Raw genomic sequence first — 114,545 nt, 5'->3', positions numbered from 1 at the left:
GTTTTCCCAGATGAACAGAGTATTTTAAATTTATTACTCAAGAACCTTTTGAGCATGTGCATGTTCATGTTCTGCTTGCACCCAGAGGACCACTCAGAACTGGCACCTGTAGCTCACAGTGTTCAAGCAGAAAGTGGTTGATAAACAGCATCAATAAGACTAAAGGAAGAATAAACTAAAACCTTATATAAAAAAATGTTCTGTTCCAGACTTTCAGGTCTGCTACAAGAATATAAACAGTTCCAAAGAACAACATAAAGCTAACTTAGTATGTGCAGACCTCCAAAAAAAAAAAAAAGGAGCTGATTGCCTAATGCAGAAGTTAAGCAATATTTCAACCTCTCTTTTCTGCTTTCCTCTTCCACACACTCCTGGTGCAGCCACACCTGCTCCTTTCAGTCTTCTCCCCTTCCTAAAGTTGGGTAAGTCTTGAGCAGCCTGTCCACCAGCCTTCCTTTTCCACTCAGGGTTCATTTAGGTGGGTTTTTTCTGTAGCCTGACACATGGACAAAAACAGACAATGAATCGTAGGACTCACTTTTTTTTTTTTTTTAACCTGATACTACTTTGTGCATTAAAAAGAAGAAAACCAAAACCTTAAAGGACAGTATATACTTTACTTCAGTAAACTTTAATACCCTCCTGCAATCAGTACAATTAATTGGGAGTTAAATAAGTAACTTAATTTCCTTAGAGCCTCTTTTTCCAATGAAAGTAATTGCAAGATTGAAAGGATTAAAATTCCTGTTGAGATTTAACAGATACAATGATGACAGTTAGTGACTGGTAGGTTAAGTCAAACTACTGTAAGGACAAGTCAGTTAAGTTCTGAATAATCCATGTTCCTACTAAAATAACTGTTTTCAATAGTATGACCTGAAAGAGAAATTAAATTCATCTTACTAAAAATCAGTAAGATTTAAACATTCCCACAAACATCCATCATGGCACTGTCTTCATCTTGTTTTGAGCCAGAAAAGAGAAAAACAAAAAAAATCTACTTAAATGGATACTCTACAATAAAAAAGTTAGGGGTTTATTTATTAATTTATTTAAAGACCCTTCCTCTGAATGAAATCTTTCACTGACACAAGAGAGGCTGACAGTCCATTAATTAAACCTCATACAGCAAATTAATTCCCTCCAGGGATACACACTGCAAACAGAACTGAACTCTTTCTACTCCTTCCTTCCCTTTTTCCTCTCTAGATTTTACATTTCAGAATTTTTTCTGCTGTTTTCATTGCAACAACAGATAGGATTTCCAAATATGGATAATTTTCTTCTATGCCCTGGTACACAGGGAAACATCTCAGGAACATGTTCTGTTTTAGGCCTATTAAAACTAGTTCCAAGTTTCTCACTTGCCCTTTAACTACTCTGCACTTGAAAATCTAAAAATTTAGTATAAATTATTCCAATCACCATCTCCCAATACCTGAGCACAACCACTTAAAATTCTTGCTCTACCAACAACAGGCATTCAGAGATTACTTTAAAAATCCAAGGTTCCAGCATGATATCTGTCTTTTCAGCCACTCTACCTCATGAAAATTGTGCTCACTTCAGAGTTTTGTTGTGGTGAACAGACTTCTACAAACTCAAGGCCAGCAAATGCAATCAAAATATAAATACTGAAAGCTTTGCTAACACATAATGGGTGTTGAAGATCTCAGTAGGTCAAACTGGAACTACACAAAGGTATGTTCCCTACTTATACTTTTGAGAACCTTTAAACTAAAAAAGCTGTTTTAATGATTAAGACAAACTTGAGTTATTTAATCCATTGATGTGACCTTCAGAAGTTCAACATACTACGAGGAAAAAGGTTTTAATTACCTTTGCTTCATTTAACAAAAAAAAAAAAACAAAACAGAACGGTATTTCAGGACAGAATTCTCAAACACCAATATGAAGAAAATACTAAATACTCTGAACAGTCTGAATATTTTTATGGCTTTTGATAAACTGGAGCCCTCAAATGTTATGGGCAGATGCAAAATTTACCACCTGAAAGGCAGCACAGGGACTTTGTCCAACTCCAAGACCTTCCTTTGCCGAGATAATTAAGCAAGAAATGTTACTTTTTCTTTGCTGCTCCAATTCCTTTCACCTTCCCCCAAAGCAATGCTTTCCTTCTGCACTAAAAGGCAGGAGAGGTATTTTGACATTCATATAAAACCAATGAAGAGCAGAAATAAGTGGAGATGCGGGTGGTGGACTATGGATGGGCAGCTAACAGGCTACAGCACAAAATGGCCAAGTGTGATGCAAAGTTAGTTCATCACAGAAGGGAGTGACAACTAATTAGTGCCTGACTGCAGAATACCCTTTATTCAAATTCCTTTTAATAAACAAAATAGAACTGCTTAGAACTACTGGTGAAGCCTCACTGCTCTTCCCCCGTAAACTCGTTTCTCCTCCCTTCCTCACAAATCCCTTTTTTCTAAGAGCTCAACTCTTTATGACAGTAATTTAAAACTTGTAACCATTCAATTGGGTCTCCTAAATCTCCTGCAGTTCTCCCACCTTTCAGAGGGAAACAATGTGCCATTACTTTTGCCCGGCCCTCAGTGTGCAGTTTTGGAGGACACCTCACAGAAATGAATCTTCCCTTTGCACATCCATTGAAGAGGCCTCCTGTCAAGCCAATGCTCTAATGGGGACTGGGTGTTAATCCCCCATTCCACCAACAGTTTGTCTCTTTAACAGGGCAGTCCCTATTGTTTTCCTTTGTTTGCTTTGTGATAAATGCTTCAACCCTCCTTATCTCAAGCTCTCAGGAGTGGCTGCCAGGTGGTTGGACAGAATCACTAATGTACAGCCTCAGATGAGTCAAAAATAAATAGTACAGATTGGAGCAATCACTTCTCCACCCCTTCACCAGTCAGTAGCAGCAATCACTGGTGTGTGCCCATCAGTGTTCCACTACAAACCACATTTCCAGCAGTCCCTAAGGTTGCATCAGTAAAGCACAGTTCAGTTGCTTTGTTGATCAAAGTGCATCAGAGTTCCTGTTTCTCTCCACTGCCCACAGCGGAGTCGGATGCAACGGGAACTTTACTGCTGCCAGCAAAAACAGTTTCAAAAGCAGCTTCCTGCTCCTCCAAAGTCACAGCAGCAGTGGCTCCTCCACCAGGTGTGCTGGGAAAGGCTGGACGTTGCTCAGGAATCTTTTCCAGGTCCACTGTTCTCCTACCTCTTCTTTTGCCCAGGATTTTGATGTAATTAGCTGGCACAAGTCCTGTTGTTTGGCCATCATAACTGGCCAGGAGCCAACCACGGATTTTGGGTTGTTGTTCTGAAGGAGAAAATGCAAAAGCATCAAGTTGCAAAACAATTCAATGACACTGAACAAAACTACTCAAAAAGTTTTATTCCAATGCAAATAATAACTTAGTGTGTGGGGGGGAAATCAGTATTTGGTCAAATAAGGTGGTTTTGGTCTTTTAGTTTTAATTTTCAGACTCTAACACTATAACTTCATTATGATTAGAAAATAAACAGAAATAAATAGAAAAATACTTTAGAAAAAATAAAAATTAAAAGTTTACCTTTGGGTGCTAATTTTAGCATGTCACCAGCACGGAAAGAAATTTCTTCTTCTGAGAGAGCATTGAAATCATATTCTGCTCTTCCAACTACGTGGTCATCTTCTCCACTAGCCCAGTTACTGGACACTGTTTGCAAACATACATTAAAAGTTTATCTGCTTTGAATTACAAAGTCTGGCGTGTCTTTTTAAAACAAAATGAAGAAAACACTTTAACTTCCCTGCTAAAACTTTTCTGGCAGAGAACTGACAGGAGTAACAAGCAAAGCACGACTCGTTGAGCTAATCCAAGCAATACACCCCAAACTGCTACATCTACTAGGAAGGAACCATGATTTTGGAATCACACACAGCTTAAATACAGTGTTAACTCAACAACAGGCTGTCACTTGTATCACATGCCTAAAATTCAGCACTGTGTCCCAGTATCTACCAACTGCTATTACTGTTATGTAGATTAATCACCACACAGACAACAGTGAAAGGAACAAGGAACTCTCGTTCTGCAGATCATCTTTACCTGTTTCTTCATCACTGTATGTAGAAAGCAGCTTCCAAATCAGGTAGGGCCCTCCCATTATAACAGCAAAGAACAGGAAAATGGGCCAGGACTTTGCAGAGTTTCCCATCTTGTCTTCAAGGCCGACACGAGCCACTTTGCCCTCACTCTCAGCCCACAAATCCTCGTTCTCAGAGCTGCTCCTCAGCCCCAGCAGCCGCTGCAGCCGTTGGTAGAGGTACCTTATAGTTCTCACCAAAGCAAAAGCCGAAAACACCTTGGTGAAGTGGATTTTGAGGCGGGAGAAGTGGTTGGCCACGTCCAGCACAGCCCTGAAGCTGTTGTAGACAGCTGAGAAGGTGGCATCCATCATCATGCTGACAGAGGCAAAGGCATGCACGATGCTCTCGATGGACTGGAAAGCCCCCCTGCTGCTCTCCTCAGCCTGCTGCACAAACCTGCTGGGGGGAAGGCCATCGGCACAGAACCGGTTATACCCCAGCCCGCCGTATCCGTAGCTGTAAGGGCTGTAGCTTCCATAGAAAGAGGTTCCATATGAACCATAGGCTGGAGAGAAAGAACCACTATAAGCTGGCCTGAAGGTGCTCAGACTGCTGCTTCCTGTTTGCTGGGATGGTCTTGGCAAAATGGGTGGAGGTATCCGTGCCACGGCGGGTTGTCCGGGTCTGGTCAGCATGTTGTCACCCAAGTCAGCAGACCTAAAAAAAAATTCAAACAAGGAAGATCAGTACCCAAAGTTTGGATTTTTCATTTCCTCAGGGTCCTTGGCCAACTCCACAAATGTCACAGTGAGTTTCAGCAGTGCTGGGATAGGGAAGCTGGGAGCCAAACACTCAGAGTGTTGTACAACGTTTGTTGGAAGTTAAAAATCCAGTCAGAAAATACAGGTCTTTCAGGGGAACAAGAACCATAATGAGATACTCAGTGTAAACATGAAACTGGGATGTACACATTGAAAAACTTGGTCTATTTATTAATTTATACATGCATGAAATGCACTTTCTAGATCCACCAAACCTGCTGCTTTAACACCCAGGTCATTCTTCTGCTGCACCAAAGCCTCTCATGGGCCCCACCAAAAATATTTATGAACTTCCAAAAAAAAAAAAAAGCTTTATTTCCAACACTGCAATAAGCCAATGATACAGCAGGAAGAAGTTTGAGAGCTCCTTTGAATCCACCCTTAAAGGGTGGTGTGACCTAATTGAGAATCCAAGTAATTATGCAACAACCTGTGCAAGGCCTTTGGGCCTCCCAGTTTCCCCCTCTACCCAAAATACCTCATTACCTTTGTGCAGATTATAAAGGGATTGAATCTACTACCGATTATTGATATTGAATTTACTGCTGTTGGCAGAAAAAGGTCTTATGAGTCCATCACTTGTATTTAATTTAGTAAACTTTTTTTCCTTTGTATGCTCAGGAGTTCATGTTATTTTATCATAATAAGACTCTGCAAGTACTTGACTGGCACTTGAATTCTCTCAAGCAGCTTTTTGTTCTACTTCTGAACACAAAAAAAGTCGTATATTATCACCCTAAAAGTCAAACATTTTGGTTATTTCCCATGTTTACTGTCTCATCCCATGACTTCCCACTTCTGCAGTCCATTAAATTCACAGGGGAAAAAAAAAAGGCAGAAGGAAAAAATGCTAAGTTGGAATTGCTATTTACCCGTTAAAAACGGGAGCAAAACTAAGTCATTATCACAGCAAAGAGAGATACTGTAACTCAGCAAGTCACCCTACAGTTCCCAGCTCAATAGTCAGCTTGGGACACCTCGCTTTAAAGGTGCCTGAAGCCATTTACACGGGGTACATAAACCCAGCAAGAAAAATTAACATTTAATTGCTCGCTCAGCAAACAGAGAGTGCAGCGAAGCGTCTGTGAAATGTTCAGTGCTGGGCCAACCTTTTGCCCAGTTTCAGCACCAATTGCAAAAGAAAAACAAATCTGATCTTCAGCCACCAGGCGAGCTTTCCTTGCCTCCTGACAAAAAAGGAGCTCACAGACACTTTGCGTTCATCCTTCTCCACGAGCAGGCGGGATTTCCTGGGAGAGCTCCCACACCCCCCGGACTGTCACATACACGGATCTTTTCCAAGCCCTGCGGTGACACTCAGCTCCCGGGGCTGACACAGCCACTCAACCCCCGGGAACGGACACCCTGAACACTCCTGCCCATACCTACGACTTCATCTTCCCCACAGGGGACCCCCCGGAGTCCCCTCACGGAGCGCGACTCCCCGGGCCGCCCGCCCCGACCGACCCCGGCCGGGCCCGACCTTTGAGCCCGCCCCAGGGCCGCGGGCCCGGCCGCCCCAAGCGGGCGAACACCCGTCCCCGCCGCGGCGGGGATCCCCCGGGCAGGGACGCCCGCACTCACTGGAAGGCGGGCGCGGTGCCCGCCAGGCGCCGGGACTCCCAGGGCTTGGGCGGCGGCGTCGCCGCCATCGCGCCCGCTCGGCTCCGCTTCGGGCGCGCTCGGCTCGGCTTCGGCTCCGCTTCGGGCGCGCTCGGCTCCGCTTCGGGCGCGCTCGGCTCGGCTTCGGCTCCGCTTCGGGCGCGCTCGGTTCCACTTCGGCCCCACTCGGCCCCTATCGGTAGGGCCCGCCCGCCGCCAGGCGTCAGGTGGGAGCGCCGAGCTGTTCGTCCAGCGGCCCTGCGGGCGCTACGCCCCGCCGCGCCGGCCGAGCGATGCGCTCTGCAGAGCAGCTGAGCGAGCCTGTGCCGGGCCGCGGAGCGAGCGGTGAGCGAGGGGAGCGGGACCGGGAATGGGATGGGGATGGAAATGGAGATGGGAATGGGGATGGGAATGGGAATGGGAACGGGGATGGGAACGGGAACGGCGTCTCCGGCCTGCGAGGGGGTCGGCCATGTGCTGAGCGGGCCCCGTTTGTCCTCATCCCTCCGTCTCAGCCCGTGCGCGGCGGCTCAGTGTGGGGGGGGGGCAATGGGGTCCCCTCAGCCCTGAGGGGTCGGGGGTCCCGACCTCCCCCAAATCCTGAGGTTTCGGGCTGGAATAGGGGTACTGAGCTGCCCTCCCTCAGATATGCTCTGAAAGTGCTGAGCTCCCTCTCCCAGCCTTGAGATGTTGGGCCAGGCTGGGGGTGCTGAACCTCCCCAAAGATTCCACCTCCTTCCCCCTCCTCCTTGCCCCAAAACATCCCCAGTATCACCACATTTGTCCTGATGTGTCAAACAATGCCAATATTTAACTCTCATAAAGGTGAACTGGCAGTTTTACCTAAAAGCCTGTTTGTTCGTGTTTGCTGTTTCTTGCTGAAAGGGGATTTGAAGTTTTCCAGGTAGCCCTTGGATTTTTACAGCTTTCCATAAAGAATCCAAATCCAGGACAAAAAAAAAATCGTCGAATTAATAACTCTTCCCATGCTGTAGAGGTTTTTCCACGGCTCCAGTATTTCTGTGCCAGGTACTTCTGAGCAGGATTGGATATTAAATTTCAAAGAGACACTGGAGGAAGGATCTGTTAAGGTTTCCCAAGAGCCAAACCACACCAGGTCAGAGGGATCCCCCAAACCCAGAAATAATTGGAGACAGGAGCACTTGGCAGAGGAATGTGCCCTGCACACACAGATTTTCCTGTGGCACCTGTTTATTCCTGCTTTGGGTGACAATGGACTAATTGAACCTGTGGTTATTCCTATGTGCTCCTGAAGTTCCCTGGTGAGCAGCTCACTGGGAATCTCTCATTTTCCATATTTTTCAAAAAATGCTGAGAGTTCTATCCCATTATTACATTTTGGCCTGTTCTAAAGGGCGGAAAAAATGACAGGAAACCAAAGTAGCCATAACATTTTAGGGGGGGAAAAAAGCATTATGAGATTTCTCACAAAAACATGAGTCCTATGTTGGGATGGGAAATAAGAAATCTTTAAAAATTGCAGGGGCTAATGGGTAGAAAAGGCTTCCTTTGCCTTTAGGGCTTTTGTGGCAAAAGGGGCTGGCATATGTTTTTTGAGGCTTTTTTTTCCCCCCTGTGATTTTAACACGCTGATTCTGTAGGCTCTGCGATTTTTGGGAGGAATTTCCATTTTAAATTGGGCTTAAGATGTCTTAGATCCACCCTCCTTCACTCAGCAAAGATTAACATGTCATGTAATGCACTTTATCCAACATAAAACTGGGCAGAAGCTCAGCATTCCCTTGTCAGAACTCTTGAATTCAGGTTTTTCTAGGAAAAACCTTGGAAGTACAGAAGCTTTTCCCCTGGTCAGTGGTGGCTTGGGGTTGGTCTTCCACTTCTCTTGTGCCTGTGATTTAAAACAAACACGTATCCTAAACTTTCTTTAGAGGACCAAAAAAAATCCAGTTATTTTGAATCCAGTTAAATTGCTGAACTGTGTTTATTCTAAGCTTTATTTTTTCCTTTTCTTTTTGGAATTTTAGGATTCCCCAGCATGTCTTCACTAACAGAGAAGGACAGACCAATTGTTCAGCTCTTGCTCAACGCTGGTACTTGCCCACGATGTATTTTGAGGTTCTGCTGTGTGGGATCACAGACCCTTTACAGACATCCAGACAAGGTTTGGCCTTTGTATTCCTGGTTAGAATGTGGGAGCACATGGATGTCCTTTCCACTCCCCTGGAGGAACCAGCTATGCTCCAAGCAGTTTTGCCTCATTCTTCCTTCAGTAGAATTGGTAGTGGGATGCACCTGAAGAATTGCAGGGCACAGGTTAAGGATAAAGCTTCCTTTTTCACTCAGTCAAACACAGTGTCATTACACATCCTTTTTAGCTGACCTTAGTGCTGAAATTCAGTGTTGTTTTAATTTTTCCTGGCTGTGCATAGTCTTTCTTGCCTTCTTTCTTATGCTTGGAACTCCTCGACTTGGTTTTGGCTCTTTGCTTTTTCTCTGTGTTGGTTCTTTGAGACCTGTCTCAAACGTCTCCATTTGCTTGCTCTGATCCCTTCTCTTTATGCTGGTGTCTGTCTTGAACTTTGTTCAAGTTAAGACTCCCCAGAATTCATTTCTAACATTTTTCTTCCCTGTCCTTGTCCATTTTCTGTCAGTTATTTGAGGAGTGTTCACTCTGTGTGCCATTTTTTTGTTCTTTTGCATCTCTACCTGATTTTCCTGTGAGTTGCAACAGCACAGTAACTGCTGACTTTCTTACTGAAGACATTTTAATAAATCCTTCTTTCTGAACTGTGTCTTTATCTCTTATCCTTCCAGAAATTCAGAGACAAGCAGGTTCTTCTCCCTCCTCACCAGCACATCCTCTTAAGTTTTGAGTTCTTAGGTTCTTACTCTGTGTATTTAATTTCACCCCCAACCTGTATCTGCTCTTATTTTCCTTTTATGCCATACTAACCAGCTCTCTTCCTGGGCTAATGGAGTTAGAGAAATTAAATTCTAATCTAATCTAAATGACAAGAAGGCACTAAATGTCTATTTTCATGGAATAGCAATGAGGCAAAAATAAATGTGTTTCTGCAAGACAGGTCTGGAAAATGTTTTTGCTCTTGGATGATAAATGAGTCTGTTGAGCAACAGCTTCCCTGGAAATTTCTGTTTTTAGAAAAATGCAGCTTGGAGCTGTTTAACTGTGTCTTCAAGATGTCTTTGGGAATAAATTCCAAGTTGTTAATTACATAAGCTAAGGCTCAGCTGGAATGCTTAGCACTGCTTTATGGAATTGTGTTTGTTCAAGAGACAAAAACAACAGAATGATTCCTGTGTTTGTGTCAGGACTTGATGAAGGATTTACAAGACTTCCTGAAAAAGAATCAAGAAAAAGAAGGCACAGTTTGTTTGGAGGTGGTTGACCCACCTTGTAAGAGGATCAGGCTTGAAGACACCGAAGAAGGTCCCGAGGATGTGAACCACAACGGAGCCCTCCCGCGGAGTCCTTCGGAGAATGACGGGAATGCTGCAGTGGAGAGCTCTGCTGGGAAGGTTTGCAACGTGTGTCTGGGAATCCTTCAGGAGTTCTGCCAGGCTGACTTTGTTAAAAGGGTAAATCCCTGTTCTTAGTCTTTTGGGGTCCTTTTTCTGGAGCTTGTCTGTGTCGGGGCCCACAGTGTAGAGCTGATGGTTAAAACCCCGTGCAATTTTGGGGTGGGTTTTTGTTTTTTTTTGAAAGGTATATTTTCTCTTTCTTTTGAAAGAAAAAAAAAAAAACAACAAAAGACAAGCCAAAACATTTACCTGTTTTGAGTATTTGAAGTGTAGGTGGCACCATCCCACTCCATCCTGCTCCTGGGCAGTGTTTGCACACCTGTAACATCTGTGTTGGCACCAGATTTTGCCCAGGCTTTGTCATAGTGTCACTTCTTTAAAAAAACCAGCAGTGCAGGTGCAATGGAATGACTGCAGGGAGCACACTTCCCTAAGAAAAGTATTAACTCATTCATGGTTACATGCATTTAGGAGATAAACCTGAGGTCCCAAGGAAAACCTCAGTGTGAATAGTGACCTCTCTTCACTTTTTTTATGTGAAGAAAACGAGGAGTCATCAGCTGCTGTTCTCTTAACTCCATGTTTTTAATACAGCATGAACCTGTCTTTATGAAGGAATAATATTTAGAGAGCCACAGAGGAAGAAGGTGTTTTGGTGATACAACAGATTGTGGGTATAACAGAGGAAATGAGAGTTAGGAGAAACATCACCTCTGAGCACTCAGACTGCTCATGTGACAAACTGAAATACCAGCTGGAAAACTCCCACCTGCATTTGAGATGTTTAACAGGGTTTTAATAGGAAAGAATTTGGTTTAATAGCATGAATGTATCTAAAAATGGGACTAAACAGAAAGCAGAGTATATGGCTTCTGTTGTTGCAGTGCATTGTGTTTCTTTTTTGTTGCCATGGGCAGAATATGTATCTTTGTACAGAAACACTTGTTCCTGAGTTACTCTCTTCAGTAGCAAGGGAAGATCTGGCAGAACTTGTTAAGGCACTGCAAAACCTAATTATTTTATATGTAAAGATGCTGATTTCACCTTGAAAGCTCAGAATTCCTCTCTAACATTCCCCAGAATCACTGACATTTTGGGTGACTTCTCCATGTGTGTTGGCATCTTTGCCATCAGTTCTCACTGGCCCACTTTAAAATGTTAGATGTATCTTTGGAATCCTACTTCAAACAGGATTTTTCACCAGGAATTAATGCTGTGGATACCTGTTTGTTCCTGTCTTGTCCCAGGATCTTAGACATTTTTATTGTCCTAGAATTAATTTATCACTGCCATGAAGGGAGATGCTCAGAGTTGGCTGTTCTTGTCTTTGATCACTGTGGTGTAGATTTTTGGACACAGATTTCAATACACAATTGGTCTTGGCTTTAAAATAGTGAATTTGGTTATTTCTTAGCCATAAGGGTACAGTTTATTAGTAACTTTTTTCTTAACAGAACAAAGAAGCTTATATTTCACTGAGTGATTAGTGATTACTCTGGTTTGGATGTTCAGCATCTCTCTGAATGTGTGTTAACATGAATTAACAATAATTGAATAAAGAATATCAACTCAGTGCCATTGCTATGGTTTAATATTAAACTCCTTCTCTTCCAGGTGTGCCAAAAAGTTAATTCTGCTGACTACCAGTTCACTAGTTTTGTATTTTCTGTGTCACTCCCCCCCCAGCTCTCTGTTAGGGAGGTAAGTAACTTAAATAACTTCAACACATATTAAACAAAGTAACTGTGGAATGTACAAGCTGGAGGTGGTTTGATTTTTAATTGTTACTGCTTAAAAAAAAAAGCCAAAACCACATGCTGGAAGTGAAATCTGCTCTCCCCTTCCTTGTGGGTGAGTATTATTTTAATTAACAAAGGGTCTGAGTCACTTTGGTTTCCAGTTAGCCCAGGAGTTATTTTACAGCTGAAATCCTGAAAGGAGTTTGTTTAAACCCTCAGTGTATTGTTCCCTTTGGATGCCAGCCCTGTGGATCTTCCAGAGGTGGAACTGCACAGCTGGTGCCTTTCCAGAAATAAATGGTAATTGGTAGTGCAGAATACAACCAGAGGAATTTCAGGATGAACTTTTAAGTGATCAGCATTTTAAATGATGGGAAAATAAACATTTTAATAATCACCCAACTTGGGCATTGTTGGAAGTCTAGATTTGTAAATCTGAAGCTGTGAAACTACTGATTTTTATGGCAATTTTTATCAAACTCAAATTGCTTACATTTCATTCATTTAGTTACAGTGGATAGTAATAATATGAAAGAGTGTATACCCTGGTAATTTTTTTAATTGAGGGATAATATTAAGCATAATATAACTTGATCAATAAAGCCCCCATTTTTGCTTAGTTGTCAGATGTTTTACAACATTCCCCTGCTTTCTGATATGAAAAGATGCAAAAATAGTGTTCTAAAAGGCAACATGTAAATTTTTATGATAGATGCTGTGGCAAGATGGGATAGAAGCTTCAGTGGACGTGGCAGAAAGAAATGTAGATTGTCTTGGATTTATATATAAACTTGTGGTGAGGTCTCTTCTGATCCCACACAGTTTGATTGTTAAACAATTACTACACTTTTAGTAGTGATTTGTGCTGTGAGTTCTGGCATTTTGGGCAAATGCCAGCGTGATAGCAATCATATATTCTGCTCCTAAGTCTTCTTGAACATAAGATTCTCTACTTCTCATCTTAAATTGAGCATAATTGGTGTGTTTGCTTCGTCTGCCACCGCCTCTGGTAAAATAAGACCAGAGCAAATCGCTTTGTGCTTTCTGGCTGGCTGAACTGCCCTTATTGCCATTTGATCTTGTGCTCATCCAGTATGTCCAAAAAAGCAAGGTGAGTGTGTGTATGCCACGTTGTGTGTGCCTGGGGTGCTCTGACTTACTCCAGCTTTGTGCCTGGTGGAAGCTGAGATGTTCCAAAGGCACCTGGTGTTTGCCGGGGAGCCTCGGTAGAGGGTGGTGTTGCACTGCAGTTCGGGTGAGGGATGTTCTCACACTGTCCTTGTGTTCAAGCAAACCAACAGTCCTACGGTGCCTGGGACAGCCAAGGGAATAAAAGTTGTGCCGTGGGGCCAGAAATGAAGAGATGGAGTGAAATGAGTGAGTAGGAAGCTCCCAAACCACATCTGTTCTCTTTGGAAGCAGTTTGGGTTCGACTGGGAGAAGGTTTGCATTAGGAAGTTCCTGCTGTCCATTCCATTCCATCCCTTTGGTCTTGCCAAGTGCTAAATCAGCTTTTTGTGTGCTCCAACTGCAGGGGTGGAAGTGGGTGATGGTGGAGGAAGAACTTTAAAAATCATGGGGGTTTATTTACCACCTGTTTATCACTTAAAAAAAAAAAAAGTGGTAAAAAAATAATTGGTAAAAACAGTCCCTGTTCTACAGTTACAGAAAAGCAGCAATATGATATGTCCAAATGTCTGAAAATATCAAAATCTAATATCAAAATATCTCTAAATACTGCCTGTTGAAAAGAGGTTATATGTTAAATCCTGCTTTTAATTCTTGGAACTGCTCTGTGCAAGAACATGTGGGATCTTATCCTAAAAGGACACCCAAAGACAACCTTCCTCCCACTGCCCTTTGTGACACAGAGATTTTCTCCAACGTATTTTTAACCAAAAAAATCGGAAACTGCCCTTTAATGTTACCTCCAACTCATTTAATGATGAGAGTTGTCATCCTGCCAAGGATAAAAATGTACTGGAGGAGCTGAAAAAGAGCGGGACATCAAATTTCCATTTACACGGTATTTGTATCTGGGATGCACAGGAGCCTCTTTCCACAAGCAGGATATTTGCTTGGAATAAATCATAAATACAGGAGTCCCAAGTTTATGTCAGACAGCTCTATTAGAATATGAAGTGAGTGGTGCCCTTCAGAAGGGTGACTGAGCTCTGTGTGCTGCCTCAGTCCTGATCCATCATCCCGGTGCTTGCTCCAAGGACAGGGATGCAAATAACATCTGCAGCCATCGCTCCCTGTAGGACTGGCTGTACCTCAGCCTGGAATTCCCCATCTCCAGGCTCTTTTCTAATGGAGTGGAACAATGCTGGGGCTGGGATTGCAACTGTTGCCACTGTGATCCCTCAGCCAGCAGCACAATAATATCCTGCAGCTTGGAATCAATACAGAGCTCCTGGATTTCAGGGATGGGTTTGCTGCTCGGCATTGCCCTGCAGGCTTGAGCTCTGTAATGAGCATTTGGCATTTTCAAACCACTCCACAAACATGAAGTAATTAGGAAGTAGAGGGATCTGATCCCCTGCTTCACGTGCAGCTGGGACAAAGTAGAGAGAGGGGGTTTTGGAATTTGGGATCTTTTGGCCCCTGTGCTCTCAGTACCCTCATCTGTTGTGTCCTCTTAATTGAAGGGGAAAAAACTAATTTCTTTAATTCTCTTTCAACTCGGAAGTCAAGAGAGAGGAGGTGAAATTTTAGCAGAGCTGCTCACAGGCAGAAGTTTTGTCTGTGTTATAGTTGTACCCCTGGAAAAAAAATGAAAAGGAGTGAGATGAGCCACCTTACTGAGCACCAAACCTGCTCTAAATGGAGGTGTGGCCGATTTCTAGGCCCCGCTCTGCGGTTGTCAGATTCTCTGGTTCAGAGTTACGTTCAAGGAATTTCAAGTGGCAGCTATTTTTGTTTATGGTTTTATCTGGGTTATTATGCAAACAAGATGACAATATGCTGGGAGTGAATCAGCCTTACTCACCCCGTCTGCAGCTGTGGGATAATGAATCACTGGATTGGAGCAGACACAGTTCCATCAGTACAACTGCATTTGTGGGTTTGTGTGTCGTGGATCTAACAGGGTTCATGTCCTCTCTCTGCCATCCCTTTTTTTTTAGGGTCCCTTTACCCTTTTAGATGTACCAAAGGAAGGATAAGAGACTTTTGGGGTTTTTTTTTTTTGATTGAGTTCCTCTCTCAGCATGTAAAAGAGATCTATGGTGTGGTTCCTTCTGTTGTTGCTTCATCGTAGGAAGTTTTGAGGGGATTTTTTCTCTTTTTATTAATTGCTTCTTATTCATTATTAGTGAACTCGAGTGTTTGTACTAAAAGCTCCCTCTGATTTCTGGAATTATTCCTTCAGTCCCATATTCAGCCTGTCTCCTAAGCTAAGTGCTGTGCTTTAAATAAGGGAGCAACTCTCAGACTTTGTAATTACTGTAAGGCCAATTATGCCTTTTATTTTGTGTTTTTTATAATGGATGATAACTGAATTTGGGGGTTTATTAATTTCTATGTTAATCAGTTTTCATGTACAATTCATTTAGACAATTGCTTTTGCATTTTCTCTGTATGGTAAATAAGTAATTACTTAAGCTAATTATGGTAAAAAACTAATTACTTAAGTCTTTTTCTAGAAATGAATTTTTATATTCAGATTTAGATATAAATACATTTAGATTTCTATCTATATATAGATATATCTCTATATAAATATTTAATTATGTATTATTATATTTTATTGTATATATTTTCTTATATCTCTATAGTGTATGATTTATTAATTATATAGATGTAAAATTATATCTATATATTAATATAGATATAAATAGATACAAATGTTTTCTAGGTATAATGTTTTTCTACATATAAAACAAGTTCCAAAGTGAAGCCTGATCTTTGTTTTTTTTAAAGCCAGGTAGGATTTGAGGTGAAGAGCAAAGTGATGTCTTACAGATAAAACAAACACCAGTTCCATCTTTCCACTTCTGAAGCAAAAGCTACATTAAATTCTCAATACTTCCTTTTTGTCCTGAGTTTTTAAAACAGTTTTCCTCCTCAAATTGTTGGGAGTTTTGAGCCTTAATTTCACTTGCTTTTATTTCTTTTCTCTCTTCTCCCTGGGCGTGGCTGTGACTCCAGAGAGCTGCTTGGCTGGGGGTGAAGCAGGAGATGAGGTGAGTAGTGGCTTTTGGAGCTCCCATCCCACTTCTTCCAGATCCAGGGAAAAGAGAGCCACTCCTACTGTTTCCCAGTGCAGTAGAAATTAAAAACTCCTTAATGCAGAAAATGCTACCCAAGAAATTAATGTTGTTGTTTCGAGGTCAGGACAGTTGCTTTCACATCAAGGTTCTTCTGCTCCCACTTGTGGAATATTAGACTCACTTCCTACATCCTTGGCCAAGATTTTAATTTACTTTGTACCTTCAAAATGAATCATAAGGAAATTCGGAATTGGGAGGTGCTGTCATTTTATTCATTTCTTAAAATTATTAATTCGTTTTTCATCGTCCTTCCTTTTGCTGTCTGACAAGAACTCTTTCTATAGACACCATTTCTCTGTCTAAAAAACGAGCAGGCAAGAAGTTGATTTTATAGTCCTGAAGTGAATTTTGTAGTCCCAATTTACCTGGTGCTTACAAAGAATAAGATGGCAGCTGTTTTTAATGTGGTTTTTATATTTTTATGCGGGTTGACCTTAATTGGTGTTTCTGATCTCTTTTGCTCTGTAAGTTCCCAAACAAGTGGTTTGAAACACATCTCTCTTTCTCACCTCTGGATGAGAAACACTTTTGCAACTACCAGGAAGCTCTGGCATCAGTTTCCTCCTTTTCCACAGGAAAAAAAAAATAAATTAATGTTTTACTTGGCACTAGTTATATAAGTTCCTCTTGAAATGTTCTATGTATCTACCTTTGACAGATCCCTGTGCAAGTTATTATTTCTTTGTGATTCAGGAATCTGGGCCTTTCCTTGGAAAAGGATGACATTGTTCAGCTGAAGGAAGCTTATAAGTGGATTATCCACCCCCAGTTGGCAGAAGAGTTGGGTGTTCCTGCTGATGGAAAGGTTTTGTATAAATAAGAAAACACTTTTTTCTCTGTTTTGTTTTTTTCATGTATGTGTGTGTATATATATATATATTTATAAACTTACACATACAGAGAAAATGAAAATATATCCCTTTTCCTTATTAACAGAAAATAAAGTTGCATTGCTCTTATAATCACTGTAGGGAGAAGAAGGGGGGAAAATTCTTTTAACCAGAGATCTCCAAGTCAATCCTAAGGGAATACCTGCAATACCCCTAAGCAGGCAGTAGAAATATTTTTTCAAACTGTTTTCAGCCTGCAGATTCTGACTTATATTCTTAAAATATTTCTGAAATGCATTGACTGAGCATGACACTGAGATCTGCCAGACAAATTCAGAAGCACCAGCATCCTGAATGTTAAAATTTCTGCAAACTGTGGCTAAAATTCCTGCTGGGGACAAGGCAGTCTGCAGGTTTTACTTGTCACCAGCCAAAGGGCTGACCCCAGGACTGGACTCTCAGTATTCTTGGTCTTTATGTTGATTTGTCTGCTTGCATAATAATTACAGATTGTCTTTTCCCAGGAGTGCTAATTGAAAGCATCCCTTTTGTCTTAGTGAATCAGAAATCACTCTGAAGGTGATCCAAGAAAAAATAAACTTCCTACCTACCAAGTTGGCAAAAGCTCTCCAACACTTGAGCCCTGAGCCACTGCAGACATCCCTGTGCCATAAAAGTTGCTTTTCCAGCGCTCTTTATCTACAAGGCACTTGAATATTAGCCAATCTTTTCAATAGCCCTCTTGAGGTGTTCTGGTGTCTGAATAACAGAAGTAATGAGTGTTGTTTGCCCAAGGCCAAGGAGGGAATTGGGGGTAGAATTGAGATTACACTGGAGTTCCTGGGCTAGCTGTCAATCCAGGAGGACACAGCTGCCTTTCCTTGCCCCAAGGCCATCCAGTCATTGCAAAGGAAGCCCCTGACAAAATTTTACCGTGGTGACCTCAGGGTTTTTATCTTTATTCCACACTCTCCCAGAAGGCTGCTGGAGTTTAGTGACCGTAATAGGCTTGGAGCAGAGGCTGCCCCTGACTCAGCCCCCCCCCCCCCCCTGGTGTGGGGGTGTGCGGGTCACTCCTGGCTCTGAAGTGCTCTCAGACAATCTTTGGTGACTTCAGAAATGCAAATGCTGCTGTGGCAAACGCTTGAAAGTCTTTAGATGGAGAATAAATGGGTCATTATCTCTTTTGTCTCTCTCTCTTTACTGTTTTCCTTTTTTTTTTTTTTTGCTTGAGAATATCCTCCCTGTTTGTTAAAAAAACCCCCATTATTACCGCCTTCTAGTTCTTTATTTTCTTTTTTTTTTTTTTAATTTAGAGTTTGTTTGAAGTCAGCGTGGTCTTTGCTCACCCAGAGACAGACGAGGAGTGCCGTTTCCTGTAAGTTTGATATAAATAACAAAAGAGCTTTATCTAAATATTGTGCAACGTTGTTGGTTTGGATTTGTTGCAGATGCAGGTGTTTATAAACTAGGACGGGGCCTGCATCTAAACTTCCTCGTGCCCACAGAAAGTTGCAGAGCTTGAAGTTACATCATCTCTGGTTAATTCAGTGTTCTAGTGCCAATAAACAAAGTCATCCAGGATTTTGATTGGAACTGGAAGGAGAACGTTGGGATAAGTTGTCCAGTTTCAGCCCTTTTCAAAGTCATTCCCTGGATCATTTAAAAAAAAATAAATTCAAACCACATGAGGGAATCTTTTGAGGTCATGCTTAGGTTTTCCTGCTCTTGTAGGAGACACAGATGGGAGGGAAAGCTTGGAAATGTGTTAATCCAATTTAACTGGTTGATTCAAACAAACAGAAGTTTTGGCCTGGCCCTGCTGTACACAAAGAAGCAAAATATTTCTGTGAATTTAGCTGCCACTTCATCTGATTTCTCAAAATCTGTGGTATATTGTGGATAATTAGGTTCACTCTTCCTGTTTGCTGATGCTTCCTGGAAAACCTGAGTTTCACTCAGTTAACTTGCACGTGCTGCAGTTAAAATCTGAGCACAGAAAGAGGTTTGGCAGAGATGTCTCTGTTGAACAGCGAATTAATTTCTTGAGACCCGAGATTCCTTTTGCAGCCTTTATATATTTCCCTGATTTTGGGGAGGGGGGTGAGGGAATGCTTGCTTGGAGATGGACCAGGCATTAGGAACAACGATTACCAGTGTTTGCTGAACATCTTTCCTTTCCAGCTTCTTCAACATTGGGCAAAAGAGGGAGAAAATTGTAGGCCCAAACCACAGTTTTAAATAATGGTACCTGCAATCCTGTAAAAACAAGTGTTTCTGGATCCTGCACCCTTTTGTTCTTATTTATTTAGTTTTACTCCATCAGTTCTTGTTCTCTGTGGTGCTCTTCCTTCCTCTGAAACCTCTCCACTCCTATTTCCAGCTCATCCTTCCATCCTTTTTGTGGCAATTCAGAAGGATGGACGTGGAGCACTTTAAGGTGCCTGTGTTAGTGCTGTAGAGGTGAGAGCTTTAAGGAAGCTCCATTCCACATTCCAATTACTCAGGTTTCTTCCCTGTGACCTGACAATATCCCTCTATTTGCCTTCTCTTTTTAGGATACTTAAACAGCAATTAAGGTTTGAGACACTTTCCCGAAGTAACAGCACATTAATTTAATTACAGAGTCATTTCTGAGGTGTCAAGGCATCCCGCAAATGTGAGAGGCTGGCTCTGGGCATGTTCTGAGGCACTGCTTTGGTTTTGATGTAAATATGGGAAATTTGGCAATTGTCACAGTAGTAGTGGCACTCTTGGGTTTTATGGAAGCAAAGCAGGACTTTGTCTCAACCTGGAGAACACTTTTGGATGGGATTTCCAAGTGTGGCACCTGCAGTTCCTCATGTCTCGAGCTGTTCCCACACAGCTGTGTGAAGAGTAGGTGGGCTGAAATGACCCTTGGTTGCTCATGGAACATTGAACTGGATCTTGCTGGTTCACATTTGGAGATTTATGTTTAAGGGTAAGGCCATCCTGAAATTTTGGCAGAGGGCATTTGTGTTGCACACCGGCCTGGGAAGCAAGAGCTGCTTCCTCAGAGTCCAAAAGAGTTACAGAGGTTTTGAGAAGCACCAGCAAGAAATGATAAATTGGGTTGTAGGTTAGAAAACATCTCTGGCTTCATACATAGAAATCCAGAAATCCTCCTGCCTGCATACATAGAAATCCATTAATAGGAACAGCAACTTCCTCTGCAGTACCAAGAAAAGTGTTTCCCTGACCTGGCTTTCGCTTTCGTGAAACAACCAAGAGTTTCCTTTTGAAGAGGCAAAACACCAATGGTGTTGAACACCTGGGGTTACTTTTTTGGTGGTAATTGAATTTTCCCATCCAGAAGGGGTGGTTTGAGTCTGGAGTTTGTAGTGGGCATTGTGGAAGAGCAGCGAGCACAGATTTCAAGATCGCAGCAAATCTTGCACAGAACGAAAATATTAATCGTGCCCTTTATCGAGAAAGATTGGAAAGGACTGAAAGCTAAACTTGTTGTGTGCTTTTCCACGTGTTTGTGTTGGTCAGGGCAGAAGAGACTTGCACCCTTTTGTCCAGGGATTCTCTCTGGATCAAGCAATGCACATCTTGCACTCTTTGTGGTTTAGGATTAAGTGAATTTTAAACTCTTGGAAGCAAGACCTTGGATATTGGTACAAAACCCATTTCCATGCTGTGTTTGTGAGTCTGTCTGTTTATTTCTTTTTCTTAAGAGCAGCAGCTAATTTTCATTTCTGCATTTAGAGCCACAACCTGTCCAGACTGTTTCAAACCAGCAAAGAACAAACAGGTAAGATCTCACCTTTTCTGTATTTCTTTTTTGACATCCAGAATTTCACAGCAGTGGCTACAACAAAGAACTTACCTGGGTATTCAGTCAGTGTTTAATGTCTGGTTTCCCTTCTTCAGAAATCTCTCTAGTTTTCAGCTGTCTGAAAAATAAAGTTGGCTCCTTTATTCACTTCACATTTCTCACCTTAAGAAAACTGAGAGCTTTTCTGGTGCTTTTCTTCAGGTCCATAATTTTAGGAATGGTCTCTGTAAATACCTCCCTTAAGATCTAGGAATTTGATTGTCATTGTTAAAAGTAGCATAAAAGATGATCCTCTAGCTCTCTGTGGGTGAAACAGTTCAGATGAGGCACATTGTGAAGATGAGACTCTGCAGCCAAAAGGGAGATACGTGAGCACGCTGCAGTTCCCATGTCCTCTGATGTGACTGAAAGCCATGAAATGGGCAGGATGGTTTTATCCTTGTGCCTCTGGAGGAGGGGAGGGAAGAAAAGGGACCTTGCCACTTGTTGCAGGCCCTGAGCACACACACAATCATTGATGGAAAAGAGGACATGAGGGATAAAAAACCAGTTGGAGAGAAGCCGATGTAAGTAGGACAGTTGATGTGATCAGAGGGAGAACAAGTGACTTCTATCAGAAGCCATTGCAAGGCCTTTTATTCTTCCTGGAGAAGAGTCTACCAACGTTTGGCAGAGGCAGGAACTGAGCCAGGAATTCTGCTGGCTCTACTCCACCTGAGCAATAAATGCAAGTCTTTTTTTTTAGAAGGGTTGTATTGTTATAACTCACTGCTTTCTGCATTGCTTCCCTTGAAAAAGGGGCAAATCCCACATGAGGAGCCAAACCAGAAAGGCCTGGCTGTTAAAACCACACAGGCAGCAAAATGTAGGGGAATCTAAAGCAAAAATGAAGAGCCATCAGAGGTTTGTCCTCACAAAGAAGCTGGGCTTGAAGCTTCAAGGGCTGTGTTAGTCAGAGAAGTGGGGTAAGAACTGGGTTCTGAGGGAAAATTTCTGTGCCATCTGCTCTAGATAGTTATTTAAACCTGCTGCCACTTTAAGGGTTTTCCAGTTCATCTGTTCTAAAAGGAAGAGAAGTGCTATTAGCTGTGATTTATGCTTAGAAGGACAAAGAGCAGCTTTCCTGAAGGCACCCAGGAACTCTGTGTTAGAGCAGAGACTTGAATTGTCCCAAACAATGCCCCAGTATTTTCAACTTCTTTCCCCAAATCCCCAGTCCAGTTTGCAGAAAAGACACCATTAAATTGGAAATCCAGCAGCCAGGGGACTGGGAGGAGAGGCTCAGGAACCTGGACTTCTTCATGTGGAAGGTTCTTCTCTTGGCAAGGAGAAAGCTTTTGGGAGGACCCAAATCAACTTTTGAACTTCAGCACCAGATACCTCCTCAACAGGCTTATTTGCAGAACTAGCTGCCTGCTGTCACTGAGATAAAAGCTGGGGCTTAACTCTTGAAAAAGAAGGTGATTTAGGTTTCTGGTCATGGATTTAGGATTCTGATTTTAAACCAGTTTGCAAATTTGGGTCTGGGCTCCCAAGTGAAAAAGCTCAACACTGTGTATATTTTAGTGCTTTTTTTCTCCCTTAGGCATATCCTTTCTGTGTTTTTCTTAGTTCTTGACTCATTTTTTTATTTCACTGTGCAGTCTGTTTTCACCAGAATGGCAGTTATAAAAGCCCTAGAGAAGATAAAAGAAGAGGATTTTCTCAAGTAAGTCTATACTGAAACTAGTTCTTAGTATTGTGCCTCTGTATAGAATTAGGATGAGGAGGAAAATATTCTGTGGGTAAGTAGTGGTAGGGTGTCTATAAAAGAACTTTTGGTTGTTTATATTCTGATGGTTTACTGGTTAAAATGTGTTTTCTGTTCTTCTTTTAATTAAGGATTATTTTGAACCTTAGAGTTTGTAAGATAAGCAAGACTTCTGCCCATATTTCCAAAAATGTCAGGAGTTGAGTTTTAATTAAACACCAAGAGCTGTAATATGGTAAAAATCACACACAGTGAGAAGCCATCATGTTTTGGTATTACTAGTAATTTTTTTTTACTTTTTTTTTCTTTTTAAATACAGGCATTTTCCATGTCCCCCAAGTTCACCAAAGAACCTGTGTGATGCTCTGGAAATTCAGTGCAATAACGGGGCAGTTTTTGTGGCTGGTAAGGTGATGAATTTATTTGCTGCTGTGTCATCTTGAACAGAACTTTCTAACACTGCCATGAGAACCAGAGATTCTTCTGTTTGTAAATCCCTGTAATTAAATGTAAGAGGCAAAGAAACAAATCCAGCTCTATCCAAGAGTGGGTGGGTTTGAAAGGGGAAGGAAATGACAGATCCCCTCTTTATCACCTGCCTGCAGGAGCATCTGCCCTTCTCCCAGGCCTGTGTATAAACAACTTATTTAAACACATGCAAGCAGATTAAAAAAACCCCAACCTGTAATTTAAATCCAACACACTGTGTTTAAAAGGATGATAAAAATCCTGGCTACAGGAAAATGGAAAATGAAAAAAAATGCACAAGTGAGTGGCAGGTTGGTTGATGTTCTACACATACCCCTTTTTTTTTTAATTACTGATTAGACAGATTTTGGGAATTCAAGATACCCAGTTCCTTTTAGCCTTTTCCAAACACACTGTTTTATTTTAGCTTGCTTTGTTGGATGGTTTTATCAGAATCCATCTGTATGAAGAACAAGAGGGTTTGCTTTCTGCATGTCATTTAATATTGGCCTTGTGATTTACAGTTTATATCTTGCTACAACAACAACAACAACAACAACAAATCCAGGCAGGATTTTTTTTAATTTTCAAAGAAATAAATCCAAAATGGGATTTATTGAGCACAGAGCAGTTATTTTGTTATTATTAAATGAGACAGGATCTTAATTAGCAAGCACAGTTTCAGAGTTAGCGTTGCCCTCTTGACCTTCCCTTTGGTGTTCAGTGATCACTTCCCACCTCAACTTGGGGTTTTTTTTTTTTGAGGATTCAGGAGCTGTCAAACCGAGAAACACCTTCTGTGTGTTTTTTTTTTTTTTAAACCTCCTCTTGTTCAGATCAAGAGTTAAAATTCTTATCTTGTTCTCCTTTTTCCATTTTATGGAAGGAGAATTTAGCAGTGAGAAGCTGCCTGTGAAGGGTGAGTCACCTCCTTTCCTTGCCCCAGTGAAACGGTTACTCAGTTTCCCCATTTGTTTGCGTGGCTTTTTCTGCAAGAGGGAAACATCGCTCAAGATAGGAAAATATGAGACAACCCCCCCAAAAAACTCGAGGTGTCAGAGGCACAGTGTAAAGCACAGAGCTGCTCTGAGCTCCTTTGCAAGGTTTCACACGAATGAGGCCCTTGCTTTTGGGAATATTTTTCACTTCTTACCAAACCTGTCCATAAAAAAGGCTCCTGTTGGCCATCCAAGGATTGTTCTTTGGTTGCAGCAGCCCTTGTGCCATGGAGGTGCCATGAGATCAGTCCAAGGATGCCAATCTTATTATCTTTCTGACGTTCCTCCTAATTTGTCATGGAGATTTTCTGCTCCTCACGTGGTTTTCCCTGGGTGCCAAAGCATTTTAGTTTGGATTTGTCTCCTTAAGCCTTCAGAAAGTGGCAGGACTTGGCTTGGAACCTGAACTGCTCCATACAGGAGGGTTATCCCTGAAGGTGGGACTGCAGCAACAGGCTCTCCAAGCCCACCTTTAAGTGGCTGTGCTGGATACTGGAATTCTCCTGGATGAGGCCACAAGCATTCCGTAGTGCTGCTGGAATTCTCTTCCACAAAACGAGTTTGAGCCTGGAAAGTCATTTCCACAAAGCTCCAGTGAAGGTTAAATGGGTTAAAAACTTTTGTCCCTTGGTTTAGAGGGATTACAGCTAACTCAGCTCTTTTTTTACAGGAAGGTACAACAAATATTCCAGGAATTTACCTCAGACCCCCTGGATTATTGATGGGGAGAGGAAGCTGGAATCTTCAGTGGAAGAACTAATTTCAGAGCACCTCATGGCCGAATTCAAAGCAGACAGTAAGTATTTAGGAGATCTCTTACCAGACATATTTTTCATCCCTGCTAGAAGATTTTTTAGAAGAGTTTTCTTAGTACCCACCCACTTAATCCAAGAGTGTGAGGGGAAAAAAGCTATTATTTCTTTATCCCTCTCTTATCCTTCCAAGTCAAAGCTTGTAAACTTTTTTTTTAGCTGTAATCTGTGAGTAATTAGATCCTTTTATCCTGCTAAAGTAGCTCCTCAGTTCATCTGATGATGCAAATACCTTGGTTTCATGTATAGCAGGGTTTTTGCCCCACCAACCTTCTGATGGGTTGGTGATTCATAAAATGACTTGTATCAAGGAGGTTTTTTGCCACCAGCATTTTGCAACATCTGCCTGGCTTTCAAGCCCTTTGTGTCTCTTGCCTTGATTCATTTCTTTTCTTCAGTGCACATAATGCTCATCCAGGGATTATCCAGATGAAATAATCACTGCCCGTTGCTTGTGGAATTAAAAACAACAGAAAGCCCAAGGAAAAATTGCATTAAATATCAGTTTGGAGAACACCCTCCTGCTTCCCTCTCCTCTCCTCCCAGTGGATGTGTTACTCTGGTTGGAGCATCTCATTCAGGCCAAGGAACTGGGAGTGCTCATCAAAAAACTTGTGAATAAACAGTAATATCCCAGATTTGTCCCTGAAGTGTCTGTAAAGGCAACTCTTGGAAGCAGCTTTTGCAAACAAGTTTAGAAAGACATTATTTCACCTTTTAAGCTGCAGAGGATATTAAAAATGTAAAATAAAAATCTCGCCTGCCTTGTTTAAATCTGTTCCAGGCTTTAATTTTTCTTCCTCTGGAAGAGAAGATGTGGATGTGAGGACACTAGGAAATGGTAAGGCTTGGAAAATCCCTTGTGAAACACAGAAACTAAGTGGTTGTGTGAGCTGTTTTAATGGATCTTGCTGAATGCTAAGGCAGGCTTTGAAATTTTATCTCAGAAACATTTTAGTGCTATTTATATATTTATTCCTAAAGACCAAACGCCATCTCAGTGGCCTTGGCTGCATGGAAAGGCAGAGCTGGTTGGGAGTATTTGATTTTATTCACTCCCTGCTTTGAAGCCATTTCTGTCAGACTCATTCCTGTCTTGTTTGCTGTTGGATCCTTCTAATTCCCTCACTGTCCCTGTGGAGTAGGGGGAGCCTTATTTTCTTTTTCAACTTGGGTCCTTTGGAAAGGTCAGCTGCTTTACAATATGTTGGAGCTGCTGCAGCCAAAGGAGGAGGGCAAGAAAAAGTAAAAAATGAGCAATTCCATGTTTCAGTTGCTGTCTGATTGCTGTGGCTCCTGGCATTGCTTGTGCTGGGGATTGTCCCTGGCCCCGAGCAGAGAGAGAACAACTCTGGCAACAGATGTTGAGCTGAGGGAGCAGGGATTTAACATCCTCTTGCACCTGGGCATTGCTGTAGGTGACAGAAAATAAGCTAATTAACTTTTTTCTTATTTTATTTTTTAATTAGCACAGACTTGTACCAGAAGTCTTCTGGGAAGTCATAATTTGCACTCGCTGCCGAAACTGGGCTTTAGTAGCCAAAAAAAAAAAAAGTCCCTCGTTTCTTCTCCTTCCATCTGATGCCACATCCCTAAACCCACAAGTCCTGTCCCTGTTTGTCTTAACAGCAGCCAGGCTTCACACCTCCCAGCCCTCCTTCCCATGTTCATTTAGAACTACACTCATGTTTTTGTGTTTTATGGCTGTGCCTGATGCCAGGAAGGCCCTTTGCGATCGAGCTGGTGAATCCTCGCAGGATCCACTTCACCGCCGAGGAGATGAAGAGGCTGCAGCAGGTAAATCATTTGCACCTCACAGAGCCCGTGGAGCACGTGCTGCCTCTCCAACCCAGCAGCTCTAACTGGTTCCTTCTGAAAATATCACAGGCAATTAATAACTCTTCAGACAAAATCCAGGTTCGAGACCTGCAGCTCGTCACCAGGTCAGTATTTCCCGGCGCTGCCGAGGGGTTTCAGGGCGACACTTTGGGACTTGTGCAAGTGGTCTTGCTCACAGCCTGGGATAATTATGCTTGTGTCAAGTGAGTCATTAGTTTCTCTTGTGCAGAGAGGCAATTGGTCGTATGAAGGAAGGTGAGGAGGAGAAGACAAAGACCTACAGTGCCTTAATATGGACGGACAAAGCAATCCAGAGGGAAGACATCGCGCTCCTGGATGATATCAAGGTATCAGGAGCTCTTGTTGCTGATTTAAATAGTACCTGTTCTGGTGCCCCGGGGAAGAGTTAAATACTCTTAAGTACTATAATATCTCTTTCTCTGTGTTTGTTTTTTTTTATCAGGGTTTGTCTTGTTGTAGGGACTTCCATACCACCTTTTTTTTCCTTCACCACAGTCATCCAAGCAGGACAGCTGCCCAACTGTTGGCCAGGCCAACAAACACTTGTGTAATGTTCACCTTCCAGGACACCAAATAATCAAAATTAGTGGATGGCAGAGGAGGAAACCTGGCACCTGCACCCCTTCCTTTACCTTACACATTGTTTTGTGTAAGCACAAGTGGCAGAGCTTTTGTTCTGCTCTACAGCCGCTCTCCCGCGGCCACAACAATTCCCAGTTGGAAGTGCCTGTGACAAAGAGTGGTAAGAGGCCTTAGGAAGGCTCAGCACACTCTGGAATGAGAACTTTCTCCAGATGTTGGGCTGATGGAGAAGTGGGTTCAGTTTTTGTTGTGCTGCACCATTTCCTACAGCTCTTCCCCGTGAACTCCAAGCAAGTGCTCACAGCTCAGGGAGACAACTGTTGGCTTTTCCTGGAGCTTCCCTCAATCCTGAAAAGTTGCCTTTCAAACTGCTGCATCTCCTTTGGGAAGGGAGCGGGGAATGAACTTCTGAAAAGACTGTTCTGAGATCTAATCTCATTTCAGGGGCTTTTTTCCCTCACTTTTATTTCTAGGGGGTTGGCTGTAGTTTAGACAAAGCATTTTGTGGGTGGGATTTTTTTTTTTTTTCCCTGATTTGCCCTGAGGCTCTCAGCGAGCTGCTAAATCCTGGAGTCATTCCAGCAAAGGGCTGTGGAGATTTCAAGGTTATTCCTCTGTATTTGTGATTCCATTAGTTTGTGTTCGCGCGAGGCCTCGGAGATGGCTGTCCTTTCTCCTTTGATAAACTTGGAAAAAATGAGTCCTGTCTCAAGCTTACTCAAAAAGATGGGATTGGTTCACAACACTCGTGACTCTCCTACAGTCTGTTCAGTGTGTTACATTTCGCTCTCTCTTGTGGCAGGAATTAAAACTGGACCAGAAGACCCCTCTCCGTGTTCTGCACCGGCGGCCCCTGGCCGTGCGCTGCCGGATCATCCACACCATGAGCTCCGAGTACATCGACGAGCACCATTTCCGCCTGCACCTCAAGACTCAGGCAGGGACGTATCCTTGGCTGCCCTGGCACCAAACAGCTCCTGATTGGAGTCACTTGGCTGCCCTGGCACCAAACAGCTCCTGATTGGAGTCACTGGGATCACGGGAAGTTTCCTGCTCGGATCCCTGCTCTCCAGCAGTCGTGTGTTCCTGCAGGATCTTTGCTTTTATGTGGCACAATTCCACACCGAGGTTTTCATTCCAAAAATGGCTCCTGTGTGTGTGGAGTTCTGTGCTGACCACTCACAGAATTACAGAGTATTCTTAGTTGGAAGGGACCCACAAGGACTGTTGAGTCCAATGCCCTGATAGTTTAAATGCATGTGACAGCCATAGAAATGTCCTGGTTAAAAATACACTTTCTTAATTTAACTGATAACTTCTCACCTTAGAAAATCAGCTTTTCTGCAATATTGAATGCACTTCAATGCAGACTGTGGGTTGCTGCTACTTAAAAGTTAAGAGTTTTGGCATAAAGTCACCCCTCACTTTGGAATAAATCAGAAGATAAAGGTCAGTGGTGCAGTTTTTGGCACTAGAGTCAGAAGCCAGGAATTAGGAGTTCTTTTAAAGCTTAACAAGATGTTAACTAAAAACTGGCTTAAGAGTAAAAAACCCACCTTTTTTCTCCCCCTTTTGCTTTCTTTGCTGTGAAATCCACCTCTCCTTAGCCAGTGTTTCCAGCTACATTAAAGAATTTGTGCATGGAGACTTTGGAAGAACAAAGCCCAATATTGGGTCCCTCCTGAACAGAACTGCTGACATTCTGGAGCTGGATGTGGAAGTAAGTTGTTTGCTATTTATCCTTCCTGGAAATTACTAAGGGGGTGGAATTTTTGAGGTGCTTTCCATGGAATTGCTCCAAGTGGATCAACATTCCTTAGCACAGTTAACAGAAAAATTAATATTAATGCAAGAATAGTGGTTTGTCCCACACTGCCACACGTGCCGGGCTTCCTCTTCCAAATTTGTGTCAGGGAGGGGTGGGAGGACACATCAAGAATTTACAACACTAGTTATCAGCTTATCCTTGCTTAGATTTGGGGACAGGTGATGATGGTTTTCTACTCAAGCCTTGCCTGCACCACCCAATACCTGAATATTTCTGTGCCATCCATCCACTCGTGGTTTGTTTTCACACTGTGACGGCCCAGCTGCAGGATGGGGAGAAGCTGGAGACAGTTCACGTTCCTAACAAACAGTTCTGGGCACTTTGGAAACGCAGCCCAACATCCAGGGATGCTGCAAAAGGAGTTGTGACTCTTTTGATATGTGTAAAATATCAGCTCTGGTGATTTTGCCTTTTTTTTTCCTCCCCTCTCCCAGTCTGTTGACGTCGACTGGCCTCCGACCCTGGATAACTGACTTCCCAAGGGATGAGGAAGCAGCAGCTCATGACCAAACACTGTGCAGTGTTTCAGCCTGGGTGCAAAGGGTTTCCATGGAACACTTGGATCATGTTGATCTGCCAAAGGATACCCTGACTTTGAATCTACTTTGAACACTCTGGACCAGGTAGTGTTGGTTCAGTCCCTGGCCTTACCTTAATTTCTTCCGTGCATAAAAAGATTTTGGGAAGCCAGTGCATTCCTGATAAATTAGAGTTAAAGATAACCCTCCCTCAAGTCAGATTTCTTTTGAAACTCTTTTTATATTGGATGCTCTCCTTATCTGGATAGAGGTAGCACAGGGTTACCTGAAATCCCAACTCTTTCTGAGCACTGTTCCTGCAGGAAATCCCAAAAGCCAGGGAGACTGAAGCCAGCAGGACAGTGCTGGAGCAAGTCTCCCTGCTGGCTGCTTTTTGGTCAGGGTTAGTTTTAGAGATGGGCAAATTTATCTCACAAAGGGCAAAAACATTTTTCAGAGGAAACCTTTGCACTTAAAACCAAGTTTTTCTAATTTAAAAACATGGGCGACACTTCCTAGAAACAACAGCTGGGGCCTCGTGAGCCCTCCAGCCTGGCCACAGTCCTCTCCAGGAGCAGGAATTCCCCAGTGAGTCACCACATATAAAAAGATTGGGAACTCCTGGCAGTGGTGCATGATGGGGATCTAAAGAAAAACAGGAATACCAAAGAACCTCAAAGTGCAGGCAGACACAAAACCTACCTGAGGATGTTGGAATCCAGAGACAGGGATTAAAAAGCTTTGATTTAGCAGCATAATACAATTTTTCTAACACCCTCACCTTGGATGGATGCCTGGAAGACTTGAACTTGCCTGGGATAGGGAAGATCTGAGGTTTGTAATTTGCTTATTTTAAATGTTTCCTACTAAGCACCTTCCTACATCTTTAGGAAGAGTCACTTTTATACCTGCATCATGTTAATCCATTAGGGAAGATGCTTCCCTGAAGTGCAGAAGAGAGTTAAACTATCAGCAAGAAATTAAGGTTTGGAATTTAAGGGCTCTTCATTAATTAACATTTTGGAAATAAAGAGCATAATATTTGCCAAGACCAACCACTGTTTGGGGACAGGGAGGATGGCTGGGATGTCTTCCCTTTAATTCAGTGGTGCCAGGACCTCAGACCAGAACAGCTGCATGAGAGCTTGAGCTGGAGGCTCTAAAACTGTTCATGAATACATTTTTAAGGAGCTCCTAAAAAAATCATCTTGAAAAATTCTGCACTACCTGTGCTGTGCTTTCCTAGCCCTCTGCAACCACAAGTAATTCAGAAGCTCCTGTTTTTCTAACACAAAAATAACAGGAGCACGATTAAGACAGCAATATTAGTTTTGGTTTTAATCTTATAGCCAATATGAGCAACAGATTCCAGGAGTAGTTCTCAGATAATAATCTGTAGCCAGACAGGAAGTGTCATGAATGATGGAAAACTAAAGAAACCGAATTCAGAAAACAAACAAAAAGAGAATTTCAGTCTCACAACTGTGATTTCTTGAAACTCAGAGTGAGCTGAAATATGATTTATAAATTCCATAAACTACAGGGAACAAAAAATGTAAACAAGGCTGTGCATTTTGGCACAACAGGCATGAGAAGAGCTGTTCCAAGGGGGAATGGAGCCAAAGGGGGAAGGAGAAAGGGCTGCTCCTGCTGTAGGTCAAGGACACACAAGGCACTTCCCTCTGCAGCTCCTGCTGCACTTGGGGGTCACGTCCCAAATCCCAGTGCAGATAAACCAGGCTATAAACATTGCCCTCAGTGTGCTGAGGACACAGAGAGGTCCTCCAAAAATTCCCAATCATGATAAATGTCAAGCCTTCCAATGATGATGCAAATCCCTGCAGCTCTTGGGGCAGTTCCTGGGCAGGGATCATGGGCAAATATGAAACCCCAGGATGCGACCTGGGGGTGTGGACTTTGCTCCAAGGCCAGTTTCCAACAGCAGGTGACAACCCTTGGAACTGTCATGTGAGGAATACTGCAGCAATAATAATATTCATGGTGGACTTTGGCCTTCACCTTATTTTTACCAGTAAAACACCACCTTGTGAGCACTCAAACTGATGCTCTGAGAGCAAGATTTAATCTTGTGTTTCTCCAACTGGCCACCTCCAAGCCCCCTTCCATTTGGGTTTTGCCCAGAGAAAGCTGTACCAGCAGCACAAATGTGCCCAAAGCATCTGTCCCCTCCTCCCCTCTGCCTAAAAACTCAATGGCTCTGCAACAAAACCTTCCATTGCTTGAGGTTTTGTAGTGGCCATCAGTAACTGGGAGCAGAAAATACCCAAAAAAAGCCCCAGAACAAGCAAGTGATAACCTGCCTTGTTCCCTTTTCCCTGCCTTTCCCGTGGTGAGGGATGTCACAAAGCTGAGGAGGTTGCAGAAGCTGAGCACTTGGTATAACCAGTTTTTTTTAATTACCAAACCAACTCGTTTACAAAGGAAAACAGAACTTTGAAAATATTTAATTATACAGTAAAAACAAATTGTACTATAAAGAGCTTTCTATGAAGTGAGTAAAATGTTTACATTTAATATACTTAAAACTGAGAACTTCAAAAAAAAAAAAAAACAGAACTGAATAAACAACACATTTCAAACTTTCTGTGTATTTCTTTGGTCTTCCTATTGCTCAAGACTGCAGAGGAGCTGTGAGGGAAAACTGCTTTAAAACAGGGAGAGTCAATTCATGGCTTTGTGCACCTGGAGTTTGGGGAAGCAGTTTCCCAAACTTCACACATCCTACAGTGTGACTGTCACCTGTGCAAGGGGGGGGGATGGATTCCAGCAGCAGCACCAGAGTGCTCCCAACACAAGGGAATGCAGGGAGGGAATCCCATAAACCACAGAGGGGTTCTGGAGCTCCTTCCTTGTATCCATCTCTATGTCTCAAGTGGTTTTTTTTAGATTTGGGGGTGGTTTTTTGATTTTTTTGTTTTGTTTTGGGTTTTTTTATATCCAAGTGTGCTTTTTTTATTGCTGCTTTCATGGTCTGGTTTTATGTCACCAAATGGTAACAATTCAGACCCTCAAGCCTTATCTGCCCTACAGAGCAGATGTATCACCTAAGAAATACTCAGACATTTCTTGCTGTGTTGCTTCTTTAAAAAATAACAGTATAATAAAGTAGCCAAGGCCCAGAGTGTCTTACCCAGCCAGTCACCCCCAGCTGGTGTCATGGAACAGCTCCTGGCTCAGGCTAAGAGGGGAGACTGGGAATCAAGTGGGAGGGAGGAAGTTCTGGTTCCTGATCCAGAGGAGAGAGGAGTGTTTTTAATTGGTACTGACTGAAATGGCTTTAAAAGTCATTAATAGGAGATGAGGCTGCCCAAGGGCTGCCCCTGGCTTTGCCCTCCTGGGAGGGGGTGGTGCTGGGGGGGGGGCAGGATCTGAGCCTTCCTTTGAGCAGTCACTTGCATAGCAGGAAACTGCTGGGATACCTGAGGAAAAAAAGCAAGTAGATACTTCGGCTCGAGAGATTCCCGCCGTGCAAAACGCCACACACACATCACAGCTACACTCACACACAACAACTGCAGAGCAATGACAGCTTCATCCCTAAAGCAACAGGGCTTGGCTTGTAAAACAAGTGCACTCTGGATGAAGTGCAGACTTTCTGTTCCTTCTCCTGTGCAGTGATTTCCTTTACAACAGAGCTGGACTATTTAAAAATTCAAACCTTCCGGTCTTTTTAAATACATCTAACAATGACATAGTCATTAAAAAAAAAATTTCACCAGTCAATTTGCCTTCAAAGCAAATGGAGTGTGGAAAATCAATACATGTACTCATTTTAGAAGAACAGTATTTATAGAAAGGGGGTGTGAAACCTAAACCTTTCAAGTAGGCTGAGTTGAACTTTTAATATCTGTAGATGAGACTGAACTAGAGTGCTCATGTGCAGGTTTGTTTTCCTAATTTCTGTCCTATCAAAAATTGAATTGCTATAGCAAAAAATGGCTGCTTTGAAAGAACTTTAACCCTGTGAAGTATTTGAAATTTTAACCCTTCTGAAGACACCAGCTTTTACAGTCCCCAAAGGCAAGGAAGCTTTAAGTGTTACCATTTCCCTTTACCAACAGCGCCAAAATACACCTACAAGGTACTTTTAAGGTACAGGACCCCAAACCCTACCCCCACCTCCCCCTTCTTGACGGGCACCACTATGGGCTTAAATAACTTAACTCTTATGGTAACTTAAATAACCTTAAGTTCCATCGTCAAACTTGCACAGCGACATTCTGAGGGAGAAAGCGGGGACTCCAGAAGGGTGAACGACTCCTCTCCACGCGGCGGCGGCACCTTTGGGCAGCTCCGCCCCTCAGGGGTTGTAGCTTTGTAGGATGTTATCGAAGGGGAAGGACTGGTAGAGCTCGCTGTCGCCGTCGTAGAACTGGGCGTCTGCCAGGCCGCCCTGGTGGGCGGTGGAGAGTCTCGGCTCGCCCAGAACCTCCGGGCCTATGAAGTCGTACACGGGGTCGGCCAAGCCGGGCTGGGAAGCGAATCCCGCGGCGCCGGCCCCGGGCGGGCCCAGCTGCAGCTGCTGCCTGGGAGCGCCTGAGTTCAGCACCACGTTGAACTTGTCGAAGTTGATGCTGGTGCAGTTCATGTCGTCGGTGTCCATGCTGACGATGCCGGAGGCGGCGCCGCCGGGATGAGCCGCGTGCACGGCGCCGCCGCCGGGAACGCTCGGCAGGTCGACGTTCGACGCCGCCGCAACTCCCAGCCCGTTGGTGCTGCTGTAATTCCGGTAAAAGCCCGAATCCTTCTCGTCGGGCCAGTTCACAGGGTCGTGGAAGGTCGGGAGGGAGCCGCTGCCGTGAGCCGGCTGAGGCGCGTCCGCGGAGAAGCTGTTGGGTGGGTGTGTGCCCAGCAGGCCGCTGGCAGAGGAGCTGTGCAGCCAGCACGAGGACAGCCCGTCCTGCTTCCCTGGGCCCACCGGGGCCAGCTGGCTGCAGCCAGGGTACATCTGACCAGCGCTGGCCAGGGATCCCAACCCGGGAATCATCAGCGAGGATGAAAACAGGTTTGGTTCTAATGGAGAGAAGGGCAGGTTTAAGGATTTTTCTTTAAAATTACGAATGGTAACAAGCAAAGAAAACACACTGCAAGGAAACGCTCTGTAAGACTGCATTTCCACTTTCACACTTGCTTAGCTGCTCTCTAGGGTGGGCCCCAGATTTGTGGACAGCAGCAGAGAGCTGTGCACCTCACCCCTCTATGGCCACTCTGAGGGTGATGGCTACAGTTACGTAAAGAACTGACGGGTTTATGTTTGTATAGTCAAAAGTATCAGCATCTTACAGGAAGAAGCCCTCCAGAGATTAGAATTTCAAGCAAAGAGGAGGGCACTGTTTGTTTCAAAGCACTGTGAGACTGTAAGCAAAAGCCTACCTTTTTTAATCATCTTTCCTTCAGGAGTGACAACGGGGAATGGAGTTACTTTGGGCCTCTCTGTTGTGTTTGATCCTGCGATGGAAGAAAGCGTGAGTCCCACTCCAAATGTTTGCTCTCATACAAAACAGCTCCATCGAAATGTAAGTTCCCTCAACAAGAAAAAAAAGGCAAATATTTTCCTTACCACAGTCCTGCATGAGCTTTTGCAAAGCCAACGTTGATCTTTGCCTTTTTGCCTTGTTGCCATATGGATCTACGGAGAAAGGAGTGGAAGGGGAAAGTGTTACCGTTCTCTTGGATACAGCGTGTAAAGGAAGTTCCTAGAGGCACCAAGGTGCAGAGAGATACATTTAAAGAGAAATATTTCAAGCATGGCAGCACTGACAAACCATGACAGTGTTATGAACAGTGATTCTTGACACTTTTACTGAAAGAGGGAACAAACTGACTGTTGTTACTTTTAAAATCCAAAACACTGCTTCGCCTAAGTTGTAGAATTTTTACTAATTAAGCAACTACCTCGAGTTCTGCACCGATAATTGCTTTTCAGAAACACAGCTAATTGGGACCATACCCTTCTCATCTGGTAGGTATCTGAAATCCATAGGCTCACTGACTTCCTGGTCGGAAGGTCTCCGGAGCTGCATCTTCACCGTGACGGGCTCGGTGATGTCCTTGAGGAACGGGGGCGTCCGGAACACGATCGCGACCTGGCGGTGAACGTCGGCCTGGGAGAAGGAACCCTTGGCCTCCCAGTTGTCCAGGACAAATCTGACCTCTATATCATCTGGTCCATTAGAAACAGAAGATGCTTGTTAAGCTGGGAAACTGAAAACTTCCAGCAGAAAAGGGGAGGAAAGGAAGGAGCCCCACTCGGAGTTCAGGTGCAAAGCGGCTCGACTTTAAAGACACAAGAGCCCTTGAACCCGAAAGCTGCTCTGCCCAGCTATAAAACCCAGCCACTCAGGGTGTGTGGTGAAGGGTCTCAGCCCCCCAGCAAGAAGTGGCAGTGTCAGCCACCTGGGACAAAGATTACCTTTCTGAACTTTGTCACACAGCAGAAATATTTCGTCTCCTCCCTTTACGCTCCCACAGTTCTTGTTCACGCGGCAAATTCTCAGCTCTGCGGTGTTGGGAGCTCCTGGAAACAAAGGGGCAAATTTGATGACAAAGAATGACTGTGACTTTCTCACTGTTGGATACAAGGTGCTGGGAGTTAAGGCACATAAAGGGAAGGAACAGCTGGAGAAGTGATATCCTGAAATCCACACGCAACAAGTCGCTCCATGAAGGGAATTCAGAAGCAGGGCCTGATATTCCCTGACCCTGCAGCTCTAAGCTGCTGATCTCCAAACAAAAGACACCAGCACAGCTGTGACACTCACTCCCCTGACTATTCTGGAGAGGTCTCAAAATACTTCTCCAAATGACGTGGTTGTGCTTGGCCCTGCTGCCCTTCAAGCTGCAGAATAATTCAAAGCAGTGCCTTGAGTGACTGGTTACCTGGTACAGTCACACTTCTCTGGAAACAGCTGGGCTGGCAAGTCATGAAAATTCCCCTCTCTGCAGTTTTATTGACAGAGATACTTGGCCATCCAGCCCCTCCTCTGCTACCCTCTGCAGGTGTCTAAGAACAGGTTTAGGACTGTAATTTCATACCTTTACTCAAGGTAGCAGGTTTCACCCCAAAATGCTCACATTTCAACCCCAGACTGTGGCAAAGCATGAGCAGCCCTCAGGATAGCTCTGGATGGAGAGCTGCCTCTCATTGTATATGCCACCATGAACTAACCCCACTGGAGGCTGCACACCACATCCCAACCACCTCATGACTGCAGGCAACTCCAGTGGGATGGAGCCACGGATCTGCCTGGTGGTGCCTGGCCCTGTTCTGGAGCAGCAGCTCCAAATACATTTAAAATGCTTGGAAGGATCCAGTTGGTGCTGCTTTTGCCTCCCCAAAAGTGATCCTCCACAGCACCAGGAGGCTCTGCCACCACAGGCTCCCTGTTCCAAACACAGATTAAATACAAAACCAGAGCTCAGGGTGTCACCCTCAAAAAAACCCAAACAAATAAACAAACAAATCTGCTTTAAACTCCCAGTTTGAGTCAATTCCTGCCCAAGTACAGCCACAGTGCAGCACAACACAGACTACACCTAGAGCAGAGCTCCTGGTAGCCTCACACCAGACCCCAATTACGTAGTTACTATCTGCAGTTATTACTATCATTATTATTAGAAGTGGGAGCTGCAGCCTCATGTACTACATGACACACACCACTTCATTTGCTGAATGAATCACAACTCTGAAGGGAGAGGAAACCAAACAAAGCCAGAAACAGCCCAGGACCATGTGACTGACAGCGTCATGGTACGTTTTTCACAGGAAGGGTAAATTAAGAATTGTGAGGAAAAGGCTAATTTTACCTTTGTTTCACTTCTGTGTGTTTGAATGGCACTTGGTATCATAGAATCTCAGAGTGGTTTGGGTTGGAAGGGACCTTGAAGATCATGTCATTCCAACCCCCCTGCCATGGGCAGGGACACTTCCACTAGACCAGGTTGCTTCAACCTGGCCTTGGACGCTTCCAGGGATGGAGCAGCCACAGCTTCTCTGGGCAACCTGTGCCAGGGCCTCCCCACCCTCACAGGGAAGGATTTCTTCCTAATATCCAATCTAACCCTGCCCTGTGTCAGTTTGAAGCCATCACCCCTTGTCCTATCACTGCACAACCTTCTGAAAAGTCCCTCCCCATCTCTCCCTTTAGGTCAAATCCCTCTGCACCCAAAATCACATCTCTTACAACCAGGGCAGTCCAACACGCTGTACCCAAGCTCAGTTCTCAGAAATGGTGAGCTGCTTCAGCTGACTCTTCCCAAGAGTTTTGGCGTGGCGAGATTTGCAACTTGGGAAATTTCTGTTCAAAACCAGTGAACATGAAAACCAAGTGAAAACAGAAGGTGCTGTAATGCTGAATTTTAGGTACTCACAGGCTCTATCAGTGGGACTGCCTGTGTTATGTCTGTATGATTCTTATTTATCTCTGCTATCCAAAGCAGGTGGAGACTACAAAGGATTCGACAGTGAAGAAAACACTGGATTTGAAATGTGCAAGCTGATTTTCAGAGCATCTGAACAGACATGCAGAAGCTCAAACCTCCCAAGGCAGGACTCTCCATCCCGCTGCATCCGTTCTCCGAAGTTACAACCCGGCTTGACCCAAGGTATGACAGGGCAGGTTTAACAAGAGCGACGTTTTTAAGAGCAACTCAGATGCGAAACCAAACGACATCATGTTTGATGACTTGTGGTTGCAGGGGGAAGCAGGGCTTTATTTACGCTGCTGCTATGTTACGTGGAGGGTTCAGGCACCTCCAGTGCTGCCCACGGACGCCCACACCAGCACACCCAGTTCCCCCACCACGCACAGCTCTGGCCTTTCACGGCTCCGCAAGGACTGACGTCAGCCCGCGGAGACGGCTGATCGTGATCTGGCACATTTCTAAACGGCATCTGAGGCAGAGCTGCAGGTCCTGCACATCACAGGTTTTATCTCAGCCCTGGGTTACTTCAGCACAAGGCTCCTCAGCAGCACAACGCTCACACAGTCCCAGCTTCTGGATCGTTCTAGGCTCTAAAAATGTCAAACCCACCTGGGTTTGCAGCCAACATTTTCATAAGGGTTGCGCTCACACGGCGCAATTCTAACAACTTTTTAAAACACAGATCTCATTTTATTCAGGAGTTTCTGCTAAAATAGGGACCTTAAGTATTTAGCATGGAAATACTTGTGCTACAGAAATAAAAAGCACTGCAGGAAAGTTTTTGAGGATCGAGAGTTCTTTTGCTACTCTGCTCCAGGAGAGAAGCCCAGCACACCCCGAGGGCTAAAATCCTCAGCTGCAGTGACCTGGCAAAGCCCTACAGACATCCAGTTTTGTGGAAAACAGTGTCAAGAAGGAGGGTTTTATGTACTTCTGCACCCTCCCAGAGCATGATCCAAGATTCCCCCATTATCCACCTATACAATGAAACAGCAGCTGACTGGAATACAAAAGGCATATAAAAGCCTTAAGACAGTTTCCCACTCAGATAAATCTCTCAAGTTCCATTCCAGAGCCCTCACAAGGCAAAGGCAAGACTCCTCAAGGGCACAAACAGGCTTTAGAGGACTCCCTTGGAAAACAGACCAGCCTGAAGGCAGCCATCCATCTCACTACTATGACTTAAATCATGTGGCACATCAGGAACGGGCCTTTCTGTGCAGTCATTGCTGCTATCCATGAGTAAGGGCTGAAAACACACCTGTGTGTGAGTCCATGGATGTGACAGCCAATTCTGACTCTGTCTGGCCAACACTTCACCCTGGGATCATGTTTGAAGTCATGCTCACTGTGACCTGCCCCGTGTCAGACACGCACCCGGCAGGCCCAAGCCACAGAAGCGACCCAAAACTGACCCAGACCTGGCACTTCTCATCCCAAGCCAGAGAAGAAAAACAAAGAGGGGCACAAAAAAAATAGACATCTGACTGTGCTGGTACTTACTATTGTCATAGATGGGGTTGGAGATCAAAGGAGGAAGGGCTATGGTGTAGTTGCCATGCTCATCTGGGAGGAAAGCTTGGAAGCAGAGGCGGACGACGTTGAGATCGTACTCGTCGATGTTGTGCAGCTGCTCCTCAGGCACTGAACAGCAGAAGGAAGGACAAGACTGAGGATTAGTCATCAGAACCAGCAGTAATTCTCTACCAAATCAGGGATGAATCTCCACTAGTAAAAGAGATGGTGTTGCCCAAGCAAACGTGCCTGTAGTGCCTGCCAATAAATTCCTTGCTCGCAGCAAGTGATACAAAACCTTTAAAGCTTCCCCTGCACTGAACAAGGCTCGACTGTCCCGAGTTCTCCAGCTGTTCCTTGCATCTGGTTTCCTCACCTTGCCAGCCAGAGCAGTTTCATGTATCTGTGGTTTAAAAGACACTCCCTGAATGGTTTTCTCTCTTATTTGTGCATAGTAAAATTTACAAAATCAATGTTGCTACTGAAGAGAAATATTTTGGTACAAAGAAGCATTAGGTCCTCGCTGAAGATTTTCTGCAGCAGTGAGAGACTCTGGTTACATGATGTTGTTATTTTCCTCTAAAAACTGAGGTGGAAGAAGAATCAGAAGGCAGTTCCTGGGGCAAGAATGAAGCTGAAACAGCACAAACCACCTCCTCACCCCATCACCATCTGTGTCGCTTCTGTACCTTCTGGTGGAATCATTAGGATATAGTTTTGTAATGCAAGAGGAAAACCCTTGTTGGAAGGGATCTGTTTCCTCGCTTGCTCCTCCCAGTGTAAAACACAGCCATACATAACCCAAAGTCAGCATTTCTGTTTTGTTCACTCTTTCCTTACTTTAAATTACGAGTCACAGGACCTGGGTTATCATTACTGAACATTTCCCGCATTCCCAGGAAAAGCAGCCCCCTCTGAACTCAATGCTTTCCTTGAAGGTCTGACATTAAATCATTATGATGACATTCAGTGCTGGCAAAACGAGACACTGACTTAATTTCACTTAAGTGCAAGTACTGATAATTAAAATCATTGCAAGTGTTTCTCTTTCCCAAAACCTTTCTGAGCAGCAGTTCAGCACAGTTTCACACGCCTCACAATTACCCAAAGTGAGCACGTGCCAAGTCACCAGATCACCACCTCTCCATTCACTCCCTCCCCTGCCCTTTCAAAGGCCTCTTGCAAAAATAAAAGATCAAGTGTGGCTGTGACAAGAAGTCTGGGGACCACACTGCAATGATTAGATTGCTTGCTCTGACCTTTTAACATTTATCACTGGCTTGGTCTCCACCCTGCCACGAGTGGGATTCCACAATGCCCACTTGAATGATTTCTTCCTTTTACCTTCTGATAGTGTGAAATAATAAGTGTGATGAGCTCAGAATACTTTCCACTGGCATTTTGAGTCTTTCTGGGGCTCTGAGTATCTCAGTTTCTCCTGGTCTGTACTGCAAAAGGAAATCAAGTCACCTTTCCCCTTCACAAGGCCGTGATCTGCAATATTTCAAGACAAATACACAAAACTAAGCAACAACTGGGTGAATTTCAGAAGTGGTGAGACCCAGGGGAGTTCTGCCACTGAGCACTTGGCAGGCTGGTGCTGACTGTGCTACCAGACACACAAAGTTTTATGATTTAGTGCACTCCTGAAAGAGGATCTTCAAAAAACAGGTTTGGAACAGACTCTGCAGCCTAACTCGGATTTGACCGACTCCGCAGCCCAACAGCCTCTTGATACAGCCTGAGCCAGAGAATACAAAAAGAAAGGTGTATTCTCCAGGCTGCTCCTTGAGGAAGGGATATCAGGACAGCAGCTCTAATCCATGTTCTGACATCATGGGCAGCTCCCAAGGACACCCTGACATCACGGCTTACATTCGTGTGCCACGTTAGCCATCGGTGACCACGAGGATCCTTCCAGAGACACAAGGGGTGCTCAAATTTCAAACCTCTCTACAGTCAAACTGAGCACAGAGATTCCATACCTTTGCCTCAATCTGTAGATGGAAGGCAAGCACAAAATCTGCATCTGGCTTTTGACCCTGAATCAGAAGTGAGGACTTTGTGGTTGTACAACCAAGTCTCTCTCACGCTAAAGGAGCCCCAGCTCTGTGTTTTCCACAGGGAAACGTGCCTCTTCCTCAGAAACAAGTAACAGCAGAATTAGAGTTTAAGAGAACTCTCCAAATGCAAAAATACAGCATTATGGAGAAAATTACCAATGCTGACATTCAAGTGACATCAGTTCCTACGCTACGAACTTGCGCAAATTCCCAATAAATCTGTTCAACACCTGATGTGGGAGAGGAGTGGTGTGCCAAGAATGGCAAGGGACAGAACTGCTGTATACACACTGTATCACAGCAAAACCCACTGCTCCTAATTTGCATGCTTTTATAAATGATTTAATAAAATTAAAAAAATCTGTAGTTTGAAAGAGGAAGTGTTCAGTCGAGAGTGATTCCTCCCGGGCTATTTTTAACCAGACAAGAAGAACATAACAGAGCAAAAAAGAAGAACAAGACAGCTGCAACTCCATCTTGTGATGACATGCTTTAAAAAAAAAAAAAAAAACAAACCAACAAAAAAAACAGAGACACCAGATTCCACATTCATATAAATAAAGAGCTTTCATCGATTTCAAAACATTAAAGACAATCATCCAAACAAAATCAAATGTTGTTATTTTGGACAGACATCTAATTCTGCTCCCTCTGAAGTCCATTTGGCAGCAGCCACTACCTTGGAATGGGTGCTGGCTGACACCTTGAGAATATTAAAAGCAAACAAAACCCAGGCAGACAAACACCCTGACTAATGCCTGGAGCACGGCCGGCCGGAGGATGGTCGTGTCATTCCGCGTTATTCCACCAACTTCTGCACAGAAGGACAACAGACGGGGTTAGACCTGACAAACCTGAAGTTATTAAAGTTAGGAAACGCTGTCGAAGATTTTGGGAACGGTATGTACCGGAGGAGAGGAGCAGCCACTCCATCAAGCTCTGCACCAGGAGCTCACTGGAAGCAGCGAAGCAAAATCGTCGCCCGACGCGGTGTGTTGGGGGCAGGCAGAGCAAAAAAAGGCTCCAACACAACACATGAATAGAAAAAAGGGAATAAATACTCCAGTTTTGGCAAGAGTTCAACTTCCTCTTCTGCCTGCTGTGTGGTACCACACCTTACTTTCTTCACATGAATCCAACCGAAAGGGCTGGAACCCAACCAACAGTCGAGGTACGTTCCTCTGATGGCCCAATCTAATAAAAAAAAAAAAATGGCCTTAACCTGGCAGGAATTCTTTTTCTGTAGTTATCTCTGCACACAAGGACTGCTTGTAAGTACAGCTGCTTTACGAGTGGAAGGAAGAGCATTCCAAAGTTACACACAGCAACTCGGACACATGGAGATCAAAATAGTATTTTACAAAATTAAACTCCAAGTAGGGAGAATACTGTCAAAAAATCCATAAGAAACCCAGCAAAAGAAACCCAACCCCACCCACCACAGTTCTGGCAATAGGATTTCCAAAGCAGTACCCGGAGTTACAGTCAAACCCAGGGAGGATTCGCTGTTCATCCAAAAAGGGGCTGCAACAACTGGTGAATCCTTTCATTATAAATCTGTTTACAACTCTTCAGAACAAAATGCTGATTCCCCAACTTAAATAATTATCTTGGAAATAATTCCCTAATCCATTATCTGCTAATATGGGAAGAGACTGATACAGTCCCAATGGGGGCAGAAAAACATCCCACATGAGCTAAACAGTGAACTTCCAATGTGACAAAGGCAGCTCATGTGACACAGGCATTAAGTTTGGGTTGTCCCTGTCTCCCAGATTTTGGCTCCAAAGTCCAGAGATGCTCTGCTGGGATTCCACTGAGAACTTGCTGGATTTGCCTCTGTAATTCAGAACTGGAGACTTTCTGGGTCCAATCCACCATCATGCAAGTCCAAGTGCAGACACAAAAGAAAGATGCTGATAATATCAGATCTCCTATTTATTCCTATTAATTTCTAGTTATAGTTTTTTAGTAGTTTATCAGCCTTCAACATCCAGCAAGGCCCATAAAATACCATTTATCTGATGAAATTACTGGGGGATGAAGGGCTCTGATGTTCACCCATAAGGTGATGCTGCAGGGAAAGCGAAAGTTTATTCTGAACACTGAAGAGAAATGATCAAGGGTTTGTTTTTTTGTCTGATAACGTGACATCTGATCAGACAGCAGGTCCCTCACACACAGCCCTCCACTCAGCTAATGATGTCAGAAACCTGGAGTGGGTGGAGCTGGGGGGACTTGAGCATCTCAACCTGCGTGGAAAATTCCAGGGCAAAGGATGTGGCGTGACACACTCGGGGAGGGCTCTGTGACCTTCCCTTCTCGGTGAGGGGCTGCAGGGGCACGTGAGGTGTCAAAGAGAACGACCTCCCACAAACCAAACCAGCCCGAGATGGCTGGGGAACACACATCATTAATAACCACCATGAGCTGTTCCTCTCTTACGCAGATGAGGGTTTTTAATTTAGGGATACGCTGGGAGCTCAGTTTCGTTTAAGGGATGACACAGAGGTGGTTTGCCCCAAGGGTTTTGCTCCTGGAGTACAAAGATACCCCCCCTGGCCCTGATACCGACTGGGCAGTCTAACTCGGTCCACGCCAAAGGTTTTGCTGCCAAAGGCTGGCTCTGCCCAACCTTTCCAGCGCTGCTCTTAGGCTGGGCTTAGCTCTCATGTGGTGAATCAGATCAAGGAACTGGTCTGGCTCAGAACTATCTTGCCAGAAGGAAAGAGGAAAAGGCTTGTTTTCAGCCAGCTGGTTCCCACGACAGGTAGCCCTGGCGCAAGGGAATTGGGGGAAGCGGATGCAGGGAAAGGAAGGGCTGCCTCTTCCAGTGCTGGTGCTGATTTATGCCAGGTTCAAACAGTCAGGGACATGGCCTGCAAGTCACAGGTCCCTCCTGGTGCCTGGGAGGTGCATTTCAGATCCAGCTTACCCCCACCAGCCTACATCCACACTGCAGCCACAGCTGTGCCAGTGGAGCCTTGGGAAGCCCCACAGCAGACAAGAAACACAACACACACTGAGCTGCCCAAGTGTTTGACTGGTGTCTCCTGTAGCTGAACTCCACACAGCTCAAAAGGACCTCACCAGCTAGTTTAATTCTTTCCAAATGAGCCACATGCAAAGAGACATCCCAGTGTGCTGTTAGTTCCCTGATGCCAACAGCAGAACACTGTGCTCCATTTGGGCTTCAGCACCTGGACACACAGCACTGGATGACAAGCCAGGCTGTTCAGCTGCACATCCAGAGTCATAAATCCATCTGTCAGCATCTCCCAAGAGGCAGAATCATAGAATGGTTTGGGTTGGAAGGGACCTTAAAGTTCATCCAGTTCCAACCCCCTGCCATGGGCAGGGACACCTTCCACTGGACTGGGTTGCTCAGAGCCCCATCCAACCTGGCCTTGGGCACTTCCAGGGTTGGGGCATCCACTGCTTCTCTGGGAAACCTGTGCCAGGGCCTCACCATCCTCACAGCAAAGAATTTCTTCCATATAACTAACCTACATTTCCCCTCTTTCAGTTTGAACACTCATCCTGTCACTACAGATCCTGACAAAGAGTCCTGATGAAGCTGGAAACAAGGGGAGGGAAGGACCATGGCAGCACTATATTTCTTCTCCCAGCACATCCATGCCTGGTTCTATACCTCTGAGATTCACAAAAAGATAATTTTCAATCAATCATGCAGAAGAAAAGAGCAACTTTTACATGTACCTCGAAACAGAGCGTGTGCCAGCAACGCTCAGTTTTTAAAAACCAAAGTCTTCAGGGGGTTGATGAGTGCAAACAACTAAAATTCAGATGCCAACCTACATCAAAAATGCCCAAACTGCTACGGATACATTTCCATGTTTCACAGAAGAAAGAGACGTGAGGAAGACAAATGGCTTGGCCTCATATAAAAGCCAATGCAAGACCTGGGAAAATAAATTAAAACTTCTAAAACTCAGTGCTTGTTTTGCCTAGACAATGTTTCTCTGGCTTCTTTTCCTGTTTCAAGTTCAATCTGAAAAAGGCAAAACTGGAACAGATTTAAGTGAACATACCAGCTTCTGTACATTTTTTAGCAGTTTCTGTTTATATTACAAAAAAAAAGTAAGTCAGCATTTTTTGTCTACTTGGTAATTTTCCTTCTCCTTTTTAAACAATTTCAGAAGGGGCTGTCCTTTAGATTAATAATATACACATTTCAGCATAAACAGAGAGAAGGACTTGTAGGAGGAACGAGAGAACAAAGGGCTTTCCAAAGCTGAGTGCTAAGATCATGTCATGTCACCATCAGAACATGGAGCTCTCAGTCATGTCACCATCAGGACATGGAGCTTTCCTCAAGTGAGGTTGCCTCTTTGAAAAGCTGACGACTCTCACCAGGATTTTCAGCCAGAGAATTTAGCTGGGGGTTTGCACATTTGTTTTAATTCGAGAAAAGAAGCTTAAAGTTTCTTTTAATACCCAAGGCACTCATTACAGCGGACAACTTCAATCCATTCCCAGCTCATGGATTCTTGTAAGAGTCTTCCCTCGGTTCACAATATTTTGCTTCTTTGCTCACAGAACCCCACAAACCTCCCTAAAAAGGGCAACTTTAAAGCAGGCTTGGGGTGGGCTGGAGAGGGGGGATCCTGGCGGAGTGGGCGAGTGGCGTCAGAGGAGAGGGGATCTCGTGGATGCAGCGGCACAGGGCCCGAAGGGAAGCTGCGGGGAGGGTGTCAGTGTGGGCAGGAAGCGGAGTGTGAGAGCAGAGGCGTGGAGGGGGCGTCACAGCGGAGCCGGTGACGAGCGCGGAGCCGACGCGGGGTCAGCTGCCCGCGGGCGGAAAGGGGAAACGGCAAAGGAAAGGAAAGACCGCGGAGGCTACGGAGCCGCGTTTTTAGTTGCGGGGTGCAGGGGAGCCCGAAAAAGAACCACACGCTTATAGCCAGAGCGAGCACAAAGGAACAAGACCTTTAAGCCCGTGTCAAGCTCCAGGGAAAGCTTGTTTTCACCCTCTTGATGATCTGCCTGAAATTCGGTGATTCTCTGGGTTTCTCTCTCCAAGGCAAGCCCAGGGTTTTCATGCATTTGGCTAGGAAAAGGTCAGTCCTCTGTAATGCTGCACTAAGTACAGTTTTCCCCTAAATTTAAAGAAAACACTTAGGGCTTTTCCTCATTGATAATTAACTCGAGCTGTTATTAACTCAATTGTTGTCTCTATGTCAAGTCACACCCACTCACAAAAGCTCTTAACTGAAAACTGGCTCTTCTTTTAATTTGAGTTGGCTGTACATCAGACAGTGCATGGGAAGACAAGGATATGGCACAACTCAACAGCTACTAAAAGAAAACAAACACCATAGAAAGCAGACATGGACCAGCTCCACTGGAGGAGTAACTCTGCTCCTTCCATGCCGGGCTATTTATATCATCATCATGCCAAGGAGGCCTAGTTCCACGTTAGGCACCGTGCCCCATTTCCCTGGAGTGCTCAGGGATGAGAGACAAAAGGGATTTCTAGAATTGTTCAGATTGTTAGAGGACAAAAATATATGGGATGTACTTTGGGAACACAACAGATCACAAACACTGTGTGGAAACAGCAGTTTCTCCCTCGAACAAGGCTAACAAAAGAGGAGCAACCCAATTGCAAGTCGTCCCATTGCAACTCAGTGAATGCACACAGCTTGTACAGCCTGCGTTGAACGTCCCCAGGGGTAAATGCTGCCAGCTAACAGTGGGAATTCCCAAGGAGACAGCCTTACAGGTACACTTCCAGAATTACCCCAACACAGATATCTCCAGCTTGGCACGCAGCCTGATCTGCAAACTCTGACTTCCCATCATCCAGGAATTCAGAGATAGGCATCAGTCGTTTCAACAGTACAGGTGAGAGTGCTGGAGAAAGCAATCTTAAATCCCACACAGCTCAACCAAGCAACTCCCTGTGGCTGCTGACGGTGACTCCCACTCACGGTGCAGGAAGGCAGGGAGGAGGGATGACACCACCAGGGAGCAGCTGTTGGGATTTACTCTCCCCCTTTGCCATCCCAGTTGTCTGTGGCATCCGGGCTTCACTGGAAGGTGATGGGCCCTTTACACAAGGAAGTTTGGAATGCAACTTTGTGGACCCACGCCTTGCTATTACTTCATCCCTTACCAACAAGGCAAGTAATGCACATGCTGGCAGGCCAGAGGCACTTTGCATCTGTTAACAGGGTCAGTGCTGAAACTCTGCCCTGAAAGGAGACTCAGGACACGGCCTGTTTGTTCCAGAAGAAAGTGAGAAAGAAAAAGAAAAGACAACCAACACACCAACGCCCTGAAGGCTGGTTTTCCATGAAGTTTCTTTGATGATGTTCCTACAAGAAATGAGTAACACCAACTTGCGACCTGCTTAAGGATGCACAACTCCAAAATGTCTCAAAACAGAGAATTCAGATGCCCTTCTGAAGACACAAAGGTAAAGCACGAAGCAGGATGGATACAACAGAGCTGCACAATCCTGGAGAATGTAACAACACTCCTCTGACCTTATAAAACAAACTAAATCCATACATAAAACTTTCAACCTTATCAAGCAGCGAGCACTGCGGTGACTGCTGCTCACCAAGTCCTGTTTTGATCAACTAAATAAACACATAAAAATATTCCTGTCACTAACCCTGTTTCTAATAAAACCTTGGTCCCATGCCTTTCTGGACTCTGCTCAGCGTGAGACTGCCCTGGAGGCTGCTCCCCAGTGGCTCTGCTTTGTGCTGACACGTTAACATGCGCCGAGAGGCGATGACGCAGGCGGGGATTGCCAGCGGCCCCTTCTCAGCACAGCCCATGCCCAGAGTAGGGTGCTGCCCTGTGTGTCACCCAGGCAGGCTCTCCCCTGCTGCCAGGGCAGGAATTTGGCCTCCTCCACTGCTGGGCTGGCAGGAAGCATCCCAGGATCTGCCCAGATACTACCAAGCGCAACCTGCTGCAATCGCCCAAAAATGATTAGTGAGTGTGGAGTTAAGTGCCAACAACTGTAAAACTTTACTTCCTTCTACAGCAGAGTTCCCCTTCTATTGTTTGAAATCAAGGTACAGCTGGCTGAGTCAAGGCAACATAATTCAAACCCTTAAAATGCTTAAATTGTGCTCATGAACTAAACTTGTGTCAAAACAGTTTGTGCTATTTTTTGTACTCGTTATCATAACTAAGATAATTGCTTAGATGGGTCACTGGGACCATCAACCTGACTCAGTGGGGCTGTTCTAAAGTTAGGAGAAACATCTCAGACATTTCTCATTCTGTAATAAATTCTACGTAGTTCTTTTTCTGTCCCAGTTCAGGCACACTTTAAAGGCAGCCAGAAATCCAGCTGTTATCTCTCCAAGAAGGATCTTGTCTGAATACAGCCAGAATTCTGTGGGTATTAAAAAAAAAAGTAAAAGCATTTGGAAAATCTCCAAGCTCATGCCACACTTAAGCAAATACATGACTGCATTCACAATACTGAACTAACAGTTTGGGGGTATTTATGTTTTCACCTCATTCCCCCCAGCTGTGCCTGCATTCTGAATGTGTTGGTCTCACTCTAGTTGGCCCAAAAATTCGCGGCGTGTTCCCCATCCCCTCTGTGCACCGAACTTGGCACTTCTATGGCTGTGAGATTAATTGGTTTAGCAAGTTGATCTGAGGGGAAACCACTTTTTTTTTTTTCCCAAGCTGGTTTTCCATTGGAGCAACTTGCTGAGCCCGTTCCCCACGTAGCCACGCAGCCAGAGTGGTGTGAGGGAAGCGGTGGGAGTGTGTGAGCAGGGATGGAGGGAAGAGCAGGATGACTCTTTTTGAGAGCAGCCCACAGATCAGTCGTCACATCAAACAAAACCCTGTGGGGAGGCCCTGCCAGGTGTGGTTCTGTGGCAGCATGACCTGCCTCAGAGTTGACTGAGACCAGTCACAGAATCATGGAATGGCTTGGATTGGAAGAAATCTTAAGGATCATCTCATTTCCAACCTCCTGCCATGAGCAGGGACACCTTCCACTAGACCAGGCTGCTCCAAGCCCTGTCCAACCTGGCCTTGCTATCATAGTCCTGCTGTGGATTTCTGAGTGCCTGGACCAGCTCCCACACTGTAAAAAACAAAAAAAAATCAAGTAAAGGGCAACTCCAAGAGGTCTCTCAGCCCCTGAACTGCCTGAGGGGTCACAGCCACCAGGGTCACAGCAAGAGAAGAGATGGGACAGTGGCAAATGAGATTTGTACTGGCTTAAGTTGTTGCAGAGTTATGCTAATTCAGCCTTTTATTCTCATCCCTGCCAAAACTGGGGAATTCAATTCCCAAGGCACTTGTAGACGTTTCCAGGAAACATTTCTGCTGCTATCCCACTCCTTCTGTCCAAGCAGCCACTCAGATTGCTGCTGGGAATTAAAAAAATTAAACAGTAATGATAAAAAGAAAAGGGCAACTACCCAAATAGATTCATCGTGTGATGACAGGGAAGAAAGACTGGGAGGGACACAGAAGGGGAAGACTGTTTCTCAGAAAGGGATTTCTGGGGGGGAGGTGGGGGGAAAAAAAAAATCAAGCTCCACCACAGAAGCAAAGGCAGGACAGGACAAAAGAAACCACCACCACCCTGCCAAGTGAACCAGCTGCTTTCATTTCCACTCACCATTGAAAGGGTTAATTTTCTTGGAGATTCGTAAAGAAATCGATTCCTTCAGGTCTTTCTTCTTCACACACTGAATGCCCAAGTTCTGAAAACTGAAGCACATGTGACAGGATTTCAGCAACTAGCAGCATCTTCGGCGTAGAATATTAAATAAATTAATTGATGTTGATTAGTGTGATAAGATACAGTGTAAGGAATGAATTTTGAGAAGGGCGTAAAAGCTCTGAAAAGCAGGGATGCTGTTTTTCCTAAAGCAAGGGCAGAAACAGAAGTGAAAATGCTAAAATTCTATTTATATTCCTTATTAAGAATATATATTTCTATATTAAAAATTACTCTGCAGTAAACCCACAGTGATTAAAAAGTTAAATACTCAGGCAATTTATAGCAACGATTATTTTTGTAATCAATAAACCTGCTAATTTGCATTAGTTAAAGGATTTACTCTCCTGCTTTTATCAGGGAATATAAATTTCAAACACTATTTTAAAGGTTGTTTTTTTTTTTCTTAAACAGGTCAAAACAGGTTTTTAAATCTCACATAGTTATGGAAAAGTTCTGAAGAGCTGCAGCTCTTCCTTATTTGCATAAAAGTGCAGGTCACCCTGATGTAGGAGGTGGGGGGAGTCCCAGGCGAGCTGACTCTTTCCCACATGGAAAAACCATGACATCATCAAAGCTGAGTGGATGTAAAGCAGGAAGTAAAAAAAAAAAAAAAAAAATTAAAAAAATGATCTGTGTTTCATGATGTGACAATAAAGCTCTGAAGATGGGCTGTGCCAGCAGGCATCCTTCTCCAGAAGCACCAGCCATTTCCCTTCCTTTGAAACTCCACAAACCTACTGCACCTAAAGATCCTCCTCGTTCCAAACACTGCTCTCCTGAACGAGACCATCCTGGCATGATGTTAGGTTTAAGGAAATTAAACTCCCTTGTCTGTGCCCAATATGCTCTGTTCAGAGGTTCCCAAATCCTCTGCCATCAGGCTGCACTTCCAGAACCTCTGTTCACTAGAGGAGTGCACAGAGGAATGACAGTCAAGATTGGAACTGCACCTGGATGGCCAATCCTATTTCCACCTGCTCTTGTAGGAAGTAGTTTTTTTTAGGGCTTGATTACAGCACACATCACTTTTTTTCCCCCCTCCAGAATACCCAGTGTACTCCAGAGATTGCCTGGAGCACACTTCAAAGCCAATGGAAGTTTCCACGTTATATCCCCAAACAAAGCTTCCTGTGGACAGAACGAGGCTTTTCAGCACCCCAAAACTCTCAGATTATAAATGTTTTCTAAAGCTGTGCTGTCACAGTGAAAGTGTCTGTTTAACTATTGCTGAGCAGAGGGCTGGGCCAGAGGAGGAACTCTGAGAACCCCAGCAGGGCTGTGGGGTTTCACATCGACGTGAGCTGACAGGAAGCAGCCGAGATAACGAGAAGGCAGAGGGAGAAGTAGGAAGAGAGAGAGAAAAAAAAATGAAAAACATCTAAAAAAAACTATGATATCATCCATGTAGAGAGACAGCAAACTAGGAAGTAAGAATCTGAGTACACAGGCAGCCCCACAAGCTGCAACATTCAAACTCTTGCCTTGATGTCTCGGCCAGGGAGGGCTCTGATCAAATTTGGGCAGCAGTACAAAGATCACTGTTCCACAGGCAGAACAAAATGCTTTGGGAACTTTAAAACACGGGGAATTTCAAACAGCACAATGCAGAGCAATTAGTCAGAGCAGCCCAAAATCTGTGATTAATAATTCCACTTCTACTGAAAGGGGAAAAAAAAAAACAACAACTGGATTTTTGCTCCACTTGGGATGCTCAGTAGGAGCAGAGAGCCAGAATCACCAGTGAGAGAGGACATCTCCTGCTCACTAAGTATTGGATGAGGCTTTTCTCCAACGTGGACTTGAAGAGAAGAATGTGAAGATTGAGTCACCAGCCACAAAAAGGAAAATGACTTTAAACATCCAGATCCAATTATGGATCATGCTGTTCTTTCATCTTAAAGCAACCAATGATTTGTTAAAAAAATGAGTGTACTGATGCTGGAAACATTTCAAAGGGAATGTCTGGAGTCTCCTCCCACCTCCAATGTCAAGCTCAAGGCTGACAGTTTCCCATTATCAATTAAGGGAAAGTAGCCCACTTAGTGTTCTGTAAGAAACTGAGAGGCTTAAACCCTAATAGTGAGAAGAATTCACGGATAAAGCAAACAAGCACCAGTGCCTGAAGAGAAATGGAGACGTGGCATCGTGTCAAAGAACGGAGATTACATCAAAATCTGCAAATAAACATTTGCAGAGCATCCCAGTGTTTTCTGGCATTATAACGGCCTCTCTGACAGGCTTGCCTCATGCTTACACATTCAACCTTGTGCAAGAAAATGCTAAGAGGAAGAACAATCACCAGAGTCTTCCTGCTGTTTTGTAAAACAAACCTAGAAATGGCGTTAAGCAATCCGGCTTTTTTGCTGCGGATGAGAAGGCACAGAGCTGAGGGGAGGAAGTGGGATGAGCTACAACAGCAGACTCCCTTTGACCTTGGCTGAGGAAGCTTGTGAGTGGAAGTTCCTTGACCAGGAAGCTGGTGAGTGGATGGTCAGGGGAAGGTGCAATGGCCCTCAACAGTTTGGGATATTTGCATACCAACATGCTCCGCGCCACCGGAACGCACCGAGGTGCCTTCGGGATCCCTGGAGCCTGGGCTGGATGCTGGAGAAGCATCTCCACTGCTTGTGTCACCATCAGGCAACCACCACCTTCAAACAGATGTGTCTCAGCTCTCTCTCCTTTCATAGTGTCCTACTGACTAAACTCCACTGAACACAGAGGAATTCCACTGACACAAACAGAATCCCAGCAGCCTCAGAGCTGTGTGTGAGAGCCACTTATACACTGAAATATCTACCTGATTTTCTTCCCAGCTCAGTTACGTTTACCCCACAGCAACAGCCTGCTTCCAAATTCACTGCATTGCAAACTGTGACCCACAAACAGCTTGTCAGTTCTAAATTCCCCTCTCTGGCAATAATCACTCCACATTTGCTGCATTCGTTCTGCTTTTATTTTGTTATACAAGACTTGGTAAGCTCACAGAAAATGCCATCAAATACAACTGTATTTGAGATATTCTTAATAGAACTGAGAAGCACATCTCTTACACAGCCTGAATTTTCCGTACTACACCCACAAGCAGATAGATCCTTCCCCTGCACACTTGCTCTACACAGCAGGGACTGAGTAGAATCTGTATTTTCACTTAAAAAAACCCCAACCCAAACAAACAGCAACAACAGTGACAGCCACTAACACACCTCTAGATGTGTCACAACCACTACCCTCTAAATTACATGACAGCCAGCCAGTACAAACTTTCTCCAGAAAGCCCAAATATAATTTCCATGGAAGATGTGAACTTCCCTCAACACCCTGAAGTACTAATTCTAACACTGTTACCCATTCTATTACTCATCCTTTTCACATGTAGCAAAGAGTCATGCTCAAGAGTAAGATGTGTTACTGAACAAGACTAAAAAAGTAACTAAAAGTGGGAGAAAGGAAAAGGAGACAGATATTGGGAGAATGAATAAAAAAAAAGGTGACAGGAAAGAAAAAGCACGTGTGTGGTGCCAAAAAAGAAGGAAATACTTCAAAGAGAAGTTGCCCTCTCCCTGGGATGGATTAGTAAACTACAGCAAAGACAGCATTCTAATTGCTCTTTTAATCATTAGTCTGAGTTTTAAAACACAAGATTAGCAAATCACTTGCATAATTAATCAAACTCCCAAGCAACACCATTACTCACGACAGGACTCGCCGCTCTGGCCCGAACTCGGCTTCGTAGTAGCCATCTCTGCAGTCTTTGCCAACCAGATCATGAGGGTGTGGCTTGTAGGGCTCATTCTTTGTCACCAATGTGGTTCTTATTTTGACTTTTCCGAAATAGTTCAGAATCTACCAAAAAAAAAAATAAATACAAGATACTTTCTAGATTTCAGATATCGAGGCGAAAGCTCCCACAAGTAACAAAAAATACATTTTATCTTGAAATCCTCTGTGGAAGAAACACGAGAGCTACGTAGGGGACCACATAGATATGCTTCCTGAAGAACAAGTCTACATCCAAAACCTTAGGAAAAAACTCCTAAGGTCTCAGGGATAAGGATACTACCAGTGCATGAACACTAAGCAGTGAAAGAGGATCTTAACAGACACAGCATGACACAAACCCCACTGAGGTTGTTGGGGTTTTTTCTAACTAATTCTCAGACGAATATTCAATCTTACAACTCAAGCAGGGGAGTACCAAATTCTCAAGCTCCTACTTCCCAGCGCTCGTCAGCCTAATTCAACACACCTTTCTCAGGTGCATGAAAGCAGCCTGGTGCTGACAGCTACCAGTGAAGTCACCCAGTGTGGGGGAGTGCAACAAAAAAAAAAAAAAAAAGAAGGAAAAACAGTTTGGCCTAAATTGTTTGACGCACAACAACTTGAAAGCAAAGACAAGACTTGCTCGGGCACACGTTTGTGCAGAGGCGAGCTCTCCTCCTCCACTTCCCCTGCCCTGTAACTAACAGTTCTCCTCCTTCAGCCCCTTCTTTCCTCCTCCTGAAAATCCAAGGATCCATCATACATCCTTTTCAGCCAGCATCTCAGATCTTTGACTTGACCTGTGCTCTTCTAGCTTCCATCATCTGTTGGCTCTCACTCTCCAATTTGGCTCCTCTCAGCTTTCATACAACCCACTGTTACTTTTTACCCTTAAGATAATACTTCCATCACCCTTCAGTTTCTTCAACTATTACGTCATTTCTCCCTCATTTCACACCCAGCCCCTTGAACTTGAAGCCTGATCTGGCTGCTGTTGGTTCTCCAGTTCCTCCTTGATGTTCATCTTCGTAACCGCACCACGAAATTTAATCTCTTCCTGGCCCCTCTGTTCTCATCCTCATTGATGTTTCCACCTCTAGAGGGGACTCCCCTGGCACCTAATCAGCACTAAAGCCTCCTACGGGCTTCAGGGAGGCAGGAATTCACCTAGAAATCACCTGCTATTGGTAACAATCAGCTCTGTCATCAACAGTCACCTTTAAAAAAGAACAAACTTCGCCAGGATTGCACAGTCACCTACCCATGTCCCACCTCCCCTTTGGGTTCTGGCTGGTCTTTGAGTGCAGCACAGTGCAAGATAAGAGGAATCAAGGGTTTATACTGCCTGTTCAGCTTGTGCCCTGACACAGATTTAGGCTGAGAGTCTGTGCAAGCCTTTAGTCTTGCCAACAGCCTACACAGTTCCTTGTTCAATTGGCAGAGTGCTGAAAAAATGAGAGTCTGGCAGATCTCCATTTCCTGCATTCCTTAACCAAATCTGGCACTGTGATAGTCAAGGGGGAACCTTCTTCTTTGCATCTGCCCTTGCTAATTCTGGCTCCAGGGCTAGACCAGCTTCCACAGTTGCTTTATGTTGTAGAGACTCACTCTGCTGCTCAACACACGACTGCCAATACTCTTTCTCAAACACTCCCTCTTGAAGAGCTTTTATGCCTCAGCCTAAAACATCTCATATTTTTCAAGTTTCACATCCTCTGTATCCATGCTTTTTCTGCTGTGATTCCAGAGACTCTGCTTTTGGCTCCATGTATTTTTTATACTTGCACACACTGCAAACACAGGTACACAGCTTCTGTTCCTGGGCACAAGACAGCAAGTGCTCTTAACTTCCCATTTATATTTGTCTTTTATTTATATTTATATTCCCATTTATATCTCTTCTAATCTCAGCTCTGAAAGACTTCCTCCCAGGTGGAAGAGATCAAGGAAACACTGGCAACTTAAAACTTTGAAAAGGGGATCAGAAATTCTTCTCTCTTACCCTACCTGTCCAGGATCTCCAACACATTCCTTTGTCCCACATACAAAGTGCTTCCATTCCCCCTCTACTTTCTCCACCCTTGTCCCTGCTTCGATCAGAGCTGCCAGAGCTCCTCTGAATTCCCCTCATTCTGGATTTCCCAACTTAACCATAACACAACCGCCCAACTCCTCGTCGTGGCAGGTTCTCTGAGCACATCATTCCCCCTTCTCAGCTCATTTTTAAGCTCTGTACCCCATTCTAACCCCACACACCTCATGGCAGTGCCTTTCGCAGAGCCCGATCGCCGCACAATTCGCCTTCTTTCATGCTGTGCCCAGCAGCTTTTCAAAGCCTTCTCAGATTCTGTAGGCAAACTCCTTCAAAGCCCTCCCAAAATTCATGCTGCAGTCCAAATCATAAACCCAGACCCAAGACACACAACCAAGAAAGCAGAGCAAAAGTGGCTTCAGAAAAAGCTGACAACGAATGGTTCCCAGACCATGGGCACTTCACTGATTCCCCTCTCCAGCAGCACTTTGTTAACTACCTCCCTTCTTGTAGATTTGAAAGCGAATAATTTCATGACCAGGAGCAAGTAACTCTTTTCCCACTCTCCTGCAACTCCATTTGCATGTCAAGGAAAGAATCACAGAACGTGAGATGAAAAGCACTGTATTTACTGTGTGGAGTCCAACACATAGCTACAAGCACCACGTTAATGTGGGAACGGTAATTCATGGATAAAAGTGGTATTTACCTGGATGGAAGGGAATGTCTTATTGTTTTCAGTACTGTGTTCTCCTGGAATGCTGCCTGCAGATCTTCCCTCACACTTGTACCTGAAGCGCATTCCCCTTTGCCTGGGTTGCTCAAATATTTCAATGTAGGGCTCAGGGCCACCTTCAAAACAAAACATTTTCAACATTAGGACACAGCAGAGCTTAAAAAGCAGCGGAAGATGCAAGAATTGGAATTTCTAGACTCCCATCTAGAACTTAGTCTCTTTTAACCATCGTAGAAGATGTTTGATGAAAGCAGATGAATGATGAAAGATGATGTTCGATGAAAGGAGATTTTATGCAACAGAAAACAAATCATTATTTTGAGGGAAGGGTTGATGTTTTTAAGAATAATACACTTTTAAGAATGGCTGTCTTCTCCAAATACAGGTACTGTCAAGTACTATATTCTCTCCAGTGTCCTCTGAAAGTGAAGATGTTTTCTCAGAATTGATTTAGTTCCTATTACAGCGCAGCAGAAACTATGCAAATTATGCAAAAAATACCCCACCCCACTGGGCTGAATATCATCACTGGGAGCTCAGAAAATATCTGATTGCTTGTACCAAATTCTACATTTTGAGCTGCCCACCTCCCACGGGGCTGGTTTCTAGTTGCAGTATCTCCCCAGACAATGAAAGCTCAGGAAAACGATTGGGCAGCTGTCAAAAGAGAGGTTTTCAGGAAACACGGGTGACAGATGAGGATAAGAGCCAGCAGAACTCTTAAATGGGGGGGTTAGAAAGACATTAACTGAGCAAGAGCATAAGTACTTTTCAAGTGATGTTTTATTGCCAGACAGTAACAAGCTATTTAATAGATCTCACTGAGAACATCAAACAGGACAGTCAATCAAACAGTGACAACAGCGGGGTGGCATGTGAAAAACAAACAAGAGAGGGTAAGTAAATATTGTCCAAGTTGAATCATCATAGTGCTACACGATCAGAAGAACGTAGCTTATGGAAATGTCTACTGAGCTCTCTGTCATCTTCATGTAATAGCATCCTCCTCAAGCAAGGCTGAGCATCACAAACAAACCTGACAGGCAATATCCTGTGGCACGGCACTGGAAAAAAAGTGTTTGGACTTCAGCGTAAATAAGCAAAACAGTTATTAAATATATTGAAAGTGCTAAAAGGGTAAAAGAACCCCTACTTCCTTTTGCCCAAGGTCTGTACAGCCTGTGAGTCCACAGCACACAAGTTTTGGCAAAGAGGTGGGTTGCAATCTTAACTCCCTAATAAAGGCTTCTCTTGTGCTGCACCTACAATGGTTGAGGTACCGCTGCCAACACAAAGCTTGAACTTTATGCCTGGGATTTGCTGGTCACAAAACATTTCCAGTGCTGCAGCAGTTCATACCCAAAGTAGGAAAATATTATAACCTAAAAGATAAAGTGATCAAGAGAAGCAGAGAAGGGATGGAAAGAACTACATCCCCAAAACGTCACCTTGGTCTGACCTGAATGCACATTTAGCTGTCACACACCTACAGCCAGCAGTGGAACAGCAGTGAGAGAGCAGCTCTTGGCTGGGATCATCTTCAACCACACCTGCCTCCTCAAAACCTGAATGCCTGTTCCACAGACACAATGCACTTCCACTCCAGGCTGTATGTGGTGTCAAAACCTTTGAGAACTATGGTTCAGGACTGGTTATAGACTTTTCTAACACTCAATCAAACTACAGTTTCTAAGCTAATCACCTCACATCAAGTAGATTTTAAGTGATTTTCTGAACATCAACCATGAGCTGTTACATTAAATATATATTAGCCACTACTCCAGGTCCAGTTACTTAGAAGGCTGGTCCCTTTCCTAGATACTTCCCAGCTCTTACCTAACGCTCTTTAGACAAGCTTTGCATATTTTCTCTGTCTAGAAAATAAGCAAGTCCAGCAAAGGGCATGGGAGACAGGCATTGACAACAAAAAGCTTAGAAATTACATAAAGCTGGTTTCAGAGAGAGCAGAAGTCTGAGCTCCTCACAAAACCATGCTCACGCACCTGTGAGTGGCTGTTTTAACTTTCACACTTCAGTTTGCTTAGGCTATTGCATTTATCAGCACAGTCCTGCAGTCCAGACAACAGAGGACTTCAGCCAGCATCAAGGAGTGCCTGCTGCATATCAGTGAGCCTCCCATTTCCATCACACAATCGAGGAGAGAGAGAGCAACCTCACCTTCCCATTCCTACACAGCCCAGCACGCCACAGACACAGACACGTGCCCATATGCTAAACTAAAAATCTATTTTAGAGGCTACAATGACAAAATTGCAGCAAAGAGCCTACTAATCGTGGTACTTTGGAGGTTCTCGTGCTTACAGAGCTGCTAACCTGACGTGCAGGACACCCACAGACATTACATATTTGCCAAAACCAGCCAGAGCCTCGCTGTTCGAAACTCCGGCAGAGCGCGATCACTTTAGGTCTTTAACTCTCGCTGCTCTAACCAGTAATTTCCCTTCACACTCTATTAATACTTGCTTAAGAGGTGTTTTTTTTTTTCCTCACCTATTAAGAGCACTTTATTTTAAAACCCCAGGCTCAGTGATCTTTACAGGGCTGTGGTCGAAACGAATGTCATTGAAGGCGAACCCACTGCTTAAGAGCCAGGTGCGTTTGTGGGAAAGTAAAGCTCGGTGACGCTGCAGCCTCCGGAGATTAAACATTAAACTTCTCTTTATCTTGGTTCCCTCTCGCTCCGTTTAAGAATCACGTTATCATCTCCGCCGTGATTATCGGTGTCATCATGTTTTGTGCAGAGAGGAAACACTGAGAAGTGTTTGTGCTCTCTGCAGCCAACTGGAGGGCTGTCCGGCGTTCCCTGCTTCTGCAAACCAGCAATGTGCTTGAGAAGTGGCATGGGCTTAACTATTCCACGACCTGCTCTCGCACACGGAGGTCTTTTAGCTCCCCCACTGCTGTTACAGACCTGTCTTCTTCAGGTGTTTGTCAAACAAATACCAGCTACGTCAAAAAACAAACTCTCGCTAATTCTGGAAGGGAAACACATGGCTACTCATATTACCTGCCTGCCCACAACTACTCCAAAAAGGATTTGAAATGTAAGAAAAGAAAAAAAAAAAATCTAGCTAATCCTTCATCTAAGTGCTTAAGAGTTTAATTTGTCTTTGTAATTAATTATAATTGCCTATACACATGCTAGCAATAGAAACACTGTGCTACATATTACAACCTGCCTCTCGTTCTTATTGTTGTCAAATTGTTTATTTCTCCTCGTGCCCTGAAATAGTGCACTAAATAATTTTAAAGAGAATATAGTAGATCAAGGGTCCTGATTACATATGCAAGGAAAATAGGTAAAAGCAGTGACAGCTCCAAGAGTTCAGCAAGGAAAATAGGTAAAAGCAGTGACAGCTCCAAGAGTTCCACCAGCTTATGCTCATTGAAGGACTGAAGGGTGTTTTATTCTCATCTGTTTCGAGCAATAGAAAGAGAAACAAAAGGACAATCCCAAAAACTCAGTACAAACTTCCATCTCTCCAAGACGATTCAAAGTGTAACACAGCCTGTGCCATGAGGGAGGAAGTCTGACATGCTGCCACCATGCACAGCGACAGCAGGACCAACGTCCTGCCTCCTTCCTTTGCTCTGGAGGAATTGCCCAATTTCTATTTTTCTTGCACAACCAGGAGCACCCGCAAACACTCTCCAGCAACATCTGCATGTGAAAGCAGAGCAGCTGTGGGGCTTTGTGGAAGATGTGAAAGTATCACCCGAAACCCTCCGGCCCCGCGGTGACTGCAGTGAGACACAGATGGGAGAAGCATCGCCCTTCAACTCCGATGTCACTGCTCTCTGCACAAATCCCTGGTGACCTCACATCGGTGGTTTCTAAAAAGCAAGAATCTATCCACTTATAACCTTCTGCAACACCTCAGGAAAAAAAAAAAAAAAAGGGATGGTGGAAGCTTTGTTATGGCACATTCCAGCTCAAGCAAAAGCAACTGAAAACGTAAACAAGATTTGATTTTTAAAAGCAGTAATCTACCTAAGGCTCCACAAACTGCACAGATTCTAACAGAGACGAAAAATACTGCTCACGAACTTCCTCTTTACTATCGCCTTACATGACAAAACAGCCACCAAAAGGAAAAAAAAAAAAAAGCCAACTACAAAAGCAAGCTAGTACCAGGAAGTTATGAACTTCCCCCGCTGAAAAATTCCTTATCTGGTTCCTAATTACACTGAAAATACATAAAGACGCGAATCAAAAAAAACCCCAAAACTGGTGTCTCCTGCTTCAGTTTTGCCACTCTAAAAATCAAACATAACGTTTAAAAGATGCCTCTGTACAAAGCCGTTTGTTTTCTCTCTCTGTTGATAGTTGGCACACCTATATATTTACCAGGAGTTAAAGTTCGTAGCTTGCTAAGTGGAAACAGAACACACACTTTGCGAATTTGGAAAGCAGCTTTCCCTAGAAATGCTATTCTAATTAGCGTAGCCAAGTTTTAAATTTAGGGGGTTTTCTTAAACCCTAAGACAGATACCAGAGAGACTCCTCCCGAAAGGATGACAAACCCGGTTTAATTTAGCCTCAAGAAACTTAATTGCGCTTTTTGTTGTAATTACTCAAAGCGCGATCCCTTATCTGCGTTACTTTGCATTTGTGCCATCTCTGTTTCTCATTCATTTGCATTCCCACCGCCGAGTCCCGATGCGAGCAGGATCCCGACGAGCATCACCCAGACACGAGACCCGCGCTTAACAACCTAGGGGCGTTTTAACAACGCGACTCTGAGGCTTTAAAGTTTGAAACCTAACAAACCTTATAAGAGATCTCATGGCGATTAACGCGAACAACCCACCGCTTCTTTAGTACCGACGGCGAGCAGCGAGGAAGGGCGGAGCGGGCTGGGCTCCCTCCCGGCACCGCTCCCCGCCGCGTCCCCCCCCGTCCCATCCCCGGCTCACCGGCCATGGTGACAGCTCCGCGCTCGGGCCTCTGCGCCGCGGGGCTCCCGCCCGGGCCCGCACACCTCGGAGGGACGGAACGGACGGGCCCGGCTCGCCGCCCTTTTCAGGGGGAATTTCCCGGCGGGGCGGGCGGACCCGGCGCTGCGGAGCCGCCCCCCGCCCGCCCCCGCCGCGTCCCGCCCGCCCCGCCCGGCAGCGGCGGCGCAGGGAGAGGGGGACGGGCTGTGCCCCCTGCCCCGAGACCCCCGGGCTCCGCCACACCGGCCCCCTGCCGCCGCGGGTGGAAGGCAGCAAAAGAAGTTTGTCCTCCGGCCCTGCCCTTCCCGGTAGCCGGAGGTACAAAGGGAAAAGTTCAGCCCTTCCGATTTCAGTGCGCGGCAGAGAGAACTCGAGCCTGTTTTAGTCCATACCCTCACCTTTCTTTCCAGCAGCATCCCTACAGCACTCCGACACCCCCATTTCCCACTGTCAGCCCCAAGAGACCCGGCTCCCTTATTATCCATCTTTTCCTCAGCTGCATGGAGCCTGGAGAAAGCTCCAGGGAGACCCTACTGCAGCCTTCCAAGCCCCTACTTCCCAGTATGGAGTTTATTAGAAGGACAAGGACAGGCTTTTTACCAAAGCCTGTAGTAACAGAACAAGAGGGCATGGCTTCAAACTGACAGAGGGCAGGATTAGATGGGATATTTAGGAAGAAATTCTTCCTTGTGAGGGTGGTAAGGCACGGGAACAAGGCTACCCAGAGAAGCCGTGGATGCCCCACCCCTGGAAGAGCTCAAGACCAGGCTGGATGGGGCTCAGAGCAAACTGGTCTAGTGAAAGATGCTCCTGCCCTAAAGCAGGGGGGTTGGAACGAGATGCTCTTTGAAGGCCCCTCCCAACCCACTCTAATTCAATAACAGAGCTGTACATACTGGGGAGAGACCAATACTGAAGGTAAGGAAAAGCTAATCACCAGCAAACTGATTAAAGTCACAGTTATCAACTTTAAACCTACCAAACCTTCAGAGCTCGGCCCTGACGCAGCGAGATCAAGCAAAGGAGTTGGACACTGGGAATAATCCCAAAGCCCCAAGTTTGGCTCAGGTAGAAGGGTCAGTAACAAACAACCAAATCTAGAGGGGGAATTAAAAAACACCTGTAAAAAGAGGAACACAAAGGAACAGGAAGGCCACACCTAGCTGTGGTGCAAGACTACACTTAGTTAGCAACAAAATTTAAAGGTTTTTCTTAAGTCTTTACTCTGGGAATGGAACACACTACCCATGTAGTTCAATGATTAGTATTCATAAAAAAGGAATAAATAAAATACCAAGGAAAGCCTCAAAGAGCACTCGAAGCAGGGTCCAAAACTGGTAGATTTTTTTTTACATTTCTTTTTCTCACTATTCTTTTTTTAAAGCAAAGGTTATTGAGATGTACAGAAATGAACCACTGCAGAAAACGCTGTTCTGTAACCTGCAAATCCATACACCAACCCAGGGAGAGAAGCAAAAGACACTGCTCAGTGCTCGTTATTCTTCCTGCCTTGTAGTCCATCTCCTCTTAACAGGACTTTTCTTTATAACCTCATAAACTATCAACATATTTCCTATAAATGGAAAATATCTTTCTCCATCCTGCAAGCAAAACTTTCCTTATTTAAGATTCATCATTCATCACATGGTAGGACTGTTACGCCCCTGTCAAATTCATAACTGAAATTGGAAGATTAGAATCCTAGGGGACAAGAAGGACAATCAAAATGTCTGTGACATTAATTCTAGATGATGAAAGGGTAGAAAAGCTACATTATTTAGATATTATGATAAAATCATTCTGTGGTAGTGGGTTAGCTTCTTGCCAGAAGAACATGATTTTCCATTTTATTCCCCCCCCCCAAAAAAAAAAAACAACCAACTAACACAAAAGAAACAAACCAGAAATGCCCTAAAACTATGAGAAATTAGGATTAGATTTTTATGTCTTCAAGGGTTTCTTGGATTCCCTATGATTGATGATGTAAAATAAAGCAGGAAAGTGGCTCTAATATTCTAAATCAAACTTAGACTTTACCTGCACATACACACAACCCTAAAGCACTCACTGACAAAGAGACCACAAACAAAACACTCTTAGGATGGTACCTGGGGGTTGAAGGCAGGGTAGATGCTTTTCTCTTGCATTTTCAGCAATAGGTTCAAAGATGCCAACAGCTGGAGAAATGCTGCCAATTTGAGGGCATCCCTGCAGGTCACAGGAAAAATAAAAAAAAAAAAAAAGGAAAGGGATTCTACTCCTCTGGGCTAGCTGAAGCTGTAGGTATGAGTTTTGTGTTTGGATATAAAGCAGGTTGTCAGGACAGGCACGTCAAGTGACTAAATGCTTTTCCTTACTTCAGGTTGGTTTGCAAAAATCTCAGTAAAAAGTGTGGCACCTCAGGAAGAACGAATTTAGGTGCTTCCCTAAATACAGTTTATACCTCTGGTGTCCACCTACTTCTCTAGCCTGTGACACTACTGAATAAATACAGACCAAGGCACCTGGGAAACTCTGCGGCTCAAAACAGATCTACACATTTATGTGGAAGGAAAGTGTTATTCTAGAATATAGATCTAAACCAATGTGAAATTAAGGGCAGTATTCCAGGCAATACAAAGACCATGTTATGACTAAAACATAATAAACATTCCCTACTATTCCCCAGGTCTTTTGAACTCTGAGTTCTTAGGGCTTGCAGGAACAGGCTACTCAAAGATAATCCTTAAGAGTGCACGTTTGAAATTCAGGTGGTACCTCACATACACACCAGTGTCCATGGTGCAAACTGCTGCTTGATATTCCTTTTAAGAGAAAATATGAGTGGCTTTCACTTCTTATAGCAACCACAGAACTTTAACTCTATCCCTATTCCTTCCCTCTTCAATAAAATTAGAGGACAACCAAGCACATGAAGTGTTGCACTGTATAAGATCTATATGCTCCCATCATGGCAATATGCAGGGACTAGATCTGGCTCAGGAAGCCTTTGAACAAAGTTACTGAAGGAAGGACAGTGTGAAAGGAGACATTTTCTTGATGGTTTTATTCTCTCCAGCATTAATCTGATGCCCAGAGAAAAGCACAACAGTGGGACAAAAGGATCTTTTAGTCTAAGCCCAGCGTGGCTGTTTTATAAAACATTCATGTTCCTAAACTAGGGGAAAGCTCTATGGAAACCAAGAAGCCTTCCCAAGTAAAAGGCAGAAACCTAAGCACAGGAAAGAGGCCTTACTCAAAATCATGCAAGCCTAATGATAGATCCCTCTATTCCACATAATCAATTCTGTCCTGCTGTGATTGGAATCTGCAGCAGAGGGACTATCCCAGGAAGTGAGGTGAAGTAGAGGGTTTCAGGAGAGCTCTGGCAATCACAGAAACCTCGTCAGCAGCTGACATGAAGCGTAAGAACATGAGATAACTTTGGGTTATATGCAGATCTCTGCAAAAAGCAGGACGGAATTCCCCTCCTCCAGCATTGCATAACAGGAGCCAGGTGCATCACTAGTGTTTTTGTCAGCTGACTTGGGCTATAGCCCCAGGCAGGTGAGATACCAGAATTTTTAGGCCAGTCTGATCCAGTGCTTTACTTCCTGTCTTCCAGTTAAAGCCAGTGCTTTAAGATGCCATTTTTCTCCACTTATCAGGCCCAAAGACAAGTCCTCCCCTCCTGCTTTTCACCGGCTGCTGCACCAGCACAGGTAACACCCACATTGCTGTAAGGAATAAAGCTTCCTGTCCTGGCAGGGAACATCAGAACAGTGGAGGGGGAAAAAAAAAACAAAACCAAAACCAGCCCTAAAACCTCTTGCAGCAAAGGATTGAGTGTCTGGCATGGTGTTTGACCAGCCAAGGCTGATGGCCCTTCAGGTGGTGCTTAGCACAGGCATTGCCCAATGAAGCTGCTGTGACAGGAGAGCAGCACAGGAAAACTCTTAAGCCTTCATTTCCTGTTCCCAGCTATCTGACTTAGATCAAAGATAAGTCCCTTGTCACTGGCCTGGTTAAGCAGACACTAAGGTACTTCAGAATATGGCTCTCCTAATAAGGTACATCCTACTAGCAATGAAAACAATAAAATCATTCCCTTTTCTCTTTATGGAATAAAGTTAGGTCCTGTTTTGATGTCCACTGTATCTCAAGCCTCACATACTCCCCAGATTAGCAATTTCCAATCCTCTACGCCTTTAGGAAGTCTTGTTTGAAGTAATTTTTTTAATCTCAAAGGCCTCTTATTTAAACACTTTTAGACCTCTTGGTGGTTAAAGCTTTTGTGGCTATTGGTCCTGGGGAAGGTTCTAATGCAGAAGCCATTCCCAAAGAAGTCATGGCTTCCAGATTAATGATAAACTCAAAGGCTGTTCAAGCCACTCTGCTGGAAGCACTCCTGTACCACACTTTGAGTTTGTTTGACATAGAACAATGCTACTGTGCCTCCTCCTCAAAACAGGGTGGAGAGAAAGGAAATGCTAATAGAGAAAGGTTGGTCTTGTGGATAAGGCACAAGGCTGTGATTCAGGAGACTGGAATTTGGCTCTTGGCAAGCCAGCCTCTCTACTCTTAGGCAAGCTGTTTCATTCTCTAAGCATCAATTTCCCCAAGAGAAATCAGGGAAGATACTTCCCTGCTCCCACATTTCTGCCTTATCCACTGGTGATGCAACTTCTTCAGGGGATGAACCACTTGTTACATGAGTGTCAAGTCACGACAGTTTCATGGACACTCCAGACTGTGGCAGTGTCAGGAAAAGGCAGTCCCTCCTCTTGGTCTCCTTCCCTCCAGGTAACTCACTCCTGTGTTTCTCAAGCGCTCCTTTGGAGGCACAGGAGCTTGCTTAAAAGTAACCTGGAGGAAACAACATTATTGGTTTTCTGCTGGCTCTGCTTTTACTAAGCCAGCTCCATGTACAATCACAGAAATAACTGTGCCAGCAGGAAGGAATGTGGTGGCACCAAGGCTAGAACAAGGTTCTGGAAGACAGATTTGGGCAGAGGTGCCTGCTTCCTGACAGAGTATTAATGTCATGGAACTGTAGCATAACACTGTATTTTTAGCTTGAGGAATTGATAAAATTCTCTGAAATTTCTTATTTGGGCTCCTTCCTTCCCAGAGTTCGTGTTTAGAGCAGAAGTCCTCAGGCACCTTCTCCCCCAGACCTCTCATGTGCTTCCCCTTCCTTTCTCCTCATCCCAGTGCTATGAACACACATCACAGTTTGGGAGTTGCATTGTTTGAACAGAGAGAACAGAGAGGAACTTCTCATGTTTGTTGGCAGGCAAAGGAAAAAAAAACCTGAGTAGTGAAGCTACAGTGAAGCTGATTAGTGACCTCTGCAATGGACAAGCTGCAAACTCCTTCCTTATGCCACAGTCGAGATTCATCTGATGCAGAAGTGCTGTAAGGAGATGACTTAGGGAAGAGGTGAGCTCAGGCTGAGCACAAGGAGCTAAGCCAGCAGAAAACAACCTTTTTCTGCCCAGGAAGATTTTTTTTTCAAACAGATTACCTCTATAAGCCAGATCACTGTTGCTGCCTCAAAGGGAAGCAACAGAATTGCTCTTTCTGCAGCCACAAAACAAACAGAAGGAAGGATGGGAATTGTCCCTTTGGCAACAGCAAGCTGTTAAGAGTATCTTAGTTGTAACATACTACAAATATATAGGCAAGGTATGTCTAAAGTAATTCCCCTGCTCCCCAAAATCTCAGCATGTACCAGCCAGTCACCATGCACTGGATCCACCTACAGAGGATAACAATCACTCATCCAGGCTTTTATTACAAGACATCCCTTTTTCCTCAGGGCTCACAAGGAGTTTAGGCTACTTAACATCACCTTGAGCTCCAAGAACCTAAAAAGACCACATCTACAGCCAGTAATAAAGAGGTAAAAAGGTACATTGTTTTAGTACAACCCCACCAGATATAGCTCCTTTGAAAATTAAGGTGTAAGAGTTCAAATTAAATCTCTAGCCCAATGATCCCTGTAAATTCTGACTTGTACAGTTAAAGATTACAGCCAGGAACGACAGAGAGTGACACCACTCTTCAGGCCCAACGTAAACACACAACACCTCCTGGGACAAGTTCACACACAAAGTCCTCCTACACATGCAAAGCAAACCTGCAGTTTGTAAACTGGCCCTGCACCTCTTATCTGGAGCCACAGGAGCCCTTTGTACAAATTGCCCAGGGCTGTGTATCACAGGTGGCACCTCACAGGTGGCGCAAAATCTTACTGGCAGCACTGGGCCACAAACTCCAGCAACCCACAGCCAACTCCACTGCTTCACCCCACTGCTGTGTGCACTTTGTGCCTATGCATCCAGTTTACTGCTATGCTGCAATAAAATAATTCAGATTTATTAGAAAGGCCGACGTCCCAGCAAGGCTACACTCACTTGTCTGAGCTTTCTGAATCCCAAGGGTGAAGGCCCCTGATTTCTCACCCAGAACAGCCATGGGTTTTGCTGTTTCACAGTCTTGTTCATTTGGCAGTTGCTGCATGACTCGTCAGTCAGGACATTTGGGGAAAGTCTGACATGGTTTTTGTAATCAATGTTGTGGCTGACCTCTCCTATAACAACGAATTTGATAAATACTCACTTGCACACCGCATTTCCACTTATGAATGTTAACATTGCTGGAAACAGGTAAAATCCAAACAACATCCTCTGGGTTTTCTGTCTGAAATATTGTGCCTTAGGTATAGTAAACGTGTCAGGCACCATGAGACTCAGAACATTTTCAGATGCCTGGAAAAACTACTGTAGGTACTTACTCACTGTATGGTATCCTGAGCTCTCATCTCCAAATGTAGCCAAAGACAGCTGACTGTGCCTTTTCCAGGAGTTCCCACTGAAAGCAAACCTGCATAAATAATCATCTGCTTTACTCACTGTATGTGAGTATAGAACACACATATCAATCTTTTTTTTTATTTTTAATTAAAAGGAACAACAAGCCAAGAAGAAGAATTCTTCAAGAGATCTGTTGCACAATAAGCATCAAGAAAAAGGAACTGAACAGATTTTTTTTTCCCCTGTTCAGTGGAAATAACAGCTTTAGACACAGCCTGCTGAATGGAAACACAACAGACACAAAAGGAGAATTGCTACCACAAGCTGCTTCTGGCAAGTACATGCAGGAACCAGAGAAAGGAGAAGGCCTAACCCAAGAGAGACACGACAGGAAAGAGCCAGTGGCAAGAAGGATTAATTAGAACAAGGGCTAGAAGGGCAATGTCATATATAAAGTTGAATGTAAAGAAAAGGTAACTGCTTAATGGAAAGGTTCCTTAACAGGCAGATGGAGAAAAGACAAATTATACTCAGTAAAGCCACTGATATCCCAGCTCCACTTTTGATTAGTCTCCAACGAGACCCTGGGATGCAAGTCAGGTCAGCAGTGCTGAAAGTTAACCTGTTGAATTATCTGTTTCACAAAGGCTGAGACAGGTATCTGTTAGCTAACTTCTGCATTGCACCATCCCCAGGGGTTCTAAGCTAAGCATTACAGGCTCCAGCACCAAAAGAGCAGAAACTAAGGAGTTGGGGGCATTTGGAATAAAGTCTCTGATTACTGCTCCCCTGCCCTAACTCTTGATTGACACAACAACCTGTCCCTTGATGCCACTGCCCCAAGTGACTGTGAGTAACACCGTTGGGTTTGTGGTGACTCAACAAAATGCCCCCTCGTGGTGACCACTGCGACTTCCTGACAGGGCACCCAAATTCTCCCTTCCCAGCACACCTCACTGTGTCTGCCCCCCACTGCTCCTCACACTCTTGTGGTTTCCTGCCTCTTCCAGAACAAGAGGGTGAAGATTTTCGTGTGCAAAGCAGAGGGCCGGTCTCTGTGTGGCATCCTGAGCTCTCGTCTCCAAAAGTAGCCAGAGACAGCTGACTGTGCCTTTTCCAGGAGTTGCCATTAAAAGGAAACCTGCATAAACAACCATTTCCATAACAGAAATTAAATGGAGAGCAAAGTTGCCACTTGAATTTGCAAAGTATTTCTGTCAATCTACATAACCATTTGTTTTAAAAAAAATCATGAGAGAAGCCGAATTTAGAGGTCTAAAGAAATTTGTGACTTTTTAGAGATAATTCAGTTTTTTCAGCTATTTCAGTTTTCCTTACCACCTTTTCCCTTACCCTGTAAAAGGCAAAATCAAATGAGTAAACCAATCCAGATTTAAGAGTATCTCAAAGCTTTTGAGACAGTGGAGACTCATAGTTCAGTAAGAGACCCCAAATCTGTTCCCAAGGGAACAGATGCTGCACAGTCCAGTAAGGAGTGAATTCTGTACGTGGCTGATTCCAGGAGACTCGTCCATGGTACTGGCAGAGACATTTGCTTCAAGTACAAGGAGCTACTACACTTCATTAGTATTCATTATGGTCCACACCCACCTCTAAACAGCCTGCAGAGAGACTGTTGCAATTCTGAGATTGGTACTGAGACCTGATTCACATCCAGATACTTTTACTGCCCCAAGTCTTTCAATCTTACCTGGCCCACCAAGTGAAACTACAGGTCCCAGGAGAAAGCTCCTGCTGCAAGAAAAAACTTTAATTCCAGCTTTCCTGAGTTGTTTCTTTAATTCCAGCTTTCTTTTCCTCAGTGTTAGAGCCTTAATATTCAGCTGAACAAGATGCTGCTGCTACTAATTCACTTTCCCCAACAGTGGGCAATGTCTGTGCTCTTGGGGTACAAAAAGCCCATTAGGAAGTAAACCTAAAAATAACAACAATGTTACTTCAAAAATCCACGTCATTTAACTGCTGGATTCTTAAAAACTAGAATTCATATTCCTTTTATGCATCTTAATTACACATGATATTGTTTCTGCCTCCTGAATATGCATCTTTAAGCTTCAATGTCAACATAAAGACTGGTCCAGCTATGCAATTACAGCACTTTTGCTTCTGCAAATATTCCCATGACCTACATCACAGAAAGAAAAAACTCTGGCAGGTGACCCAGTTACTACAGACTTGGTCAGTTCAGGACTTCACACTTGCAACACAGTTAAAACCTTATTTGCAAAACAGCACTGCTGTAACTGGTCAAGTGGAAAACCATGTGACCTGACATGTTTTTAATTGTAACGTAGAGAGAAGTTTTAATTTACATAGCCTAGGACTAACTTCTACTTCTGTTCTGATGCCAGAGGACACCAGAAATGTAGGAAGTGAACACCAAAAAAAAAAAAAAAAAGAAAGAAAGAAAGGCAGCTGCTTGGATAATTTACTCAGACAATTACTGTCTCATCATTACCATCCCTGCTTGGAAGAATGTTTACTAGCGCCCCTAGAAGAAGAATGGAAAAATAAAATTAAATATATAGCTGGATGGAACCACAGAATAAATTATATTTAGCATAGCAATTACAGTTTCTCCCAGACTATATGCATTATGAACAACCTATATATGTGTGGTCAACAACCCTGCCCTCATAAACATCCCTGTAATTAATTTGAAATAACAAAAACCTGGGGTAAATAAACATAGTGTTATTTTGGTCCCTTTAACAGAGTGTTTGGCTCCTTAACTATACACAGATACTTGATTCACCAGAACTGATGAAGCAGAAGTCTCCAGCCAGGAAAGAAGAGGAGGACTCAGCCGTGCCAGGGATGAAGGTGGTGGCAAGAACCTCCTAAAATAATAAAAAAACCCAAATTGATTATGGTTTATGAAAACAATACACAGCGAAGCAGCCACTTCTTAACTAAAGGTTACTAAAGGGTTGTTTTTTTCCACTCCATAACAGCAACCATTGCCATTCTATGCTCTAGCCATCCTGTCCACTTCTCTTTTGCAATATCCTCCCCTTCCTAAGTCTCTAACCCACAATTCTTTCAACTTTTGCAAGAGATCCTGGCTGTCTTCCAACCCAGAGCTTCCCACTGCTGTGTGCACAGCACTGCTTTGTGAACAGATGTTTGGTATCCCCATAAATTCCTGTCCTGGCCCAGTGAGATGGAGAGGAGCCACAATTCTCTGTGGCTGCCTTCACGAGGGTGTCTCTATCTTGGCTCATAACATGCTTAAGCAGAGACTGAACAAGATTTATTTGGGAAATCTGGGAATATTCACACTCCTAAAGCTGAAAGGATGGGATATGCCAACTGCCCTTGACTGAGTGTTTCTCCCACCTTTAACTGAGGAGATTGAAGCAACTCATGAAGCAACAGCACATTCTTGGGTGCTGGAGCGATGCTCCTTGTGTGTGTTCACTGCACTGAACAAGCTTTGATTCCAGGAATAAGTTTATTAAGTTTGGGGTCAGGCAATAACACATTCATAGCACTACAGTTAAGAGTCAAGAACCCAGTCACACCCCTCACTTACAGGCAATGCTTCCACTTGAGTTGACTGTAATTTTGTCTGAGTGATAAAAGTCCACAGCCCTGCAAACAGAATATTCATTTAGGTATTGTAAGGGAGATGGCTTTGAGCAACTTGCTGTAAACTCTGTCACTCATTCAGAAAAAAAATAACAGTATACCAGTTCACACACATAACATTCATATTTTTTTAAAATAAGTACTTACATTTAGTGTTCATTCATTTTTTTTGTAGAGATGAGTAGTAACTCCTTAGAAAATACGTCACCATATTTTTTTTTTCAGTTCTACTGTTGGGAATTATCTGGATTTCTCCCAACCAACCTCACTCATTCCCACAACAGTAAGACATAAGAACTTACCTAGCAGCACTTAGCAAGGTGTTAACTTGGATCTGACAGTCCCCCTGCTGTGCTAAAATTCTTAGTGGGACTTGTTTGTGGAGAAACAAAAATAAGCGGGAAACAGATTTGTGATTATTTTTTTTTTCTTCTTAAGTCAAGATCTGAAAAGAAAAGTTGTTTTTTTATAAGCTTGCAAATTAAACAACAAGAACAGTGGGCTAAAACAAATATAGTGGCTTTAAAAAAAAAATAAAAAAAGAGTCAGAGGTTGGTGTCAGTTTTAGTCTCTAGAAATAGTTACCAGAGTCCTTATAACAGTCCTTAGCCAGATACAGTAACTGTTAAGTACTGGGAATCCCCACTGCAGACACAGACAACTTGACTGAAGAAAAAGGGTCAAACAACACAATCTCACACATTCAGGGAACTTGGCTTCAGTTTCTGGTATTAGCCACAAAATTTCTGTCTGACCCTTCATAAATCTCTACGCCTTAGATTCCTCATCTGCTAAAGCAGATTTTTATAAAAAAAAAAAAAAACTTCTCAGAAAAATTGTAAAGACTTATTAAGTGTTAAAAAAGATTTTAACACAGTGTAAGGGTCAGTCTTGGAAAAAAGGAACTTCTGGTGGGCACTCTGGTTCATCCCCTGCCCAGTTATTCTGGATAAGAAGTCACCTTAAACACTGGCTTAGTGGCATCCATTACTTAACAAATAGATCATCATCCCATGGGTTGTTTGTCAACAAAAGTTCTTAAGTAGTTGAAAACCAAAACAATCTAAGCTAAACAGGTTGACTGAGAACAGACTGAAGTTCACATAGAAGCAGAAGCTGATGAAATCAGGTCTTGCTTAGAAGTCACTGAGAACCTGTGGTTAGTTTCTACCCCGTAGCCTTAAACTTTTCTAAGTAGTGGCTTTGCTTTTGTTTGACGTTTTTAGACCTTTGCACGAGGACATACAAAAGTGCAGCAGGGTTTCCCCACTGACATCACAGCCACCGAAATCAGGAGTGACCTTTAAGGCTGAACAAGATTTGAGTTTGAACCTACAGACCTCTATTTGAGCTCCAGAGTTGGGCTTCTGGACAGTCCATCTCAGTTTACTTGTTACTGAAAGGCAAACTCAAAATAACTTGAAATAAGCAGAGTCTGGAGAACATTGAGATATTACCTTTACTGAATTTTCCCCACTTGAAGTCACAACATGTATGAAGGGGAGAGAAAATTAACATGCTGTTGATTACTCATTTCTGTAAGAGGAATGTTATTTAGTTAGTCAACTGATTGATAATTTTTTTTTTAAATGTACCAAACATTTGCTCTGAATGACAGCACAGCAAACATCTCTGTACTTACACAACTTACCACTTGGTGTAAGCCAGGATTTATTTAGTGGGTGAACAGGAGAGGGAACAGAAACAGGGGATTCCCTGGCCTTCTCATTCCTCCTACTTCACTGTTTGCAACGTCGTCATTTTCCTCAAAATACAATTCCCAGGGGTGTGTTTTTGTCCCACTTGATTTTAACTAAATTACTGCAAACCTATCGCTCCAGAAAAAAAATACTGTTCCCACAATCTTCCTATTGTTTGGTGACCTGACAAAATCGGGTGTTTTATTTTTTGGGTAAATGTTCTGAGCAAAAGCCACACTGGGTTGCTTTTCAGACTCTCCCAACAGCCCTTATCTAAACAGCAGAAAAAGTACAGTCTCGGTTAAAGACCTGTAAAACCACTCAAAATGAGTGGGGAAAATTAACACGTGCTACACCATCCAGGCAAAACCAGAAGTGAATGTGATGACCAGTTACAGGCCTTGCAAGAAATACTTGAAGACTTCTGGTTTCATAAATAAAATTCAGAATCAGGACCAGCTTTCAGTTTGCTGACAGTCAAATGCCTGTTTCGTTTTAGGAGAGCAGAAAATGTATGGACTTCAAATAGCTGGTACTTCTTTAGCTTAGTTATTAGAAATCTCTGTTGTATTGCTCACTAAGGCAGGGTTATGTCCTCCTGCTGAAGGAGTGGAAAATATAAATTCAGCATCAAATACATAAGAAAGGGAAAAACAACCTGACAAAAATCACAACAAACATCAGTCCACAGCAGTGCTGAAGGCGTAGGGCCAAGCACTTACACATCAAGTGGTTCACTAAACCTCAGCTTTTCTTCTTTGCATGCAAGCACTGAGACAGAATATGTGTGATAACTCTCTGTTCTGGCCAAGTGGCCACACTGGAAAAACAGAGCAGAATTAAAATTCAAACTGCACGGATAAAAGCAGTTCTAACTTTAGCACCTACTTGCTACAGCATTACCTCTCGTTTTATTTATATCATATTACCTTCAACACACTTTGTTGGTCATGGCTAGTCAACACTTCCTGTTTTAAGGCCACATTTTCAGTTACTCCCAGTTTGCCAAAACCTTTTCTTTGGAGCATGATTACACATATTGCCCCCTCCAGATTATTTTGGTAGGAAAAACAGAACAAACATGACTCAGTCATTTCTAAGAACGATCACGGGGAACATATGTTTTAATTATATTCAAAGAATTCTTACAACAGCTTTTAAGAAACTTCTGCACATTTTAGAAACAGGGACATGAAATTTAGCAAGGAGGCTGTGCTGGTGTCACTACTGGGAGTTTTTGCTCTTCCTCTGAAAGGACACACAGAACTTGGCCCATGTTGAATCTTTTATAAGACTGACCTCACACATGCTTACCAGAGTTGCTTTTAGTAGCCAAAATTTTCAGCTTTCTCTCCATTGCACAGACATGCAGAGAGTGAGCTGGATGGTCCCCACAGCAGGCAGCTGATTGCCAGGCTGCCACACACTGAAACTCAAACAGGGTAGTAGGTTATTTCTCCCCCGGTTTCGGGACTCCCGGGATTTTTACTCATCGTCACCGGATAATGTATTACCTTGGCTCAAATTCAGAGGGAGAAAAAGATGGATTCAGGTGAGAAAGGGAAATGTGAATTATCAGAGAGAAAAGAAGACAGGCAAGAGCATGAGATCAGAAGAAATGAAAAAAAGATGAGGGGTGAATAAGAAGCAAGGCTGGGAGAAGACAGTGGGAGGAGGATTCAGACAGTGTCTTCCCAGCAAAGAGGAACTGCCCAGTCCTCTTTTGGTCCTAGTTTGATTTTTCTACCAATTTCTTGAAGGTCAGACAGCTGAGAGGTTAACAGTATTTTCTGGAATAAGAGAAAAATCAGCCCCCAGGCTACTGCTTTGTTAAGATCCTCCCAGAAAAATACACAAGGTGCATCAGCTGGGAGCCCACACTGACCAACCTGCTGGGAGACAGCAAGGAACGCTCAGCATCCCACCACTTGCTCCCCATTAAGGGTGGGAAACATCCCACCGTGCTCCAGGTGGCCTGGCAGGTCTCAGGAAAAGCAGGGAACAGCAGAGCCAGGCAGGAAGCAGGGGGCTGTGGTGTCTCCCCAGGATGGTGGCCGGGGTGGGAGCAGCCCAGGGCTGTTCCCAGGAGGAGCCCCGGGAGCGCTGCAGTGACACCATCGCGGCACACGCAGCCCTCGAACCCCCCCACGGGCTGGGGGCAGGAAACCCGCCCACAGCTCCCCTTCCAACCCCCAGGGAAAGGGGCTGGCAGCACCCACAGCCACACCGGTGGGTGGGTGGGTGGAGGCAGAAGGCATCAGCCCACGGGGGTGCTCCTGTGGTAGAGGAAGGTGCCTGTTTTCCCACAGGAGCGAGTTCCTGCTCTGACAGAGGTTCCCCCCCTCTTTGATTCCCTCCAGCCCAGGGTGGCTTTCAGCCCCTCGGGCTGCTCCCCACGACCAGGGCTTTTCACTTACTGGAATAATGCACAGGACCACACTCTTTATAAGAAGTGTGATGAGGTAATCACAAGAACACAGCCAGGAGTTTTTGCTGGTGTTTTGAGGCTGAACAGCTTATGTCACTCAAGCATTACCTAAAGGCAGCGTTAGTAGGCCCCCTCCCTCACAAAGTTAAGGTTACATAATTTCAAGATACCTTTTTTCCCCCCTTTGCTTTTTTCTCATGAAGGCAAAAAGTAAGTATTCTATTACTTTCTCTCTTAGTTTCTACAGGAAAATCAATTGCTACAGCCAGAACAGGTGACTTCACGTGAACTGCTTCTCTGCTTGTACCTAACAGGTAAAAAGCACAGATGTGAATTCCTGCAAGGGAATTTCTTGCTCAGAGTTACAATTTCAATATAAAACTGCTCCTCTTCAAAGAGATTGAGCACACAGTCCTTGTCTCAAGTCACACATACATCAACCAGCTAAGAAAGGTAGAAAAGAGCGACATTTGCAGGAAGTCTGATATCAAAGAGCCTCCCTCACTGAGTCTTTATGCAGGAGTAACTTCCCTTTCAGTCACTTTAACAGAGGACTTGCTCCATGAACAAAGGAGAACGTTTAAGTTTAGTAAATTTGAACTTTATTTACAAATTAATTACAGCTGAATTCTAATCTGCAGAGTCCTGGGGCAGTATCGAACTTCTGCAACATCCAGGGAAACTCCAAAACACTGACATCACTTAACATCACACTTGACATCTTATATGTCAAGATACATTAAGATAAGACATGTAATTCACCAATGGATCAAGTCTGAGAAACTAGTAACCTAAATTCTTCCTGAATGTTCTTCTTAAAACCCTGAACATTCTTCTTAAAACCCTAAGAGGGAGGGGGCGGGGGAGAAATAAAAAAAAAAAAAGAGCAATTAGAAGATAACAAAGGAAGAGTAAAATATAAAGATTTGTGTAAAGGCATATGTTTTGATATCCATTAGTTAGGCTAGTTTAGTTTGAGAGTAGCTGCATAAGTGCATGTGCTTATGGGAAAAAAAAAATCAGCCCTTTAACAGCCTTGGAATACTCAAGTGGAAGAATTTTAAAGCATGGGAATATTACGGGATCGTAGACTACTACAAAACACTTCCCATATTTGTTTTGCTGTTTATCTTATCACTACTTCAGCTTTAATTCCTTCAAATCCACGACAGGTTTGTGTTTACACAGGTGCTGAAGTTGTAAACCTACTGTAGCTACTACAGACCTGGCAATATTTGAATACCACTGCTTTAAAACACATCACAGAACTGAGGCGACCATTTCACAAACCCAAGGTGTAGTTCTGCTAAAAGCTACTGAAGTAACACGGGTTCTGTTTCTTAATTTTAACCTGTGACTAAATCTAAGCCTTGTAGTCTAAGTTTTGGAGAGGAGAGGAAAGAATAAGACCTCTCAAACCCACTAAGGCCAATCTCTAAGAGATAAGTTGCACTTTGAGCAAGCTGGAAACCAGAGGTAATAAGGAAAAAAACCAAGTAGATTGTGATAAATACAGTCATGCTTTTTCCACAAGTTTGGAATACTTGCAGCAGGAGGAATGCTAAACAATCAAGACAGAAATACATGCCACCTCATTTCTTTATAGTCCTTCAGTCTTGTCACTAAGGTTTTAGGTGGGTACTTAAGATGTTTACAGCTCTTTAAGCCAAGCAGCTCATTTTAAAAGAATTCTGAGCTATCTGTTGTCCACAGGGCAAACTGGGACTTCAGCTGTCAACAGTTTGCAAACTGCACAACTCCAAGGGCATTAAATCCAAACATGGATATCCCAGAAGCAGGAAAGCAGTGTGTTCCTATTCTCCTCAGATTTCCCCCAGCATGGCAGTTCAGTGCTGGACTCAGCAGTGTTAGGTTTAGGTTGAAAAAGACCTTTAAGATAGAATCCAACCATAAACAATTCTATGCCATTATCATTTTGTAGGACGTTTTTTTTCTGGCACTGCCTTCCTCCTGTCCCTTAGAGTTGGTTTAGTTGTTTAGACTTTTTAAGCAGATCACATGCACTAAAAGAAAAAAACAAAAAAACAAAACAAAAGGAGACTGAAGATTTTAAATTTTGCTTTCAAGACAGTATTTTACAGGACATACAAAAATACTCTAGACAAACAACTTACAGGGTCATTTACAAAAACACCACATTAGAAAGACATTACAAGAGACGAGGAGCATAATATTTGTTCCATAGGATCAGAGTTTCTCCCCACCCCTCAAACCTCAAAAACCCCAATGCACTTAACTGGGTAAGCAGTGTTATCAGCTTACAGAACCAGACTTAAGGCTACTAGAGGTTTTCATGTAAGCATTTAGACCAGCTTCCAGGGTTTATCTGAAACCACTTTCTGCATTGCCACTGGCTTTCCACCCTGCAGGTGGGCACGAGTGTCACAACAGCCTCAGCTGTTGCAATGTCTCAGTGCATCTTCAGCTCTGTGTTCAGGGTTTGGCTTTACTACCCAGTGACAAGAAAAAGCCTCTCAAAGTCTCATCTTGGAGCAGTCTTAAGATAAAAAAAAAAATGAATCAGATAACACACAGCACAAGACATGCCTATCATCTCCACACCTTGGTCAGAATCCTCTGCTGCATTTCCTTCAACACTTAAATTATTTGTGGGCCTCCATGGGAGGCAATACCTGTGCAGGGCATGGCTGTGCTAGCCAGAGGAAGGCTGAGAGCCCAGGAAGCTGAGCACCATCGTGGCAGAGGCACAGGAGCACAGGTGCCAAATGGGAAAATAATTTAAGGTAAGAACAATATATGCACATGAATTAGGAAAGCACAGGGGAACACAGGCACCTTCAAACAGACTTGAAAACACAACGTGGTTGCAGCAACCAGTTGACCCTGCTGACATTCTGAATCCAAGCCACAGGACAGGTTGGGTTTTTCTGGCTGTTTCAAAAGCTGGTGGCTGTTAAGGCTTTTTAAAAAGCTAATAGTTACAAGCATATGCAAAGAGCAATTCAAAAGGAGACAAGCATCTAACACCAGCATAAAACCATGACTTGAACTGGTTACAGTAACTTCTCACACTTTGTTAGTAACTACAACACACATTCAGAGCATGGACCATCAAGAAGGAATTATTCCTCTTCACCTGGGAGATACACCAGTTACCCATTAAGGGTAAGTTTGATGGATCTTTTAACAATACGAATGCTATTTGTTGGAACAGGAGATGAAGAATCTGGTAGTTCTTTACTGGAAAGCCTCTAGGAACACACAAAAATACACCACAGGAAAAGAAAAAAAAAAGGGGGGAATTTTAAATTAATCAATGAATTTTAAATTCATTAATTCAGAAGTAGCAGCAGATAAACCCTTTCCTAGCTGAACATAACATGCTTTATGTACCAAAACAATATGGCCCAAACCCCTCTTTCAGAGATCTTGGTTTTTTTCCACCACACCACTTGTTTAATTAGCATCAGATACAGAAGAAGAGCCTTTTCCCCCTGCACAGTTCTTTTCTTGTATCAAAGACAACTCCTGATGGGAACTGAAATTAGTTGCAAGTTGCTCAACAGCTTAATAGAGGAAGCTGCCATTTTTCTCAAATCCATGGATGAGGGAAACTGTCTCTACTGTCCAGATTACTTCCAGTCTTACAACCCTCAAATTCACAACATTTTACATGACACAGAACAGTTAAAGTCACCTATAGACTTCAAAGCTTCCAGGTCTCATCACAGAAATACAAGTACTGATAACAGTACATAAAATCCCCAAATCAGGACACAAATTGTCAGTGTTTGAGGACATAGAAACATGTTTTTTCAAGTTCAACAACTTGGAAGCTCTGGTTTCACTTCTGTGAGTAAACCTGGAAGGTCACTGTTCAGATACTTAATTTGTTGGAAGCATGACCTTACCAACAACTTCAAACCCCCAAGTTCACAGGGATTAATGTTCTATAAATCTTTGTACATAAAATAGAAATGCTAGTTCTGCTTTACCTAGGAATACAAAAGCACAATAAAATACCTGTGATCTTGATGTGATCACTGGAACCTGCATGGATTTTCCATCAAGGACACCCTAAAAAAAAGCCAGAAGGGATTTGTGAGGCAGCGTTGCCAACTTCATGATGGAGAGGCAGCAAGTTCTGGCAGCTGGGATACTTTAAATCATTCCTGCATTGACAACCTCCACCTCCTGGGGTGGGTTTAGGCATTGTGAGGCCCTAAAAGCACACAAACAGTGCTTCAGGTATTTCAACCTCTACCAACAAGATCTCATCTGGATTTGAGGGTGTGCCCTCAAGAGTTTATGCTTCAGTAGCAAGCTAGACAAATAGCAAAGCTCTTTATCTTCCCTTGGAGAGGCCAAATGCTTTAGTCTTTATAGCAGTTTTGCATCAGGGAATTGAGTGGTTTTAAAAAGAAAATAAAAAGATACTACTAGACACTACTACATCATCTAGTAGTAACCTTTAAAAGATAGGGCAGCCAGGTGCAATATTTGGGAAATGAAGACTGAAATAAGCTAAACCAAAACACCTATTTTTGTTTCCATCAGTAGATGTGCAAAGTATTTATGTGAGGTACTCTAGGCACCAGACCACTCAGCTTTTCAGTTAGTCCACTAGAGTGAAATCACTTTAAAAACTTACATTTCTTGCAGCTCTCCTCCTCCCATCTTGAGGACACCCGCTTCCTGTGGAATCTGAATCCCAGACGTTCAGCTGGAAGAACAAAACACACAGACTCAAAATAATTGCTGTGCCAAAATTACCTTCGTATCTGAGCACTGCCTCTACTCAGCACATTAAATGTCACAGCAGCCATTCTTAAAAGAACATTTATACAAGTTCCACCATTACCCCTCTGGAATCTCAAGCCTCTCAAAAAGTGTTAGCTACCCAAACCCTGAAATCTGTACTTGCAATATTTAATACCAGATAACAGTTCTGCAAGTTGATTCTTTACAAGTGTCAAAATGGAAGGGGTTTTTTTTCTACTTATTCTCTGCCTGTGCCTCAAATCAGAGGTCAAGACACAAGAGCAGCTATTTAAGGAGATTTACATGCAGCAATAAACCAAATCAAGCATTAATCTAAAGGTTCCACAAGACCAAGATTTAACAAGCAACTCCACACTCATTTCAGCAGTAGAATGACCTACTGAGTTGGCTGCTGCTTTCTAAAGCAGCAAAACTATCAACAGCCATTCAAAAAGCATCTGCCAGAACCAGATTAGCTCATACTTTTACAGTTATAAGATTCATAACTTCATTTGGAGATCAATTTTTTCTGTACTAAGAACTGCTTCCAGATGAGACAGTTCATTCAGCAATTGGTCACTGCAGTGATAGATAAGCACAGCAGTATTTAGAGACCTTGGCACCAGAGGAGAAACACTCATTAAGTGCCAGATCCCGAAAAAATGTTGTTTAATAACTATATGTTATATTCAAGACAATTTCTCACATGTACATCCTGGTAAAAACAATAATTATGCTTAAATTTCGATTCCCACATCCACTGGGGATGTATAAACGCATTTCTTTTCAGTTAATTTATTCTACAGCAGTGATTAATGCTACTTGAAACCCTTGGCCTAGCCCCCCTTCCTTGCCTTTTCTCCATCTATGGCTTTTTGGGGGCACTCTCCCGGTGTAGGTAGACGAGATACTCTAGAGGTTGGTGAATAATGCTGTTTGGGTGAAGCACTCTTAGGATCCGTGATTAGAGTCCCACTTAATTTATGGTGTCCTTGGACAAAACACGTCCTGAGCTGAGAAACTGTGTTATATCCTGGAATGGTGCAACCAATTGGAGGTCCCGGTGTTCTTAGTGCAACTGAAGCCTCCATTTCTGCAGGAGACACCTGGCTTTTAGAGTTTGGCCACGAAATTAAAGACTGCATTCCACATACCACTTCAAATACATACTTGGGTCAGTCACGGGAATGCAGAGTCCCTTAGACGTTGACGGCTCAGCTACACTGTTGGCACCACTACAACTCTGACATGCAACATTTCTATAAAAGTCAAACACTAGAGTTACAAAATGCTGGTTTGTGAAATGCTACACATCTCATTTCCAGAACGTTCACGCTTGCACAGACCTTCTTAGCTTGTTATCACAGCTCTATTAATCAACACAAAGTCATAGGCTGTGTAGGCAGGACAAGAGCATCGTTCTGCTGAACTTCAGGCCACAGATTTAAACTGCAGCATCTCCTTCAGTGTTTTCCCAGGTTAGTCTGTCCAGCACAACTGTGCTGCTTCTAACTAAGCATTTGTATCTGCTCTACCCAGGTGTGCAACACGAGTTTTTGCTTATTTTTCTTTTTTCGTGTGACTCCTACAGAACCAGACTGTCTGAACACAGCAGGCATCACACATTCGGTAGGACTGGGCAATTACTCTCAGGATTACACATCCCTCCTGTGCTGAAATAGTTTATGGATAAACAGACTTCCCAGGAATTCTTCCCAGACACTTTTACTGCCCCAGCTCTCATACCACTCCAGTAAGTCAGAAGCAGCTCTAGTGTTTCTGTGACCAAGATCAGTCCTTCCTTAATCCACTTGGCACTAACTGTACTTTTTGGTAGAAAGAACAGGTACTTCCACATAAAATACTCCAGCTTCAACTTACACACTAACCAATGAAGATTTTTATTCAAGACTAAATTTCCCTGGTGTCAAGTTCTTCATTCCTACGTGTTCACGTACATTAAAATTATTTTTTTCCAGGATTTCTTTAACCTGTCTCCAACCAGGTGCCCAAAGGAGATTCCAGCTTTGTTCCTCAGAGCCCTCCACACGTTTACAATCCACAAACAAGAAACCCTAGGCTTCATTTACACTGTGACTCAGTTAAAAGCAGCTTCTCCACAGTTCTCAGGTGATGGCACTAACCTTTCTGTCTCTGCTGTAGAGGTGTCCAGTTTGGATATCTTATTTAACGAAGAGGAATTAGGTGGTGCTCTGGAGTCTCTGCCTTTGGAACTGTCTGAACAGCTTTCCCCTAAAGATGACCTTTTGCACTGAAGTCCACTATTGCCTTGACTAATATCTGACACTCTTTGCTGAAATGACAGGTAAAAAACAAATCAAGTCTTCAAGTAATTATTAAAGGAAAAAGAAAAATGTAATTACCGAAAGAGCCAAATTTTTATTATACCTTCTTTCTTTTCTGTAAGGTTTCTGCTGGCAAAAAATAATGCAGTTGCTTTCTCTTCACATAAGTTGCCTCAATCTTCATGCCTTCCTTTAGGATGTTGAGGGCACTGGCCTGCCTGTAGACTGACATCAAACACAGAATTTTAGCTTGCTGGGGATGTTGGAATTAGGTTTCTTTAGGAACATGTTTGTCCTTAACCATTAGATTTCTGATTGAGAATAGACCCAGAGGACTTTCTGAATCCCCCCATTTGTGCACAGCTGAGGAGAGACCAGGCACTTCACTCAACATTCAGAATAATTTTTGATTTGGCATTTACAGTGGTGATTGTGGGTTTTTTCCCCCATAACAGTTCTGTAGCATTGTGCAACTTCTCAGCAGTTCAGATGTCAAAATTCTGTCCAAGTAAGCAAGACTGGATTTTAGGGACATCTGATTTAGCAGACTCACTACAATTTGAACAGGTTTTTCTGAACAGCCTTTTATGAACTGGAAAATGCTGTAGTGGCACAACAGTTATTACAGAATTAAGTCACATTTAGATAAGCTTATCTAACTGGACTATCATGAGTGCAACTGGAAAGTCAGCTTACTAACAAAGAGTGGGAATCAAAGTCAGGACATGCAGCAAAAAGGCTTAAAAGTCTTTCTACAAGAGGTCTAAAATAAAACAAAAGCACAAACATGGACATACACACCAACATGGATAGTTCCTTCAAAATAAATTCAAAATTTTTTGATGCAAAAGGGAAATAAAGGTCTCTGAGCAAAAGCACTCCAGTGAGCCTTATATCCTCAAGCTCATCAATTTGAAATTAATCCTTGCCCTCTAAAAATATTCTCTCAGAGTCAAGGCACATGGTAACAGCTTTCTAGCACATAACTACTGGTGATGCCCACATTTACCAAAGGATTTCACACTTCTCAAGAAATGCCTTTTCTGTTCAGTTCTTTCTGGATTTTGGTGCTATGGATAAACTCCAGCAAACATTTAAAGGATTTCAGTGTTTGGAACTTTGTCCAAACACATTTGTAACTTCAGAAGAATAGCCCAATTCTCTTATTCTTAGGCCTGAGCAAGCATGCACTTCTGAAAGGTACAAGAGCAGCCAGCTCGGGAATAATTAAACAGGTTGTGGGAAAGAACTATACTTTCCACTTCTCACCCCAAACTCCTTTATTTTAGCATTATCTTACAGCACTTGTACTAATTTATTTTTGCATCTATCAAAAGTAGTGAAGAGAATATGAACATGAAAATTTACATGCAAGACAGGAGGTAATTACAACTGAGTGACTTTCACACTTCTGGGATCATGTCATCCACAAACTGTTGTCTTGGAAAAATACCATCAACAGGCATTAACAACTCATCTCAGAGCTTGAAACAGTGAATTTACACTTTCAGAGTTCAGCAGCTGACTCCTGGTTTTCAACATGTGTAGCTACCCCTAGAAAATGGACATCTCCTGGCTTCACATCTGACTGTTCCCTTCAGGAAAAGCAGTTCCTGAACTGCTTTTCCTGGAACTTACTTACACCATGATCTACAGAACTGTTATTTCACATGTGGAACACGGTGTGTGACTAACACACACTTCTGTTTCAAGATGGACTCTGAAAAAGTGTCAACACATTATGTTTTTAAAGCCAATCTATATGTTGCTCTCTACAGGAATATTTAGTGCCAGGGGGAAGCACAGTTCACTTCGTGAAGGAATTTCCACCAGAAAAAGAAGTAAACCCGTGTCTAGAGCAAAACAGAGGCTTACCTGTGTCTGTGAACGACTGTATCCCATGGGTTAAATCAACATTAGTCTTTTCTGCACTTTCCACTTTCTTAAACACAAGTCCAAGAAACCACATTGACACATACCCACTCCTAAAAAGACAGATTCACAAACCTGATGTGGGCACAGGTGGCAGCTATTTGGATTCTAGTACACTCTAGTTGTATGCAGCAGTTAAAGATTAGAGCCAGACCACACTGAAGTTCTCAGAGTTCGTTCTCCCTTCTTTAAAAAGATCTTATGTGCTCAGGGCCCTGTTAGTGAACAAATCTACAGAACACACCAAACACCTCTCACCCGTGAGCTGAGGTGAACGAATATAAATAAATAAGTTACAATAAATTGGCCAAACTGTACTTCAGAAGAGCAAAGTAACAAAACTCACTGTTTATAGAGATTTTCATTGCCAGGGAAAGACTGTGGTTGTACATGTGCAATAGTTATAAACTCATTCCTTTCCAAGTTTCCAACCAGCACACGAATTTTAGACTCAACAAGGCCAATCCTGATAAGAACAAGAGATGTTTATTCATTTTTAACTGTGTCCAGCACATCACTTAGATGCCTTCTTGTATTGCAATGTTAACCTATCAAAAAGTTGAGCAGATAACTAGACCTGTGTATCTTTATATGAGATGTTTCCAGTGACATTCAAGCTTTTGTTTCTAAAGACAAAGATAAGTAAGTTTAAGATGTACTCTTAACAGTTCAGATACAACATTTCCACCTATAATCTATGATGAAAATAACAAGGAGCAGATCCCAGCACTTCTGTCTGCATTTTCAAGTGCAGCAAAACCCCTTTTTACCCCAAGGATCAAAGAGAAGAGTGGTTTAGAAAAGGCTCAAGCACAGCTGTGCAATTACACCCAAGTAAACATGCAATTCTTTCTGCAGATTGACCAGTGAAAATGGAAAAATAGAATTATTTTAATAAACAAATGATCTAGTCAACAGTCTCATCAGAATCTTCCCCAAGAAATCAACCATGGCCATGAGGGCTTTAATTCCAATAAAGTACTGGTATTTTACCCTTTTACCTAAAACTCTATTAGAGTTATTTTTAAACATCAAGCTATCTTTATAGATGGCACAAGAATCATTTGATTTAAAGCACAAGCCAAGCTTTTAAGTAAAACTAAGGTGCCCTCAGAACAGGGGTCTGTTACAGAGAAGTGTTTTGCAAGCAAAGTACTAATTTTTTGATAAAGAAACACCTTGAAAAGTTAATAACACACATTACAGTGCCTTAATTCCTCACATTTCCCCTTATTTCAAGAGTCACAGTTAGTCAGCACATTCACAGAAGTTACTGTTGGCATATCTCCCTTCACTGAAGAAAAGTAGGTCTGGAATAGGCTGACAACACACCAGTGCAATCTACTCCTTAACTAAACACTACATTAAGTAAAACTATTTATGCAACCAAGTTTAAGACTCTAGAACAGTGGTCTTCAAAGTGGGGGGTGGAAGTGTATTCCATGCCTAGCTGCATAATTAAATACTTCATTTGTTAATACAATTAACAAAAATAAAGTGCAACATCAAATTGAGTTTCAACTACAAACTGGACACACATCCAAAGCCAGACTTACCAGTTTAAGTGATGCTCCTCTGTAAAGGCACTAGCAGTGAGAACAATATAATGTCTAGAAGAAAAGGAAAATAAAACACACTAGCTCAGGGCTTTATTCTACATTCTAAATATTAGGTGGGGTTTTTTGTTGTAAAAACAGTGTCAGTGGCATAAGACAGTTTTTCCTATCTTTTCTGTGCTTATTCTTGCCAAAATTTGTATGACTACCTCCAGTTTCTTTAAAAGAAAAAAAAACCAACAAACCAAAACCAAACAAAAAAACCAAACTCTAAACTGAAACACATCAATACAATCTTCTATTTTAGACCCCAAGTTAAAACTCATTATGCTAACCAGTGAGTCACTTCAGGTTCAGACAACAGATTTCATACATACTTGTACTTCTGAAAGAAGTTCAGTGGTTCAAAGAGCTTCGACCAGTCCGATTTTCCTTTGAGAATCTCATCTGTAACTTCAAGACCTACACAATTAAGGTTGAAAACCTTATTACCATTCTGTTTTTAAGACTATAAACTTTACAAGACTGACAGTAATTGACAGATCAAAAAGCAGGAATTCCCTTGACACACTGCAGATCTACTACAACAGTTCATCATCAAACTGGTCTCATTGTCTGCAACAGGTGGACTTCCCAGAGACCTTATCCTAACTAAAACACCTCACTGAGCAAAACTAGCTCAGATAATGTGGTTTCAAACAGCAGGAATTATACTGCTTAGCCAGATAATAAGCATGGAAAGCACTTTACCACGTTGGAACTCCTCCACCATCACTGCTCGTGTTGATACAGACACATTGTACGTGGAGTTCTGCTGTGGATAGGCTGGTGTGATGATGGGCATCACGTGGTACCGGTCTGACGGGTTCACCTGGGATGTTACAGCTTTGTTTAGCATCAGTTCAGGTCAGGAGAAAGTTTAAAAGGCTTCTGAATTCAGTGTTCACATACCCTAGGGTCCCATACTGGCAAATTAAGAAAGCTCTCTTCAAGTCGCTTCAGCAATACCGGCTTTGGCCAATCCCTGGGTAAGAAAAGCCAGCGTTTCACTGCCCATTTCAAACTCTTCCATTGGATGTTGCCAGTGGAAATCTTTAAACACAACTACATCTAGATATGTTACTTCTCTATGCAAACTAAAATAAACAGTAGCTCTCACCACTTTGAAAAAATCAAGAAGAACTTGTTGATGAGAGTAGAGGCCAAAGCGTTCGGGTAGAGCTGGCATATCCTCGCTACCAGCATCGCCCAGGAAACTCCACCAAGAAACCCCATCATGTTGGAGTAAACACCACGTCCTAGAAGGGGTACCATAGTCAGTCTGTAGTCTTACAGCACCAGCTTCACAACCCTAGCATACTTTAGCCCCAAAGTCATTTATTTTTGCAGTGCAGCGAGGCCAAAACTGCTGTTTATTGCCACACTGCTTCTCAAAATACTGCTAACTCTAAAATTTGCTTATGCTGCTACAGCTACTGCTTCACTCCAACCTCTCTTTAAAAAAAAAAAAAGTTCTGCTATTCTTCTGGTACTTGCTCTAGCCACATGCACAAAATGGTATTTTCTTAATCCTTTTGTACTTAACTTAGTATTTTTACCATTTGTAATCAGGTTGTCTTGTAAGCATTAAAAACCACGAGGAATCTACCACATGGACAGACCCTGAATCTAAACTAAAGGAGGTTTCAATTTAACAACTGTCATTTAACAGCAACCCAAAGCTGAGGTACACCCAGTAGTAAGCATGAGACACCTCTGAAAGGTTTAAAGACCACAAACAATCCCGTTACTCACGTTTTGCCCACAGTTTAATTGCCCGGAGTGTGAGGCGGAAGTTCTCTAGATTTGGCACCAAACGTAGTATTTCATCAGTAACCCTGCTGCCTGCAAGACAAAAGTTGAAGTGTAGAAGTTCCTAGCAACAGGCACAAGTCAGTTTTATGCTGATCAATAGTTTGTTCAAGCCTATGAACACAAGTTTGGATTAATTCTTTTGTATCTCCTTAAAAAATTACAGATTACACACGACATTCGGTATCACTTCAGGTAACTGGTGCCTTCAACAGCTTTTTCATAGTTTAAACACCAAATAACTATTTTTAATAAGGCCTTTGTACAGGATGTTTTGGCCATAAAAGACAAGAAATTCCACCTCACCCTTTCCATGGAGGGTGGCAGAGCACTAGAGCAGCTGCCCAGGGTGGTCATGGAGTCTCCCTCTCTGGAGACATTCCAAACCCACCTGGACACATTCCTGTGTCACCTGCTCCAGGTGACCCTGCCTTGGCAGGGGGGTTGGACAAGATGATCCCAGAGGTCCCTTCCAACCATAACTATGCTGTGATTCCTTAATTCCAAAAAGCCAGGTTTCTTTTGACAGCCAGGAACCATTAAACCAAATGGTGTTAAGGAGTGAGCAAGTCAGACTTCAGGTATTTTAATTATTTTTTTTTTTTAATGAACTACCACACATTCTTTATCAAGTGCCCTACCTGGTCATGTGAGTTGCTGTGGAAAACTGAACACTGCACACAAACCAATCAAAAAATACAAGTCTATCTGAACACACAACTCCTCAAAACATCTAAATTGAAGCCCACTCATCGCCATCTCAGAACTCAAGTACACAGGACATCAGTTCTACAATCTGTACAGACACGTGGGTTGTGTAATGGGCATTCTGTGCCAATTCCAGGCCAATTTCAGTAACACTTTCTTTTTAGAGGTGTGTAAAACACACTTACCATTTAAGCTCCTTATGCATCTTATATCCAGGCTCCTCAGGCACGAGTCGTCTCTGAGATCGAGATCATCAGACACGGTTGGCATGGACAGTTTTGCAAACACAAGATCAATCTTAAAGAGAGAAAGGTTCCAACCATGAGTTTACAACGCAGCACTGCTTGCAAACAGCACACTAGTGAGGGACACTTTGGACTCTCAGTCAACTCTAAAAAGAGTGGTTAACGTTTGTTTTTAGAACTATGTGACCACAGATAAATCTGCCAAGAGATTTGTTTGCCAGAAAACAAAGTTGCACTAAGTTCCATATTTATTTACAAAACCACCTCTTTTTTTCCCCCCCCAAAGTTGGAAAGATTACTCTAAACTTAGAATTCCTGTTAAGAGGAAATTTAAAATTAACCACAGAACTAAGATCTAAGTTCAAACCACCCTAACTATACTTCAGCAAATGAGAGAGCATTTTCTTTATGCTGTAAGCCCTTAAGTATCTAGTTTTTATAGAGTCTGAGGCAAGAAAATTATTCTGGGAATGTCTGTACCAGATAAAGGCCACAAAAGGGTCATTGAATAAGTGTCTTCATGATGGCTTCCTAGGGACTTATTTTCCTGTAGGATCCCATTTTACTCAGGGTCTCCTCCTGGGATAGGCTGTGGTCAAGCTGTTTAACTACAGTTTCCTGTAAGGTACCAACAGCCTTGTAAAACAGCACCATCACAGGGCCCTGGAAAAGTTATCCCATTCCAAAGCAAGAAAAAAAAAAACCACCAAACCTAAAAGTTAAAATTCTTACCTCAATGCCATCAAAGTCAAATTTGATAACTGGCACATAGGCATCCTCAATGGCCTGTGAAGGAGAGCATGTGCATAATGAAACATCGTTTTGCTGCTTTAATGTTTCTCCTGTAGTATGATAAAGTACAGAACTTTAAACTGCTCAACTCCCCAGTACAGAGTTGCTTCCAAACACAAAGAAAATTGCTAATAACCCTCCAGCAGTGTAGCACTATTATGGTACTAACACTAGATTTTATTAAAAAGTTATTTAGGCAAGGGATTCAGGGGCTGATCATGTGTTGTAACAAACTGTCAGTGCACAACAAGCCATCAGGATCAGTGGTTGTAAGCCCCTTCCTACATCTAAGATGAAAGCCTATCTTCCAGGTACAACCTGGCTTTTTGATACAACTGACTCATTCCCAAACACAGGGAGAGGAGAAGAAACCACAATAACTCTTATGTGATGCACAGTCCTCAGGGGAAGAACCCAAAAGCTGGACATAAACATTTTCATGCTGCATAAACCAGTATTTTAGCAGGTGCTCCAGAAACAATTTCTATTTTAACTTGGGCTTGTAAGACATTTACTACTAACACAAGTCTAACATGAATATTCTTATAGTAAAAGTTGCACACTCTACCAGGTTTACTCACTCTTAGGTTTTTTACTTCCTCTCGATTTTTCAGTTTTTCAAAGAATGACTGAAAAAAATCCGATCTCTCCACATGACTGGGAGCAACACAAAGGGCATCTATGTCAGAACCTGCCAAGAGATTCCATTTGTTCTGTTATTTGCTGGAAGCCACTTTCCAACACCAGAACTACGACCAGACACTGACAGTACTACCTTTAGTGTGCACTCCAAGCCTATAGGAACCAAATGTAAATATCTTGCCACCAAGATGTTCTATTATTGAAGGGGGAAGATTCTGTGGGTAGAAGAGAGAGAGTTTAAGGTGCACGTTGTCCTACATGCAAGTTTAACTAGTTATTTAGGAAGACTATAACAGGCTCCATAAACACTTCTTTTCACTCCCAGACTGGGTTTTTAGTTTAATAGACTGGTTTTCTGAAGCGAGTTGAGCTTCCAACAATAAAAAAAAAAGAAGATTGAGTAATGTAGCAGTACTCCTATTAATTTATACAAATTAAGACCTATTATTAGCCTTCCCTGCAGCAGAGGCACATAAATTAACACAATCTAAGAGCCATTCAAAAGGCATGTCTAGGGTAATAATTTCAAACTAGATTGAGTGCTGTAGGCTGTTTGGGGCAAAATTAGTGCCAATTTACCACCTTCCTCATCCACAAGGTGTTGTTTCAGCCAATTCACAAAATTTATTCAGTGCCCCAACGACTTTGAAACCTTGATCTTGCAGAATCCCTTATACCTTATTTCTACAGCAGTCACTACAGTTCTACTTGATACTTTAAAGCTGAACTTTAGCACAAATCCTAGTGGTATGGCCTTTAAAAGAAATCAAAAGGCTTCAGCTGTTTTGATAAAAACACATAAAAAACTCCTTACCTTGCTCTCAGCAAGTTCTGAAATCCATTCTCTGACCAAGTTATTCAGTTTACCAAGGACAGTCGTCCTGTAAAAAAACCTCACACTAAGTTTGATTTAAATACAAACAAAAAAAAAAAAACAAAACCAAGAGGTTAACAAATTTTACAGCCTTGTTATACCTCTGGTACAGTTCTTCCTTATCTTCAAACACCCCGAATGGCTTCATGGCTTCAATCAGCTTCTGAGTGTGAGTGTGGTCTATGTCACTAGGAGGAGCCAAGCTAATTGGAGAGGTAAGTCCATAGTGCCCTTGAGGCTGGTTCTGCTGCCTGGAAGTACTGTGAGAAAATAAAGGACTGAGTACATATTAAAAAGAAAAAAAAAATACACACCTTATTGGAAAACACCCTTCAGCTTACAGGTTTCCATATCCCCCTTCTGCTCTTTTACCCAGTATTAACATAAGTGAGGGGAAAAAAAAAAAACAACAAACTTCATGATTTTTAGATAACTTGAGCCAACTTAGGAGATACAACTACTCTAAAGAAACCAAAATCAAACAAACATTTGTGGATGTAAGAAATTATCCAAGTATGACACCACACACAGGATAACTTTTAGGCACATTTCACTTTCCTGTCTGTTTTGATTTAAGGATATTCCCAACAGCTGCCTGCTAACATTAAACAAGACAATTTAACTTCTTTTAAGTGTATTTGTGGTGTTTTGACTGATTCTGTAAGGGCACTACAGTTGATTGTAGAGGCATATAATGAAGTGGTCTGTTAAACAGAGTTGGTGCAATAAATTCAGTGTGTCATTACATAGAGCCCTTGCTTTAGAAAGGGGGAAATGGAGGAAAAGCACCTTATTTTGCATTACTAGTTGAAACTGGGACAGAGAAAGGAATGGGACAGGAGGTAAGAATGGTGCTTAATGCATCAAAGGTCTCTACAGAAATGGTAGTAAAAGGGGGAAACACTAAAAGGTCTGCACAGCTCATCATACTTGCCAGAGTTCATACCCAGACCCTAAGGACAAAGAGATTAATGTGCCATTATTCCAACTGGGTAATTTCCACCTCCACATATGGACAACTTCAAAGAATTACTGAGTTGGTAAAGAGATGTGTGTTACTATTTAAGATACCCAACCCATCTTGGTTGGAATAAGATTAGGAAATGCTCAAAGGACAGCTTCCCCACTTGATTTTAAAAAAAAGACAGCTGATTACATAGTTCCTTCTTTCTAATTGGAGGGAAAATATTTCCCTCTCTCAAAGTGACATTATCAAACTTTGCACATAGCTTTTAGTCACCTAGTGGGGGGTTTTTTCCCCCTTCCTCTCTACAAGCCCATTTTTCAAGCTTTGTTCTATGTGTTTTCCAAGAAGCTGGGGGTAAGTATTAGGACTGTAGTCCTATCAACTAGTCTTCCAAGTCAGAATATCTATTTAGTTACAAGTGTAACCAGGGCTTGACCTAATCAAATACACACAGACTTCCACTCCATAAATAAAAATATTTATAATACATATTTTCCTTATGATATCATTTTCATAACAAATACAGGAGGAAAGCCTGTGCTTAATTGCTGTGCATTACAACTGAATCAAAACACCTACAGCAGCAACCACTTCCAAGTTTTATGCATTTCTTGCATTGTAAGACTTGTACCTCACAAAGTTTGCACAGAACAAAAATGGAATTTAGACTACACCAGCATTTAAGATCTTTGCAGGGTACAGAAAGGCACCATCTGCCTTTCATTGCCCCATTCTTCCTACCTGTCACATAATTAGAAAGTGACATAAAGGACAACATCAATTAGATAAATTTAGTATTATCAATATCAAATACATATAATCAGATAGTATTTATATCAAGTTCTTCTAGTCAACAGCAGATATTTTTCAGTTGCTTGTACATGTTACTTAAAGCTCACAACTCAAAACCTGAGGAAAACAGCACTTGGAAGTTTTTACTGAGTGGCTTCTGCCCAATAGAATTTGTCGCCCTTTTGGAATTAAAAATAAATAAAACCTTATTTTGCTTTCTCAAGTGTGCCGCGCTTCCGGGCACATATAATTAAGTGATCTTATGGATCTTAACGCCCGTGGTACACCATCCATTCACCCTCCTGTTTAAACGAGAACCCTACTGCAATTTAACATTTTTCCCGACTCCTGCTACAATTTGCGCACCACAGCCAACACCTCCGACACGCGTCGGTTCTGATACATCCCACTTTCACACAAAAATCCAACTCAAAGGGGTTTATTCCAGGTTTTGCCCCTTTTTCGCAGCTTCACGAGGCAGCGGGGCGTCTCTCCCACACGCTCCCAGAGCCGGCGGGCAATTCACAACCAGGCGGGTGATGGCGTCCCCTCCAGCCACCATCGGTGCCGGGGAGCAACGACTGAGAACCAGCTCCCGAGCCACCAGAACAAGACAGCAGAAAACCGGGAAAACCGAGGAACGACCCCACCACCTGGGACTTTCGGGGAAGGGAGCCCAGCTGCACCCTTCGCCGCTGCCGCACCAGCTCATGCTGCGCGGAGCCCGCAGGCAGCCGCCGGCGGGGTCAAACCTCCGAGCGCTCCCCGTGCCCGAGGCTGGGGCAGGGTCGCTCCTCCGCAGGGCTCGGCGGGACGCCCGGCCCCACAGCCCCGTCACCGCCGCTCCTCGCCCGCCATTGCCGTTGCTCGGCGACGGCACCGCCGCCACCACATGCGGCGAGTGCCGGGCGAAGGCAGCCCCGCCACCCGCGCTCCACCATTTATTTCAACCACAATTCCTTCCCTCGACAGGAAGGAGGTTTCGGCTCCCCCGCCCTCCCTCCCCGGAGAGCCCCCCAGGGCTCCCCCCCTCACAGGGGGGAGTCGGTCCGGCGGGACTCCCTCCCGGCGCTGATCCCCTCAGGGCAGGGTGGGGCATAGCAGGGCAAGGCGGGAAGGCGCGGCCGCCTCACCCGCGCGTCTCCTTCATGGCGCGCGCGCGCACATCCCGCGCCGCCCGCGCTTCCCGCCTTTCTACTCCGCCGCCTTCCCGGCGGCCCCCGCGCGCCCGCCCGCCCGCCCGCCCGGCGCCCCCTGGCGGCTGCGGCGGCGAGTTGTCCCCTTCACGTCTCCTCATGTCCCCTCCGCCGCTGTGTCACAGGGACACCGAGCGCGTACCGGAGGGGATAGTCCTTCCCTGTGGTGGCTGTAGCCTTCCCTGTGGTGGCTATAGCCTTCCCCGGGGAGGATATTCCTTCCCCTGTGGCGCTGACACACCCCCCCGAGGCTGGGCGGGTCCCCGCCGTGAGGGGGTCCCGCAGCGCCCCTGCGCCTCCCTCACACAGCCGAGGGATGTTCCCCCTCCTGACACCCCCTTCCAGACAGAAGGGAGAGGAAAAAAAATCAAACAACAAACCAACCAAGAATCGCTGTTGTATTAGTTTGTTCTCATCCAGTACGTGGTGAAGAGCAAGCCCAGTGTCCCCTGACTTAAGCTGGTGTGGAGAGGATTTAACACACATTGCTGATGACAGCAGTTGAGTACTCACAATAACTTAACTGCCATATATAATTTTCACGGGGTCATGGAATAGGAAGGGACCTTAAAGATCATCCAGTTACAACTCCCTGCCACGGGCAGGGACACCTTCCACTATCCCAGGTTGCTCCGAGCCCCATCCAACCTCTCCGTGGACACTTCCAGAGATGGGGCATCCACAGCTTCTCTGGGCAACCTGTGCCAGGGCATCACCACCCTCACAGGGAAGAATTTCTTCCTAATATCCAATCTAAACCTACTCTCTTTCAATTTGAACCCATTCCCTGTTGTTCTGTCATTGCATGCTCTTATAAATAATTTTGCCCCATCTTTCCTGTGAGTTCCCTTCAGGTACTGGAATACTATAATAATTTTTGGGCCAACATAGCCTGTCATAAGCTGAATATTAAACCAACCAAACACCCTGTGAGACCATGACACTTAGATGACAATTCCCCGCTTGCATTTGAGCCTGTGAAAAAGTTAAAAATCAAAAGCCTGGTGCTTCTGCGAAGTTGAATAAACCTTCGGGAAAAAAGTTTGCTTCCCCACTGCCCTGATGCCTTGCCATATCACAGCCTTTCTCTGAGATTATCACAGGATTTCTGTACTTTTCTGGGTTGTCTGTAGCACCTTTGCTGAGGTAAAATACGTATTATCTTGCAGGACACTTTGAAGAAACACAAACTCAACCTTTGCCCTGAACATTTAACAAATTAACAAAACATGTACTTTTTGCAGGATAGCCTTACACACCAGTCTCATATAACTTCATGCTATGGAGAGCTAAAAATTACTTTAGCTATTAAATATTTGCACGGCAGTACTTGTGGTAACATTTCGAAGTCTTTGATCTGATTGATGCTTCTGCAAGGAGTTGCATTGGTAAGGACAAAAAAAAAAAAAAATCGAGCAAACTTATTGACAGTTTTTGTTCAACCACTAGTCATGTCCTTTTTATTCCTAGAAGTTTATCAGGGTTTTCTTTAACACCTTGTTGTCCTCACAACACTACTGTGATCCTACTGTCAGGAAAACTGTTGTATACTGCTTCCTCTTCTTTTCTCCCAGGTTCATCCCATCTATTTTCCATAAGGAAAACAACTTGCCTTTATTTTTGCCGAGTTTATGTGGCCAATTATCCACGTTTATTTTTTTAAAAATCTGTTTCAGCTGCGTGCTTCAGTACCCCAGCGGGAAGCTGCATGTGCCCACAGGTGCGATGGGAGGTTTTTAATGCTTTTATTTAAATCACCTGCAACATTTAGGGAAAAAAAATTAACAGCTCGTCAAGCACAAAAGTTTTTCTTCAGGTGCAATTCTAATTTTAAATTGAAGTGAAGAGTAATCAAGCTTAACTGGGTTGCTTCAGCTGTAAACTATTAAAGAGAAAAGGCAGGGGGTGCCTGGGAAACAGAAGGTATTAAGGATGGCTGGGGTGAGATGGTCAGGTCGTGAGCTTTTTCGGTGCCTAGAGCTTGGATCCACAAATAATGCACTTTTTTTCTGGAAAAGAAACCATTGTGAGGAGGTATGAGAACATAAATTAAGTAGAGTTTTTATTTTCCTTGAGTTTATGAATTCTAGTTTCCAGTGTTATCTGAGGTGACTGATTGTGCTGGCTCTTCAGTGAGTAGTATTTTTTTCCCCCTGCAGAAAATAAGGGTCTTCTGTTACTTGCCACTTAGTTGCTCTAACTTTAGTTACTTACTATTAGCATTGTTTTTCTAACATGTAAGGTGTTGTATTCTGCCTGTGTAACATTTACAGTTTTATGTGTAGCAGTGACTAAGTCATGTTATGTTTCAGAGTGCACAGAATTTTGGGACAGTTTGTTTCAAGGTAGTGCTTTTCTCCGTTGGGTGTGTTATGTGAACTTTAAAACGCTTCTGTGTAGTGCCTGGGTTATAGAAGTGCCTGAAAACTAATTAAATATTGTAGTTGGAGTTCCTCTTTGGTGGGTGTCTGTGTTACCCAGATAGTAACACAGAGGGGATGGATGTTTAGGTTTGTTTGTTTTTTAAATTGCTAATATGTCTTGAAGGAGTAAATATTCTCTGTAGTATAAATGAGGTGATATCTGAGTACGTTTAGTCTGATAGAGGGTATTACTAATTTTATGGAGATGTGCTTTATATTTATAAACACCTAGGCTTTGCATTTTCTCATGTTACAGTCTGTACATATTATTTTAATTTTATATGTGAAGTTAGTGGTGGTGTGATGTGTCTTATAAATCACCTATGGGACACCACGTGTTTGATGGACTTCTGAAGTTCAATACTCTACTTATTCCTGGTTAAAAGAAGCTGTCTACGATCCTTATTACAATCCTGCTGTTGTGTCTTACCCCCTTTCCACTCCGGTTTCTTCAGCTGCTGCCCCTGAATTCCATAGGGGATATTTGCTTGTAAATTCCCGTGCCTTTGCAGTAGAAAGTGGCAATCTTGTCCTTTATTTTTTTTCCCCCTAACAAACTGTTCTTGTCTATTCAAGGTGTGATGCGTGTTGTGCTTGTCCTTGAGCACACCTGTAAATGCAGAGATGACTGTTAATTAATTCTTGTCAAGTAATTCACTTGTCTGTGCTAGAGACATGGAGGTTTTCTTATGGGGATGAACACAACGATTGGCTTTATAGGACCAACCTTTCTCCATAGACAGATGCACATTAATATTACCACAGTCAAAAAATTTCAGGATGCCTGTGTCACTTGGCTTGTTCAGCTTAGGGAAGAAGAGGCTGAGGGGAGGACAAGTTGTGATATTTTAATATTTTCTTCATTTTATAGTGCTTTTGCAGATGTGTTGTAATCCATAAAAAAAAGATAGATTTGTCCAGAAATATATTTATACTCTTTTATTTGGGAAAGTGCTTCACAGATCTTATCACATTTAAGTGTTTTAACATTTAATGATTAAATTATAACATTTTAACAATTAAAGAAGAGTGGAACTTTAGAACAGATTTTTGAAGGCAGCTTTGGAGGAATTTGAGGAATATGCCTGAAAAGTTATATACCAACTATTGGAACTGAACCCTTCTGCTTCAACATAAGAAACCTGACTTGAGAGGTGTGATATTAAAATACTATCCACATCACACAAACTTATCAGAAAAACAGTTTATTCCAGCTTTGTATTTATGCAGAGGATCTTATCTATGTAATGTACTATATTTCACTAGAGAGATTTCTGTCAGCAATAATTCACATATATATATATATATATAGGCTGTGAATATCAACTATGAAATTCAATTCTGGAAAGCTGCATTTTGTAGTAAATGTTCTCAAGACTCACCAATCTATCATGTTGTGTGGAAGATCTATGTTGAGAGATAACACTGAACAGCAGAAGGTGGGGTTACTGAAGATGGATTTCAGATGGGTGGATTTAAACAAGTACCTTGTTGTGGGTTTGGTTTTCTCTATATTTTTGAACTTTATCAATTTACTTAAGGGCTGTGGTTCTATAGATATTGGTAACCTTACAAGCTGCTGATAAATGTAAATGAATAAAGCATTCATGTTTTAAGCTAGGGTGAAAACCAAGCTTTTTCCTTGGAGGGCATCCCTTTGGGTCTGTGCTGTTACACAGGGTCTTCCTAGGCTGGCTTGCTCCTAATGGCCATTAGCTCCTCATATGGCCCATTCCAGAGGATTCCTAACTTAACTGCAATCACTTGGTAGGATTTCAACTCGCCACTGGATGACGAGCCAGCAAAACAATACCTCTGCTTCGCTTTCCCAGGGGAGTCCCTAATGCTTAGCATGAAAAAAGTTGCAGCTCTTCACCTGTCCAGCAATGAAAGGCTCGACTTGGACTTGCACAGGCTTGTAGGGCAGGTGCAGTGGCACCAGGAGATGGACGGTCACTCCCTTGTTTCCCTTCAATTGAAGCCACGATTAATGATGGTGTTACCAGCTCCTAGAAGGGGTTAGTTAATGGGAACTAACTGTGAGCTCGCTGAAGCAGCACTAATCTCCCTGAAGTGTCTGCCTTTGATCCGCTCGTTCTCTCTCAGCAAGAGAGAAATAGCCACGGGACAGGAGTGCTTCGTTTACAATCGTGTTAATTTTGCTTCAGGTTTGTCTTTAGCTGCTGGAGATTAATGAATCAAAATGGTGTTTAAATTTACAACCAGTTCTCTTCTGATCGCTTGGCAGTATTATTTCTGGTTGTGTTCCACTTTGATTACCTGAGCTGGGTCATCCAGAGGACTCTGCTGTTCTGCCATCTGAGGGGTGGGGCACAGCCACAAACGTCTGGGAAACAGTGAGACAGCAGAGGGTGTCGAGGATCTTTTGCTTTTCCAGCCATTTCCAAAGCTGTGTATTTGTTGCACCCAGGTCCAAATCCATCGTCTGCCTTTCCTCTGGGCTCATTTTTGCCCCTACAACAATCTTCTCTGACCTCTGATTCCACCAACATGCCTCAGATGTGGGGACAGTATGTTTGGGATACTCATTTAATGGGAAGTGAAGACAGGACCTGTGATGCTTGACAGTGTAACATAAGCAGGATCTGCTAACATTTGGACAAGCAGGTGGCATAGGAAATCCTAGGTTTGACTACAAGGAGAAACCTTGGGTGGTGAAGTGTTTGAATCTCCCATAGGCAGCCTAAATAGATTGGTTCTGTAAAGATTTGATTTGAACTCTACCCTCCAAAAAAGGTATTATGTGCATGAAATTCTTTGCTGTTGCAGCTTACCTTTAATGAGTTTCCCTCTGGGAAGGAAAATGGAGTGGAAGGTGCACTTGTAATTTAAGATTATTTCTCTAGAACAAGAACAGTGATCTGTGCTGGCTACACCTGAAAAAGGAAAGAAAAATATTACGTAGTAGGTGTTGGTTCAGAAAATCTCTTGGGTCAGAAATAGTTGCCAGGAAGATATTGTCCAAATTTACTGGGGTATATATACCCCTTGTAGCTTTTTTTTTCCTTATCATACTACCTTCATTTTACAGGTAATATTTATTTTACAGGGGTACTGAAGAGGTGTAACTTCTTATTGTTGAAAAACAGTTTTCTCTGATCTGAATGGAGATTTCTACAGATAAATTACTTAATGAACAGTTTTACTTAGAGAATACACACACATATATATTTTTTTTTCTTGATAGAGGAAGAGAACAAACCTGTTTAATATTTGGGTTTTTCTTCTACGATGGGGACCCAAGTCCATGGGCAGCTGATGGTGTGTGACATGGGTTTTCTAGTTCCATTATAGTTGGAACGTGGCTGTGAGCCTGTTTCTGAGCATTAAAGCCTGATGCTAATACCTCTGATGCACTGTCTCTCATCGTGTTGAGGAGTCTTCCTTGGCATGAATTCATTAGTTTCATGCAGAGATCGTATATAATTCTGATTGCAGCTTGCAGGGGAACTTTAAAGAGGGGAGTGGATGCTGGTAATTACTGAAACACCTCAATTCTGTGTGTGAACAGGGAGAAATTTTCATATCCGTTAATCTCGGAGTAAAACCTCGTTGAAGTTTTTATTTTTCCTTGCCTTTTTGTGTGACAGTGTTAGGTTCAACTCCTGTCAAAAAAAGAGTGAATTTGATTAGGAACTTGAGCCCACAGCAAGGAACTCCAACTGACCACCTTCACCCTGTGCTTGAGGAGGCAGAGTTTCACCTCTTCAGCTGCCAAGGTTTTTGGGGAGGTTGTGTAGGTGTTCTTCGTTTCCACCAGTTCTTGAAACTGCCCACTGTTTGAAGGGAAACAAAACTAACAGAAAGCAATTAATAAATCATTCTGCTCCTGTGTAAAACACGAATTTTACTGTTCCTTTTGATAATTGTTCCCAGGACCTATTTTCCCACGGTGTGTGTTCCCCATATTATTTATAGTGAAATGAGAAGGGAGAAAATGGAGGGTGAAGACAAACTATTGATTTTCTCTGTGAACTTACTTCTGTTTTGGGCTTCCCATTAATATTAGGTGTATTTGTGGTGTTTTTCCTGGGTAATTATGAAGGGGCAACTTATGGGGATTACTTGAACCATATTACAGAATGATGAAGGGATAAGAGCTTAGAAAAAATAGTGCAACATAAATACTGGTTTGGCTTTTCTGCTGCACTTAGACCTCCAAATTTCGAGGGGGAAAAATATTTAAACTTAACCAAAGGTACTGCCATATTCTTCTGAAGGAAATGTTATAATTTACAGAGGTTGGAGAGGAACAGGAAAAGAGGAGCAACAGGCATAACTAGAGCTCAACTTGTTTAAGAGGGTTTTGTGATTTTTGGCACTTGTATCCAGTTTGGTGCATTGTTCACAGGGCTTCTTTGAAGTTGATTAAGTAAACCACAGGTAATTGTTCTTTTTTGTTTGAAGAGTTGTCTCATCAGGGAATTGGTAGGCGCAAGGGAAGCACGGAAATGATGCTGATTTTCTCATAATTAAGTCTTTAAAAAACCAAAAATTAAGGGGAAAGAAAAAAAGAGATGAAGCAAAGGAGAGAGCGACAAGTAATGGGCTGAAAAACTGGCAAACAAACATATAGGACAAAATCAATATTTCATACAAATATGCAAGTGCTTCCATTCACATTAAATTTTTTAACACATCTGTTGTGTATTCTCTCAGCTACAGGTAAAAATTGGGTGAGAGAACAGAAAGCAAGAGACAAACAAATGAGCAGTGGAAAAGATGTGTGTGATGTTCATGAAAACTGCTTGTAAATAAGGCAATTCAAGGGCTGCCATCAGGAATGCAGCACCTGGGATGGATATTCCAGTGGGTGGGAGAAATGCTGAAATATTTTTGAGCTCCTCAAAAATCAGGGTTCAATCTTGGGTGCATCAAATCTACTAAAATACAAAGGGTTTCTAGGTGGTATAAACACAACTCACTCCTGTTTAAAGTTTTCTTCATGCTGTAAGAAAAGAAGAAAATGGCAGTTGTGCAAATAAACCCACAGACTATATGAGCTCACAAATTCTTACTGGTAATCCAGCAGTCACATTTCTGTCTTTATTGTACTTCCATCCACCTGGTTTTTCTTAAATAATATATATTTAATCCTTTTTCTGTTAACTTCCAGACTAAAGTGAAAATTTTATTTTTTGCTTGCTGTTTGCAGCAGTGTAATAAAGGGATTGTGTTCACAGGGAAGATGGTGAAGATTTCAGGTGTACTGGGTTCTTGTTTTCTGGGATTATTGGAGACTGATTCACTAGGAATTTGTTGCCAGATAAGTTTTCCATCTTTAAAGCACCCTGTTTTCCCCGAGGAGCTCTTATTTAATTGATGATAACTAGATATAGTAACTGCTTTCTGGCTCAGTTCACCCTTCAAAGAGAAAGTCTCTAGGTGTTCTTTGCTATTTTGTACAGGAGTATTTAATTATTCCAGAGATTTAAGAAACAATGCTACCTTATGCAAGGTTGCTTTTAATTATGCTCTTCTCATCTGCCAGACTTTGGGGATATTTTACCATAGTGTGAAGCCAGGGAGAAGCGTGAGTTCAGATTTGTACTTTAGTCTTTGCAGAGTGCTGGTTGTTTGCACAGGTGATTCAGCAAAGTAAAGCTAAGAATTAAAGTTACCCAGCTCAAACCATACCCATCTTGATAAATGATTTTGGTCACATCGACGTGGCCATGATAACAAAAAAAAAATTTGGAAACGGAGGGGAATGTTCAGTCCCAGCTGTTGGGAAGTGGAGGGAATAACTGTGGCTTCATGTGTCTGTGAATTTGATACTTGGCACATCTGTGCAAGTATCCTTTTTGTTGAACTGCTCATTCCTCCCCCCTGAGGGATGACCAGAAAATTCTTGTGTTTCTGTGGACTGTTGTGTGATGCATTTGAGTAATAAAACTGAATATGCTCTGTCTGGATTAATACAACTGGTTGCTGTAATTCCAGAAAGCAGTGGGTTTCTGTTAAACTGAGCTTGCTGGAATCATCATCTTAACACTTGAGTTAGATTTCGGTGATTGAAACACTGTATTTGTCCCTCTTCAGTGTGAGGCTCTTGAAATTATTGATTCCTGAATAAACTTTAGGCTCCTGCAGGGATTTGCAGTGGGCGTGTGATCCTTCCACACGTTTCACACTGTGTGAAGTGGACTCTGCTGTGACTCTCCACGAACTCTAACCCGGTTTCTTTTCCATGTGCCCCTCTTGGCTGTGCCATGCATCTTCCAGGTCCCCTGCCTGAGGAGCACAGGTAGGGAAGAGCTCAGCTCTGAAGCTCTGAGAGCTTCTGGCAACAAAACCACGGTGATCCCACTGTGTGAGAATTGTCCTCAGTGTGGCACCAACACGAGTGCAACTGTATCTCTGGATTGTCTGGTTCTGCTTTAGGATTTCTTTCAGTGCCCACAGTTTCTTGAGGCAACGACCAGGAAGTAAAATTAATTTTTTGAGGCATAAATAACATGATGAGGCACTAAGGTGTTTACCTGGTGTGTGTGTTCTCCACCTCTCATTAGTCATGGCTGTGGAAGAACCTAGTTGCCAAATATTTGATTCATAACTAGGCTGTGCAAATTTTGCTAGCACGTAATAGTATGAGGTAGAACGTAAATTCTGAGTTGAGGTCTCTCCTAAAGGCTGGGTCTAAGGTGATAACTGTTATCCTGCAGCTCAGCATCTCGGTATTTATTTTTCCTCATGTAGAAATCATCTGTATTTTTCACTAACGTGCCTAGACTGCTATACCTCTGTCCTGGGACTATAACTTTATAGATTGATTATTTTTTTTTCCCTTCTTTAAACTACATATGAATTCATTTCATTTATCCTTTCATGTAGCCCATCAATGAGGCACGTAGGAAGATAAAAGTATTAATTACCTTCAACTATGAAGACTGGGAGTAAAGAGGTTTTCATATTGCTGGTTTCATACTGTAATTAGCAGCATCCAAGAGTGCAGAACTTGAAAAAGATTAGAAAAGAAACCTCAGTGCTCTTCAGCCCTGCAGCTTTCCAAAAAGTATACAGTAGATTTTCAGTCTAGTGGATATTTCTTAGTTGGCAACAGATAAAAGCCTCCAGCTTCCTGGGAGAGGACCAGAGCATGGAAAAAGCTGGTTGCATAGTCACTGGTGGAATCCCTTTAATACTGGCTGGGTGATCTTGAGAATTTTTAAAATAACAGTGAGGAGAATCTAATTTCAGTGAAGCAGAGTTCACTCTTGATAAAGGGCCTTCCAGAAACTCGTTCTTTGTAACTATAGAAACTCCTAAATTTTCTAATCTTTGATGGAGAATGAGAACAGACTTTGCTGAGTTCTCAGTAAATCCCAGAGCTGATAGTGAATGCTTAACACACTGAATATAGTAGGAAAGAGGCTCTTTGGAACTTGCTTCCAGTAAAACATTCTCTAAATCAGAGTAATATCCTCACTAAGCTGCTTAATAATGAAAATGGTGGTCAGAGGAATGTAGTGGTGAATGTCCTTGGAGGTGGGGAAAAATAGGCTGGAGCAATGTAAGTTAAATTTCTGCAGTGAGTGATTATTATCTCTGATCACAGCTCTCTTTTAGGAAATCAAAATCAAAACCAAGTGTACTTCTTTTGCACTTAAAGAAGAAAACAAAACTTGTGGTAGCACTGAACAGGAGTGGAAACAATACAGACTGAGTGCTAGGGAGCCAAATAAAAACCTGTATAATGGAAGGAAGATGAAAGACTACTTTAAATCTACTACTTTTAAATCATAAATCTATGATTTAAAGATAAGTGTGTGGTGAAAGTCCCTAAAACAGTGAGCACTACTTAAATTTGAACAGGATTTGGTATGGAATCAAGTTCAGGTGGAAGTGGTTCATCTTGAACCCAAACTAGTTCTTCCAATTCTGATAGAAAACTTGTTGATTCTCCTTTAGCTTTTGTCAAATGGGAAGGAAAAAGAAAAAAGTGGAGTGATGGGGAAGACTTTTTTGAGGGTGCTTTTGGGTTTTCATGTAAGGGGATCTTTGTTTATTTTGGAACCTTCCCTCCTGTAGGTAACATGCTTCGGAATGTTTGTAAAGGAATTTAGGCAGCAAAACAGGGTTTAAAAATACCACTGTGAGCTAAGTCATATCACCCTAAAGTAAATAATGAGTGATAAAGCACGACAAGGTATTCAGAGTGACTGTTCCTAAACAGTACATTTAAACAGTTGGTTTCCTGTTCTTCATGTTGCTGATTTTAAAAGACCTTGTCTCTGAAAAAACTATGAGCCGGAGAAAATCTGCCCACATCATCAGACTTGCACAGTTTAATTGCAGCCACCTCCAGAACCTCTGTGAAGACTGGAATTTTTAAATGGGTAAGGCCCCTGCCAGGAGTGAATGTCACTAATCCAACATATGAAAATTTGGTTCGCAGCAATGTTGCTTGAGAACGCTGAAGTAGTGGAGAGGAGGCTCATCAAAGAGGGAAGAATAGGATGTGAGTGCAGTCTCAACGTTTTTCAAGGAGCTGCATGGGTAGTTAGACACACAACAATTCTTTTATTTAAGATGATTAAGCATTAATAGGAGATATGTGGCTAAATACCCATGCAGGTCTTTTATAATCCAAATATCATATTTTCACAAGCCATGGTGACCCCAATAAGCACTTGAAACCCAGGAACTCGGTGCTGTTAGAGAGAACTTGTCCAATGGTGCAAAACCTGAAATTTGAAATCACTCAAACTGTTTTTCACTAATGCAGAAAGAATCTTTCTCTCACGAAAAACTTCTATTTTTTCAGGAGTATACAGCAGAACTTTATCGTATTTTTGCTTTTACAGCTGTAAATTACCTTTGTTTTCATTTTTTAAACTTCTTTATTTGGACAGGTAAAAGGTGTTCTCCCAGGTTTGATCTGAGATTTCTCCCCGGGCTGTAATTCCAATTGTTATTTTGTGCTGCTGTCTCAACACTTGTGCTTTTTTCAGATGAACGAGCTATTTTGCAATTGTCATGACTGTTGTGTATTGTTAATTAAATACTAATGCAATTAAGCACCTTTGTCTTTCAGGGAAAGAGACTACACATTCAGTTAATATTTAGTTATTATGTAGGTTGAAAAGTGTACTCATCTCTGTTTTCCAGGATCACACAGGTGCAAGGATGTGCCTCTCAGCTGAGAAACAGAACCCATGATATGGACTAAGATTCATAAACCAGGACTTAAGTCAGTGCTAACTCTCAGTGAGAGATTGGGGCTGGCACTGCTCTCTGCAGGTGACTTGCTCACATAATATTTATCTCTTTAAGCCTGTCAGTCCCTCAGACAGTCCCTGAGGTCAGGGCACACTCAGCCTCTGTGCAGCTCTTCTGCTTTTGCTGCCCAAGATGTGGGTGAGAAAAACCATGAACTGGGATCTGCCTGGTGCCTTCTACCATGTTATTTGTCTCTTTTGGAAATACCTTACTTGATACATTCTATGATTTCATTTGTGGGTTTCTTCCCTTTTTGTTTTTCAGGCTGAGATAACAGCCCTCTGGAAGAGCTGGAAAATACACAAGTAAGTTTTTAATCTTTTTGTTTTGGTTTTTTTTTCTTCCTCCTCTGAGTCACCTTTCAGAAGAGACGTCATTCACTGCTGTCTAGAGAGCTCAGAGGAGCTTCCTAACTCTGCAATTTAAATTGCTTAAGATCAGGTGGTGAGTTTTTCAGAGTCTTGGAAGAATCTTGGAAGAATTTCAAGGTGTGTTTCAGGTTTCACTGCAGTGAAAGTGCATCCAAACTTTCCATCAGCATCAGTATGAAAGCCTTGAGGTTTGGGTGGGGAATCTAGAGAAAGATGTATTTGGTTTTTGTATTAGCCCTTGTGTATCTAGAGGCAGAAGAGTAACAGAGTCTATTTTTAATTGACCTTAATATCATGTTTTGGCCAGCATGTGCAGTTACAGATGGCAGGTGATCTGGATTTGAGTTGTGCCTTCAACAGGGGCAAACAAGCACAGAGCTTGTGCAGACACCTGTATAGCTTTCCATCCATTAATATGAGTTTTAATTTTTACTAAGTGTTGTATCTCGTGTCTGAAAATTTATCGTGGCAGATGTTCCCCTCCCAAAGCGCATTTTTTCTGCTGCCCCCTTAACCAAAAAAAAACAACCTCTCCATAATCTTTTAAAAAGAATAATGAACAAAGGATTCACCCGTTGTCTGTAGGGAACTGAATGTAATACTTGCCATCCAGAGGGTTGATTTTTCCTGGGGAAAAATACAGGCTACTACTCCCTCTCCTGGCCTCGTAGGGGAAATATATGGAATAGTCAAAAGGGGGCATTCTTGCTTTTTCAGACAAATGAAAAATAAGTCATAAAATAAGTGTATAGTTAGACCTGTCATTTAGGTAGAGCAGGAATTGCTCAAGCTGACAGTCTTCAGCCAAAGCAAATATAACAGATGGAATATTAAATATCAGAAGTGATTTGCAGACTAATTTAATCTCTTGCTTTGTGGACAGAGGTTTTATCTAGCTCACCTAAGGTTTACCCAAAGCTTTTATTAATTGATGAAAATGCCCATTGTACAGTTGCACGTGCTCTTTCTGTGTATAAAAATATATATATCCCCTCCCATTGTCAGTTAAATCTCATAGAACAGTTCTTTGTATCTGTGAAAATACAAATGTGGCAGTCCTGCCAGTCTGCATAAGGATTTGCTGCGACTGATTTTTGCATTTTGAGCTTTTTTGCACTTTGGGCATATCTGGAGTTGCCAAGTGATGGTTGAACAAGCTGTGTATTATCATAAAAATCTCTTGAAAGGGCAAATCCTTATGTACAGCCAGTCTGGATGTACCTGGAGAAATTCCTGATGTCTTGTGTGGCCCTTTCTCATGGAAACAAGAGCAAATCCAGCTCTGACTGTGCAAATAGAGAATGATGTTGGTTTTAAGCTTCTGTGTTAAGAGATGTCAACAAAGGTGTTCACTTCTCAGTTTACCTGAGCACTTATAGATTAAACCTGTTCACAAACACGTTCAAACTAGTGCTGATAACTTCTGTTTATAATAAAATTTTACTCTGCTCTCAGGTATTTCTAATACTTTTATTTGCTCTGGTGTTGGGGTACTTATGATTAGGTAAAGGCTTCCTATACGTGGTAATTAATATGCTTTACTATTAATATTCTGGATCAACCTGGGGAAATCAAACTTATGACCTGGATTTAAAAAAAATCACATCTGAGGCTACATATTGTGTTCTCTTGCCTAAAGAATCATTTTCTTTGTAATTCAGTTTACCTAGCTAATGCAAATAAAAAATTACTTATGCCCTAACATTACAGAATATTTTAGCTACCATGTTTTAAAAATATGCTGTTTTTTCAACCAGTGTTGTTTTTTTACAGTGCAGCATCTAATTTAAGTGCAGTGTTAGGGTTGGGATAAAGATGTTTCTCATCTTGAAGGTATAATTAGAACACACCAGCACAACAAGCAGGTTCAGGGGTCAGATCTTTTAAAGCTTTAGAGCAGATGTAGAGAGGGCCATAAAATATTTTAGTTTTCAAACAAACAATATCCATGATCTATCTTCATTACCTGTTACCTCCCCTGGTCATTTATACTTGGGGAAAGCAGGTGCAAGGCACTACCAGATACTCACTCAAAAGTTCTAAGCAATCACTAAGCTGCAGAGGAATAGGCAGGGTTTACACTGACAGTTTTCCCAGGGTAATGGAAGGAAAGTATTGGCCTCAAGCACTTGCTTCCCAGCTCCTCATATCTCTACTTAGAGGTTAATTTGGTGTTAACTATTTGCATCAAATACTCGAGTTTGTTATGCTTAAACCTGCTAATGTAGACATATCCTTACAGAGAGTGGGTATTTGGAAAAGATTAAGTTGAAATGAAAGGAAGGAATAGAAGAAAGGACTACAGAAAAGCAGTTGTAAGCATAAGGAAGAAGGATACTAAATATAACCTGTACTCATTGTCAACTTAAAAATAAAACATGGAGAGGTAAAAGAATTGCAATTTATCCCCTATGCAAAACAATGGCAAAAGGATTAAAAAAAAAAAGGTTAAAAGATGGAGAGAAAACAGAAGCAAAATGGTCAGTCTGCTCCTTAGGTGACTGACTACACATTTATTGGGATTCTGCCTGCAAACATATTCTTCCCTACATGTACTGTGACCATTTTTAGGATTGCTAACTGAGGCAGGGTGGGGGGGGGTGTAACTCTTCCCTTTCCTCCTGTTTTGTACCATGTGGAGCTCCTTAGGGTCAACTGCAGCAGGATTTAAAAAGCCAGGTTGCCATTCTGTTTTGGGATAGATAATGCCCAAATGCATATTTTGAGCAAGTTTGTAGGTCTCCAAAGACAAGTGGTAAGTTATTACTAATACTTTTTTGTTAGGAATCTATTATTAGTGGTCTGTTGGAAGACAAAATGGTGTAGTAGAAATGTGGTTTTATACAGAATTTGTTTAGTGGTATGTTTGTGTAGGTGGGAAGGAGTGTAAACTTAACTGTAAAACTTGGGGGGAAAAAAAAGCCAAAAAACTGACTATGAATTATCTTCATGTTCCATAAAGTAGAAATCAGGCAATGAATTACTTATAGGCTACTCCAAAGATGTCTGTATAAGAATAAAGGAAATTATTCTCAAACAAAATTCTCAAACTTGCCTGTTGCAAGTCAGACCTGATTTCAAAATACAGAGGAGGAGGGAAGGAGCTTGCTGTGACTGTAGGAAGATACTGGACAGGCCATAAGCTGGGAGGGTAAAGGGCCATACAAACAACCAAGAATCATCATTTGTGGAATAGCATGGAGTGAGCTCTAAATCCTGGAGCTCTGCTAGCAATGATAAATTCAAGAAATCAAAGTTATTTTGGTAAGACTTTTATTACACAACAAAAGATCTATGTTGTTCCAAACATTGCTTAAAGCTCTGGGGAAGAAAAAACAAACAAAATCCCAACCAAAACCTGGTGAAACTGAAAAGTATCTAAAACTCCCCAGCACTGGGAAGGATATAACAGCAATCAAGTGTTGCATAAACACAGGGAGAGAGGAACCAACTTGGACATGAAATAAGTGGTCTGAGGATGTGCTACAGCCTGACCCAGTCAAAGGGTTCAGTGAGGGGCCCAGCTCACGTTTAACCAAATGGGTTTGTGAGAACTCAGTGTTGCACCTGCCTGGTCCTTTAACTGATTTCATAGGGAAGTTGTCAGGATGACATTTGTTCCTGTGTTATGTCAACACCATGCTCTGGCTAATCCAGGTGAGGGACACAAGTGTGATTCCTTTAATGTTAATGAAGTCTGTGTCTGTCCAGTTTTAGAGGAAACTGGATACACATCACTGCTAACATTTTCCTATTTTAACTTGAGCCAGCAATGAGGCTCTTTCAGGCTTTCTTTGGGGCTCTTTTCAGCTTGTGGTAATTTTAAGGTTCCAACAGAAGCTTCAGATGCCTGACTCTTACTTGTCTTAACCTCTCTTTGGACAGTACAAGGGAAAACTTTCCTCAGCAGTGTAATGGACTTCAGCTTAAGTAAGAACCAGCATGAGAGGTTTCAATACTGAATTTGAACTTGATTATGTACAAAGTTCAAATCTGGCATCAAAACTGTCAAGATTTGCATGTTAATTAGGCTGTGAGCTTCCACATGGGCTGCTGGACGTACTTCATTTGAAACTATGCTTCTGTAGACTTTGTTTTCATTTAAAGGCAGGGGGAATCAAAGGTCCTTGAGAGGAAAAGCCAGGGAGCTCTTAAAGTCAACTTTGAGCTTGTCCCTGCAGCAGATGTAGTGCAAAATTTTATTAAGACAAAACTTTATTAGGAGAACTGAGAAGTTAAGCTGATCTGTTCTTCAAACTCCCCCACAGAAACTGCTCACAAGATTTCACAAGAACACGAACAGAAGCCAAAATTTCGTGATCGAGCATCTACTTGCAGGTAAGAGCAAAACTCCAAAGGATTCTTGGCATTTGGCAAAATGCAGACCAAGTTCTGGAACTCTTGGCTTAGCTTTGTCTTCAAATATTAGTGCAAGTGTTACATTAAGAAACCAAGCAGTGAAGTGCTTTTGGAGGCAGTGCTGGGTGGCAAGAAAAGGTAAATGAGAGCAGAATGATAAATAATGTGTTGGGCTCTGAAAGGAGAGGTGTCATCTTGTTCCTGACACACTGTCAAGGAGATGTTTTACTGGTTTGACTTTCTGTGTTGGAGAACACACAACAGTGAGTGAGTAAGTGGTTTTATGGGGAATCTCACCCGTGTTACAATAAACGGAGCTCAGAGATAACATATCTTTTGTGCTTTTACGCTTTTTGGGATGATAACTGTGAAAAATTACCTAGTGAGGGTTAGCAAGCTGTACCTGTGGCCATTTTCTCATGACCCCTGAGTGATAAAGTTTACTATCTTGGATCATGATGTGCTGTCAAATGACAGGTTTGCCTGTCTGGCCAACAGAAAGTAATTGAGGAGTGTTATGGTTTTGCAATCCATGTTTCACCAAATTTGTAGCTTTTTGAGCTGTTAGACCTGAACAAAATAGGTCAATGTTGACAGAATAAGGTTGGCTCTCACTTTTCTTCAGTTTTTGACTAGTTCTGTGTGTCTCTTACCTGAAAGCAGCATGTGGGAAGCAGAGTTTTCTGGAGGTATTGCTGTTATAATTTCACTTACAGCTCAAGAGTTTATTTTTTTTTCATGTTATGGCACAGTGGGTTTTTTAGGTCACTATTCCAAAATCTGCACCTAGAATTCCCAAATCTGCATAATTTAAATGAGTAATCTGATAGGCTCCTGTAAGTGGGGAATTGGGAAATCCCTACCAGCTGGAACTGCTTAACAGTGGAAGCTTTGCTGACCTCAGATTAGCTGTCCACAAGCCATTTATTTTTGTAGGTACGAGGCCAAGAGATGAAGCAGCAAAATTGCTTCTCTTACTGTATTTCTCACCCCTTTCTCTTCAGTAGTAGCTCCCTCTGCTGCACCCACATTTTGTCCTGAAGTACATTAGAAATTGAAAAAAACCAAAGTGTTGCGTGGGGGTTTTTTTAATACTCCTTTAGATCTTGAGACAGAAGAATCTGTGTAAACAGATCCTTATGGCTGAGATAATCTGAAGCTGTTCAATACCTGCTGACTGTGGCTATTTTTAGTCACTAGATACACTGAAAATGACTATTTTTAGGTAGCTTCCTCCTCAAATACCTTCATTTGCATGAAATGTCTTATCTTGCCACTTTGAGTTTGTGTAAGTCAAATAACAAATGCTTAGCAAAGTATAAAATCAGGCTGGTTTACATCCATTACACTTTTCCAGGTAAGCTATGTCTGGAAAGAAGAAAGATTAAAGAAAAAAGGCTGTTTTGGCTACGGATGACTTTATTATATATATAGATGACTTTATTTATTTAAACTCCTGTAGGGAGAGAGGCTCAACAGTGACACCAAACACGAAATGATACCTTTGTGGTGGTGCTCTGTTCAGGGGAACAACCTGTAAACAGACTTCACTGTAACCCCAGAACAACATAAGCACTGGAAATCCTACACTTCCATGTCCTGGAGGAAACAGAGACCTGTATTTTTGCCATAGCAGACATTTAATGATCAAATACAAAGTGGGGGAAAAAGCTTCCCTTTGGGATGTTGGATGAGCTGAAGAAGCCCGAGATGAAAATGTGTTTTTTCAGGTTAGATGTGGTGTAACTGTGGGAGCACAGCTGGGAGGGGATTGGAGCCCAATATGCATGAAACAGTGGAAAAAGGTGTAAATGAGCTGGAAAAATTGGGATTGGTGGAACTAGTGTGGGGACCAAATGCTTCTCCTTTGCATCAAGTGCCTCAACTCCTTGGTACAGCCTCTGTGTATAAATGCTAAAGGCAAATGAAGCAGTTAAAATATCATAGGAATTAGGAACCAAAATTCCAAAGTAAATGAAGTGCTTAAATATATGCAAGAAATCAAAATATTGTTATATCAGCAGACCACACACTAGACTGAAGAAGCTTTGTAAAGGAAAACATTTATGGGAGGAAAGTATGTAATGGAAAAAATTTAAGCTTAGAACCTGTGTTTGAATGTTTTGGTGTGAAAGAAAAAATGTTTTGCTACATTAGGGAAATACTTTTCTTTTTTTACTTATGTCTGATATTAAGAAAAGGTGTTTACAGGGTACTAAGGGGTGCTTTTCCCAGCCTGCAGTTATCATGGATTTTCTTAAATTAAAAAAACCCGCAATCAAACAGCAAAAAAAAAAAAAAATTCCCAACTTGAAGCAACTCTGAGGGATTTGCTAACTTATTGTTTTGCCCCAAGGCAGGATCAATTTTACCTGTTATTCAAGACAGAAGTTTGTTTGGCTTCCCTTTAAAAACCATTGTGATAAAAACTAAGCCTTCCTGCTTTCATCTGTTCACATATTTGATTATCTTTACCTGATATATAGGAATTAAGCCCATTATTTTGGCTCCTCTGTGTAAAATAAGTAGTGAATGTTTGCAGCAGCCCTTTGCAGAGAATAATTCCACTTTTGCAGAGTGGAAGGCTGTTACAGTGTCCCCTCAGGTGGGCTTTGTTACACAAAACAACTTTCCTAAAGGCAGTCAAATGTAGCACAAATAGAAAAATACAGTGTAGGTGATGCTTGAAGCCAAACCCAAATGCCAGAGGAGAATCACTCGCCCTGTTTGCTTCTCAAATCTTTGCTTCTTGAGGCAAGAGTCTTTCCTCCTAAATATTGCCTGGCGGGACAGAAGTGATTTTGTGGCAAAAATGAAAGGGTTCAGCCTCTCCCCAATGTGTGGGGGGGAGTTTTTCAGGGTGTGTAGCAAGTGGCTCTTTGCTGTGGTTGGACAGGGCACAATCCTGTGTATATTCCACATCCACAGTAGAGAGGGGAGGGATTGGAGAAGTTGGTTCATGAGCTACTCTGTCAAATAGCCTGAGAGACACCTTGCCTCCCCTAAGACTTCCCCATCTGAATCTCATCTATCAAAGGGAAGCCTGATATTTTCTAGGATGCCACAATTTGTGGAAATGAATGAGCTTAATTAAGCTCCTGGGAAGCTCTCACAACTGGCTAGAGATAAATATCAAATGGGGTCAATACACTGTCATGAGACTTTTGGCTTGTTACTGGATGTTCCCATCCCTTTGGGACGGCCTAGAGGGCAAGGACTTCTGAGAAGATTGGGGTCGGCCATGATTAAAGCTATATTTAGAAACTTTTTTAATTGCATGCACTTCAGGCACATTA

At 42.8% G+C, this 114,545-nt stretch overlaps 4 protein-coding genes across 14 annotated transcripts; 1 reads left to right on the top strand and 3 right to left on the bottom strand.

Moving 5' to 3' along the window:
• Positions 1-597: 597 nt before the first annotated feature.
• On the bottom strand, positions 598-6,603 carry PEX13 (peroxisomal biogenesis factor 13). Its single transcript, XM_064647466.1, has 4 exons — positions 6,460-6,603; positions 4,074-4,771; positions 3,555-3,680; positions 598-3,301 (listed from the first exon to the last, which is right to left on the bottom strand). The coding sequence occupies exons 1-4, from the start codon at positions 6,525-6,527 to the stop codon at positions 3,006-3,008; spliced, it is 1,188 nt and encodes a 395-aa protein (XP_064503536.1). The 5' UTR covers positions 6,528-6,603; the 3' UTR covers positions 598-3,005.
• A 68-nt stretch (positions 6,604-6,671) lies between these two features.
• Positions 6,672-32,061, top strand: PUS10 (pseudouridine synthase 10). 3 transcript variants are annotated; one of them, XM_064647462.1, is made up of 18 exons: positions 6,672-6,822; positions 8,484-8,620; positions 9,790-10,056; positions 11,614-11,700; positions 15,891-15,925; positions 16,706-16,817; positions 18,159-18,220; positions 20,575-20,620; positions 22,288-22,352; positions 22,714-22,799; positions 24,531-24,656; positions 25,457-25,513; positions 26,393-26,469; positions 26,560-26,615; positions 26,741-26,858; positions 27,917-28,059; positions 28,735-28,834; positions 29,377-32,061. In XM_064647462.1, the coding sequence occupies exons 1-18, from the start codon at positions 6,771-6,773 to the stop codon at positions 29,413-29,415; spliced, it is 1,665 nt and encodes a 554-aa protein (XP_064503532.1). In that variant the 5' UTR covers positions 6,672-6,770; the 3' UTR covers positions 29,416-32,061. The 3 variants fall into 3 exon arrangements, with proteins under 3 accessions (XP_064503532.1, XP_064503530.1, XP_064503531.1); XM_064647460.1 differs by having other exon boundaries at positions 26,393-26,615; XM_064647461.1 differs by lacking the exon at positions 6,672-6,822 and adding an exon at positions 6,931-7,506 and having other exon boundaries at positions 26,393-26,615.
• Positions 31,894-70,718, bottom strand: REL (REL proto-oncogene, NF-kB subunit). Of its 2 annotated transcripts, XM_064647464.1 has the most exons (11): positions 69,462-70,718; positions 68,495-68,579; positions 56,727-56,869; positions 53,921-54,069; positions 50,119-50,210; positions 39,409-39,549; positions 35,894-35,998; positions 35,432-35,644; positions 35,042-35,110; positions 34,855-34,929; positions 31,894-34,494 (listed from the first exon to the last, which is right to left on the bottom strand). In XM_064647464.1, the coding sequence occupies exons 3-11, from the start codon at positions 56,817-56,819 to the stop codon at positions 33,782-33,784; spliced, it is 1,650 nt and encodes a 549-aa protein (XP_064503534.1). In that variant the 5' UTR covers positions 56,820-56,869; positions 68,495-68,579; positions 69,462-70,718; the 3' UTR covers positions 31,894-33,781. The 2 variants fall into 2 exon arrangements, with proteins under 2 accessions (XP_064503534.1, XP_064503533.1); XM_064647463.1 differs by lacking the exons at positions 68,495-68,579; positions 69,462-70,718 and adding an exon at positions 61,692-61,845.
• A 6,110-nt stretch (positions 70,719-76,828) lies between these two features.
• Positions 76,829-94,843, bottom strand: PAPOLG (poly(A) polymerase gamma). Of its 8 annotated transcripts, XM_064647453.1 has the most exons (23): positions 94,311-94,733; positions 92,000-92,158; positions 91,839-91,905; positions 91,158-91,239; positions 90,964-91,073; positions 90,323-90,376; positions 89,531-89,642; positions 88,581-88,670; positions 87,946-88,084; positions 87,738-87,810; positions 87,537-87,657; positions 87,164-87,248; positions 86,787-86,840; positions 85,577-85,696; positions 85,174-85,283; positions 83,402-83,523; positions 83,137-83,306; positions 82,163-82,251; positions 81,847-82,085; positions 80,883-80,954; positions 80,255-80,308; positions 79,368-79,482; positions 76,829-77,093 (listed from the first exon to the last, which is right to left on the bottom strand). In XM_064647453.1, the coding sequence occupies exons 1-22, from the start codon at positions 94,367-94,369 to the stop codon at positions 79,384-79,386; spliced, it is 2,280 nt and encodes a 759-aa protein (XP_064503523.1). In that variant the 5' UTR covers positions 94,370-94,733; the 3' UTR covers positions 76,829-77,093; positions 79,368-79,383. The 8 variants fall into 8 exon arrangements, 7 of the variants coding, with proteins under 7 accessions (XP_064503523.1, XP_064503524.1, XP_064503528.1 ...); XM_064647454.1 differs by lacking the exon at positions 79,368-79,482 and having other exon boundaries at positions 94,311-94,734; XM_064647456.1 differs by lacking the exon at positions 94,311-94,733 and adding an exon at positions 94,791-94,843 and having other exon boundaries at positions 77,085-79,482.
• Positions 94,844-114,545: the final 19,702 nt, after the last annotated feature.

Source organism: Pseudopipra pipra, chromosome 3, assembly GCF_036250125.1.
Source record: "Pseudopipra pipra isolate bDixPip1 chromosome 3, bDixPip1.hap1, whole genome shotgun sequence".
Classification (NCBI taxonomy): domain Eukaryota; kingdom Metazoa; phylum Chordata; class Aves; order Passeriformes; family Pipridae; genus Pseudopipra; species Pseudopipra pipra.
The sequence above is the reverse complement of the archived record's forward strand: the minus strand, read 5'-3'. Positions and strand labels throughout refer to the sequence as shown.

Excerpts from the sequence above, each read along its gene's own strand:
- PEX13 (XM_064647466.1), bottom strand. The coding sequence starts at position 6,527 with ATGGCGGCGACGCCGCCGCCCAAGCCCTGGGAGTCCCGGCGCCTGGCG. Across the intron at positions 4,772-6,459 it reads GGCACCGCGCCCGCCTTCCA|GTCTGCTGACTTGGGTGACA; the intron begins GTGAGTGCGGGC and ends ATTTTTTTTTAG. Across the intron at positions 3,681-4,073 it reads ATACAGTGATGAAGAAACAG|TGTCCAGTAACTGGGCTAGT; the intron begins GTAAAGATGATC and ends GTTTGCAAACAG.
- PAPOLG (XM_064647453.1), bottom strand. The coding sequence starts at position 94,369 with ATGAGCTGGTGCGGCAGCGGCGAAGGGTGCAGCTGGGCTCCCTTCCCC. Across the intron at positions 87,658-87,737 it reads TGCCAGTATGGGACCCTAGG|GTGAACCCGTCAGACCGGTA; the intron begins GTATGTGAACAC and ends GTAACATCCCAG. Across the intron at positions 80,955-81,846 it reads AAGCCATAGATGGAGAAAAG|CTGAACGTCTGGGATTCAGA; the intron begins GCAAGGAAGGGG and ends TTGTTCTTCCAG.
- PUS10 (XM_064647460.1), top strand. The coding sequence starts at position 6,771 with ATGCGCTCTGCAGAGCAGCTGAGCGAGCCTGTGCCGGGCCGCGGAGCG. Across the intron at positions 20,621-22,287 it reads AACCAGCAAAGAACAAACAG|TCTGTTTTCACCAGAATGGC; the intron begins GTAAGATCTCAC and ends TTCACTGTGCAG. Across the intron at positions 28,060-28,734 it reads CTCAAGACTCAGGCAGGGAC|CTACATTAAAGAATTTGTGC; the intron begins GTATCCTTGGCT and ends CAGTGTTTCCAG.
- REL (XM_064647463.1), bottom strand. Across the intron at positions 39,550-50,118 it reads GAAAATTAACCCTTTCAATG|TGCCTGAGGAGCAGCTGCAC; the intron begins GTGAGTGGAAAT and ends TCTGCTGTTCAG. Across the intron at positions 35,999-39,408 it reads CAACCCCATCTATGACAATA|GAGCTCCCAACACCGCAGAG; the intron begins GTAAGTACCAGC and ends CTTTGTTTCCAG.